We start from the raw sequence: 144,179 nt of genomic DNA, 5'->3' as shown, positions 1-144,179 counted from the left end.
GCCCTGTTGTAATGTATCTTTGATGTCAGCATTCATCCTTGCCAAGCCATAGTTCTAATAAAGGCTCTCGTTTTGGCTAATCTGTATCAGATCACAAATATCAACCACTAGCTCATTCAAAAGCCCTTCAGATGGTGTATGAGACATACACTGATTCCAGATACACATCAACTTAAATGAATACTGATATCTACCCTTTTTCTAAAACAAGGGTATGCCAAACCCAAGACAGGATACAATTACAGGAAATACACAAGTCCAACAGCCAGCTGTAGTCAGCCAAAGGAAGAAAAAAACAGTGATAGGCTTTCACTAGAGAACACCATTTTAGCTCCAGTTGCTTATGGAGAGATGGTTATTGACCAAGAAGCATTCTGAACATACCCACAAAACTATCTACTGTGCTCAGCTTAATGCATTTTCCAATCATGGACAGGAGTGCAGCCCTGCTAATTCATGGCATTTCTCTGCCCCCCCCCCCCCCCCCCTCCCTTCAGTTTCTGTGAAGCATATTTTCCAGATGAAACGTTTTATGGAATCAGAGAGGGGTGACATGGCTGTACAGAGTCCCTTCACAGCAGCTAGAGGGATTCCCTCCAAGCAGGTTCACCTAGGCCAGCTGGCAGTCACCGATGTATGCGCCCTAAAAGTAGAGGAGCCATGAACAAAACTCGCTCTTTAAATTTATGCTATGAGCGTTAATAAAGTGAAAGCTTGAATGGGTACAACCCAATGTACATATCAAAGTCACAGAGGAAATCATGCTCATAATTATTACATGGTGATGTGTAACATCATTTCCTACAACTCTGAGACACGCAGCGTGCAACATGTGAATATACTATGTAAATCTATTTGCTACAAATGTCAAACTAGTTTGGCATTGATGGTATGTTTTATACTTTCTTTTTGTGTCCTTTCTTTTTTGTCAGTATGTCTTAAAATGACATCATGCTTGAGTGTCTATAGTTTTATCTATAGGCAAGACTTTGACAAACAGCAGAAAATGGCCTTCAACATTATTTCTGGGCATTACAGCATTCTAATAATTCCATGTGGACTGGCCAATACTCCATTAGTGTTCTAGGAATTCATTTAAGATGATCTTTGGAACATATCTGGACACAAGGATTTTTTTTTACATCCTCATCTACATCTTTGTCCACTCAATCACTTTTACATATAAATCTTTATTCACTTGGCCACTCTGTGAATATCCAAAATGCACTCTATGCAGTCCTAAAGCATCCCTAAAAGACCCAGTTCTGCACAAGTCATGAAATGTCAGCTCCCTGTGGGGAATTTATCATTGTAATGCATTTGTCATGGCCAGTGGCTGTAGCCTGGACTAAGCTTGGATCCACTTCTATTTTGCCGCACTGGAGAACCCTCTGAACTTCCTCTTCATTCTTGTCCTTCCAAAACATTGGAGAACCCTCTGAAATTCCTCTTCATTTTCGTCCTTCCAAAACACCACTGGTCACACTGTTTAAAAACAAGTGAAAAAGGGCTTCTATCCCCAATAACCACTAAAACTAAAATAAAGCAACAACCTGTAGCAATACACAGTAAAGATGTACCACAGGTGTACCCCAAACAGTGCCACGTCTTAGCAATGCCAGGCAAGTTAGCAGTTGTCCCCTAGGACCTAATAGTGTGGATTTGCTTTCTGTGCCGTCCCACTCTGCTGCTTACAGATGACAGCACTCAACCACTTGAACAACAGAGAAGCATGGGATAACTTGGCCAAGTAGAACAAAAACATGCCTTCCGAATATAGAATGACTCCACAGGCAGAACTCCATTTCTTTAGACTGGAAGATTACCTCCTTGATGCTGTAAGAGTTTTGGCTACCATTTCATTGACTGTATATCATTTGGCCTTTATTTACATTCTTACACTATTGCCCATAAATCAGTTAAAGCAGTAATGACCAGCCAAATTGAGTATACAAGTCCTTTTTTATACTGTGGAACAGCCAATCACAGTCCTGTATCCTCAATGAATCTTGTGAGGTTGCCAGGTGGAAATTTCCTTCCTCTCATAGAAAGTCCTGAAGGTTTGTTTATTGTTGTCCCCATCTAACAAAGGGTCACCAAATGCAATCTTCTACAACCATATTACAAAATATACCACCAAATATACAGCAATAGAATACTTCCCATCTGACATTAAATCATTTAGTATGTATCTAGTATTAAGTAATTTAGTAGAAACATTAATTGGAATGCCTGCAATGTGTCATGATCCTCAGATGGCAAAGGGCACTGAATGCGATGTTGCTCCTCCTTTACACATTAATGAATGTGTAGTATTAATGAATGTACATAATGAATTTATCGTATTAATTAATGCATGACGAATTGATTTGAAAGACTGCTGAAACAAGAACTGATAGATCCTGCATTCTAGGAAGACACTCAACTCTGCTGAACGAGGTCAACACTCGTGAGTGAGAACAGCAAGCACAAAGGAGTGGTGACAGCTAGTCTATGATCATAAAAACACCTTTATGATATGTGTACTCTGGAGCAGTGCTGCAGATACATGTTCTGGTAGCTTCGCTCCCCAATCATGGTTGTTGAATAAACCTTTGCTCACCTGAGATTGGTGGTATGCACTTCCTAAATGGGGATTAGGAGTTTCTCCTACATTCTCCTACATCTACAGCATTTTTTCTCCTGCTTGGATATGTAACTGATGACTCAACGGTAGCAGAGGCAAAAAGAGCTACAGACGTTTCTGCAGTTCACCGCCTTTCACCCTCACTTCATGTAGGGCTCACCACTCCTACGGTGCTGAGTGCGTTTGGGACACTGCCCAAGTTGAGCTTCCAGGCACCACCAAAAGAAACAAGATGCCTGTCAGTGCAGGCAGCTAGCGGAATAGAACGGAGTCTGGCTCTCCATCAGGGACTACAATCTGCTTCCTGCTGGAAAATCAGCTTGGGGTTTATAGGCCAAAGCTTCCAAGAGGATTTTTCTGGTATCTTTTTACTGTCTAATATCAAACGAATTACACACCAGAGACGAGTCTGACCAAAATGTGAAAATCATTTATTTTCAAAATCCAAGGGGTGACAGCCAAGTTTCCCCCAGGGCAAAGACCAGCAGGTGTAAGTGAAGTGTAGTGCTATGGGGTTAAAGTAATAGAATATTGTGTGTATAATTAGATGTGTGCTACTGTGGCCATGCACTGGAAGACATCTTCCTATTGAGACTGAATCTGGAACAGGCCTACAAGTGCTGAACCAGATATGACACTAAGGTGGTAAGGCTAGTAAGTAACGGCTTTTTTTCTATTGAGGTCAACACCGAATAAACACTGTATATGTGCACCTGCGTATGTAGGTGTTGTGTTGGTGGGGCAGGGTTCGCTGAAAGTACAGGGATGTAGAGATAATCTCCTTTGTCTAAAGGATTACCTTCATTGGGGTTAGCAGTTTTATCTGTAGCTGATATCATCACCCAGTCAAATTGGGATAGAAGGGGAGGGGGAATTAGGGAAGCAAAGGCGAATACGAGACTCATCCTTCAGGTCTACAGGCACTGTAGAGCTACACTGGCCTCACGCTGGCCCCATTCCTGAGTACTTCTATTGCCTCATGTCAAGCCGGGGCAAGCCACATCAAAATAGACACATTTTTTATCAAGTGAATCTCTTCAAACCAGTAGTCAGGACCTTCCAATCCACACCTGTGTTTAAATTCTGATCTAGAAACAATGCTAAACCAGGCAAAGGAGGCCTGTAGAACAGTGATTTTATGGCCCATGTGGTGTAGAGGGGGATTAGGGCAAAAATGCGGATAGACAAGGAAGTCCTAAGGATGGTGCTGACAACAGCTCTTGTCCAGACAGGTTACCATTAGCTGCAACTTCATGATGATGTAGCACAGAAGCAATCTGAAGGCATTGAGTCTGTAAGGGAGAGACAATGACACAGTCTCACACCTCTACTTCTACAAGAGCACAGCTGCAAAATCCTTTACTGAGGTGTGGGACATCATAGCTTAATCTGTTTGAAATTTGATATTAGCACATGACACATGATTACTTTATTACAGAAGTGGTTTTAATGTGAACAGCCAGAACCATCAATCCAGTTTCTGAAAAAAGTGGAAAATGAAAAGTACTGGCTTTTTGTAAATTCCTTAAAGGATATTGGATGTGTAAAAGGATCATTTGTTTCTTTTTCGTTCTTTTTAACAAAGAAATAAACATTCATGAAGAAATGTGTTGTACGAGCTCTTGAAAAGTATTTACATCCCAGTTACATCGCCGAGGGCCAAGAGAATTATGCATATGTATGATAGACATGATTTATATTTTTACAAAGTAAAAAAGACAGCTGTCCCTGTTTTTTTCAAAATCATAGCTGACAGATTTTGTGTAACCACCTATATTCCTTTGCTGTTGTTAGGACTGTTATTACACATGCATTTAACAAAGATCCTGTGGCTAATGCGAAATCATTTTCCAGACAGCTGGAGAATGTGGCACACCAAAAGCCCGAGGGCCACCATACTGACTCGGTAATTACACTTGAGTCAGGACACCTGCAGATATGTACAACCATAAAGAAGAGGGGAGGGGAGGGGAGGGGAGAAACAAAATATTTTGGGAGTTTGGACAAGCTGCTGTGGTCTTTAATGCTTTCTTCTTTCAGTGGAGACCAGGTCCTATGGAGCAGACCTGGTAAGGAATGGGCATTAGCAGGACTCATGATGACGGCTTCCAGTGACTTTAGCAGGCGGCGGGGAGCACTGCAGAGTTTCAGGATATAATTGTTTCTGAGTCAGCCACAGGCCACGTTAAATATGAATAAGGTGTAATGTGTGTTTGTGCGTGTCTGTGTAAGCGCATACAAGAAGCACAAGCCAACAAGGCAATAAGAGAAACCAGTGACTGCGAAGAAGTGTGTAGATTAAAGTGGGTGTAACCATTTACCATGGGCGTACATCAACACCATGGTAATAACCACATCATCAAGGACAAACATAATGACAGAGATATAAAAAACACACACACACACACACAAACATAAAAAGCAAGCACACACATCCCTGACATCACGAAAGATTATGAGCTTGGGTTATAGGCTATGGTTAAGGAATAGGTTTATAGGCAAGGGTTATGGGCTAAATCTATAGGCTAGGGTTATAGGCTAGAGTTATATGCTTGGGTTATAAGCTAGGGCTATAGCTAGGGCTATGGGCTAGGGTTATAGGCTAGGGTTATGGGCTAGGGTTATAGGCTAGGGTTATAGGCTAGGGTTATGGGCTAGAGTTATGGGCAAAGGTTATGGGCTAGAGTTATGGGCTAGGGTTTTGGGCTAGGGTTTATATTCTTGCTCATACTACACTGTACACCTGAATAAACCAATAAATATGCAGCACATGTGTCCTGGCACATTGTCAGAAAGACTAGACTATTAGGAAGATAACTACTAATCTAGTCATATGCATCTCCCCAGCAAAGATATCCTTCATGTAATGCAGCCTCTAGCGTAATTTTATAATGTTGTTCTGTCCCCCTTCCTGTACAGTGAAATATGCTGGACATTATCCTTAAGATCTATTGGATCTATCTAGCCTAAGGGATGGGCTAATTGCCATGAACTGTGTTGCTGCATTTCAAGTACATACAGCTTGTATTACTTTGTTTATCAGAAATCCATTTAGTGGGTCCATTGAACAGGAGATGTAAGGAGTATGTTTGATTTCAGATGTTTACATGTACTTATTAGATGCTTGTCTGCAACCAAACAAAACATTAGTTTAGATTTAAGACAAAAAAATAAGATTTAAGACACAGTGTAGTCACATCCTTTTGGTTAATAAGATATTAAACACAGAACATAGTCCATATTAGTGCATAGCTCCTCTGCCCAGGCAGACCACAATACTAAGAATACTGTCCACTTCAAGGACAAAAAGGCAAAGTTACAGGTTGCTAAAAAAGTACATAAAAATACGTGGTTTTTGAGTCTATGCATCATGGAATAAGCACAGGCTCCCGTTCCTGGCTGCTAGCTATCACCTGAGAGGGGGAGCTTGGTGGGTCTGAGAATAAGCAATTTATAAACCTAACCATAGTTTGCATGCTGCTATGGTTCTTCTATTTTCCCATTCACACTGACCTACATTTTGACATATCTAACTGATTGTATTCCGGCCCACACAAACACACAGACAAATACCAATATACAGATATGCACACCCATTTGCACATCTTTGCACAGGTGGCCATTGTGAACAGGTTAAACAGTGGGGCTGCCGTTGGCTGGAGGCATAACAGCAAGGAGTCAAAGCCCATGATACCTTGCATATGGCACACAGAGGTGATTTGAATGAAGCTATACACTGATATACACATTTGGGAAGAGAATTGGGCCAAAGGCACACAGTAATTGGGCCTCCACAGTAATTGGCTCAGGATTGAAGGAAGAAAGACTAAGGTGGATTACAAGCCCGGCACAATTATTTAATCCTATAGACCAAGACTGCTGAAGAGGACCCAGAGTGCCACCCACAGGTGACTCCCTTCAAAGCATCTCACTCTTCGCTTTAGTCACCAGCACATCCATCTAATTCACCTCTAACTGGTGTCAAAGCAAAAATTAATATGAAAGCAGACAGCTAGAGTATAGTAACATATAGACACGAGATGTCACAGCAAACACGACACGTGACGAGATTTCACACAGGCTAGCGACAGTTTACAGCGTGATACCTTATCTTTGGAAATATGATGGATACAAATGATACATGAGCCTAGGATCAAAGCTATTTGCACAGACTCACCCACACCCAGGCTGGCAGTGTGCAAACTCACATCACCCCTGTGGAACACACTTCTTATCTGTAGGCAGCACGGCTTTGCTGAACACCTATGTGCTTGGAGAAAATGGTTAAATGCTGTTGGCTGATTCAGTAGTTTATTGCATACCATTTGAGGACAGGGAGGCCACACACATATAATTAGGTATTGCTTGAACAGTAAGAAAAGCCATGTTTACACCCCAGGGACAGGTGTTTAGAACTGGGAGACCAAATGTATAGGTTTAAAGATATTGTGCACATATCATTTAGCAAAGGACATATTCAATAGCACAAGGCGTGTGTGTCGAAGCTGTCGACATTTCTCTGTCACCTTACTGTGTCTACAGGGAACTGTGAGTCATTAGTAGTATAAATGATAAATCCTTTGTTAGATGTATATTTGTTTGATATTTGTATGTAAAAAGGGTATGCAAAATAAGTATTGGCTTCAGCCTACACCTTTTTGGTCAGAAAATAGCTTTAGTAAACTATGAAATGATGTTTATTGGTGGTTGTGCTTGACCAAAATAAAGTATTAAATGAAAATGAAAATGTAGCAAAATCTCATCCATTTAGAAGATGAACATATTCAAAAATATGTTGTGAAGTTCAGCAATTTTTCACAGTTAGCTGCTTATATATTTGCACTTTTCATAGTATTTAGATCAGGGGTGCCCACAGTTTTCAGCTTGCGAGCTACTTATAAGATGACCAAGTCAGAAAGATCTACCGGGGTGGCGGCGAACGTAATTTGTTGAGCGGGGGGGGGGGGGGGGGGGGGGGGGGGGGGGGTGGCGAACGTAATTTGTTGAGCCGGGGGGGGGGGTGGCGAACGTAATTTGTTGAGTGGATTGCAGATTGGCTACCGTGAATGTCAATCAAAATACAACCGGCAGTGCAGATGTGCGATTCATCTACTACTATTTTATGTGACGCGATCTACGCACATTCCTTCGCGATCGACCGACACTTCCTTCGCGATCGACCGGTCGATCGCGATCGACGTAATGAGCACCCCTGATTTAGATAAAGCCAAAAGCAAAGTATGTTAAGATGGTGTAGCCTCAAATAAATTATTTAATTCTGTCCAATCATGCTGTCATTTAAAAAAAGACATACTGTCAAGTACACTGGCTGAACAGCTTGTAAACCTGTCAAATAAAAAGTTGCAATAGATTTTTCATATAATATGTGTGTGTAAGTGCCACAAACTGTATATATTCACTATACTTATTGATGGCTGCTGCAGATAGTGAATTCTGTATATAAGCTGTTTTGCAGTATACTTTTCCTATTCATACTTCAAGCCTATTTTCAGTATATATAATAATCTTCAATAATCTTTCAATATAATAATATTCAACCCAAAAGTGGTCTGCTCAAAATTCCGTCATTCAAACTAATTACCTTCAAAATACACTGCAGGAAAGAAACACTTGAACACAGCTGCATCCACGCCACTGAGAGCAAGCAAGTCCTGTTCACGTAAACAAGTGCAATCTTCCTGAATACTGAATAATGAGTTCTCTCAGAACAGTGGAAACATTGATTTGCTTTCTGCCATATTTGCCTGGCTGTGTGTTGAGGTCCACTGGGGTGGACAGAGACTGGGGAGCGAGCGCTGGCCTAACTGGAGCCAGATGCTGTGTCTAGATCTGCAGGCCCCGTGAAGCCTGCTGTCACTCTGCAGAGCAGCGGACACTAGCATGATGAATATGATATCTGGATTTTGAAAGCACCTGGTTCACACTAATGCTTAGCAGTCACTGCACAGTATAGTTTTGTGTAGCTGAAGTGCAGTGTGTATTAAAGCGACCAATCAGGTAAAGTGATGTAGAAGTAGAACCTCAGTAAAATAAGTTAGCAAATTCAAATCATCAAGGGCAATCATATTGTTTCTCTTAAGACACTACAGTAAACTAGAAATATCTACCATTCACCATTTTATAAACTGGCTGAGTTTACGTCCATAACTGAAATGTGCTCACAAATAAAAAGAGTGTGTAAGAGATCAGAAATAACAAAGGAATGCAAAAAAATCATAATAAATGAACACATCGCACGCTGAAAGATCCATGATCTTGATATAAACAAACGAACGTATGCTCGTCCAGCATTTCGTGTGTGTGCAGTTGTGCTGGTGTGTGAGGGGCGGGTCGACACCCAAGACTCGCCAGTGTGCTGCTCTGCGTTCAGCAGGTTCATGAGCAGCCCGGCTCAGATAGATGAGGAGGGTCTGCTCATCCGCACAGAGAACACCAATTTTATCCTTACTCCAACCCAGTGGGATCTGAAATCATTAAATAAAAACACTGCGACCTAAGGCAAGCAAAACTTAAAGGAAATGCTCGCCTGTCCACAGCTACTGTCCACAACATATCTCCACCGTCTACCTTAGGCAAAACAGGATCTTTCACCAACACCACATATGATCATCAATAACATTAATGCTCCACAGACCCAGAGTTTACAGCACAGTCACATTCTCAGCTACTGCTGGATAACATATTTCTGTCTCCACTCTCAGTTCCATGCTGAGTTCCTATTGCATCCTCGCTGACTTTACAAAGCATTTCCTAACAATTAAAATATGTTAAAATCAGAAAGTTTAAACATTGTATTTTATGAAAAAAAAAACTGTATTTGCTTATTGTATAATGGCAGAAATATATCATTAGGTAATTGTCTGGGATAAAAATAAGGAATTTATAGCATCTCATACAGCATCCCAGAAACATCTTAAATGCCTTACAGTATATGTCTGAAGTAATGATACACATTGTCTTCCATCATCTGTATGTTTTGTATGAACGGTTGTGCTCGATTTGCAATTCTTCTGTGAACCATATCATTATCCATACATGCACTACGATATGTGTGACAGCTGTTTTCTTTTCTCTCACACTCTGTAGCACTGTGTGTAATTCTTCACATGGGAACAGCTGGAGTGGTTTACAAATAAAAAGCTCTGAAACCAGAGCAGCAGTCTGCATGAGCCAGAAAACCCAGCTCAGAACAGCACTAGTACAGCACTAGTACAGCACTAGTACAGCACAAGTACAGCATTAGTACAGCATTAGCACACACAAGTGTTCAAAGACACTGCAGTGTCCAACAGAAGATGTTCTCCTATGTCAATATATCAGTGACGAATGATATGCTAAAGTGTACGGTGAAGTTCACAAACAGTCCCCACATCAGCAGTAGGGTTAGTATAAAAACCAGACGCACAAGACCTCCTTTCTCCCTACTGCATATAACTTCTCTTTAGCCAGTGTAGATCCCCAACCGCATCCTTCTGTGTGTGTATTTTATTCACAGTTTGATGGATAACAATGGTAACAATGGTAACTACAAACATGCAGGCAGACACACACACACAGCACATGCACACCCAGACCCTGCAGCATATAGTTACACCTAAGCCCAGGATCTTCTTGTAGATGCATTTTATGACTGTTTTCTGACTAATTTCCTGTGCTGGATGACCAAAGGTATGACACGTTGCTGGCATCATCGTTTGGAGAGGAACAAGTTGCAGGATGTTGGAGTCTGCACACGGAGCTCCACTGTGTGGTCATCGGAGGCTGACTGGGATTTGACCCAAATGCTGCAGTCAGAACAGAGCGCACTGCCTGGATGAGTGTTTCATCTGACCTCACCACCACCTCTCAGCACACACTGCTTGGGAAGGGAGTTCTGGATAGCTCATGATCACCCTTAGCTTGCTTGAGTATTGAGACTAAAAGATATTTTGGCTTTAGTGTGATTCCAAAGCAAGTCACTGGCAGACCACATTGCAAACTAGATGAAAGACAACCTTGTAATGTACTTTTAACTTTTGCAGTTGCACAACTATAAAATACCTTTTAACAGAGCGAAGAAATGTAGTTAGACATAAAAAAAAAGAATCTCACCAAAAGGCTCGCGCAATACTTTAACATAGCAGAAGCATAATTTAATACGACCTTTACTATTTTTACATTGGGCACTAATTTTTGACATACCTCCTGTTTTAGTGCTCATTTCAGTTTCATTCACACTGGTTAGAGGCTTATGAAGGACACACCAGCAGTGTTGGGGTGAAAGCAGTGCACGCCACCTTCATCACCATCCTGCTGTGTGAGTCCGTCTGCAGCCTCTGCCTGCTGGGTTGGGAACACGTCCACGGTCCCAGCTATACTTAACTCAGGAGAGATGATAATAATTATCACCTTATCATCATAAGCTTGCAGATGGGATCTACAGAGACACACACCTGTGGACAGGTAAGTATAACTCAGCAGATGACAGATGCTTCCATATAAATATAAATAATGAGCTGTCAAGGGTGACTAGCTATTGAGGAGCAGTGTTAAATTCCAACTTTCCTCCTTATGGTTTTACGCAGCTTGACAATTAAGTGGCCAGAAGACACTTACATGGCCACATCTGCATTCTGTGTTTAGAGTGGTCATACATCTTATATGCACATATCCATGTCTTCTGTATCTCAGATTTTTCAAATTATTATTCCTGAATTCTGTAGCAGTGAACAAAACAATTCAAAGAGGTAATAGGCCCATGTTCACTTAGGTGTGCACGGGTGCATGAATGCATGAGTAAGTGACTAGAGAGAAGGGTACAAGGTGAGATGAGACCGGGGCGGTCAACCCAAAGTTGAAACCACTTCCAAAAAGGCTCTGCATGATTAAGAAGCCAAAAGCGAAACAGCCATTTAATCGTTCATGCTTTTATAGCCCTTTTGCGTTCAGGCACATCAATCTCTCTTTAGTTAGGAATCCAAGCTCAAATGCAGACCTGAGCTCGACACCCTGCACAAGCAACCCCTAGACACATCATCAGAACACTTGATGGTGACACCTCCTTCAGAAACATATCCAAGAGGCAAATCTGTGTTTCTTATTTGCCCTCTCTGCTTAACATGGCGAGGCAAGCAATGCAGGTTGCAATTTTATAGTTCATGGAGCTCAGATCCTCGTGAGGACTCGTGGCTAATATAAAGCCGGAGGGCCCGAAGAATGGTGAGAGGCAAGAGGCTGTGATCTCACAGCTGAGAAAATAAGGGAAGTTGATGGAATACGGCACCATGCTGACATGGGACCAGCTCTGCACCTCGTCCTCCCCCCCAGGCTTCTCTTGTTGTCTCAAAGTGAGGAAATTAATTCTGTTTCTCATTAGGCATGGTGTGCCTGACCTGGTGTAGGTCTCCAGACGAGTGAACCAGACCGGAGCGGCACTGGTGCTCCCCGTTGGCCTGTATGCAACCCCATACCAGCCCCAGACAGGCTGCAGGAGAACAGCACATGCCCATGGGGAAGTTTCCTGTTGTTGCAAAAAAAAAAAAAAAAACTCTTCTAAACCAAAGCAATATGGCAAACTATGCAAAGACATATGGCCAAGTCAAACTGCTTTGCAGTGCATTGTTTGTATCATCATAATTGAAAGGACAGATCTTGGCTTTTGCAAGTAGCTACAAAAATCGTTTGCGATATTACTGCCATTGAAAGAACATTGCGAATAAAGATGACACACTCATAAGTGGTGTGTGGGTCTGCTGAGCCTGTGGTGTTCATTAAGTAGCAGAGGGATGCTGAGTTCTTGGCACTGTAGCTTCAACTGAGACTGTGCTGCGCAACTGTACACACACACGTTTCAGCATATGTATAAGACACACTTGTGCCTAAGAAACAGATCCTTACTGTCTAAAAAATAGTCTAAATTAGCTCGAGTATATAGGAAACACAGCAGAACACTGGCTGAATTTGAGAAGGGATTACATAGTCTTGGTAAGCTATAAAAACATCTGCAGAAATGAGCAATTTCCCTTTATTGTCAGGAGTGATATTGGTATTGAGTCCTGACAGAGACGGAACAATGATTTATTATACACTACGCATGAATGACTTTGTTTATTATAGACTTCAAGACACATTTATTTAGAATAACTGCTAGTATATCTTTAACATACTTGTAAGCCTCTGACATAAGCCACAACTCTGATGAGCTGAAATGATAAATGTAATATGTGTAAAACTATCACATCACATTAAACTGAAGGTGGTGCATGCCTGCTCCTGTGTGAAAGAGAGGAGAGACTGTATCGGTTTCTTGCACTGCACCCATTTATCATCAGCAAAGCAGAATTGCAGATGGATCTTTCACAATGAATCTCTTACCTGTACCACTTTCTTCGAGGTTTGTTGAGGCAAGCATTGCTTTGGCAGTTTGCCTGTAGAATGTGTGTGTGTGTGTGTGTGTGTGTGTGTGTGTGTGTGTGTGTGTGTGTGTGTGTGTGTGTGTGTGCGTGCGTGCGTGTGTGATGAAACTCACATTTACATGTCACTGTAATTATGAGTGTCTGCAAAATGGACACATCCACAAATGGACACAAACATGCATTGTAAAATTGCACTTTGCAATTTTCGGTCTGTTGTAAAATAGTAAAAATGCATTGTAAAATTGCAACTTTTGCATTGTAATTGCATTATCATTTCTATGGGTGTCACTCATGCAATCTATTTCATAAATCATATCTCTTCACACAATGATGCAGTCCCCTGACCAACTATTCAAACTGCATTTCTTTCCAAAACATGATCCTACGTGCTGCATGCTTGCGTTTCGGCTCTAATATAGGTGGATATATTTAGTTTTTAACCCTACATGCAAGAGCCTGCCTCACACACGCACAGCCCTAGCAATTACATCAGTGTTATTCAGCACTGTGAATTAGAGAGCATGCTTCCTGGCTGCACAACTGTCTTATGGATCCCAAAGCCAGCGGCTTCAGGAAGGGTGCGGTCAGGCGATAAAAAGCCAGTACTTACACCAACAAGCACAGAGCCTGAGGTGATCCAGGCCAGCTGTTGTTCTGCTAAAAGTAAAGCTGTGAAGATGAAAAAGTATTGTGATTTGTTTTTTTTTGTTTTTGAGCTGAACTATTCGATGTGTGGAAACACATGAGAGAAAACAAACCAGTTTGACAAAGAACAATTATTTTCTTTTATTGAAGGTACTAACAATTTTGGACAAAACAAAAAATGAACTCAGAAATCCTTTTGTAAATCTCTTTTCTCATGAATTTGTTGATCATTATTCATTGAATTCTAAAGCTAGTGAGTCATTTTCTTGTGCAGTCCAGAGCAGAAGTTTCATTCATTCATTTTAGCCATGTTTAGTGCCAGCCTATTGGAAACATAACCACAGCGGAATGCCACGTGAATTTTATGGAGAATGTTTTTTATTAATGTGCAACTTTAAAATCGGCAGTAACTATCCTTATGTCAACAGCTTCATTATCAGAGAAATTTGAGGTCTATGGAATATCACATGCACAATATAAACCCAGCATGCTTTGCAGTGACACAGTGTGAGGCATCCTGGGAAGGTTTTATAGGGGAAAAATTCCTGGAGAGAACAGGGAGAGTGCACAGGCTGCAGAAGACCTGGTGATCTGCAGATGTCTGATGGTAGATTTGGCTGGGCGTCATGGCAGGACTTTAGTGTCACCACTCCTCCGTTCATGCTGGTGTTCAGTGTTATTTTACTTGCCAAACATTTGAGCTATTTCCTTCATGAAGGTCTTGTAAATTCAGCTACTAGCAACCATGACCATAACCTTACCCAAGTAAAAAAAACCTCTAGATCTCCCCCAACACATTACTAGACCAGCACATGGTATCAATATGTCACATTTTTATGTTATTATCTTAATTTTGGATGTACATTATTAACAGAACTTTGGAAGTACCAAAGCCTGCAGATAAACCATACAAAATGACACAAAAGTGGTAATGCAAAGTAACCCATATACAAAGTACTCAATTATTCTACAATCTACCAGACATGACTACATAAACTGGGTCGCTTTCACACAATAACCCATAGAAAAATCTACACATTTAAAAACATTAGCTATTCACAGCTTCAGGGAGCCATGAGGCACCCTGGGAAACCTCGTGGCCAGTGACAGACACCACATCACAGTCAGTCAACACTTTAACACTGCAACTGTACTCATGCTACTTTGCTGGGATGGTGCTGTGTTACGTCTGCTCATTTGGGAATTCAGTATTTACTATTTTGTGTGACTCAATAAGATTCATGGTTCTGTGAAGCAGACCATAACGTTAGTGCCAAGTTGGATCCTGTCTGTTGGATCTTGTAGTGTATATAGTAATCAGATGTAGTATATCTAATAATCAGATGTAACAGATCTCTGCACCAGCATTTTACTCCATTAGTCTGATGTTTTACTAGCTAGATCGTATAATCGTATAATTTCACTGTTCACAAAGCATGCAAAAGATCAGGCACAAGGTCAAAATCAGACTGCAGAAAAGTCTGATTCTGCACATGTGTGTGAGATGTTCCTCTTCATCCTTATTACAAGACATTTCTCTCTCTTTTTCATAATCTGTTTTTGTATGTCACTAGATGACATAAGGGTATGAATTTATCACAGATTTCATTATAGAAATCACACTTGATTGCTTTTTCTTTCAGTTACATTACAAATAGTTAAACCGTCACTTGAGTAATAGCACAATGACTTGTCATAGACAATCTCCTACTTTGAGAACCTTTACTGTCTGATTTGGTCTGATTTCATGAAAATCACAATCCAAAGAAAGAAATATGCATGGGAAAAGGTTCTGCTGTAGCCTGTACTACTGCTGAGTGACTCCTTTATCTTTGAAAAGAGGTTATGGTTTGACTTGGTAGTTTTTTATCAAATGAAGGAGGTTTTACAGGAACAATTTATGACTTGGAAAAAGTGTGAATACTGGATCCTTTGTTAAATGAACTTAACAAGAGTGGTGTGTGTGTGTGTGTGTGTGTGTGTGTGTGTGTGTGTGTGTGTGTGTGTGTGTGTGTGTGTGTGTGTGTGTGTGTGTGCGCGTGCGTGCATGTGTGTAGATCATGGTGGATCTTGCTCTTTAGGTAGATACCATTATCATACTGTTATGCTGATGACAATGTAAGGCACAAGTATCGAAATCCCAATATTCCCTTGACTTCTTGCTGTGCAGATGCTGTGCTAATCAGCAGTGCAGTCCCCACAGTGATTGACCCAGGAGAAAACAGAGGCTCAGACCAATGATGAGGAATAGGCATTACCACGAGGTCAGTGCCTCATTTGAGACAATGCAACAGTTATATGCTAAGGTGCCTGCACTATTGATTGTTCTTCATTTCCCATCTGCCGAGAACTATGGTGACAAGACGACCATGCCCTTCTACAGAGACCTAACATCAGTACTACACTGACTCACAGAAATGCCAAATAGCATTGAGGAGCTGATATCAACTGTGAAAAGTCTAACAGGTTCTGGAGCGTCTGGTCTAAAGCTGGACCACAGTCTATAGTTCACGGCATGCTCGAGGAGGGCTTGGGAGGCTACGTCTCTCACAGCCCCTGCTGTGCAGCTCCCAAACAAGCATTTATCTGCAGCCCTGACATCATCCAAGCACACAGCACTAGCCTAGCAGGTCATCTCCCTCACATGCACGCGTGGCATTCCCGACGCTCATGGCCTGTGTGTCACGCACACTGAACTCAGAGACATTTCACACAGCGATAAACAAAGCTCACCGAGGGGCAAAGCTTTGACGTCAGCCACTGAATCAGAGCCTCCTGCTGCTAAGTAACACATGCAGAACCATTATAAAATTCACCGCCTTTAGGGTTTATCTCATAAGGGTAACAGAGGTTACTAAATGGAGGCGATGCGTCAAGGAACCTCAGGCAAACATTGCTTGAGGGAGAGTCAATGTGAGAAGTTTTATCACGCATTTATCTGTTGGCATCCATGTATATATCAGCCTCTGTGTAGTCTGGGCCAGGGTTCCTGATTAAACACCATTCACAAGGTAGGAACACAAAGAATTTCAAAGAAAGAAGGTTATTGTTATGATCTGTATCTACTCTCATCTAGAAGCTGGAGAAGTAGACTATCAATCACTAGAAGACTATTAGAACACAATTGGAACTAAGACCCACTGCACAATGAACTCTTCAGTTCTGCTGGTTAAATAGACATGTCAGTTTGTCAAGGTTGAGACATTCTGTGTATCTTGTTTTCCATCTGTTTTCTGTCCTGTGGTAAACCAAGCCTTTTTTATGATGATGTTGTGAATAACATTCATTTGGATTTCATCTTACACAACTGTCCAAATATTAAAGACCTTTAAGGGAACTTCGAGGGATGAAAGATGAAAGCTGTGCTGCATCTGTACACTCCAGAGTTTAGTTCATCTACTAAAAACCGATGAGCGCTTAATAAAAACTTTCAGTCTCTCAGCAAGTGATGTTTATCACAGTGCTGGACTCTCCTCTCTAACTGTTTACTGTTGCAAATCAGAAAATACTGTCGGAAAATACTGTCTGGCGTTTACTGAGGCACCAGAGACACAAAATCAGAGTTAGAAGAATAAAGGAGCTCAGCTTTCTCTTGGGAATCTTTAGCAATAAAGGTGATTTCAAAGTCCGGGACCACCTGCCAGAATGTCCTGTACCCTGTCACTGTCAGAGATCCTCAAAGGTGCATCAGAAGCAGATGATGGACTGCCCACCATCTGTACTGCACCAGTGGCCTTTAAATCACCTTACTATGTCTGTGATGCACAGCATGTGAGTATCGTAAGGAATATCTGACATTTCACACCACTGAACCAGTACACACGATTAAAAGCATGTTCTCAGCATCTTAAGTTCTGGTTTCAAAAAGATCCAAGGAATTCCTTGTTCTGTTGTATCAAAAATAAATTTACAATAGGCATGGTCTGACACTACACAGACACCGAGGGCTTACTGCACAATATTCACGGAGAGAAAGAAAGGAAGTGAGTGAGACAAAAAGAAAAGACAACAGAAAAAAGTCTTCTCAAAGGCATCAGGTTTGAATGGCTGTTACACATTACATAGGAGAGGAAAACCTTTCAAACATCTCATTGCCACACAGCGCAGACAGGAGCAGCTGGCCATGACGCCTTGACAAATGGACTGTCTGCTAATCGCTTAGAGGTACAGAAACAGAAACATTCTTCCCACATTGTGCCATAAAATATGAAAGAGAACACAAACAATTATTACTTCCTGCCCATCACTCCAGAGAGCAGCAAATGATCATGGTACATAAACAACTCTGGTTAGAAAGCTTGAGAAAACCAAACCTTTGCCAGATGTTGGACATGTGACATTTTAGACTTCTTAGAGAATGTTCCATTCTGACACCTGCAATGTCCAAATCTGAGCTGACTCTTCAAACGTACCTTGTGAAGCATTATCACAGATATCTGGACTTTGATGCAGTGTCCAAGCAACCACCAGTTTAGACAGACATGATCCTCAAACTATGTTTATGAATTCATTTCCTTGAAAGCGTATGACATTCTCTGTGGAACAAGAACAGTGCATTATGGGAAAGTGGAGAAAGGATAGCCTTTGATTGCCACACATGGGTGGTATACCATATGATCTTAATCTCTTCTTTTATTAACTGTTAAACAAATATCCCTATAAAAATTGTGTATCCACAATATGGACTTTCTGCAAGAGAGACCGTTTCATATCCCTTATAAGTTTGTCTTTTATGATTGGGGCTATCGGCCGTTAAGATGCACGACAGGATAAGAGTGAGAGAAGAGACAGTGTGATACGTTGTGTTCTGTCCTATTTTGCACTCCACCTTTCACTGGGATGGAGGCAGCAGAGATTACTGGATGTACCCTCCATCGTGTCAGCCTGTCCCAGCCTTGAACAAATCCTGACAACAACAACAAAAAAAGAATTAATTAATTTAAAAGGAAAAGAATAACAACACCCCATGCTCAAGGTCACTTTTTGTTCAATTCTCCCGTAATGCTCATGGTTGACATATCCTGTAAGTCCTGTTGAATTTCCCTAATCCCTCTTCCACACAACGTGTATTTTTTGGTAGACAGTGCACACACATCATATATTTCCATATACTCTTTTATGATCGGTACAAAAAATTCCCTACAGCAGTCCAGAATACTTATGGAAAGCGAAGAAACATATACGTGTTTTGGTTTGCACTATATGATTATTACTCATTATTCTGTTCGGTCTGACTGTGATGCTGAAGAAAGCAGGAATTGTGCTTCCCCACTGAATACAAGTGCATGACCTCCTCATGCAAGATGTGTCTAACTGAAAGCACATTGACTTTAAGTGGGGAGTGCAGCCCTGTGCTTGTATGTTATCACTTGCCTTTGAAGTCCAGCTGTGGACCAGGTTCTGGGAAGCAAAGGTGAGGTCCGTTTGTGGAAGCCTTGTCAAAGGCAATGAGAGCTAACATGAATTAACAAATGCAGATCCAGACAAGTAAGATGAAAGTTTGCTGTGGGCATCACATGATCTTAGATAAAATATAATTTGCTTCTGTAAGTAATTTATGAAAAGCTGTTGGATGGGCAAGTTTGCATTATGTTTCTGTTGTTGTGCTGTTTCTAGAAATATGAACATAGTAGTCTGTACCTGTCAGTACATCATTACTGTGCTGTACTCCAAAGAAATACAAAAAACATCTTAGTTTTAGTGTCTCTAAATGAGCCTATTACTATGATTCTGAGATCATGTCTCAGTTGTGTTTGACTAGTTTTGCTTTGTTATTGAAATTATGTGTTACAAATACGCAGGCACAAAGCTATTGGCATTCAAAATTGTAACATGTCATCTGACATCATTCATCTGTCTGCGCTCTCTTCAAAATTCCTCATGTGCCACGGTGTTCACAAAAAGGTAAGCAATGATGTTACACGTACCCGTTAACTCCAAATTAGTGTTTGTAATGATACTTTATGTAACATTAGCCCTAATGTTAGTTACTAGCCTATTGTGGCCAGGAAGACCCAAACATGCTACACATACACAAAGCATTTTCATCAAAATGACAACACCTTTCATAATTGTGCTGAAAATTTCAGAAGACGAATGCATTTTCAGAAACTCTGCAAATCCAGTAGCAGCACAACAGAAGAGAGTCGCAACGCAAAAGAGGTTTCCAGAAGACACAGTGAGGACATGGAATTCTATGAGTTACACACCTTATATACAGACATTATACATTATAGTTCACATACCTTATATACAGACATTAGACATTATAGCCCACATACCTTATATAGAGACATGAGAGCACAATTTAAAAATACTGAATAAATGCATTCCAGGGCACCCTGATATTACTATAGTATAAATGGAGCATGAAGCTGTGTTGTAAGGCATTTTGGGGGTGTCAGTTAAGGTAATTCAGTTCTCAATAAGGCACTCTTATGTGCAAACAGATGTGATTTATTTACTACTTACATTTTTATTGACGTTCTAAGCATTTGCTGAGTCTGGAGAGGCACAGATGGACACACCCCACAGAACACGTGTGAGGAAGATAAGAATGCAAAAACATTCTGAATTACTGTTAAAGTGCAATCAAAGTGCACACTGTCAGCTTCGCCTTCAAGATGAATACATTGACATTATGTGACAGGTGTATGAAATGCAGGGATTTTCCTACAGTCCTCCCGTTTTAGGTGACACAAAGTTAGTGGATATGTGGCTGTTATTTCTTGGACAACTGGTGTAGCATCATAGGTTTATGTAAAAGACCTAAAAAGACAAGCTTAATTCTTCATGTAATTTTCCATCTGGAGTCACTTACAGTGTCAAAATAATTCTCAAATGTCAGTTGTTAGGAAGTCAAATGCACTTTTGAACTTAAAGAAGACCTGGCAGACCAGAGAAGACCATGAGACTGATGAACATGAATAATGACGGAAGGAAACATAAAGTCTGTAAAGTCATGGACAGACGAGATAAAGACAAACCTTATCAGAATCACAGGAAGAGAAAGGTGCATCAGAGTCAAGCATCTTGAGTGTTTATGGTGTTTGGCTGTGTTACAGGACTAGGTGAGTATCAGAATGTCTGGTGATGGTGTGCAGTCAGAAAGACTGCGGAAAGTCATCGACTGGAAAGGTGTTGCAATGAGCAAGATAACAATTGGCCAATTTGTTAAATTACTTGTAGTTTCTTAAAATGACAGGTTTTAAGAAACCACATAGATATATTTATACATACAATTGAACCTATAACCTCATTTACCTTATTTTATATGAAATGTATCAATCAAAACCAATTCAACAGAGTCAAACAGAGCCAAAAAAATAATTGTCACTTGCAGTTATTTGCAGACTGTAATGTATGGCAAGATATAAAAACACAATCACTTTATATTCAATAGCTTTATAAACCTTGCTCTGTTTTCCTTATAGCATATAAAGTGCAGCTATACAGTGAAAAGGTCCAAGGCCATGTGACTATTAGAGTACAGAGTGAGCTCACCCCTTTGTCCACTCAGCAACCCCTTCAAGAGATTCTTTCATTCCCCCACTCCTTAGATCAGCTCTCAGCAGAAGTAAAGGTTGAGACCTCTCTAAGGAGGAGACTATGTCTGAGGTATACACAGCAGGGTGAGGCTTGCTTTACTTGCCCATAAAGAGTATCATATGACCGTGTCAACCAGCTTGTAAATTCTTTAATTAGCTAACCACAGGCTTTCACTCACCCAGGGCACAACACATCATGATTTTTCATTCTTTCCAGTTATCTTATTACAGCTGGTCACTCACTCCGTGCTAATATTCACACGCTGCTGACATATCTGGGCAGACCATCAGGAAAACCAAAAACTGACCCCGTTACTGACCTAACAGAAGACTGGAAATGTGTGACGCTAATGGAAGTGCCGCTAATGGAAGTGCTTGATAATCAGTAATAAAGAGGTGAAGGCGTCAGCCCAGCTGTTGCTCTTTCTCCATGGGTATGAAACATGCAGATCCACCAGCTCTATACCAGCAGCCAGTGGAGAATGGCCATGGCACCCCACTCTGCAGCTAGGCCTGGGTACAGCGGGCTACAGGGAAGGAGAAAGTCAACCCTCACATCAGCGAAATGTTTTATAGCAGGCGGACGCTGCTGAAGGCTAATTCATGCTTGCTAGGGCAGTAAATGTTTTATGATGACGTTCTGAAGCAGGTCAAAGCCCATTAAAACATTATACTACACAGCCTATGAAACACAATGAGGAAGGAGTGCACCAAACCTGCCATCTGTAAGAAGACAGCGGGAGAGTGCGAAGAAGGGAGAGGCAGGTGATGTCCCTCAGATCCTTCAGCTCCAGCCCCATGTTGTTGGAAAAGCTCCCCAAGGGGCTGGAAAGCTGACAGGTGAACCCAATGTACCGATGCCTCCCCCCTGGGGTTCGCCCGAAACACCTACACACAGCAGGATTTCTGTCTGCCATTCAGTGAACAGGGAAAGGCTGACTGATGGATGGAAGGAAACTTGCTTGAACTTCTTTTTCAGCTGCTGTTGGACTGACATCAAGACAGAAAGCACAGGCTTTGAAGCAAACGTATGATTTGATACAACTCTCCACACAACTCTTAACTCTGTTAGAAGTAAAGTGAAAACTCTGTCTTGTCCCATGATATTTTATATTATATCTCTATTTCAGACCAGCGCCTTGCCACAGGGGATTTGGGAAGAAGCTGACTACAGAACCTTGTTAAATAGCCCATACATGCCTGAACATGGAAGACACTTTGTTACATTTTTAAAGAGCTTATTTAATTGCTTAAGGAATATTTTATTTATCATGACTCATTCTGCTAATAGAACGCATTAAACTGCAAACATAATGGTTAATGAGTATTCCAAATTTTTTAGTAAGCTCCTAAAATAAAGAACTGCACTACAACTAAATGCATTTGTGTGGTACAGACCACCTCATCTAAGCAGTAAGGATAGCATGACTGTACATTACCTTTGCAATATATCGTCTCTATCACACTATATGAGTTTTCACTTTTATACAGTATGATTTACAGAACAAGCCACCTTGAACTATGCTGGTAACTGTAATATTTACACTGATATTGTAGGGCCATTTTTTACAAATTAGCCGATCTCTAAGCATAACCAACTAGAGAAGCACCCTTTACCCTGTTCATCTGTTCCTGACCATACGATCATTGCTGACAGTTTGGATGATAGGCCATTTTTTGCACAGCATTTTTAACACCTAAGTCATGGTAGAGGATAGGGGAGTTGTGCTGGCAAAGACATTTCAGGCACAGCAGGAGTTTTTACGTGTGTTAGTGGCACTGCTGACTTGAGAGTGGTCTTCCACCCAACAGCCATCAACAGCTGTGGTAACAAACTGAACGCCAATAAAGAGGATGGCTAGCAGGCATTTTGCGTCTATAACTATACATTTAGAAGGTGGTATAATAAATAAATGTTTCTAATATAGTGGAAGATAACTGTATATATTCATAGGGGGCAGTCATGGTCTGGTGGTTATGGAACTGGTCTTGTGACTAGAGGGTCATGGGTCTGATTCCCAGACCCTAGGCCATGACTGAAGTGCCCTTAAGCAAGACACTTAACTCCAACTACTCCCCGTGTGCTGGGCTAGGGCTGCCTGCCACTCTGGGCACGTGTGCACCACAGTCCCCTAGTGATCACTAGTGTGTGTGTGTGTGTGTGTGTGTGTGTGTGTGTGTGTGTGTGTGTGTGTGTGTGTGTGTGTGTGTGTGTTATAACTGCACAGATGGATAAATGTGAAGGACAAATTTTGATCAATCATGAAAATCATACAACAATAACATTTAAATATTGTATAGCACAACAAAAGTAGTATATATGATTGTATAGAAATAGTATGATAAAACATAGTAGCTAAGTTAACTCTAGTCCCTGATATTATATGGACTCAGTCGGTTTCTTTTCAGTACTCTCTTCAAGTACAAATTGTTCCATGTGTGAAATACTATATACTGCTGTTTCTAATACCAGGGTAACTAATTGATTGACACCTTATTGTGTTTCTGTGAGAACCGGAGGATGATGAAAGAGCGAATTTCCTCTGTGTTTCCTGTGTGGTACAGTGCTGTATGTATGAACAGAAAAGGCCATTCTGTGGAAAGCAGACAGTAATCACCAGAGGAACATCAGACATAGTGAAACAGTGTAATTGTACAGGGCAGAATCCTGCAGACTCCCTTACCATTGTTGCAGGTCTTTACCTCATTTCACCTTCACTCAACACGCAGGACAGGCCATGTGGTCTTGACATCTGTAACATAAAACATGACTCTACAAAAAACTGAGCAAAAATACCAAGGCCCAAAATGCCAAAGCTGTGTATCTCTTCAAGTGGGAAAAATCAATAAAAGTTAACGCTGCACTTCACGTCACATATGAGAGGTATGGCTAGATTCTCCTAGCAGGAGCCCAAGAGAAGCACGTCTGCTATGCTGGCTGATCTGTCATCCCTGCCGTAACCATCTCCAGCCCATGCTCAAAGCATCATGTCTTTGCCGCTGTACAAAACAGGAGCTCAACCGTTTCATGTTTAGTGACTGATACTAACTGATCTCTGGAGAAGATCCCTCTCCTTCATGCACCCTTTGAAGGGAACATAAATGATTACTGGACAGTTGCACAATGCCACGATCATTTCCACATACATGTTTTACGTACACCATAAAACAGGACTCATTCTCCATTTAAGGCAAAGCGCGAGTCTGAAAAGGTGAGAAGCAAAGAGTCAGATAAACTATAAGAGCAGAATGATATATGAGCTACATTTAGGGCAGAAGTCTGAAAAGTGTTTGAGGTTGTCTGGATTCCTGCATAAATATAATGCCTGGGGGTCCAGCTCGTTGATCCGTATTCTCATTTGTGACATTGGCTTCCAGTAAAAGCCAATTAAACACTTTGTCTTCTTGAATTGGCATATGACTTTTTTTTTTATAATAGGATGCATTCCTTCCTGGTTCTCACTCATGAAAAGTGTGAATTAGACTGGCATTGTCACGTTGAGGACCCCGGCCCCTCCCTTTTGGGCGTGTGTCAACGTTGTCCACGTGCTTTGTCTGCGTCAGTGAACTCTGTGGTGAGGGCTATGTCGTGTGAATAATGTGTCTCACCTGTGAATCGTCTCGTAATCACGTAGGGCTAATGTGGTTTGTCTATTTAATGTGCGCTCGCGCAGTGTCCTGTGCTCGTCGTTGTCTATGTCTGCACGTTGTGCTGAATGTGTTAGTGTTTATCGTGCGCTATTGCGCAATACACGTCTTTATTAAACGTGACGTTTGCTGCCATCGAGGGATTCTGTGTCTCGTCCTTCGCGCTGCACCCACCGTCACAGAACGACGAGCCTTCCGAGACACCAACAACAATGTCAGGCTACAAGACCAAGCCGAAGAAGGGCAAAAAGCCCTGCAAACGGCGTCACCGTGCCTCTCCCTCCCCTCCGCGCCATGAAGCCACGCCGACGTTAGAGGAGATGGAGACGGACCCGGCGTGTGCCTTCCAGCTGGCTGCGGCTCGGGACTGCGAGCGCGACAACCCCGAGCTGGCGGAGATGATCCGCGAGGGCGCGGCCAGGACATGGAGGATGAGGCGAAACCCCCCTCCGTCCCGCGCCCTCTCGCCTCTGAGGGTAGGCTCATGTGTGGTCGGCGCCACCGCATCTACCCCAGAGGAGGAGTTTGGGGCAGAGGACTCGGAGGAAGAGGTCTACCCTCCGCCTGAGGACTCCGCCTCCACAGTGGACTACGGTGGGGGAGGGGACGAGGAAGACTACCCCCCTTCTATATGCGACGACTCCACCGTCGACTACGGTGGGGAGGAGGAGCAAGAGGAAGAGGTGGAAGCCTACCCTCCGTCGCTATGCGACGCCTCCACCATTGGCTACGGTGAGGAGGAGGAGGAGTCAGAGGAGGAGGACTACCTCCCTCCGCCCGTAGGTCTCTCTCCCACCATCGAGGAAGGCGAGAAAGAGGGGGAGGAGCAAGAGTACCCTCCGTCGGAGTGCTTCACTTACCCCGATGACGATGGTGGGGAAGAGGAGGAAAACGGGGATTACCCTCCGTCCGAGGACTCCTACACGGAGGAGGAGAGCCCTCCTCCCTCGGAACTGTCCGCCGGGACGGTGAAGAGGAGGAGGAGTCCAGAGGCGGGCTCATCCCACGAGCGCTCCCCAGCCAGCGACATGGACTGTTCCCGGGGTGGCAGCTCGGGGCAGCCCATGAGCTGGAGCCGTGGCAGTGAGGAGGAGATGGAAGTAGAGGAAGCCACTCCCACTGTCAGATCCGGAGGGAGATCCCTGGGCGAGGAGGGATTCCCGTACGGCCCACCGAGGAGCGGGACTAACCACGCTGCACCTGGCGCGTCGGCCAACCGCGCTGCACCTGGCGCGTCGGCCAACCGCGCTGCACCTGGCGCGTCGGCCAACCGCGCTGCACCTGGCGCGTCGGCCAACCGCGCTGCACCTGGCGCGTCGGCCAACCGCGCTGCACCTGGCGCGTCCGCCAGCCGTGCTGCGCCCGGTGGAGGGTTTGCACCGCCCACCGCAGCGCCTGCAGCACCAGTGGCTCCGGATCTCACTCCCCTAACCGCCCTCCTCCTGGCGCGCAGCCTGGCGCCACTGTCATGTGTGTCTGTCCCAGTGTTTGTGAGTTTGCCCATATGTGTACCAAACCCCTTCTTCCCTCTTGTTCCTCTGTGTGTGAATGTACCTGTGTGTGTATTCGTGTCTGTTCCATTGTGTTTGTCTAACGTCTTTTCCCCTGTATTCCCAGGGAGGGTGTTCTAGGCGGTCCGTGGCGGACGCTTCCCCGAGGGCGGTCACCTCCCAGACGCAGGACTGAGCGCGTCGGATCCGCCCATCGTCGTGGGTTCGGGGCACTCGGTCCTGTTGGCACCCCGGGACGGGTAGTGCCCTTGGAGGGGGCGTCTGTCACGTTGAGGACCCCGGCCCCTCCCTTTTGGGCGTGTGTCAACGTTGTCCACGTGCTTTGTCTGCGTCAGTGAACTCTGTGGTGAGGGCTATGTCGTGTGAATAATGTGTCTCACCTGTGAATCGTCTCGTAATCACGTAGGGCTAATGTGGTTTGTCTATTTAATGTGCGCTCGCGCAGTGTCCTGTGCTCGTCGTTGTCTATGTCTGCACGTTGTGCTGAATGTGTTAGTGTTTATCGTGCGCTATTGCGCAATACACGTCTTTATTAAACGTGACGTTTGCTGCCATCGAGGGATTCTGTGTCTCGTCCTTCGCGCTGCACCCACCGTCACAGGCATATAGTGATAGCTATGAATTATTCCCATTTAGAATATAGATGGTAACACAGTGACAAATAATTTTTATTGAGATAAAATCCATAAAAAAGATGATTTGAAGCATTTAGTTCATATTACAAAGAATCAACAAAGCAGACCAGGATACATAGTACAAACGGACTAAATAGAAGCAAGAGACACAAAACCAAGCACAGACAAAAACAAGGTGAAACCAGAAAGAGGAATAGCTATAACATGCAATGAATAACAGTATTACACACACAGAGAGCCACAATAACCAACAAAACAGAAGTGAGATCACAGAGTATAATACGCACAGATGAACAGAGACTAGAGACACCTGAGTCCAATAACAGGCAGTTATTTACAAGACAAGGACAGAGACAGAAACTAAAACAAAACCTCATGGCACACATTGCCATGGGAACAGAACAAATACAAATAACAGAATACATCAATATCAAGTACCATGGGAACTGCAACACTAAAGGGGGAAACCTTATGTAAAATCAAACATTTAGCCACACCCATAAACAGATTGGATTGGACCGGATAATTTTTTCCATACCCGCAACAATTTGACTGTTAAATTGGCAGTCGGACCAAGAACCTTAGATCAAATTGTCAAATCATTGGCTATTTGGGGTCAATTCCTACAGTGAACAGGAGTAAATGAGGGGAGGAAGTACAGTCTGAGATCTTAGACAGTATAGGAGTTGTGAAGCATGAGAGACTGGTGTGGCCCTGATGTGTTTATGTTGTGTTTTTCTCACCCAGTTTAAAGCTCATACATTGCTGTTTCTGATTCAGTTAATAAAAATAGTGATCATTATCACCTGTTTGGTATAAAAGACCTACAAAATAAAATGAAAAAGGCTACAAAATCCCTGAATCCCTGAGTTTATCGAGAAGAATTGATGGTGTTTTGAGGGCAAAGGATGGAAACACTATAGAACAAATGAATGCAAATACAGGAACATCAATGAAGAAAAATTCAAGGGCTCTTCAGCCTTGGCTGTTGCTGGTTCAGGAGATTGAATTGCCAACCTTTCAGTCCCTATAGCCCATTTCAGAGACTGCAGCTACTCCAAAGACCATAACTGAGACCTCACACCTTGGAAGTAACATCTTCAAAACATGTGAAGATGAGGTAGGCAAGAGGCTGGGGTGTGTTCTCTCAACAGCCTTGTTTCCCCCAGCTGCAGCCAGCCTCTACAATAAGACCTAGATCCCCCACAGATATAAACACATCGCACATCTTTTATCTATTACATACCACATTTTATTTGCACTTCTGTTAGCTCTGGGCAAATTTTCTTGCACTATTTATATTTTGTAATTGTAATTATCAACTATATTTTTCTACATATTGTATTCTCTTTTCTGTTTTTATTCTGATTGCCAGGTACAGTACCAATTTCACACATTGCTAATAAAGGAAATCTTGAGATTCTGAAGTGTATGCCTGAATGAATCATACGCTGCATTGGTTAATAATGAATAACCCATGCAAATAAACAACATCTCACAGTTCCAAGGCTGAATTCTGCCCATTCTAGGGCACTTACTGGGTGGCACTGTCTGCTCAGACATGGTCCTCAGACACCTTGGACCCAGACGCCTTGGACCCAGACCTTTGAGATGTGCTCTGTGTATTGAGGTAAAGCAGACTAGGCTAGGCTAAGCAAGACTGGAGTATGGTTGGTGGTTGGCAATTGTTTGGATCACAAGGCAAGCAAAAGGTCTTCAATACATGACACTGTGAAATGCGTGAATCATCTTGGGACTCGTTAGGGGCTTCCCAGCTGAACACCAGAGACAGATTTATGACCTCCAGTATTTTTGCTAATGCAAACAAAACTTGAGGGGACCGTCAATTGGATTATCATCATTCAGTACAGTGCGCTGATGGTATTGAAATAATCTATCGGTTACATTACAAATGAATAACAATGGAGCAGGGAATGATAAACAAAAAAAAAATTACCATATGTTCCTCGGGTATTCTGTGGCCTTCTGAGTACAGGATTTTTACAAGAAAATTTGTGCAGATGGCAGACTACTGATAGAGCCTTTTGGGTATACTGAAGATCTAACCACTGCTATTTATGAGACCACAGGAAATGTGATGATCCACTGTGTAGTTCACTGTGTGGTCACAGCAGATTTTTTAAGGTCAAAATGTAGGAAGCACAGGAACACAAGTCACCATTCCTGCTGTTAGTTATGACCTCGCCTCTGCCCTTGCCATGTTCTGGGTCAGATGGCAGAAAATCTCGGCTACGAGGGTTGGCTAACAATGCACACAGTGGACATGTCAAGGCAAAGACTGCTAATATGTGCACATCACTGCATATCGGCCCAAGTTGCTTTCAACATCCCATGATGCATTAAATAAGCAGGCAGTTTTCAGCATGCATACTGTACATCTGTTTACTGGAGCCTCTTATCTCTTTAATGTACATGCTCAATCCCATTTGCCAGCAGATCTGCCAGCAGGTGTCTGAGGAGCAGTGAACACCCTCCTGAACCTTCTCACTACCAGCTGCAGACCTAATGAATCATTCACAATAAAAGCATCAGCAGCAGAGGATCCCCAGCTGCTTCAGCGCCATGTTCAGGTGTTTAGGTGTTCAGCCACTTTTTAGTCTAATTTCCTTGTAAATGAAATGTTCCTTAAATATTCATGTCTTTCTAAGATGAGATATCTATAAGCTAAGATTGTGTCATGGTGTCTGGTGTCTTCCTCTCTTGGAAGAGGCTTTAAACACATGGGAAATAAAACATTAGAAACATTTACAAAAGACCATCAATTAAGGGAAACAAAGTTGAGAAAACCACAATTAACGTGGCTGAGTCTCCTTGTATTGCTAGTCATGTACTGACTATTCCCTTCCAACCCAGAGGTTTCTGACATATCATATTTCATTACAAGTTTATTTTAAAAGAAAAAAACTGCAACTCACACCCTAGAAAATGCCAGTATGCCAGCCGTGCAAGAAATGTGGGTTGCACATGGTCTACATATCAGACCACGTATTAATAAGCAGCTCTGCTTTCAGACATACACTCATTAGTGTAATTTACTCACTGAGCTGGGCTGGGCACTGCTTCAGCCAGATGTGAGAGATACCACTTCCTCTGCCACACTGCATTATAAACAAATGCCATACATGGAAGTCGATTGGAGACTTGTTTGCTTGGACCGACTCTCTTTTGCTGAGGAATCAAAAGCAGAGGCAAAGCAAGACAGAGATGCGGTTGAGCAAGAGCAAGTAAAGCATGCACTATAACATGAATGGGGGGGGGGGGGGGGGGGCTGTATTTAGTGCCCTGTCAAACATGGTTTGCTAAGATTAAGTAGTGCTTTCGGAGTGAGGAACACTGCATTGCTAGTGAATAAACACCTGCAGTAGCACAAAGGCACACAAATACGACGAGAAACATGAAGCAGGAGAAAGAATGAGGGAGATGTGGTTGACGTTTGGAGATACAGCAAAAGATGGAGGTTGCAGATAAGGAAAAGTATGAGGACTGACTACTGGCTAGTAACTGAGACAGTTTAGAGTGATACAAAGATGCAAGAATGGGCCACAAAAGCAGGAAAAACATACTCCCGAATTTTACGGTGGCCCAAAAGCCACAACACAGCAAACCACGAGACAAGCCGACATCTGCTTCCTGTTCTCCGATCACAGTAACCTCTTCCTCCTCATTCTTGCTCTCTTCCCCCAGACTCTGGCCAGCATTCTGACATGTTTAATCCCATCTAGTAAGGAACTCTGGCCAACAGGCGCAGGGGGATCACCAACAGAGCCTTGGTGACTCAGAGGGTCGCTAAGCGAACAGCTGTGCACCCTTGAAGCAGCCGCTTCTTCTCAAAGCATGAGCATTCCTAGAATAACTCCCTCAGAGATGGGAAACCATCCATTGCCCTAAATATTTACCCTCAGTCCAACCCGGCCTGGCAAGAACAACAGCTCTCAATGTGAGACACAGTAGATCATGCTAGCCCTTGCTGGTGTTGGGTACTGACCTCATGTAAATATCAGTATAAGATCAAAGACCATCAAGGCCTTAATAAGCAGCAAGTTTACCTCTTGACATCTGGTAGACCAGCTATGTGTCTTGGGGCCGGCTATGTGTTGACTAACATTTCACATGTGGCATGTGCCTCACTAGTTTTATGATATGAACAGATTAACCCACTCGTTCGGTAGAGTACTGTACCATACACAAGAACTACAATTAATTGCAGCAACATTTTTAAGTGCTGTGTGTCACCATGATTTAGCAGTGACCAAGTTCTCAAGACTTAAAAGTGAAACTGACCAAGTCTGGAGTAGGTTACACGTTTAACTACATTTAAGCCGCATGGGAAATAAAATTGGTGCAAATTAAAATGATGGCCAATTACAGTGCAGGAGAAGTCACCCCAACTTTGTAATTTAAATATGTAACCGCAGTCTGTGAGCGGAGACATCTATCAAAGGTGGCATTTAGCTTTTAAATGGTCTGTATAAGGCGAGGGAAATGTGCACCAGGGCTCACCCATACTTCCTGTGCTGGCTTGCCTTCCCAGAGAGCACCACCAAGCCCAAACAACCATCAGAACTGAGACATGGCATCCACGCACTACATCTGTTTTCTCACACATGATAAATGCTCTTTTGTTAGTGATGACTGTATTACGGAAATAACAAATATTTCTTCTGGGCAGACTTGCATGCTTGTGAAATAAATGCCACTTTATGGTTATAATGAACAGTAGATTTTTATTGCATGATCTATATGATTTTTTTGAAGGAAGGGAGATAATAGCCTTCATATTCTGTTTCATATGGACCAACAGAAGGCCACTCACTCACTCTGTAAATAAAGTTTTCCACAAGACATTGTCTCCTTCATTGTCCCCTCTCAGCCCTAAATACAGAGTTTCCCAAAAGCCACACAGAACTCTAAATATGTATTTCTGCTGTTCTAATTAGAGACTGCCTCTCCCAGCTGGGCAACGAAGCTCTACATCAGGAAGGGCTAAATATAAAAAACAAAACAAATGAAAATTATATAAAAAAAAGTTACACACTGAACAAAGCTTAACAACTACAAAAACAGGATAACATAGAATGCATGGCTTTTTCTCCTCGTGTTACTGTATGCTGTATACAATCATTGTGTTTTAAATATGTCTGCCTTTGTTGCACTAGCTCTCAGCATTATTAATTAATAAAAGAATATATATTTATATACACTCATCATTAAAACATAAGTGCAAGCATAACTGAGAATAATTTTAGAATTTAGAAGACAACAAAAACACCTAAATAACCCAATTTGAATTGTATTATCTGCACCACCAAAATAAAGCAAACATGTCTCTTGGTGTGAGCAATTGAAGGCATACTAAATCTATTCATTGTTCTATTATGAAGTAAATGACATGCAAATCCATTTGCAATCATGCCAACTTCAACTGACCCACAAATCAGCCCATTTCCAAACGATACAACAATATGTGTAAATATTTATGAGCTGTATAAGAACATTTCTGCACTTGATGTTGTAGCTAACATTTTTCTAGGGTATTTCTGAAATCAAAATGTTAAATTCATCACACCACTCAGTTATTGAACTGGAAGGTGTTTTGTGGACTACAGAAATATTTAAAATCTATTAATTCTGAAGAATCAGCATATTATAAAATCCCCCAAGAACATTTTGTTGGAAGGGATTGCAGATTTGCAACTTCTTACAATGACAACGACTGCCATGGAATGTGTGATCACAAAAGAAAAGACCATTTAGGACGGGTTTAGTACTGTACGCAGCAGTTCACCATGACTAGCTCCATCTTTCTACTTTGAACAGAACACAGTATTGCAAAATAATTGTTTCCACATGCATCAATGTGAGTGAAGTGACATCAGACAGTCTTGCACACAGCACAGTCCTAATTCAATATTCTCCAGACAGTCAAGCAAGAGGCAAGATGTGGCTCCCATTGTGCCCAACTGCCCCGGCTCGTCCGGCTTTCATCTCTGATTGGAGTCAGTGTCTCTGTATATGTGTGTGCGCGCCTCCAGAAAAGAGGAATGCTTCGCTCCTTAATCTATTCCCCTTACTGACCTCAAGTGACTCATCCCTTTTCTTCACCCAAATTCCTCAGTGCTGGATCCTTCAGCGCTACTGCAGCCATTTCTGACGATCGGTGCTGCTCAAGCAGGTCTTACGAACTCACGACTGGGTTCACAGTAAGCTTCGGAAGAGGGAATGACACAAAGGTTGGTTGTATGAAATAGATCCTGTTCATGTCTGGACAAATTACATCCAAGAAAACACATCACCTTGACTGGCACATTGAAAAAGGAAAACTTGGCCAAAGTTAAGATTTAAAGCAACTACAACATATCTGCAGCAATATAAAATAACGACAATCGCATTATCTAACATAGTGCATTTTTGACCTTTCTCCTGTTTACTCTTCTGAGTGAATGCAAAGCTTAATTGATTCAGAAAGTGTTGGCAAGGACTTTGGTATACCAAACCTCTCTGGAATACTCTGGAAAAATTATGGCCATGCCAACTATCATCAATCACTCCAAACACTGTTAGCTTTTAATTAAATAAATATGCTCATATTATTTGTCATATGGCTGCCAGTGTTTGAATGCATATAAAAAGCTCCATAGGATTTACAGATAACACAGCAGGAGATCAAGTGGGAGCATCGCATGATAAATGAATGAAATGTGCTGCGTGTCTTTTAAGCTGAATGAATACATCATGTGTTCTATCTCCCACCGCTGTTGACTTATGTGCTTAAGCAGTACATATTACACTAAGAACAAAGGTGATTCAGCTGACTTTGAAGGTGGCATGATTGTTGTTGCTAGATGGGCGGGTCTGAGTATTTGAGAAACAGATTAACTCGGATTTTCATGCACAATCATCTCTAGGGTTTTCAGAGAATAGTCCAAAAAAAGAGAAAATATCCAGCGAGTGTCAGTTCTCTGGGTGAAAATGCTTTGTGGATGCCAGAGGTCAGAGTAAAATGGACAAACGTGTTTGAGTTGATAGAAAGGCAGCAGGTACAGGTACCTCACCAGGTACAGGTACTGCACCAAGTTCAGGTACCGCACCAGGTACAGGTACTGCACCAGGTACAAGTACCGCACCAGGTACAGGTACTGCACCAGGTACAGGTACAGCACCAGGTACAGGTACCACACCAGGTACGGGTACTTCACCAGGTACAGGTACTGCACCAAGTTCAGGTACCGCACCAGGTACAGGTACAGCACCAGGTACAAGTACCGCACCAGGTACAGGTACTGCACCAGGTACAGGTACAGCACCAGGTACAAGTACCGCACCAGGTACAAGTACCGCACTAGGTACAGGTACAGCACCAGGTACAGGTACAGCACCAAGTTCAGGTACCGCACCAGGTACAGGTACAGCACCAGGTACAGGTACTGCACCAAGTTCAGGTACCGCACCAGGTACAGGTACAGCACCAGGTACAGGTACTGCACCAAGTTCAGGTACCGCACCAGGTACAGGTACAGCACCAGGTACAAGTACCGCACCAGGTACAGGTACCACACCAGGTACAGGTACAGCACCAGGTACAGCTGCTCTCTGCTAAAAACACAGATAACTGGGGCTACAATTCACATGGCATCACCAAACCTAGATAACAGAATATTGGAAAAACATTGGCTGGTCTCGATTTCTCCTACAACATTTAGAAGAGTCAAAATTTGTCAAAAACATCATGAAAGCATGGATGTACTCCCACATAGATTAGCGTTAGCCTGCTGGAGGGGTAATATATTTTCTTGGCACACTCTGACCCCCTTAATACCAGCTGAGCATCATTTTAAATGCTACAGACAACCTCAGAAGTGTTTTTGACCATCTCCAACCCTTTATGAGCACAGTGTACCCACCTTCTGATGGCTACTTCCAGCAGGATAAAGTGCCATGTCACAAAGCTCACAACATCTTGTAGTGGTTTCTTGAAGATGACAATGAGTTTACTCTACTCAAATGGTCTCCTGCCACCAGACCTCAATCCAAAAGAGCAGCTTTTGAATGGGGCAGAACGGGAGATTCACATCATGGACGTGCAGCTGACAAATCTGCAGCAAAGTCATGCAGTCATGCGATCACGTCAACATGGACCAAAATCTCTGCGGAATCTCATGAAGAATCAAGGCAGTTCTGAAGGCAGAAGTGGTTCCAACCTGGTACTAGCAAGATGCACCTAATACACATGCGCAGTTTTAAAATCATTTATCTGCATTTATTATTTCTGAGGGGATAATAATGTTGGGGGATGGGGTGAGGGTGCTTGTATCATACGATCTTTGCATGGTGTAGAAAGACATAAATGCAGAGTTCACCCGCGGTGGTTTCTAGCCAGCATGCGTCCACCTTTGCTCTTACAAACTGGAATGTTGATGTGTTTTGGTTGCTGTGAAGCTCAAGTGTGGCCTGCTGCATGAAAGGACCCTTAAATAAGTGATGGAAATCATAACGTCAGAAGCTGTAATCAGCAGCACTGACGTCACATGTGACAGAGCTACCCTGTCTCCAACAGGATGGCATTTGTATATAAACAATTGCTCTGTCCAACTGTCAGCTAAATGACCTCTGCTAAAGCAGTGTTTATCTGCCTCCTCTTAGCAACCGTTAGTTAACACCATGGGCTGTCTCACATGGAGAGGTGATTCAGGAAGCCACAATTGCAATTTAGTGGTGTTCAAAACAATTTTGTGTTCAAAAACCATACACCAGTTTTTTTTTTTTTATAGAAAAATCAACATTTAACATTCTGCTAAAGCAACATTTCATATGCTGATGATTTTGACACTTGAACAGTGGGGATCCATGTGCTCAACCAAAGAATAAAGCATTTTAAACTACTGAGTGCATTATAAATCAGTTCACTGTGTTAGAGAGCCACAGTAAAAAACCTCAAATATTTAAAGATTTTAGTCCACACACCCCAATGTCATTTTATAGGAATGAAAGGGGGAAAACGCAAATAACCATTCATGTCCGTGTTAGACAGCAATCAGTGATAAATCGTAAAGAAGCTGTGTCAACACCAAAACGGCACACCTTCAGTGGGTTTTTTAATTATTTTTTAATGTATTTTGGTAAATTCAGAATAATTTCCTCACAGTTCTGCAGCGCAAACATCCACCGCCTTCCACACTAAGTGAGGGAAAACAAAACACTGGGACCAATTTCCCCATTACCCTTTCCTGAGCCACAGAGAGGTTTCTATGTGGAAGCATGAGTTACAGTGTGAGGAAACCCCACCCAATAAAGCTCCCAGTGGGCGGGGCTAAAGACTGACACAACACAGCAATGAAGATCCAAAATGAAGTCTTGATTTTCCAGAATCCCCAGCAGCTCCTCTGCATCCATCTTATACTACAGAATCTGAAGCATGTACTTTCTGTGTGTTTGGATGGCTAATACCAATTAATTCCAATTATCTACCAAAAAAAAAGCACGAAGGACATGAATTCTGTTTATTCTGTAGTTTCTGTCATTTTCAAAAATAACATTTTAAGGATAGCAACTGAAGACTTGATTCATTCAGAATCCTCGAATGAGTCTAAAAATAATAAATCACTTTCCACCATATGCACTTACTAGTAGGAAACATGTTGGGAAATAATGTGTGTGGCACACACGTGGGCCAAACCTAAAACATATAAATCCACTAACAGCTGGATTTCTGAAATTCATTAAAATGTCTGTATTTCATTAGAGTAGTGATTCAGTTTATGGGTGTGAACTAGTAGTATCAATCATAATTTCTGTAATTGCCCTGTAAAGTATATAGCCTATCCATATAAAGTAAATCACTTGATAAATGAGCATGATAAAATACATTTACAGTTTAAATGGTCAATTTGCAAAAAAAAAAATTCTATGAATTACAAAACTTCTATGTGATTTTGCATAACCCTTGATGACATCAGCAGTAGCTTTAATTCATTAAAATGATTGATAATCTAAATTTCAATACAGTAATCCAGTAAAACCACAATTCTCCCAAGTGAGACTGACCGTGAGCTACAGAAAGTATCGTGTAGTCTTTGCTGTTGAACAAATTGATAACATTTACATATAACATTCATATGAACATATACATGGATATAAATACTCGTGACCGGCCACACACCTAACAGCTCCATGTGTATGAAGAGTGGAGGAGTACATTTGAAACAGAGGTCATCTCCTCTAGCTTGCTGAAGGGAGGGCCGACATTGCCACTGTGGTGAGGGCCGCTTTCCCTTCAACCAAAATGACAGATACTATTTTATCTATGTATTCTGTCCATAATTTTGTGGCCAGAAGGCTTAAGAGCACAGAGAACCCTCTCAGATGTTTATACGATGTTAGTAGATACTTTGTGATTAGTGGCTTTGTCTCAGTTTATCTCCTTATGTGGTGGGGGTTAGTTTCTTTATTTGCTTTCTGACTTTGATGTCAAAGCCACAACCTCCCACTGAAAAAAACAAAAAAGAAATGTATGATAAAATGGGGGGTCATTCTGAGCAGCAGTGAAAGACCAAAGACTTCATATAAGATATGCATATTCATGTAAATGACTGATCACGTACAAAATAGCTTTTTAATTTCCTCTCTATATGCAAATACTTTCTTGTGAGGGCAGGCCAGCAGAAACAACCTAGAAGTGCACATAACAGACACCACAGAAATTACCACACAATTCCTGATGATGATTCCCAACATCAAAAACACAACCAGTCAAAAGTTTGGACACAACTAGTTTATCTATCCATCCATCTTCAACCGCTTATCTGGGTCGCGGGAGCAGTAGCCTAAGCAAAGAAGCCCAGGTTTCCCTCTCCCCAGCCACCTCTTCTAGCTCTTCTGGGGGGATACCGAGGCGTTCCCAGGACAGCAGAGTGTCCTGGGGGTCTTCCCCGAGGTCTCCATGCCCAGAGCACCTCAACTGGCTCCTCTCTACATGGAGGAGCAGCGGCTCTCTCCCAGAAGACCGCACTCCTCACCTTATCTCTGAGGGAGAGCCTGGACACCCTGCGGAGAAAGCTTTATATACTATTTATATAGAACTATTTATATAGAATATAACTATATTTGTCTTAGAACAGGGGTGCTCATTACGTCGATCGCGATCGACCAGGAAGTGTCGGTCGATCGCGAAGGAATGTGCGTAGATCGCGTCACATAAAATAGTAGTAGATGAATCGCACATCTGCTCTGACGGTTGTATTTTGATTGACATTCACGGTAGCCAATCTGCAATCCACTCAACAAATTACGTTCGCCACCCCCCCGCTCAACAAATTACGTTCGCCGCCACCCCGGTAGATCTTTCTGACTTGGTCATCTTATAAGTAGCTCGCAAGCTGAAAACTGTGAGCACCCCTGTCTTAGAAGCAAATCTAAGCATACGCCATTAGCTAAAAATGTCTTTAAGACTATAAAGAACATACGTTCAGTCAGCAGTGTCCAAATGTTTTACTGGTATTACACTGTCCCTGGATCCCACACTGGATCTTATGGCAGTAAGGGAAGGTGTCACATACATGTTACAACATAGAAATCCACGTTGTTTGAAGAAATGTATGACAGAAATGCTAAGTAATCCACACAGGGATGAGTGAGATTGAGGAACATGGCTTTGCGTTATAGGAGAGGTGTAGAATGAATTGCCAGTCAGGTCTAAATCTTCAAGAAATATATTTGTGCTGTAATACCACAGAGGTTAATAAAACAAATTTCAGTCAGTACCATGTACCAGTTGAGTGCCAAAGTTGCTTGTAATAAATCTTCAAATGTTCAGACCCTGCATTTTGGACTCCAGTATGGTCTTAAGAAGGTGGAATATACAGTCTGAAGCCATTTGGTGTACTTGTACCATGTGAAGCACTGCTATGCCTAATCATAGCAATGTTTCTTTTCCCTTCAACAACTAGTGTAGAGACCTTGACTTTACTCAGCTTACCTTTGGAACATGTTCAGAGGTTTCATGATTTGCACAGCAAGGCTAAATAGCTAAAATGCTACTTAATTAGAAAGATGCATCTTTTCCACATTTAACACGTTTTTATTGAATATTTTTAATGCATCTCATTCCTGTCTCCAGGGAAATAAAACCACAAAGCATATTCCATTTTCATTACACTTTACAGCTTGATGCTAACGAGACAAAATGCTGATTGTTAATAACTGTAGCTGCAGTGTGTGCTGACAGGTGAAAGGACAAGTTCACGCCTTTGAGATGATGTCACATCATCAGGGACAGTAAGAGAGGAATCTGAGGAGTGACTTCACATTAACATAATCCATTTCATTTCCTTCAGAAACCTGTAACCCTAGAATTTCATATATCCAATGTATAAAATGTGAGATGGTCACATTTTAACAGCAAAAAGGGGGAAACACCACCAATAACAATAAAAGGGCACCCACTATAAATCTTCAAGTTAGTGTTCATTAGTGTTGCACTCAGTCGACCACCTTTACCAACACCCCCAAGTAACAGTCTGTCAGTCAAGTGATGCAACCAAGCCCGTGCTGAATCCATCATGTCCAGACTCTGGGGAGAGAAAACGAGAGAGAGGGAGAGTTCTTTGTTGAAGTGTCCGAAAACGGGAGTACAAAATGCGAAAGTATATGAAAGAACCTTTACAGTGGACATCAGAACCTTAACAGAACCCACATATGTAAATAGCCAACACCAGATACTTAGGTGGTGTGACAAAGTAATGAAATACACTTTGGTGTAGAACAGGAGTTAGAAACCTTCAATCTCTTGTCATTTAAGTTGATTCTAACTTGAGTGAGCCAGTGGAGTAACGAGAGGGGCTTGGCTGCAGGGATTCCACAGTGGACGTGTGATATGATCCAAAAACAAGTCCCGGAACACTTAGGTGGCCAATTAAATGAGTCCGGGCATGGCCATGCAAGTGTGCACTTTTAAATGACTTTTATATATGGTAATGCATGTGTGCGGAAGTTTGGATGGTTTTTTATATATAAAAATAGCTGGGATTTATAACAGTAGTTCAAGTTAAAAAACCATACTATTCCATACTATCTCTCTAGTAACTGTAAAAGATCAAAGATGTCCAAGATGGTATAACATCAAACTGGAATCAGTGACATTCCTCAGCAGACGACTGAGAATTGGCATCATGTTTTTTGTAATCCTTAAATGTGCAATCACAGTAGACTTCAGTAGGAATTACATAGGAGATAAAATTCAGCATACATAGCATGTTGGTTAAAGATCTGAATCTGGTCTGGATGACAAACCATGAAAATGTGCAAAATGTGTAGTGCCCAGGGTATAACAGGATATTTAACAGCTAATAACATTCAAACTACATAAACTACATTAGCTCATGCTATTAACCAAAATCAATATTACAACACACTTGCCTTTTAGATTTAGGTATATATAATGCAAAAAAATTACATTTTACAGAATAAATAAATGGATCACTTAGGTTTTTAAGCATTATACTTACACTCTGTAATGTCATCTGTATCCATTATTATATTGTTTGGTTTAAAGAACATCCCATATTGTTGAATTCACAGGACTGAGTAGTTTTCAGTGATCTGACATTTTGAATTTCCACTGGACAATATATAATCTTGGTACTTAACTAAGTACTATGGTTTTGGACACACAAACCATCCCAGAAGGATTTTGATGTGTAGCCTGTACACCAATATAGCTGGACAGTGGCTTCAAGACTTTTCCATCTTTATCACTGCTGTCCTTTAGTACAAATGAAACATGAAGAGGGCTCCCACAATTGCACTGGATCCTGAATGTATGGAGCTTGAAAATTGACTTCCAGGACTTTAGATTAGATTAGATTAAACATTATTGTCATTACCATTGTCACAAGTACACAGCAATGAAGCTTTGTGTATGGATTTAAATTCACAAATCCACTGTTGAGTCCCTGCTGCAACCAAAGACTTGTGGAACTGACTGACTCACACTGGTTTTAGTGATGGTATTATTGCAAATGATGCACACAATTTAAACCGATTAAACCAGTCAGAGGGAGAAAGATGTTATGCATTTAACAATTTCAGTGACACAGTGCATACATACTATTTTCATGATCATGTGATCTTTAATTTTACAAACATCATTTTAAATGCTCTTACCAGAGCATTAGTAGTTAATCATTCGTTTCACAGCATCAAAACACTTCCATTTGTCTGGGATGTAGAAGGGTTCAAAAATGTGAGGGAAAGGTGTGTCGTATCCACAAACTCTGGTGATGGGAGCCTCCAGGTTTAGGAAACATTCCTCCTGCACAGAGAAACATCAAATCAATAAGTCACAATAGCACAATAGCCTGTATGACACAGGTTTGCCAAGTGTATACCTAAACTTGGTGAGAAGTTTTTGAAGACTCCAGCCAAATAGGACACAACCATCCTGTTCAATATGTGTTCTGTCATTCTGATTTATTTCAGGTCAGTCTAATGTTCTTGGTGGACCACGTGGATATTTTGACAAAGGCCTATTAGGTGCAGCTGCAAGTTTTCAAAGCTTCTCTGAGACATTTGCACTTGCGATTGGACTTGACGAGAATATGCTGTTTGGCACCTTCGAAGCACAGAGGTATAGTTTCCTCATTTCCCCCAGTCTGTCACACGCATACCTCCACACACCAGGCGTGAAACCCTGTGGCACAACGGCTCTGTATGGGTCTGGCAGCTCTCCACGTCCTGCTATCCAAATGGCAGCATCCCACCCTGTCTGCTCAATTAGCAGTGATTAGGCCTGATGGATATGGGGTACAGCAGCCAGGCTACACGAGTCAGGCCTGTCCCAAAACAGCAGGCTGCCTCTCAGCCACACACACAGCTCAACCACAAACAAAAGCCCAACTGTATTGTGCATCGACAAATGTCTAATGAGGCACAGTGTCAGAATTTCAGTGTTGGGCTAACATTAACAGTGCTTTCAAGAAGATAATAAGGCAAATAAATATTGTGTTAGGATGCTTTTATGAATCTGGTCTGAAATCAGTTAAATAATCACCTCACTCGGTGCAAACAAATTAAAGAATGCACAGGTGATTCCTGTCAAGTCTAGATATTCAAGGACATGTATTTGTTTTAGATGAGAAGTCAGTGTGCTACTGCAAATTGACTTTCCAACATACTTAAGATGGGAGCGTGCTTCACATAGCATTATCAGGACATTCGCTTTTCTTCCATTCGCTTGGTAAGAACCCTAAAGAGCTTTTCTCCAGCTCTCTCCTGAGGGCCATCTCTCTAATACCAGCCCAGGAGCCAGAGGCCATCTCTAAGATTTGTAGTCAAATGTCATAAGTCTTAACTTAGCTCCAAAGGACATGAATCCACCTGTAAGCCAGCATATGTAACAACAGCCTTTTCTCTAGATCATCTACAGACTATTTTTCTGCAATTAAAAAATTTCTAAATGTAGTTACTGGAAAACAGGACAAGGACGAGACCAAGTCACTTCATCTAGACAGTGACCTTCCCTACAACCCCACTTTTACTCAAATCAGTGTTTATCTACATGAAATGTGTGATTACATGCAATGTACTTTAAATATCAATATAAAAACAAACACAATTTGGGCCAAATGTGAAAAAGAATTTGAGGATTTGGGTTTAAAATATATGACTTCAGAAGTAAATGCTGCAGTCAGACTTTTGTCTCCTGTCAGTTAAGAGCACCCTATGTCAGAGACAGCCACAGATTTGAGATTATTACAAGTGTAGGGTGACGCGGAAATTCCAGTGTTACCAACTCTGCTAGCCAAAAATGACAATGGAGAGCTGTCTCTCTGGGGAGCCCAGAGTCAGACTAGGATAGCTATATTGTGGAAAACTCTGAGAAGCACTTTCTTCTCTTTGAATACGATTAGCGTCTAGAGTCTTCACACTTGCTGTGTGCGAAGGAGAAAAAAAAGCGCATAGCAAAAAAAAAAACGAGTATGAGCTGCAATACTTCAAGTTAATTCTATGCTGCCAAAATAAGGTCTGACTATATGTTTAAAGAATGAAACTTAATATTATTAACAAGCTTATAACACATGACAATTAAGTGCTTTGTAATCACAGCCAATCTTTGCTGTGCATCTGGATGGGATGATAGGATGTGATCGTGCTCAGAAACACTTTTAATTTAATAAAATATAATTTTATTATTTTTAGATCAACTGACCGGATTTATACTTATTTTTACAGTACTACAAAGACTTCATGAGTACGTTTACAGTCATAAACTTAACATGCCAAACACAATAAATTAAGAGGTCAAAAATAAATCAAGAATGTTCCGTTTAATTGTTTCCACATGCAAGATGCAAAGGAACACTGACGGGAATCTGTGCGGTGGACTCGGCCAAAACTATGCAGTTGTGATAAGTGAGATTGATCCAACAGCACGGTAAATCTCAAACCAAATCACTAAGCATTTTAGAAGCTTCATCCATAAATGACCTGCTTTGAAAAGACGTGCAACTTCCTTATTGGAGCAAAAGGGTGGGAAGCCACCTCACAAAGACGGACCCGTCCAGCACAAACTATGAGGTGGTCTGGCTGTAATGATAACTACTGGCCTCCATCACCCGCACACACACAGTCAGGGTGTGAAGGGGGTTAACTGACTCCGAGTGGCTGTGTGGCGCAGTGCCGCATGTGCTCAGGACCAGATGGTTATGGCAAGACCATACAGCATGTGGTACGAGTTTAATGTCTCCCGAGATCCAGTGGAGCCATTCTGGAATGTACGAGAGCTTTTGGTACAATGATATTTTATTGTTTATAGGGATCGTTAATATGAGTCGCGGGATGAAACAATTATTGTCCCACCCAAATATTTCTTGTGTCTATACCTTCACTGATCAAGATCTTTTCTGACAACTTTTAAGTGTTTGCGTGTTATGATCGTAGATGCAGAATGATTTCACTAGCTCTATAAAAGTCATCCATAAAGGTTGAAGCTTATAGCATGGTGTGATTCATAGGGTCAGTATGCTATGTATGGTTTTTTTTCTGTACTGTCAGCAGAGGCATGTGAGATAAGCAAGTTAAATAAAATACAATTTATGAAATCTTCATGAACAAAAAAAACATCTAGGTGTCCAGTGGTTTACACTTACTATCTCTGTCTTATCAAATGTGTGAGAATTTCACCATCCGTCTCTGAAGGCCCCCACATCCATTCCATTATGCGAGCGTACCCATCACCCTGTCCCCACACACAAGCACATGCGCACATGCACAACCACCCACATTTCTGTCCATCAATGACATAAAACACAGGTTCAGTAAGGACAGAAAGCCTTTGTCCCTCACACAATTCCAACTGCTTCATGAGCAGCAGAGGGAGGAATAATAAGCCAGATATTTGGCCGAGGAGTCCAGGAATAGGCAGCCCGACCTAAAAAACCCCTCTGTTCCAGTCCCGAGTCCAGAAATAACAGGACACAGCACTCCCAGCGCAGGGAGTCACTGTGAGATTCACTAAAGGGAGTGGTGAGGGAATATCCTCGCGTCTGTCCACGTTTCCCGTGAAGCTACCTGAGCAGAACGCATCTCTCGATGCAGCACAAACGCCACTTAAATGAAACAATGAAAACTGACAAGTTACTGAATCAAAAGTAAGCAGTTCGTGACTGACCATCGGTGCTGCGTTTTGGACTCGGTGCTCTGGTTATAGGTTGTTATTGTAGGCCAAAACCATGACCCTTCAAAACCTGTGAAACACAGTCATGCTACAGGCCTTATTCGTGGCATTTTTCCTGTCCGGTTCCATTTTCTGTACACAGAGCAGGTTGATCCGGCTGCCTCCTGACCCTCCTCCACCCTGCCACTCGTGGCCAACACTCAGACCTTAACCCCCCCTGTGTACAGCTGGATTCAAACAGGCAAGCAGGGGATGTTCATAATGCAAGTGAAATTTCTGCCGTGGAGGCAGTTCAGCCTACACAATTTACTAGTTCCACAGAGAACCAGCACCAATAAACACAGTAATAAATGTAAACCTTTAACCCTAAGCTCCACAGTCCAATCACATCAAGTATCACTAAAAATAAAAATACTGTAATTTGGGTGTTCATTTATAGCGTATTTCTAAGATGAAGCCATTATTTCTAATGTAACCAGGATAAGAATATATTGATGGAGAGAAAGTTGACACATGGTCTATTAAAACTACAGAAAGTCTAAAGGAAGAAGTGTGAAAAAGTCCAAAAAGGGAGAGAACTAGTATGTGTGAGAGAGGGACAGAAATACTTTAATTAGGCTGAACATAAGAGTTGATGAATCTAAAGGAATGATTGTGTGAGAGGCAAAGTGTGTGTGTGTGTGAGAGAGAGAGAGAGAGAGAGAGAGAGAGAGAGAGAGAGAGAGAGAGAGAGAGAGAGAGAGAGAGAGAGAGAGAGAGAGAGAGACTTTAGTAGGCTACATGTGATAAGAGTTGAAGAATGGAAGAATGAACAGGAAAACTGTGGCACTCAGATTGTGGTCTGCAGATCACACAAGCAAGCCACATGACCCCCAGAAACATCCTTGAGGCCATGGTAAATGAGCAACAGAAATGGAAAAAGACACGACTTTCATTTTCTGAACTGTAATGATCTTCAAAGCCTAGACATGCACATGGCGCATTAGTAATCTGCATTGTTAGCGCATTACACTCAAGTTATTGACTTCCATTCTTCTCAGCAGGAAATGACATGCGTGTGTATGCTGAAATGTACCAGTTATAACTTTTTTTTATGCTGTACACATTCTGTATAGCTCTAAATAGTCTGATTATCTACATTTTTACTTTTTGCTTCTGAAGAGTTGACTGGTCTGAGATGGTTAAGTCTATCTACCACTACTACAGACCCTGATTAACCCAGGACTGCACTATAAAGCATCTTTAATGCCGATTCCCTGTTGTTGCTGGAGTGTTTCACATTCCCAAAATGCAGTACGTAACTAAGAAGCTTTACAGACGCCTTGCCCACAGCTCCATCCCCATCTGTTATTTTAGACGCTTGACTTAGACTGTTCACCTTGACACAATTTAAAGTGTGGAGCATCCAGAGATCTCAGCCAAGGTTCTTACCTGCACCGTGGAGCTGATCTCAGCGGCGAAGCCTGCAGTCACTGGAGCCTCATGACTGATGATCAGACGGCCAGTCTTCACCACAGACTACAGGAGAACAGATCGAGCACAATTAATTAGTTACAGCATTTACTGATTCATAGCAACTTGACTGAGATTCCTGCTAAATCAAGTGCAAGGATGATTACATTACACTGAGCTGCTCTAGCACTGACTGTATACATGCAGTCATTTATTATATATTATAAATAAATTAATCAAACATAAAACGAACAAATACTGTGTGGGCCTAGACAATATGTGGAGAAATACCTACTCGATATTGCAATCAGACTCATTCTGACATGAGTATGTTACAGTGTTTGGAGTGAATCATAGTTGATTAAAAAAATTATAATAATCTAACCTTTCCATACAAAGCAGCTTGTGACTCAAATCAACCCCAACAGAATTGTAATTTTAATCAAAACATTGTTAAGAATGTTGAAAGACAAGTATTCACAGCCTTAAGTTAATATGCACTTATCAATGATTCAACTCTGAATGGACGAAATGTTTGTATGTTACAATCAAGGCATTCTGGTAGAGTGAAAGCTAGAAGCCAACGAATTAATCTGTCTCTTTTAAAGCATTCCTCACACCTGTGACCAGCAGCCATGCTTCCACTTTAAACGCGTCCAAGGAGTTTTCACAAATGTACTTCTGAATTCTTTTGAAGATTCTTTACGGCGTGCACCTGTAACATCTGCGGCTAGTGCTGGTTTCGACACGAAAAGCTCAGAATGGTCTCCATGACGACCTCAGCCTCCGTCACGGGCAACCGTAATGCCTTATAATGGCCATATGTCTCTGTGTTTAAATACAGATTACAAATTCACTCAGACACACCATGCTGCTCTTAGCCTGTTAAAAATAAACATGAAGCCCCAGCTGTGGGTCCAGGACAAAAGCCCACGCTGGATTAGTCAGAGCGCGTTGTGCAGGGGGGGGGGTCATGCTGCCACCAGACAAACAGACCGTGTTTGTCACTTTACACTCAACAAGACGCAGGTCAAGCACACCTCGACGGTTGTTCCTCGGAGCAGGCGAGGCAAACATTCGTTCAGAATTCAGCAATCTGCGCAATTAAAATTCGAACAAAGCGTCCTCTCCATAAAAAGCTTACATTTGAGTAGCACTGAAGACGATCACACACACACACACACACACACACACACACACACACACACACACACAGGATGCAGGCAAACAGCTAGGCAATGCATCCTCGGGTCATTTGATATGAAGCTTAAGTGTTGCTCAGTGTTGTGTCCACCGCAGATAATGTGATGCAAATGCAGAGAGAGACCCGCATGCTTATATAGACCAGCTGAACATAGTGATCAAGGGCAGCAGGCATCTCATCCAACTCCCCTCAAGCCCCACATTACTGACAGAGGAAGAGGCTCCACCCGCAATACACCACCACTGCTGTCACACATATACTTTACTGGCTGTCAGCACCCCACCTTGCCCTGCTATACCTCCGTCTAAACTACTTTTTTCCCCACTCAGTCCCTTATTCCATGTGTTTTGTCGAAAGGGGGGAAAAAACACCAACTCATCTGAAATGAAATCTCCTTTGCCTCAGAAAGAGCATTTCAACTTGTAACTGTAATGTTTTGAGAATTCAAAGTGCTTTGGATGGCCAAACGAAAGCTTGGGAAATCACTTGGGAGGTACGGTTTTCCTGTAGACAATAATACTGGTTACAGTGTGGTCTGACAATGAAGGCAATGAACTACCCAGACTGGTAAGACAATACGCTCAAACCACAAACAGCAGATGACTGAAGAAGCTGTTGAGTTGTAAACAGCGCTGGTGATACGGCTGACTCACGACTGAAGGGCCACTGGCTTCAGATACATCATCATCTGCTCACGGAGCTACAACACAGTCATTTGGGCTGATGTTCCTTATTTACGAAGCCGGCTGCAGCGCAGACCGTGCATGGCTGCAGGGCAGACTGTAGGTAGCACGAGCCACTTACTGGGGGCGCTAACGAGCTGCCATCCATGTGTGGGACGTGTTCCCGAACAGCTGTGATGAGCATCGCTTTCTCCCGCCAAGCAGTTGCGTGCAGGTGGGGAGTGCAGCAGAATTGCTAGAAATTAGCAATGTAGCCAAGGTAGCCTTGCAGTCTGAAGTGCTGGAAGGATCTGCTCCACACAGAAGGCGTCCTCGCATTCAAACTCAAAGGGTGGCAATGCCCAAGAGACCACTGCCCATGATGCTGCCAGCCAACTGCTATGTGCTGAAACTCACTGCTTACAGAACTGCGTAAAGGTTATTATGGTATTCACTGCTGTATACACGCAGCTTGAGCGCTGAACTGTCTCCACTGTAACATGATCGGTCCACCATTTCAGAACCGGCTTGATGAGTTGAACATATTAATGCACCAATCCTAACATAAAATACTGAGAGGAAACAACAATCCAATGATCAAGTACACACACCTGATACTTCTGTATACAAGGGGGGGGGGGGGGGGGGGGGGGGGACGTGAAGAAGTGTCTAGCTCCTTAGTGCAATGTACCATAACTTCACTTGAGACTTAACATCATTGTCAGTGAGCTCAGAAGCGCAAACGCACAGAGGCTCTTTGTTCAGGTTTGGTGTGAGGGCGTTGTCTCCATTCTGATAATGGTCTACGCAGATGTAGAAGGAGCTAGAGGACCTTGGCCAGTCCCGTCGCCCACATGGAGCATTGCCAGACACAGGAAGATGAAAGCAAAAGGAAGCACCCTGCAGGCCGTCATGGCGATGTGATAGGACCTCCCACCTCCCAAATCCCTCCTGCAGGTATGCTGGGAAGATATATTCATACCTCTGATGCCAAGCAGGTTCATCATCAGAGCTGAGCCTCTGATAGGTCAGTGTGCAGAAAATGAGGCCATATGCTAATTAAATTATATAATCTCACTGTGCGCAAGACAACAGGGAACAGTGATGGAATTACCTTTTTTCCACTGATGACAATATTTTACACAATTAGAAACCACCAGGAGGCTTGGGAATACTACTGATGCGGGAGGCATTAGGAGAGTTAGTCACCAAACTACCAAGTAAATTCTCCAAATAATCCCCTCAGCAACCCTAATATTTGTTTTTCCATATATGAAGTAAACTATGGAAGCAAAAATGTACACCAACTAAAGGGTCAGCTGCTAAGCTGCCAACAGATAAATATGGAATCAGTATACAAACACACACAGACACACACACAGAGGCACACTATGCAAAGTTAAAACTCCCTCACTCAAATGTCAGCGCGACTATGCTGTGAGCACATTTTATTAGTTAATCCTAACTGACAGCCAGGATTTCATTTGTATGGGTCCCAGAGATCACTTCAGCCCACAGCAATACAAGCACATTCCTCACATATTTCTGACACACAGAATCCTGGACAGCTATTACAGTGTTGTGGGAGAGAATTTCGATTTCCCTGAAGTGAGAGAACCCAGTGGCCCAGTTAAAAGATCAGACAAGTTTTGTTTGTTTGTGTGTTTTCCAGCAATGTCACTGTAACATGTGAATGTGCGAGAGCCAATTTTACTATGAATTATAGAGTGCATAGTTGAACTGAGTGCTCTGAATCTTATAATAGTGGAGCACATGACACTGGTTAGTCCATCAAACTGACAGCTCCTCCCCCTTTTACCAAACACTTCACTGACTCATTTCATCAAAGCAACTTTCCTCTGAATCTTCATCTTGCTGAATGGCTAAAAACCCACACCTGCTCAATCAACTGGACATAAAGTTTCTTTAGAATTATCAAACTCAAAGCTGAAAATGACATGCCACCATCAAAAATGACAGCAGCTGTCAAAAGTACAGAAGTATGCGTGTGTGTGTGTGTGTGTGTGTGTGTGTGTGTGTGTGTGTGTGTGTGGTGGAATTACAGTGCTTCCTGTTGCAACAAATGTCAAATCCATCTCTCAGTTCATTCTGCTATGTTTGTCCATGACTAGCCCAGTCTTCAATACCAGGGGGGTATAATGAAGTCTCCACAATGGGAAAGTGAGAACCCTGCATACACTCTTTAATTACGCATGTGCAGGAATCAAACAGCTGAGTCAAACATCCTCCTCATTATGGCTGAAACTGCACTTGACTCGGTGCTTACGTGCTGACACAAATCATGGCCTATGCTTAAAGGCGATTAGTTTATAGTAATGTGTGCTGTGCATCAAAGAAGACGCAAGTCCAGTAAGTTCAGTAAGTCCATCTTTCTTTACAGCTTGCTACTGCATACGAATTTGCCTCTGCGTCTCCCTGAGTTATATGAAGAGGACAGCATTTATAAAAAGGGCACAGTTGGTAGCCGGTGCTGTCAGCCAAGAGCCTATTTACTTCTGGCTTCTTAACACCACTGCTTACTCCAACATACTCACTCCATGGACTGTCTGACCCGAGTGACTGCACATGAACACAGAGAGGAGCTTTGTCTTTGACACTTGTGTTTTCTCTCCTTTTCTCACAAACACACAATGCACACATGCGCGTGCATGCACGTACGCGCACACATATGCACAAGTACACACACACACTCTTCTGGTGTCTTACTTTTTAGTATGAGGGAATTTCAAAACATACTAATTGTGGGCACATATTTGAACCCTGCTGGCTGTGCTGTAGGGTCCGAGTTCTGCGAAGAAGGGATCAGGGTGTGGTGTAGGTTTTGTATACTCTTGAGAAGCAGTCTTTAAAGTAGGGTGACTTGGGCACATCATGATGCAAATTGACCATGGAGACTGCAAGACGGTCCCAAGTTGCAGTCTATGAGAAGAGGTGCATGATAATCATGCACAACAAGATTACATGCTTCTTGAACCAAAATAGAGCACAAAATTAAAAATAACACATATTTTACAGGGTGGTTCTGCTCACTGTGACGTGCTGAGTGTACCTACTCAGAACCAGCCGTCATCAATGTCTAATGGATTGCGCTAAGAAGTTGTAATGACAAGGGAGCACGGTGACTTATGGCGGGTGAGAAGCACTAGGTGAACCAAGACCAAACGGGCTATGAACCAAAAGAAAAATGAACAAGAACAAAAAAGACAACTGATCTTATACAGATACAGTTCCTGGCCCAACACTCCGATACAGATATTAAAGTCAGCGGAAGCTGAGCAGAGGACAGCTGGGGCAGCTGGAGACGTGGAGGGGGGTGAGGAGACGGAGCGGCTGCGTGGTCAGTGGGCGGGAGGAGGGGCTGACGTCTGCGCTGCTGGGCTTCTCTGGCCGTGTGTGCAGGGATGCTCGGAGCCGGAGGGAGCAGCGACTCGCCTTTACGGCGCACTGGGCCGCAGGGCTGTGATTAGGTCAGGCCGCTTGCACAAGGGGAATGTCGTGTTTATAGCCGTTCCCATACACACCCAGCGTAATGAGCATCGCCGTCGTCCTGCCTACGCTCACCACCATGCCACGGCAGCAGCGAGGGGAAGCTGGTGGGTCTTCGGCCGGACATTCTGAGCGTCTGTCTGTCTGTCCCTCTTACATGCTTACTTAAAAACCATATTTGAAGGTATCGGAGCATCGGGGGTGGTGTTCGTGATAAATCAAATGCTGTGTGCCTGGAACAGTACGTATCCCATTTTCCATGCACATGTTAGGATTTGTGATGCAGTCATGTGCTGGGCCGTGCAGTCTGGGTGCTCCAGAGGCAACGTAATGATCTGAGCAGAAAGCATCAAAACCCCGGTCATGATTAAAGTAGAATGCCCTTGAAAAGTACTCGAGTCAGAGATAAATTAAATACTGGCATGCTTAATGTGTGTTGCTTATTAAATTACGCATATATTTCTTTCCATTAAACTTATGCATGTCCCATAAAAACGCATGCAGGATAATTGACAACGAATGTGCTGGTGCATTTCAAAAGGCTCCTCAATGGCCCAAATTGGAGAAAGCACCATTTGTGGTTATTTAAATTTAGAGGAATACTGGGTGCATGATGGCTGGCTGCTATAAGCTTTTTTCTTTTTATTCACTGTAGTGAAAATAAAAGAACTGTAGTCCTAGAACTTCATTCTGAACACTGGATAGTTAGGCCATTCATGTCCCTTTTACATGCTCTTAACTTTAGCGTGTTATACCCTTTTACATGCTCTTAACTTTAGCGTGTTGCACACTTTTACATGCTCTTTAGCGTTACACCCTTTTACATGCTGTTAACTTTAGCGTGTTATACCCTTTTACATGCTCTTAACTTTAGCGTGTTATACCCTTTTACATGCTCTTAACTTTAGCGTGTTGCACACTTTTACATGCTCTTTAGCGTTACACCCTTTTACATGCTCTTAACTTTAGCGTGTTATACCCTTTTACATGCTCTTAACTTTAGCGTGTTATACCCTTTTACATGCTCTTTAGCATGTTACAACATTTTATATGCTCTTAACTTTAGCGTGTGGGCACCAATGGAGAATTAGACATCTTTGAAGTCTTGTAATGTGAGCTTATATTATAGTGTATAATCTTTTAATTAGAAATATCAGGTGACTTGCCCAATCAACATCAAACATGTCAAATTACTACCCAATCCCCACAAAGAGGCTATAGATATGTCAGCTGCTATGTCATTCATTCATCAACTGCTATAACTTCATCCATCATCTATATATCAGCTGCCATGTTTTCATCTATTTACCAACATTCTGTAAACTGTAGAATTTTTTTCACCAAACTTTAAACTGTATGATTCTTGCCCCTGTAATCTTGTCAGAGATTACGGCATCCGCTAAGTTTTATTTCTATTGCTGATGACCAAAAAAATAGACCAGAATATACATGTTTGAGAGTGCCTGCTTCTGTTTCACAGTGAATAAATCTGCCTTGTTCTTCCTCTGCTACTTGCTTCCTCCATAGTTCTGCCTTTGTTATGCCTTCAGTGTACTGACTGAGTAACATGGGTCTATTTACATGGATATAAATTCACTCACAGTCGATTCATAATACGATTTTTTAATGGCTGCCTCGTGAAGGAGGCACATACCACAGCCACGTGTCTTGTGCTGCTTAGGATTTGTGTTCAGGACATGATATGCAGTGCCGTTCTGTTCAGAATAAACTTAACGCGGGTAAATAAAAATAAGACGCTAGGCCTCGACAGTGCAACACAGCTGTCCATCACACTGACTTGAAGAGAAGCCTAAATCCCAGGGCCCCTCAGCAGTGCAGTTCATCAAAACTCAACAGGAAGGGAAGGTTGAAATATGCTGCTGCCAGTGTCGAGTCAGCCTGCCTTTAACTGGTGACCCAGCACACAGCCATAACTCACGTGCCAAAATATAACGTCCCTGACAAATAAAGTCCCAGAGCGGCCCGACTTCTTATGAGGCTCTTTGAAGCGGGAGGGCACAATTAGTGTGGAGAGAAAGGCCAGATAAATCACAGCACAGAAAGTACACTCACTCACACTGACTCTGCTTCGTGCATACACACAGCCAACAGTCAGAAACAGACACACACTGAGCACTGGGCCCAAAGCCAAACCTGGCTGCTGAGAAGTCTGCATGCCAGGGGAGACCTCAGACAAAAATAACTCTAAACATCCCATAAAGTCCTATTAAAGTCAGCTGAGGCCAGTTAAAGCCTGACATGCTCTACCTTTAGCACATACAGTACATCACCACCCACCTAGTTAAACCATAGACCCCAGAGGGAACACAGACCCACTAACCATACGCTGTAACGACATCAAACTTTCCCCAGTCACAATGGAAAAATCGGCATGTTTGCCTGGTTGTTGTTTTTTTTCTTGAGTTAAGCAGCAATGATCTCTAAATGCTGGAAATGCTGCAAGGCTTAGGGCTGAAATTGCTTTTTTGCACTTGTGAAATAGTGAATGCAACAGATTTACTTTTAGGTATATAAAAAAAGCAGCCACTGGAAGTATATAGCAGTAGATTATGAAAGAGTCTGAATGACAGCTCAGATTGTTCTGTTTGTTTTGGGTATTTGCTGTAAGTAATTTTTCGCAATCTGGAAAATATCAGTTGAGGTCTCTGTGCATCACACGAGGGACATTTAGGAACTGCATCACGCGTGCACGCGCGCACACACACACACACACACACACACACACACACACACACACACACACACACACACACACACAAACACACACACACACACACACACACACACACACACACACACACACACAGTGAAACTGTGCAGCGTCCTAGGATGGCTTTGCAGCCAACTCTTCAGATGCTACCTCCAGAGTCTGGATAGTGGCCACGCAGAATGCTTTTAGCTCTGGGCTTTGATGCATGACCTGGAACACAGTTCAATCGGCCCATGATTACACCAGAGTACAGCCAACCCAGGCCTGACTCCATTCACCCTTGCTAAATGGAGCCTCTTTTTAACGTCTGCCACCCCCTCCCCACACCCCACTGTCCCCTAGGCCACAAATGCCACCCCACATATAGGGGCTACCCATTTCTTCTGGTCTACACAATATGCACTTTAATGCCCATGTTATTCAAGTTTAGGACCACATACACTGATGTGCCAAAAGTCATGAGAGGAATGACCCTCTGCCCGGCGAAATGCAGCAACTCAAAATGCCATTGAGCCATTTCCACAAGTGGACAGACAATGTCCAGTGTATGTTCAGATAGCCATCCGCAGCTCTGCAATATTTGCAGGTGCAAGATCTCGGGTGGTGATGGACCTCTCCACCATATCCAACAAATGCTTGATCGTGCTCGTGTCGGGTGAATGTGAAGGCCACACCATTCGTCAGAACTCTCCAGGTTGCTCCTCGAACCAATGCCGGACAAATTGGGCTAGACGGCATCGTGAATTCTCCTTCTGAAATATCCCGTCATCATGGGTGGTCTCTGCCACACCCAACCACACACACCTAGGGAACAGTTAGGAACGTCGCAAACCCAGGTGAGGCACAGTGTCCGCTGTGGGCCCCAGTGTCCTCTGTGGGTGGTAATGCCTTCTCTGACTTGTACACATGCGAGACTGTGGCTGTCGAGGAATGTTAAATGGCCACACATCTTCAAACATAGAATCTCCCATCTGTCTGGCCTCCATTGTGCCTTGTTCAAACTCCGATAATTCGTGTTGCCATGCCATGAGAACGGAGGCCAGTGTTTACCCTCAATCACAAGATAACACCTAACTTATACTGGACGTCTCTTGACGTAACAACATTTCATAATCAATTTACATAGTGCTATCCCATGACCATTGACATGTCAGTATTTTCCCCACATACAAAATATTGCTTTAGACTTTAGACTATAGACTATAGATTTCCAAAGAACTGTAAATGGATTGCATTTTTTGTTTTTGTTAGCCAACTCGGGAATAGTTTGATTCAAGATTCACAAATTACTATTATGTCATCGTTAAGGTAATTTATTTAAACAACTCAGAGTCAGTGCTAACACTAATACTACTCACATGTTATGGTTAGTTAGGTCCCTTCTCTTCCCATGTTCTCACACATGTCCTGCCTCTGTTACTGTGGCCTTTTAGATGGGAGGAAGTGGTCACCTACCCTAATGTCAACACACGCTGCATGTGTGTCCAACATTCATACCCTGCAGGTTATCAGTGGTTGCAACCAAATGCTTTTTCTCATCTTTATTATTTTTACCTGCCTCCTTTTTTTGTTTAAGTAAATCCATTTCACTATGCATTAATAAATTAATAAATAAATTAATAAATTCACACACACACACGTACATTCATCAAACAGCTGTACAAGCAGAGTGATACTACTTTAAAGTGATTTGACCCCCCCCCCCCCCCCCCCCCCCCCGATTTGCCCCGCCCGTCTGGCGCCCCCACATGTTGAAAATGCAGCACATGTCCCGTTTGCACCACTGTCCAAAGGCATGACGCAGCCAGCGCTCACTGAAGCCCTCCTGGAACATGTCATCCACCCAAATAATGGGCTCCTGGCTTTCCAGGAAGGTCTGCTATCTGCCTCAACAGTGACCTCGATGATCTCAATATGTCCAAAGCAATGGCCAAAACTGTAACCACCGTGGGGGAAAACAGCTAAACAAGCATCTCGTCCAGTCTAACGCCACATGTGATGGGGGCTCGACGTGGAGTGTCCAGCAGTCCTCGCTAAGCAGCGTCCGTCTCTCCATCACACGCACAGCTGACACAAGAGTGAGCACTTTGTGATTTATGAAGACCTTTGTGATTTACGGGCACCCGATCTTGCCTGCTCTGCTAACAGCACATGGAGGGAGAGAGGGGCTGTGAAGGAGCAGATCTCTGGGAAAGAGCATGTGCATGCATGCTTTTCAGCTCATATGTTTCACAGTTGCCTCTCACTCTTACACCGCTATAAACTTCACAACACGGGATAACACCGTACGCACGCACAGAACAGCGACGGCCTGAAGTAAACGCTGAAATGGAGGAAAGGAATCTCGACGAAGAGGGAACCGCTGTCCCTTTGTTATTGTTGTTTTTTATGCGTGTGGAAGGCCTGCTAGCTTGTGACCGGTGACACGAACATAGAGAGGAATTCTAGACATTTTACGAGTGCCGAACATCGGAATGTGAGAGTTGGAAGTGGCTGTGGGTGAGAATGGAAAAGCAGATCTGATGAGATAAACGTGGAAAGTAGAAGTAAGACAGAGTGCTGAGCCTAGGAGATTAGTGTGCAGGTGAGCTGAGGGCGGAATAATGCAAAAAAGGAAGGAGGAAGACACAGAAGAGAGGCAGAAGCAGGCAACAACTCCGGACATATTACAGATATTTGTATACCACCTCTCCAGTACAAGGGCACACCCAATAGGTGTGTTGTGCATGCTGCAATTGTAGACTTGTAATCGGTTTCATTTGAAGTTAGACGTACTGTTCCTTAGCTTACTGCTGGTGCGCAGAGGGAGACCTTACAAAAGCCACAGGACTCTTAAGGACCACTAATAGGTCTTTAGTGGGAGTTTAGAGGAATACAGATTATGTGCGTGGACCACATAAAAAACTGAAGCAATACGTTTTCAGGCCAGGTGTCGGGTTTCAGGCTGTGAGTGAAGCTGATGGCTGGATCATCCACCGAAAAACAACCATGAGTAATTTTCCACTGGTGTAACCGCCAAAGCAACACTGCAATACAACACATGACAGAGTTATGACATGCTGACCAACAGACCTGCACTGCTAGCCCCCAAGCTCAGCTCAGTCCAACTAGCCAAGCCAAAGATATCTGCATTTAAAATGTAATTATATACATCAGCTTCAATAATAAAACATGCAGGATGAAAACCAAGCCACAAGTCTTTCTTCTGTTGCCATTTTCACCCAATTGTTTCCAGTGACTTTCAAAAGCATCTCGCCAAAGATATTAGAAGTTCTACTTCTCTGTCAATATATATAGATTTCAACCTCGCAAGAAGCAGTACTGGGAAAACATGACTGCTAATCCCTACCAGGATACTAAATAAGTAGAAGCCGTAGTCCTACACAAAGGGTCATAAGAGAACAAAGTGAGAATGTGTATTCTTCAGTCTATGGAGACATACAAGACTGATTCAAAAGTAAATGGTCCTGCTGTGATGTTGCAGCAGTAATAACAGATAACAGTTATCGATCTACCCCACTTTCAGCGTCAGGTCTTTTGGCACACACGACAGGCACTAATGTTTTTTAAATAAAGTTTCATATGTGATCAGTATTCTGGAAGAGGAAATCATTCTGCATTTTTAACACCCAATCATCAACTTTTCATTCATCGTTCACAGAAAACGTTAGAATACAGTGATTGACTAGCAGAGTGTCACACCTGACCCCTCCCCTTCCTGTATATCATGTCTGTGTTCTTGCTCCATGTGCTTTTGTTTTGGTTTTCCATGTGTTTCCACGCCTTCTTATTTGTAACTCCGCCCTTCGATAGTGTTGGTACCTGTATCTGGTTTAATTCCTTGTGTATACATACCCTGAGTTTTCTGTTTGTCTTTGTTGGTCATTGCACGTAGCCCCATGCATCTCAGTCTTGGTGTTCCCGTGTTCCTCTGTCTTTCTGGTTTGTATCGTTTGCTTGTTGTTTTGTTCGAGTCCTGTCCAGCAGTGTGTACCCTAACTTTGTTTAGTTTCTGGTTCTGTTGTGCATCTCGTTCCTGCTTCATGTCACTCTGTGCTGGATACACGTCTGTCTCTGATTGCCGTTCTTATGGATTTGCCCCTAATAAATCTTGCTGTACTCAGCGAATGCGTCCGCCTCGTTATCACTTCATGCCCAAGGCGTTACACACAGGCTGGCCATAAATTGACATAATTGAAAACTCCTGTCCAATGTCAGAGCCAGGTTTGTGGTTTGAAGTGATCAACTGATATCTAGACTAATGAGAAAAGAAGCCCTGTCAGGACACTATAAGGTTGCTGAAAACAAAACAACAAACTTCACCCAAAAACCTAAAGTTGGCCAATCACGATGTATTAAAAAACAATAATAAACTGAAGAAATTTCATAATGACACATGAAATTCTAATTCAGTCACTTACTTTAATGTTTCATCTTTGAAAGTCTAAGTGTCAGAAAAGGCTAACACATCATGGTTTCAATTCTAAACGCAAGCCATATTATTGAAGTTGAGCACACAGATGTTGTTTGCCTTTTACTGTTGCAAAGAACTTAAAATATTTAAGTTACATTTGAAACAATGTTCAGAGATTCTTTGCTTTACATTGCAAAATTGTTACATAATAATGCATGTGAGAATGTATAGCAAATATTATTCACTATAACTCATTATAAACTATAAGCAATAGATCCCTCATGCAGTATTGCTTTATCACACTTATGAATAACATGAAAGGAATACTACAGGATTACTATGTAGGTATTTTCATTCTAAGTATATGGTCTAATTAGGACCAGAGCAAAAGTACTGAAACACACAGTCCACAATTTTGCCAAGTAATATTAAACCATTACCTCAAGCAATAGAACATTATTAAATTAATAACAGAACAGAGCAAGAGAGAGATCCCAGGGAAAGAGTAAAAAAATAATAAACACAAAACTTGTACTGGCTCACAACTGATATTTCCACAGCAGTGCTGCACAGACTCTCTGAACTACAGCTCACAAAACTTTCTTCAGAGGATGCAGCACACAAAACTGTCAGTCTGAAACTCCCCTCTACTCATGAACTGTTAGACCCCGAGCTATAAGGCATCTTTGCACTGTGATCCTCTACAGAGATGGTTGTTTGTTATGCTTTCACTCTTTTGACTTTAGGACAAGTGAACATTAATGTTAAACAATCTACACAAAACCACTGACAGATGTTACCTTACTGCCTGACGCTATAGTTGGACCACTGCACACCAATGCAATACGGGTATATTCCAAAAGCTGTCTGTGCTACTAAATACAAGCCACAAAAATGACTGCATCATCTCCAACAAATAATGACATTTGAAACACAAAGAAGCAAAACTTCTTTGAAGCACAAAGAAGTCCAAATCCCAAAACCAACTAGGGACATTTGCCAGACTTCTGTTTGAAGATGCAATATTCTTCATGTTGTTTAAAGGTGCCATAGAATGGAAAAACTGTATTTACCTTGGCATAGTTTACTAAGGAGGCCTTGGTACATGGAATTGACATACTGTGAACCACAATTTTTCACAACCTCAATCAGAATTTTGCATTCACCAGTCCACATTCTACCCAATGCACAGCAAAACAGTTTTGAAGGTTTAAGAACAAAACAATGACAATGGCCCAATGGCCATGGTTAATGTATGTATTTAACAGGAACCCAGTACAATTTGTTAGTGTGCTCACAGATTTCACCCAAGACGGTTTCTCAAACTTTGGACAATATCAAGAAGGCTTCACTCTGTGAAAGTTCCACTCAATTTGACTCAATCACAAGCCTGAGTGGAACCAGCTAGCTAGCCATGCTATGTGATTTCATACTCCCCCCCCCCCCCCCCCCCCCCCCTCCCATATACCTTTTGTCAGTTGAACCCAGATCATCACACATTTCATAGTGAGTTAAGATTATTTTTTACTTTGTTGTTGTGAATAAAAATTAAAACAAGCCATCAGTGAGGGAAGCTACACCTACTAGAACTAGACTGTTGTTGCACCACAGGGTCTGAGAGCAACACAACTTCAAACCTCCGCATGTCCTGTACAAATTGGAGTTTTTGACAGTAAAGTTGACTTGTCTCTTCATGAGCCACTGTGGCGCTTCACTTGTAAACCAGCTAATCATAGCAGAGCTCATCAATTATTCATGGGCCACCAAAAAAGAGGCTGTCGGAAAAAAAAAAAAAAAAAAAAAAAAAAAAAAAGAATCAGCTCAGGCTAAAATCATAGGGTTGAAAATAGGTGTGTAAAACCACATCTGGGCCAGCCAAAGTCACCACAAAGTTTTCCCCCCAGCCAAAGTAACATACCTTCTATACAATCATCAAAGAACAATGTAACAATACAGAATAAATGCATCCTAGGTTACCTTTAAGAACCTCTATGACTGTAATCCATGTACTCACACATACTGTATGCATAAATTCATTTGGCTCTGTCAAACTGCCTTTCAAACTATTTAATTATGTAATTGTTTAATGAATTGTGTGTGTTCATCAGCGGTTATAACAATGAGGCACTTGTTCTGACACATTTCCATGTGGCCTTCCAAAGACCTGGAGACTGCAGGCACACCACATTGTATTTGCAACAGAACACAAATCAACTCAGGAACATGAGTCAGAGGCGAGGAAGACTGAGCATGCACTGGCACCGTCAGATCCCCACCAGGGAAGAAGAGGAGCCTCATCCTTCAACAACACTACTGACTTCACGCTGAAGCTGTAGGGATCACGTGAGGTCAGCCACAGGGCTCCCCGGGCCTTCAGAGGAAGACCATTCACATTAAATGTTGACATACACGTTTAGGGGGCCGGCCTATTGCTTGTTAGAACCTCACACTATGTGTGTGTATAAGACTTTAATGATCCCACCTCGGGGAAGTTTGATCATTACAGCTTCTTAAGTAAAGGTAAGGATGATATAGAATAAAAATATAATATAATTATATAATATATATAACACTATAATGCACAAGCCAAGCTCAATAAATAAACAAAGCAAAGAATCGTGTTATGTCCAACATTTTAGCGCAGAGACAAATGGTGTGACAAATGATTATTATTATTTTTTTAATATATATATAGGTGTTTTTGTATTATAAACTTGCCTACTATGCAGGTCTTTGGAGGTAAATAAGAGAGTTTTTAAAGATTATTATCTCTGAAAGTTTAATTTGCTGAGCTTTGTGGTTTCTTGTTTATTCTTCCATCATAATCACATCTGCACGTGCTGACAGAAACTCGGCAGATATACAAACTTTAAACATCTACACAGTGATCCTAATAAATTATACTGGGGCAGCTGAAATGGGGTGTAGCAATTGTCTATTTCATAACAGGGGGAGTCTGGCAGACAGTATCTTTAGGTTTCCATTCTATCAAGCCAGAGCAGCAGTTACATAAAGAATAAAACACATCTAATAGCAATAGCACTTTATACAGCCTTTCATTAAGATTCTTGGTATCCACAAGACTTTATTTTAAGCAGAAACGACAGAAAGACACTTCCTTTAATATTATATAACAGATGGTTTTCAGTGAATTGCCACAACTCTAGTGGAGGAGGACTTCCATATAACATTAGGTTTTTACTTACTCCCCCATGCAAAAGAACTTTGAGCCTGTGATTAAAGAATAACCCTGCCTTTTAATATGGTTTCATATTACTTCCACATGGCTTCTTGACAAATAAACAGGTCCATGAGCTCTTTCCGTGCAATGTGCATTATAGCGCAGGAGCACTTAGTAGATGAGGTAGATGGGTTGATAAGGGGAGCTTTGTGGAAACAGAGAGAGGCATGCGTGGTGATTCTGGCACAAAATAGTTTGCATCTATTTTTCATTCGCTCTTGCAACATGAGCTAAAAGACAACAAATAACTACAGCAGAGATTACAAGAATCTTAGTGCCAAATGTATTGTCATGCCCATGTTTGTTTGCCTGTCAGATGACAAAATTACCATGCTAAAAACAGCTGTGTGTCCTAGGTGAACATAAGGCCTCAGCCAGAGGTCAGGATGAGGATATCATCTGAATGTAGCGTCATCTTCACCATCACCAACTCAAGCAGATAAGAATACATTTTACTCTCTTGGAGCTACAAGTCCATTTCCTATACTATTCTAGAGAGCAGGACCCTAAAGATTCAGCCTTAAAAAAGCAAAGATAGAAAAAAGAAGAGAAGAAAGACTGGCATATAAACCTCCACAGTCTGTATGCCCCTTTTCAGTACTATTATGTTATGGTCTGAATAGTACCCATGAATTATAATGATCAAATTATACATGTATATTACAACATTTTTAATAAAATCTTTACCTGGACTCATTCTTTTCAGGAAAAAATAAATGTCTGAAAGCTGCAGAACTTCCCAATAATGTGATTTGTCAAACAGCATTTGCACTGCGGTTAGTCCTCAACATCTATGACTGAGCAAATCTATCACCCTGTGCCTGGCGCAGATAGAGCAACATACAGTCATCCTCCAAGGGTCAACTGAGGACACCATATAACAGGAGAACCAAACCTCCAGAAACTTCAGAGGACAGAAACTATGTATTTAGGAGAGAAAGGAACAAGCAGATTAACTCACGCTACACCCATCACAGACTGACCCTTCGGCTTCATGTGTTCAGCATTTGTGTGTGCGGAGGGATGTTTTATTTACTTTTTATTTGACTTGCCAAAAACTTGACATGCATGGCAATCATAAAAAGTGAAACGTCACAACTTATAAACTAGCACTTTAGGGACCACCAATGAGCTAACAACCTGAAACTAATATTCAAGGTTCCTAGCAAGTCCAAGCCATCCTGCAAAGTAAAGCACATCACTTCAGCAATTCAGCAAAACTGTACAAATACAATTTACTGAACCATTTTAACACGCATTTAACTAAAGGGAATACAAGTGCAGTGAAGCTCTGGGTTCCAGGCACATCTTGATCACGTTAACCAGGCAAAGCTGTAGTGCTTGCTTTGGAAGGGCTGATTTACCGTTGTGACTTACAGAATAGGGAGCAGTCCAAATAGCCTTAAAAACACAAGGTTTAGTCCCAAGATGAAAACAAGACTCCCATTGTAGAACAAACTAAGCCCTTCCAAGTCTGACTGCCTGCTGGCCTTCTCACCATAAGAGCGGGGCCACCCCCCCCCCCCCCCCCCCATCAAAACTGCCGGACAGACTGATCGATAATGGACCAAGTGCCCTATACTCTTGGTTAAGTCACATGTTCCACTAAAGCCAAGCATGAAAACAGACTATTTACATAATTACCTCCACAGCCATCACTAAAGGAGTCTTCAATCAGTAATAACATAGAGAAGCGGGCATAAAGACCTAGTTTAGTCACTAATTCTGAAGAGAATATGCACAAGAATATTATGAAAACATCACTCAAATTACTATTACTACCAAGTTCAGTGCAGATACAGATCTGGTCAGAATATGACCAAGAAAGTCAAGGATAACAAGGAGGCAAAGGTGAGGGGAAGATGAAAATGATGTCTATCACATTTTTTCCCCTCCAGTTTTATTATGTCTTGCTTTATTATTTCATATTTTCCAGACCCTTAATTTGTAAAAAGTTAGCAGAGCAATGTAAATAAAGTATTTTACACTCATCCTGTCCACTGAACAAAACTATGGAATATGTTTTGACAAGTACAGTCTGTATGTAATGTGAATAAATGAGTACTAGAAAAAAGAAAGAAAATAAATAAAATAAATAAAAAAACAAGAGGGGAAAAAATTCCCATTATATCATCCAGGCCACTGGTCTGGCAAGGGCAAACTGGCCATTTTGTTTATGCCCTAAATGAACGACTATTACATTTACTGAACAGTTCCAGGCAGTAAGGGGGGTGGGGGGTGCTTCTCAGTTTTGATGAAGTTTCAGCCAATTCCTTTTGTCAACAAACAGCAAGTGTATATATAGATCAGAGAGCTGTTGATTACTGGTGCTGTAGATCATCGAGCGAAAGGAACAGGAAACCAGACGCAGCATGTTCCAGTGTAGTCCCGCTCCGATGACTACAATGACGGGACCCACATCTGCATGCATGCACAGGACACCCGGGAGCATCTATGAGCACACGGTGACTCATGCTGAGCTGGACACTCTGGCAGTCCCAGTTGGACATAATTTTGTTTTAGGATCTGTTTATAGTTCATTGGGTAATGCCACTATGCTGGCCTACCAGCCTATTTAAATTATGGGTTAATTGTGACCCTTCATTTTGACATCTGAAAATGTCTGGGAACAAAAACACAATATGGCACAGACTGCTCTGGCATTCTTGATATAACCAATGCACATATGCATTTCCATGTCTAAAAAAGCATCTCTAAGCTCAGCATAACCATCAGCCATCTCCTTGTATTTTGGAAGAGCACTGTTTTCATCCAATGGTCACCCACTGAATTTCTAAACCCTCTATGAAATGTATTCAGTGGTTCATACAGGCCTCAAGCCTTAGCCACATATGGCTACAAAATGTTTTGAGTTCTTTGAGTTCAAATACAAAATAAAACAAATACATGTATTTGACCAGGAACAAACAACTCCGTTACCTTCCCACAGATTAATTCTCCAAACTCAGTGCTGAGAGCATGATTAAAAGAGCTTCCTCCTACCTACCAACAATGAACCATGTGTTTGTTTTAATTCTGGAAGAACTAGAATGTTGCACTGCTGTTACTACTCTTTCTTGATGAGAAGCACAAGACCAGTGCTATAAAGAATGTCGTGAAAAAATCCAAAATGGGCAAGACAAAAGAGGAAACATGAGAGGTGTTGTTTAGAGAAAGAGAGCCTCTGTCCTTATTACGTCAGCTTTCCAATACCCTGTGAGTGCCAAAAAGCATAGTATCATAAACATGCTATTCAATTTCAAGGAGAGTGTTTAATACTGAGACATTTGAATATTACATTGTTTATTAGAAAAGGCAGCTGTGAACAAATAATCCGTGACAGGCCAGCAGACTTCCCCCGCCTCGTTGCCAAAACAATAACACAGGCGACAGATTCCAGTTTTCACAGCTACCCTGTCACAGCCTCAGAACTGTGCACTAATCATATATTTGGCAGTGGGGAGCCTTAAAGTTTTTACCTTGTGCTGCCTCCAAATACACATGATAAAACGGGCAATATTAAAATAGGAATAGGATTTGACCAGACATTTTCCTTGCTGCTCGGTTTGAAAAGTAAACAGCAAGCTGAACATTTTGATGACATCTTCAGAAGCTCCAGGCTTTAAAACGCAAAACCTACTTGGATAGGGTGTAGCAAAGTTATGCTACGCATTTCAAATACAAGAGTACTGGGTACGGAGTTGTAATTTAGTGTCTGGGAGCACTTTATGCTGTGTAAAAGCAGGCCTAAGGTTCATGATATTGTACATAAATGTTCACATTGTGTGTGGCCTACAACTCAGGCATGAGAAAAATAAATATGTTCATGCTTCGTTTTATTATTAAAAGAAGATCCAAAAATTATGTGCTGTACAAAGACAGATCAAAAATCATTTCTATTAGACGTTTTAAAAGTCGTTTCTATTCAAACTTGTAGTTATAATTCCCAGGCCTGCTGGTGAGCCAGAAATAAATCATAATCTAAAGCATTGCTAGTCCAATACAGGCAACCGAGATACCATATTAAAGCTTAGAATTTTAAAAGGCTAATTTCACACTTGAAACAAAGTTGAATATGTAAGAGCTCAACCGCGGAAACATTTTAGCTCTAGCAACACAGCTTCAGTTTGCTGATGTTGCACTTTAAACTTTAGAATTTGTGCGGACAGTCGTGGCTTACCTTGCATACAGTCTCTATGTCCCATGGCAAAATGGTTTGCAAGTCAATGACCTCAGAAGAAACACCAAGCTTCTCCTGTGCCATAGCAGCAACCTCCCTCATGACGTGGACCTGCCAACCAAACAAGCGTTTTGGGCTCATTATTTCACACCAAATATTGTCAAAGGCCTAAAAAAAAGCAACTCCAGAAAAAGACCCTTTAAAAATTACGTTTTTAACCTTGTTAACATGACCTTGTGGTGTTTTTATGTGCTAGGAGACATTTAAGTGAAATAAGCAAGGAACACCATGACTGATCATTTCCACTTTGGAACCAAGGTATACCAACGAGAGTCTCAAAGACAAGGAGTCAGACAGCCACGGTTTCATAGTCCCTGGCCTAATGACACAACTACATGAACTTGTGTGTGTGTGTGTGTGTGTGTGTGTGTGTGTGTGTGTGTGTGTGTGTGTGTGTGTGTGTGTGTGTGTGTGTGTGAAGAGAAGCCAGATGACTCGTATTATGCAAACTAAGTTTGTTCTGCTTTTGGCTGCAAAGTTGCTAAAAGAGAGAACGTGAGCCTTCATCTATTACCAACGGATCTGACAATCAAGAGATAAATGGGAGCAGTTTATTTGGAAAAATCAGACTATCAGCCAAACGCACAGAGGAAATTTGGGTTTGCAGTAGCCCTTCTCCAGAGCACTGTTTTGAAAACCTTACTCAAAAACAGATGGGGTTTGCCACAAAATTTATACTGAAGCCTGACACTCTTCTATCCATTTATACTGGGGACACAGTACAACATGTCAGCTGAGGGATAGACTCATGCTTACCATTATGTTACTAACATTGCATGTATCACTAAAATACTCCACTTGACACTATATTTCCAATATTACCACAAGTCACTGTATAGCACACAGCAGATGCCAATATAGACATCAAGCAGAGGTCTGATTAGCAGAGTCAGGTATGCAGATAAGCTTGTGCTTTAGGGCAGATGTGGATATGGAAGCAGGGACTGTTTGCATATTCATAGATACAGAGTTACATCTAAGTCACTTTTAAGGCATTAGAGAATTTATTTATCAGACTTAATAAATACATAATTATGATAAACAGAGGGGTTTAATCAACCCTAAGAAAGGAACTGGAGGCAATAAGACCTACAGTTCACCTTATAGAATGGACACAGCATTTTAGAATCGTCCATTAGCACATATATTGTCAATCATACAATACATAGTACCTAAAATGCCCTTTTTAATTTTGTGTCAGAAATAAAAGACTAACATAAGTAACATGTAAGGCAAGCTAATGGCCACATTTTAAGATAACGTTTTCATTTGTATGATACTACCAGGTGCCTTACTCAATGGCTAAAGTTACTCGGCTAACTAGTTTAGACACCCAACACCGTTTGGCTGGCTATATTTAGAAGAAAGGTTAGTTTTACTTCATTAACTGCCTTAGCACCATCATTGGAGGCACATCTGTCTCAGTCTTAGAAGGTTATTTCCCTCATCTATGGAGTTCAGAGGGATAAAGGGCCTAATGGTGTGAGAAAGGGGAGAGGGTATTTATTTCAATTACTTCAGATGCCCCTCCCATCTAACACCAGCCTGAATGAAGGCGAACTCCTCTCTTTCCCTTGGTTCCAGACTGCCCTTTGCTCTTTGGGTAAAGGTAAATTATGGTGCAGGTGGGATAAAGCCTGTCGAGTGGCAGAGCCATGACTTGGGCCCCCCACCCAGGGAGCTATTGAAAACATAATCCCATCCTGCCCGTACAGGAGATAAGAGGGACAAAGAACATGAGGGGCAGGCAGGACACGGCCAGCTCACACAGAGAAGGGGAGAGCATTCGGTGTGGGCGGGAGGTCAGTCCAGGCCCCGGCGGTTACGTCCCTTGGAGCTCCCCTGCTAAGTGAGCGGAGCCTTTTTGATAGAGCTTGTTTAAATCAACGCTTCGTTATATTTGGAAATGTCACGAAGCTCAGGGTCTAAATTAGACTCCATTTAGCCAGCCGCGTCTCTGCACACGTAACCGTCCTAAACCCACACGCCCGAACCAGCGCGTCTCTCAGACACGTCCGTGTGAATTACCTGCGTGCCCCAGGCGACCAGGGTGAGATCACTTCCCTCCTGCACAATCTCAGCCTGAGAAAGGGGGACGTGGTACGGGTCGGTGGGGACCTGCTCCACTGCAGAAAGAAATCAAGAAATAGTACATAAGCATTGGCTTAAAATAAAAAATACCATTACAAAAAACCCAGCCCAGGTCACATTCCCAGAACCCCAATACATCCAACTGATATGGGAGGTAACTGGAATGTATGATCAAGAAGCCAGTACACAACTTCTTAAAAAGATGATTAATTTCTTCACTCAACTCTTTGGGTTATAGGTATATTTTAATAATAGTTCTTTGCAATTGCATGATTTAAATGAGGCTTATAACCGATAGCCTCTGCATCCAGACAACCACTTGGTTGCCATTTTCCCCTTAAGGAAAGGAAATCTCAGATCTCAGACAATAGCAAAGTTTCAAATTTTCCATTGAGTCAAAGCAACAAACACTTACATATGTTTTTAAAACAATACCACAATTATACTTTTACTTAGGCTGTGGAAGTAAATACATTTACTAGCTGACAGGACTTGCACTGTTAACTACATTTCATTGTAAGAAAATGAACCACAGGCCCTTTTTCAAAAGACAGTAATTAACAAATAATTGGATTTTTGTGACACTGAACAGTACAGTCAGCCAGCAATATGTGAAGATGGGTTTTAGGCTTGGATTATAGTTAAACAGGAGAATCTGCTGAAGGTCTAATGCCAACTTCCATTCAAAAAAGCTCATTTCTGCAGCTGGAAATGGCATACATGCAGAATATTAAAATCACAGGTTCCTACTCAATTCCTAATTGAGAAATTCTTAAGCTTTTACTTTAATATGTAAACATTTGCTTCTGCCAGACAGCTCAACATAACGTTCGGTACTCGTTTCAAAATTCCAAGTACATGTATCAAATGTGCCATCTCCATCAAACAGAACCATGTTACGTTTCTTAATCCATATTGCTGCAAGAGTCAAAATGATCCAGCAGAGGACAAAAGAGCCAAAATGAGCCAATAAGGTAAAACGAAGCTTTAACAGAAGGGTTGAAAACAGACTGTAATTAAGTATCATTTAGCTGTGAAGATAATTTAGCCTCTGAGATCAAGTACAAAACCCTTAATGACTCATGATAGCTGTGATTAAGAAAATTGATGGGTGAAAGGTAAGACTTGTAGCATGCAGTCTTCTCTGTGCGAGGGGAGGAGAAGGCCGTTCTTGAAGTGTGACCCACTCACACAAAAGAAACATTATCATGATGTGATTTGCCTAAATCTAAAGTTCACAACGAAGGCACTGTTCTACTGTTTCTCCTATTCTCCACATATTTGCAAATTTTTTTTAAATTTTATGATTTTATATGCTGTAGTGACTCCAGCCTTGCACAATTGCTGAGAAAATGCAAAACAAAACTCAGATACACAGGAGCTGTGCTTGTCCGTACAGGGTAAAATGCCATTTTTTGTGGTTTTGACCATCATATGGCATCACATTCTGTGAAATTTAGGATATCAGTTCTAATTAATAGCAAAGATCCATGGCATTCAAAGATCTTTCACACATTCACACCCATGGCTTCTGGTGCATCATGGGGTCCTGCCATGAATGAACCACTAAAAAAAAAACACAGAATCATTTCCACAATACCAAGTTTCAAGAATGACCCATGGCCAGCAAATAGTGCCACAGAGGAAGTGTGTATAAAACTTCACTTTCCTGAAACGGGTGGCCTAAGTGTAGTTCAGAGAGACCTGAACATCTGCATGGCTAACTGGGACAAAGACATGGGGAACATTAAAAAGCAGCTTTCACTGTTGCAGTCAAAGCTGCTCTTCAGCTGACTGTTAAATTGAAACTTTTAAGCTTTTTGGCAATTTGTTTATGTAATCTTATGGCACATTCATTTATGCAAAAAAAAAAAAAAGATGTTTGTTCAAAACACACGAGCATTTACACCATTCAATGAGCACCACAACTCAACAAGCTGGATGATTTTGCACCATGTCGCAGTGCTGCTACGTCCCAGATTTACCATATGAAAGGAACAGCTGGAACACTATGAAGATAATTACGTGAGCGTTCTCGTCCTTCGTATACCTCTGATCATTACGAGTGCTCTCCTACCTGACCTGCCTGGGGGAAAAAAACTGCAACTTGCAGAAGGCAAACTGAAACAAGACGAATGCTGCAGCAGTGCGGTGCATGGAGAGTTAAAGTAGTGACAGTGTGAGATTGCACTTCAGCATACTTCCATAATGACCAAATTATAGTGTGTGCAACATTAAGGATCAGTCCCATGCAAAGGTATGCACCACAACTGACATTGTGGATCCAACCACAGCACTTTGGAGCACACCTGCTGCTCTGTAGAGGATCTTGGGCTCAAAGAAGATACAGGGGTTCCTATCAGCAATGCAGGACAAGAGCAAACCCTTGGCCTGGATCGGCCCTCGAGGCACCACCACCTGAGGGAGTCAACAAACATGAATTTGGTGCAAAAATAATCAGTCCTCTTGAAGTAAGTATATATGTCAAGGCAAGTTTACATATATAGCACTTTCCATACACGCTGCCAATTCATATACTTCTTATAAAGAGTTGCTAAATAAAAAATGTATTTAATCACAAATTAGTAACAAGCAAGCAACAAACACATTAATGTGCCAAATAAGGTAAGATTAAACAAATGTTGATACAAAACACTAAAATAAAGAAAAATTAAGAATTATAGGACATAATAGTGCATTGTAGCATGTAATGTTAGGGTTCTTCTAATATTCTGACTTTTTTTTTTATGAAAAAAAGAATAGTTAAATTCTGCCTCTCAGTGCATAGTTTTAACCTTGGGAAGGACTGACTGATCAGCTCCTATATGAATGACTCTGCTTGTCTGATAATGCTTCAGCATTTCAGACATATACATTGGGCCTACACCATCAAGAAATGTATACATCAGTAATAACATTTAAATGACAACTCTGTAATATACTGGTAGCCAGTGTAAAGATTCCAGAATATGGATAGTGCGTTTCCTTCTAGTGCTCCTCCTAACTCTTATTAATCTTATTTACATATATGGCATTAGGAGATGCGCCTGTCCAGAGCAACTTAGATGTTCTTGTTGATGTTCGTATGGTGATAAAATGCTGCTTCTGTATCTGATTTGATGTGAGTGCCAAGATGAGTCTATTAGCATACCAAGGTTACAATCTAGCTCTTCTGATCTGAGGGCTTTTAATGTTCAAATATAAAGTTAGTATGTGCCTCTCATTGCTTTTCACAAATATAATATATGTTTAATCTTCATTCAACTGCAGAATAATTGTCTGCAGAGTTGTCAAAATAATTGAATATTGTCTCCCATGCAGCTAGTAATGTGCTCAAGGCTCTTAGTTATTTGGGGTTGAATAAATCCGAGTGTGGTCTTCGTCACTGTGGTAAGACAGGCCTAAATCTAAAGAAGAGGAAGTATGTCTAAGGTAAATAAGAGCGGCCCAAGAATCGAACATTGGGGGACACCACAGGTCATGGGCACTCTTTCAGAAAACTTTCAGTTTTGACAAAGCAACGCCTGCATTCCAGCCATGACCTGAAGAATTTTATTTTTATTTCTGAGAGTCCAACCCATCTCTTAAGTCTGTCTATAAGAATTTTATACTCAAAGGTTTCAAAAACTGCAATGAGATCAAGTGTAAGGAAAAATTATACCTTTTAAAAGTGTATTTAAATTAATATAATTAATTAATTAATAAATATAATAAATAAATACTAGATTAGTCTTAGGACCACGAGTAGGGTGAAATATGTCCAGACAGCTTTTCAAGGACGGAAAGCCAGTTGCTTGAAAACAAATTTCTCAGTGAACAGAAATGGATGTCTATAATGACACAGAGAACATTGAGGAGCATAAGGCCTAGTACTTATTTGTTCTTATTTTGAACTGATCTGCCTCTAGCAGCTGGACCTTTGTAGAGTTTAGACTATGGCACAATAGAATGAATTTAGGCTACTGACCCAGTTAGGAGGTACTAGGTGCCATGTTGCTAAGGTGCCATGTTCTCTACATTGGATATCAGCAACATAGTTGGTCCTCCTTGCATTGGTGGTGAGAAGGTACTGATATTTTGGAGACTCAGTATCCATGTGAGCAGTTATTAAGTGTCAGTCTCATTCATATTTCCTGATAGACTAGACCTGATGTTGGCTCAAGTGCACCTCGTTGCAAGTCTGATACTGATACACATGAAACTTATTCTTAATTCCTAAAACTAAATTATGTTTTCACTTTTATAATATGCAATGCAATTACAATATATATATATTTCAATAACATATATTAACTATATTATATTAAAATATTTCTAACATTCTAAAGCTAAAGGAAAAAAAGTATTTGGGGTACAGAGAAGCTTAAAGCAGGAACAGAAACTAAATTACGCCTTAAGTGGCTGGGAATTAACATCATCTCTGGTCTTGAACAGAATACACCATTTTCAAATTTGATTGAAATGTGTGCTTCACATCATATTTTCCATTATTTTCAGATCCACTTCATCCTCTCATGCAAGTTTAGGAAAAGATCATGGTGTGACAAATTATAACATTATGAAGAGCAAGGACATTATAAATGAGCAACTTCCTGGCCAGTTTCTGTAAAGGCGTACCTTAATGCCGGGGCAGTGGGCAAAGAAGGCCTCAGGACTCTGGGAGTGGTAGAGGGACCCATGGCCCACACAGCCCCACGGTGCTCGGATGGTCAGGTTCCCACAGTCAAAGAGGTTACCCGAGCGGTACCGGTACTTGGCAGCTTCATTTACAATCTATAAAAAGAAGTTTTTAAAAATTACTAAAAATAACATGCTTGTGTTTCCCTAGTTGCCATAATCTGTACAAGGATGTTTGTTAAGGGAAATGTATAGAAATGAACATTGATTTGTTTTCTCAGTCACAAGCCAAAATGATGCACCTCATGTTGATATTATGAAGTGGGACCAAATCAAAGTTAGCATCCATTGCATTCTGGAGCTGTTTTTCCTGCCTGCATCACCACAAAACAACCAACCACAATGAAGATAACAGACGGTAGAATTTTCATGACCATGAGAACTGCAAATCCAAGTGCATTATAATTTGATTTGTGAAACAATCATTTATAGAGAAAACACAACAAAATGTTAGATATAAAAAGGTTAACTTCCTTTTTTTTACCTGATAACTCTGAAATGCTTGCTTTCCTCTGAAAGGCCCCCCTTCCTTTTAACAGTGTGGAAAGGTAATATAGTAGCTGGCTTTATTACAACAAAGACAGCAGGACCTGCTGCACTATAATATTTCCCCATTATCCCATCTGATATTCACAACTGCCTTGAAAAAAGGAGACTCATTCATCTTGAGGGGATGACAAAACGCAGCAACAGATGGGCAAAAACAGCTTGCTTCTCCGTACAGATCAGCCAAAAATGCTTCATTCATCTTGGAGAAATAAAAACTACCTTCTGCTGTATTTAAGTCACCGTATCTTTACGTGTGTCAAACACCAGAGTGATTTTTTGGTTGTTCTGTATGACCTGGTACAGGATTCTGGATTTTTTTTATGTCTCTCTGAGTGGACATGTACCTAAATTAAAAATTCAGACCCTTCCATGATTTCTAAGTGGGAGAACTTGCAAAGATACTGGGTGTAAAAATACTTCACGGTAATCTAGAAGAACAGGACTGCATATTCATGCATTTTCAAATATTTATACACTTTTGCTTGTGGGAGATCTCTGCAACCCTGAATTCCACAACACATCCCTGAATTGATACCTACAATAAATGGACCGGCTGTAAAATATGATTACACGATAAATATAATGGCTCACTTAACTGACGCATGGACATCAAAGAAGCTTCAAACAAGAGGACCAACCTGATCAAAAGCTGGAAAGATGTAATCAGCAAACTGGATCTCTGCAATGGCTGTTGCTCCTCCCACAGCTGCACCGATTCCAAATCCCACAATGCCCTGCTCACACAGCGGAGTATTGAAGACGCGGTCTTTGCCTGGCAAAAAAAAAGCAGTGGAAAATAAAAAGTAGCTTGATGTGTATTGTGTGATAGCTAGCATTCTGACATCCTTTTTAATATTAATCTGAGAGAGAGTGGGTACGCAACCACAGGACAAACACCACAGACAAGACTAATTAATGCTGCCTTGAACAAAAGATCCCGCATGAGTGGTTAATTTCTCGTCTATGTTAAGAATCAAAGCAAGGTAAATCTAATTCCTAATGGCAGGCTTATCCATGACCACAAAAACATGGTCTGGTTTCCTCTTCTATCCTGTAATTCAACAACAAACCACAAGAATTAGACTCTAGACAAGGTCAGGGATTCTATTTTGATGTGTGCCAAATGGCCAGCTGCTCAGTTGGTTTACCTTGTGTTAGTCTTGGCCTAAATACCTACTGATCACTGAAACTGATCTGGAAACACAGCTTGCATAACACTGTCCATACAGGTACTATATTACATGATTAGCTGCACCAACACCTAGACGTAGCACTAACTCTCTGATACATTAAAGAAATGGTCATAATGATATATCGGTTTCTATTGTTCAGTGTGCACCCTTAACACAGAACTAAAAAATCTGTACTTCATTTGAATATAATTAAGGGAATACCAAACACAATAGTTTGGATCCATTTACCAAGATGGGGACAGTTATTTCAGTGATAATGCAATATAGCCAGGCTTGTGTGTGCAATCGATTTCACAGAAAAAGCAATTTAATGTGGATTGGCAGGAGAAGGCACAGCTGAAAATGTGGAATTTGGGTGGACAGCAGTGGTCCTCAATAATGCTCAGCAGTGCATGTGTGTGCGTCACTGGTACAGGTAGTCATTCATGTGCCATCTCTCCCATCTAACGAGATGCCATGGAAAATAATGATCCCTCGCAAAAGGTCAACACCTCTGACGTCAATGAAAACAAAAGGCAGAGAGGGGAGGAGAAAAAAGAGACAGAGAGAAAGAGAGAGACAGAGAGGTAGAGAGACAGAGAGAGACAGAAAGAGAGAAAAGGCACCTGACTAGTGTTTATTTTAACTACAAGTTGCTAAGCAATCCATGAATCACCTCATGTTTGTCCGGGGATACAATCAAGTTAATGGAAGTATAGAAAAAAATATATCAAATTGCCATTAATATATAAAGGTTTAAAGTATAAAATTAACCATAAAATCAACACAACAGCATAAATGTACTCAAAATGCCTACTACATCACTGTTTAATAGAATTCATGACAAAAATGGAGACCCTGTTGAGTTTGGTATTGTAGACAATTTAACTCTTATCAAAAGAAATGCAAAATTGATTTTAAAACCATTTTAATCTTCAAAAAATAGGAAGCCACATTGTACCAACATGACTGTAAGGAATTAAATTCAGGATATGTACTTATTCTTTAAACCTTTTTCACAGAAACACAATGTATAAGCAAATATGACAAAATAAAAATCATCTTCATAATTTTGATATCATCAATATTATAAATATCATGTTTCAAGCAATGACAATGTGAATAATAACTAAATATACTGCTTAGAAGATTCCAGATACTTATTATAAGTCTCCGGATGATAATCCATACACTATCTCTTTTTCAATCAATTTTGTCAGGCTGTGAGATTGTGCATCTCAAAAATAGGACTGGGCTGCCATCTAGTGCTAAAATGGGGCCCATGCAATTCAATTATGATGGCTACGCTTGAAGAAGACTACTGCATACTGTTTACTGCATACTTCACTAAATATATTATGTATACTGCACACTGGTCTCCATAGCAGTTGCAGCACAGTATCCAGTGACAAATGCAAACAATACTACAAGATCACATTAACGTCTGAAGGTTCCAACCTCTTGTGAAAGATTTTGTACCACTGTTGCATCATGGGATGCATTGTATCACAAAAATGGCTCTGGTCACATACTGGATTGATTGGCTGTAGTAAAAGGTCGTGCAGGTTGCATACTACTTTGAGGCCCAATCAGTATCAGTGTAGTACGTAGTAGGCTATTTTGAACAGAGCCCATGACAACTTCAGACATAGATTTCACATTGCACATTGCATGTGTGCAATAAGTAATGAGAAACACTTACCATATTTGTCTCTAAGACCAACTGTACATCGAAACACTCCACCAAAGGCCACGTCTTCACCAAAAATGACTTAGAAACAGAGACAAAAAAAAAAAAAACATTTCTAAAATGTATTTTTGTTTCATTGTATAACAGCTGCTTTGATGATATAACAGCATGTGATTTAGCAAATCTGCAAGGCATACAAACAGAAATCACTTTAGTATCAATGTAGGAATGCTTTGATATACTTTTATACACAACTGCTCTCTGATGCACAAATGTGAACACATTAAAAGTACAAAGCCTATGCTTCTTTAAAGGCATAAATGCTGGAATACCTGCTTTAAATTTTGTTCAGAAAGTTAAGAATAATTAAGGCAATACAAACAATTTAATCACTGACTAATATATACAAAACATTATACTATGATTATATTGCTTATATTTTGTATATTAAAAATATGACCCAGCTAAAGAATGCCCAGGCACTTTTACTAACATCACATTTGTTGCATCATGACGATGTCTTGATTTAACACAGAACACTCATGAGGAATATTTGAGGTTGCTCAGCACATATAAAGACATGATTTGATAGGGGCCTTACTAATCTACTGCAGCCCTCTGCAGACATATACTGGAATGCTTCTAGAATAATATATTGTTCAGACCTAGGAGTAACTACATGATCAAACCATTATGTGATAAAAATGCAAATGAGTGATTTCAAAAACAAAACAAACAACAAAACAAAATCTGTTGATTAGGTATTTTGCACACTGGCATAATTTATAAACTGTACATTTTAGAAGTATGTTTATACACATTTTAAGTGTAGCAACAAAGTAACTTACAAATAATAATGTTTTTATGTAAACACTTAAAACCCCTATGTGATAGAAAAATTCTAAAAGCAGGTTCAAATTCTAATGAAATATACTATAAGGCCCAATTTTAGTTAGTTAGCTTCATTTTTGTTGACCAGTGATCCAACAGCATCTTCAGCAGAACAAATAAGAGGCACAACAGATACCTGCCGTTGGGTCACTTGCAAGGGTGTTGTCCAGCGCACTGGTAACAGACTGGAATAAGTTCATCTTCACGGTGGGGCCTGAAGAGAAGAAAGGCATAGATGATTTAGTTTAGAGACGAAAGCCTTAAAACTGGACAGAACCTGGACTGGACCTATACGAGTCAAGCGTGAACCCAATACGCTCCTGTATATGTGGGGTTGCAAATGTCAAAGACGACAAAGTGTATACAGAGACTTGGAGGGGAGTCTTAACACGAGAGGACGTCGCAGTCGGGCCGATGTTGCTCCAGTGTGAGTCTTTTAGCATGAATGATCAAACCGTGGTCCACTAGTCAACTACGGAACCGAACCGAGAGCCCAGCTGGCTGAGCCCCGCAGCAAGGACGTTTTCGCCTACCATGTTTAGTGGGGACGGGGTCAGGATGAAAGGTGAAATGCGCGGCATGTCTTTTTTGAGTTTTCGCTTTAAACGTGCAGCTCGGTAAGAGTTTGAGTAGCGTTACTCCGAAACTGTTGTGCGAACTGGCTTGAACACTGGAGGTGGGGTGTGTAGGGCGGACGCTCCGCAGAAGTAACCGTGCCGCCGCCGCCATTGCCGGATGAGGATTACCGACCCAGGAAGTTGAATACGACGTCACTAGTGACGCTGACGGAGGACGTGACCTGATTGGTTGGCAAAAGAGAGTGACTTACGTCAGCAGTGAAACCTTAAAGAACAGACAATATTTTTTTATTTGTATTATTGAATATTGACATTATATTCCGACTATATAAGTGTAGAAGTGTGTGTATATATATATATATATATATATATATGTGTTATACGTCAACTCAGCAGTGTCAAATTGACCCTTTAAAATGTCCTTATCTTCTTCTCAAAACTGCTTTTATTTGCAGTTTAACTTTATAAAAAACATTCAAACTCGAATACCATTTGGTGTTTCGTACATCATCATGCAGCAACTTGTAGCTTTATTAATTAATGATGCTGTTGCGATTGTTTTGAGAGCAAATAGGGAACTGGTCTTGTGACCGGAGGGTCGTGGGCTCGATTCCCAGGCCAAAGGCCATGACCGAGGTTCCCTTGAGCAAGGCACCTAACCCCAACTGCTCCCTGGGCACCGGGCTAGGACTGGCCACTGCTCTGGGCATGTGTGCACCACTGCCCCCTAGTAATCACTAGTGTGTGTGTGTGTGTGTGTTCTAACTGCACAGATGGGTAAATGAAGACAAATTTCGATTGCGGTGAAAAATAACAATTGACAAATATGGCACATTTCAAATAAAAATGTCAGTGATCACTTTTTTTTTGTTTTAAAAGCCAGGTTTCTTTTTTGTTAATCAGCCATTCATTGTAATAACTAAACATAAAAATAATAACTAAAAAGTGACCTTTTTGAAAGCTAAATAGAAATAAGTACAGTAAAAAAAAAACTCTGTACTAGGTACAGTATCTTCAAATCAGAAGAACCCTGAGCCAAACTTACAAACACTTTAATATACCATAGAAGGTATGTTTATTCATGAGGACATAATATAAACATATACAAACAGAAATGGAAATCAAAGTCACAATTTGAAGAAAGAAATATGAAAAGGATTTGGTATATGATCATTCTATTCTCGTTAAAATAAGGTAAAAAAAAAAAAAGTTACTAAGAATAAAATCAAGACTGACCCCGAAGGAGGCTTTTAAAAGAAATAAATGTCTTAAATAAGCATTCCTGTCTCAAAGAAATCAGCCAAATCCAACATTTTCTCAGTATATCCAAACAACTGGCTGGTGTATGTGTCAAACTACTAATGACGACCTAATCATGCATAACAGTCTTCACTTCCACGAGGACTGATTGGATATCTTCACACACTCAGAAACGTCCAATTTCCTTCCACTGTTACACATTTTTGCTAGGTTCTATAAGAAAAAGGAAAAATTGTGATGTAGATATGTAACATGACATTGAAGAACGCTGATGAATTAGAAGTGTGGTTCAAACGTCTTTATACTCACACTAGCAGCTCTTGCAATGCTGTTAGGAGACTGTAAGGCTGCCAGCTCATTCAGAATTCTCCTCAGGTCACTGTTACACGGTTCTGTAACAGAGAAAACCATTCGTACCATTTAGTAAGAACAATAATCTTAATTTAGTACACTGTATACTATATATTACGCCGTTACATCTCTACACAATGACCTTTTTCATGGATCTGCTTCTGTGTATTACTTGTTTTAAAAAATGACAAGGAGTAGTCACCTGGCTCAGGTGTAGGCTGAGGCTGCAGTTGTAAGTATGGATGTTCAAGAAGTTCAGCAATGGAAATGCGTTCTTTGGGATTCCGTACTAGACACCGCTATATCAAAGGAACAGTATTCTTATTACTTTTTATTGTAAACTCCGACATGCTTAATACCATCAACCATCAATCACTTTAAAATGTAAGCCAACTAAACACATACCTTTAGTACATCTAGCAGATCCTTTTCAGCAATGTTAGGAAAGTCAATCTCATGGGACGGATCAATAATGGCATGTAGTTTGGTGATCTGGTTAGTGATGTTTTGGAAAGGTGTCTTCCCATAGGTCATACAGTACAGAATACACCCAAGTGACCACACGTCACCCTTGGGACTGATCTATTACAAAAAAGTCAATGGGTTATTAGGGCACTGGGCAAAATATAATTTTATAGTTTATACATGTAACCTACAAAATAATACCGCATACAACATTTGTAAAAACTGTAGTTATATATTCAATGTTATACACTATAGCAGTTTGAGAATGTCAATTTAATCTTACCTTTGACCTTGGTTTTCCACCACTGGATGACGTGTCTTTAATGGCCTCTGGAGGCATGTAGTTTAATGTCCCAACCTAGAGAATCAGAATCCTGAATCCACTGTACCCACACCAGGAATACAACTCCATGTATCAGTTTAATATCTGTACTAACCTGTGAGTCCTTCATGACACTTGTCATGTCTGGCTGAATGTGGTTGGAAATGCCAAAGTCTATGAGCTTCAGAGAAGCATTCACAATCACAAAATTAGCTGGCTTTAGGTCACTGTGAACAATACCTTTAAAATAAGTAAATAAAAAAACAGTTAAGGCAACACAGAACATCAACACAAGTCTGCAGTGTTTTCCTAGTATCGTAGTGTTGCTCGTGCGTAATCACCATGCTTGTGAATTGTCTGCACTGCTTCCAGCATGTTCCTCCAGTAGAACTTTCTCTCCAGTGAGCTGACACTCTTGCGGTTGCGTAGCCAGGTGTTGAGGTCCAGGTTGCCACACTCCATCAACATATAGATGTAGCTGTCAGTCATCTCACTGCAATACAGGCAGAAAAAAGTATGTATGTATGAGATGATGGAGCCAAGACATATAGGGTCTGAGGTCCATGGGGTCTGAGATGATGGAGATAATAGGGGTCTGTGTGTTCATCTTCCACATACTCACTAGTCATACAGCTTGATGATCTGGTCACTGTACTGCTGGAGGTGGTTCAAGTGCTCAATCTCGTTCTTGTAGCTTTCAACAGTCTGAGTATCTGCCTCCTCCAAATTCACATATTTCACTGCATACAGCTGTTTCTTCTGGTCTAGGACCTGATAGACCTAAAATATGAGTCACATAGCATAGATTTCACACAATAGTAAAGTCAAACAAGTGTGATGAGCATGTACAAATTAAAGGTGGTGTTATGATGACATTCATACAGTACCTTACTGGAACCACCTCTGCCTATCATCTTCAAAATGAAAAACTGTCTGCCTTTAATTGTGATGGATTCATTGGAGAAGGCACTGGCAGGTCCCTGAAAGAAAGGAATTATCTAAGGTCAATGTACACAACTGACCAGCATTTAACCATACCTAACTGACCTCTGAAAAAGAGAAGTCACCTTTTACATACATATACCTCACACGGTCAGGGACACAAAACCAAGGGTCATTGATTCCTGAAGGTCAACAGTGTATGCCAATTATTAAAACTTTTTAATTCAAAAAATGTGGTAAAAATCTAAGAGCACAGTAGAGGGTTTTCCATCCACCGAGTTTTTGCGCATTTTGAAAATGCGCATGAAAAAAACTGGATGGAAAAAGACCAAAATTCGAAAAAAGCCCCAAATATCGCAAAAAGATTTTTACGCTAGGAGGAGGTGGAAAAGTTAGACTATCGCGTCGCCAAAATTCGGAAAAACTGGATGGAAAAGGGTTTTTCGCATAAACGATGACGTATCAAGCCTCAAGTCATGTGATTCTGTACATGATCGCGATGTAAAGATGGCAAATGCATACAAAAACAGTTCTGGAGAGAGCAAAAATTGAATTTAACTTCTCCATGTATAGAAAAGAAAAAGAAAAAAATGTTTCAAAACCTCAACGTGCAAAAATGCGTAACTGCCAGATGGACGTAAAACCACTATTGTTTGGCGTCCTCTCACGTGATCTAAAGTTTATTCGCATAACTGTAATGAATGGAAACAAGGCTTAATTCGCATTTTTTTCTGCCGAAACTTGGAAATTGCGCATTATTTTTTCGAAAGGTTTGGATGGAAACCCGGCTGTTTGTATTAACAAAAATAATTCACTGGTATTTCTGTTTATCATTTAGGATGTTTCTGACTCCATTATATCACTAACTCCATTAATTAGCTAATAATTGCATGCAGAAACACTAGTCGGTTAGCTGCTTAGGTTCAAGTAGACATGAAACGCAAAAGCCCACCGTGTGTGAAGCACTTATATCACACATACAGAAATGCACAAGGATAAATGTTTAGGTGTGAAACAGGCTGGTCTTTACCTGTGACATCTGCTGGACCCCAGAGATCTGACCCTGTGGTGTGCAGGGTAATGAAGTATGGCTGACTCTCTGTGCTGTAGATGGAACAGACACGACAGCTGGTCTCTGCTTCACCACAGGTGTAACAAAACTAGAAAGAACAAATGAGAGCAGCTGGATTAAAATTGAAAGAAGAATAAACAGACCCCCAATTTAATAAAGCTCCGTTGAGCGTGTACCTGTTAGCTGGAGGGTTCTTGCAGTTGGGTGTCTGTAAGCCAAAGGCTGGGTGTAATCTCGGTGGCACTGCCACAGACGGAGTCCTCAGTGAGTGAAGAGGACGTGGAGTAGGAATAAAGTCTACAGATGGCTTGTGATCCTAAGGACAGCCACACAAAAGATTTTACATGAACAAGCAGTAAAGCAGATAAAGCAGATAAATTGAACTTCACAAAGAATAACATTATTGTTACAAAAAACAGCAATTACGCAGATGTAGTACTGAAGACATTTGTTGTGTGATCGCTCGTTCTTTCATATCACCACACCTCTGGAGATGCATGTTTGCTGATGCATGCAGGGATCCTCCATTCTGACAAACTCTCCATAGCATGGGATTTCACTTGCTGGTTATTTCTGGAAATCCTTAGTGTATTCTCTCCTTCCTTTTCCCGTCCATCACTGTGAGTGGCCACTACGTCTGCAAAAGAAGAAACATGAAGTGACATCTAAAACTACTATGCTATAAAACTTCTGTTGATGATCTTTTGATGATTTCACATGGAGCAAAAGGTAAAGTGACAAACCTGCAACATCCTCTTGACCCTCAGTAGGTAGCAGCTGGGTTTTTCCAGATTTCAAATTCTTCACAGCCATCTGGAGAAGTTCAGCAGGTTTTGCATTTAATGTCAATGCCTTCTGCAGAATGGAAGCACTTTTCTTAGAATTACCTGCAAAACCAAAAAATATGTAGCAAAAAAAAAGTATTATACAATTGCATAATGGAAAAACAACAGCATATCAAAATCACTAATATACACCAACCTCGTGACAGCTCAAACTGAGCATGAGCGATATGCACAAAGGCAAAAGATTTGCTATTGGTTCGGGCAATGATGAAATTATCCTCAGCATCATCAGGATCTTCAATTCTACAGAAAAGAGGCAACAACAAAATAACAAATCTGTGCGTGTCAGCATGGCAAAAGTCAAGGATTTTATCAGCTAATCTCCAGTTACATACCCTTTCAACTCTGCATATCTGACTAGCATCCGAGCGTAGCTTTCAGTTTTGCTGTTCTGTGCCAGGGGAAGTCTGGAGAACACTTTAGAGTAGCAATCCAGCAGCCTACAGAGAAAAGCGGCGTCTGTGCAAGGGTCTTCGTGCTTCTCCAAGTTTGTGAGGTACGCAAGGCACGCCTCGGGGGAGTTGGAACTTACGATATGGTTAATGTCAGTGGTGTCTAGAAAGAAGAACCAGCAGAATCTCGCCATCATTATCTGATCATGCAATGGTAAGAAACAGACTGTCAGGCTGGTGAACATCAAGAAGAAAATGTTACTAACGCATTACCATCCAGTCTAGTGGTCTTTTTCTTTTCTGCTCTATTAAGGAGCGCTGTGGTGGAGTCCACTTCACAGGTGTCCTCCCAGGGTCGTGACTCTGGACTAATAAGTGGCTACACAAAAATATCCATAACTACATGCAAAGCTTTTTAAAGGCAAGAGGTATGATTCAGCACCTAGGTGTTCAGCTGCCATACCTTCAGATTTAGCAGGTTGTACGAGTCTCCATCTCCAGAATTCTTCTTTGCAGAGGACAGAGGGAAAACAAGGCTTGCATTTGAGCGATATGTTGACCTAAGGAAAAAAAAACATGTCAGATTTGGGCAAGGTGAAAAGAAAAAAAAAACATTTAATCATGAATATGGTGCATTAAACATGGTGATATAAAACAGCCCCACCTAGACAAACTGCTGCTGTAGCTGGGAGCCTCGGGTTTATAAACAATGTCTACATTCTCATTTTCAGGGATAGACAGGGGTACCATGGGAATCCTGCCAGGCTAAAGGGATGAAGGAAGTCAGTTAGTTTGTTCATCTTCATGTCTAGTTCTTTGGATATGACCAAACCTCATTTCCAACCTTACCATGGCTGTTCTTACCATGGCTGTTCTTTTGCGTTCTGAGCCTGATGGCCAGACAGGAAGGTCATCCTGTGGACTGTTCTTATGCTCAGTTCTGTAATTTCAGATTTGAAACGTATCAATGGAAAACACACTAGATCAATATGATGTTATGCAAATTATTATCTAGAATTGTTTCCTACCCCAGAGAAAAACCACCGGCAAGATGAAATTCATCTGATGTTCTAGAAATGCCTTTAGACACTGATGTCCTCATTACAGGTTCCTGGGCACTTTCAAGTGTAGTTACTGAAAATTTTTTAACACCATATTAATAAAGAAAACTAAAATTCAAAACACATGCATACACTGTGCAAATAACAAATATAAACATATTATAATATAATGTGTATAAAAATACCACTACATTTAAAGACCTTAAAATTAATAATTGCTACAGACAAAGTAAAATAATTTTTTTTAACCTGCTAAGTTTTCTTTATTCTCTTGGTTAAGGAGTTGGCGTTTGCCCTGTTTTAGATTTTGCATCGCAGCTTCCAAAATGTCTGATGGTTTAGCCCCCATTTCAAAGGCTTTCTGGAGAATCCAAGCACTTTTCTTCTCATTACCTGTTCAGTCAGTGGAGAAAGGTGATTAATGCCATGTCATTTCTGCAATAAACAAACCTGATGGCTTATATAATGCTTTTAAAAAAGGTTTGCAACCTGATGCACAAGTGAAATTATGACCACATGAAATAAACTGGCTTAAAACTTTTCTTATATAAGAAATAGTTTTCTTATATTAATTTCACTGATGCATTAATAAGCATGTCAGTTCTTCAGGCAATTTTCTTACCTTGTAAAAGCTCAAACTGAGCATAAGCTATGTGGACGAAGGCAAAATCCTTGCAGTGGGATCTTGCTATGTCAAAACTATCCTGTGCCTCACTGACATCCTGAATACTGATAAAATGAAGAGACTGGCTTACCACAAAACAAATTACATTCATAAGAGTATTTGTTTTACCAAACTAAATACTGTAAAATAACTGGACTTTGGACAGACAAAAAAACGTAACTTACGATTTCAACTCTGCAAATCTCACCAGCATCCTTGCATAGCTTACATTTTGGCTGTATTGTCCTAATGGCATGCTTGAAAAAACTCTGGTGTAGCAGTCAATTAATTTGGAAAGAAGATTAGGATCTGTGTGAGGATTGCCCTTCTTCTCCAAGTTAGTCAAAAAACTGCTGCATGTGTCTGGTGAATTTGAAGTTATGAGCTGGTTTATACTGTCTGTGTCATCTATAAGGAAAGAACATCATGAGAAGAGGCATTCAAAACAAGCAAGACGAATATGTGCACAGCTGAATGAATAACGAAATTACAATATTTCATAATAATCACCATCGTTGTAATATCGCTTAATCTTCTCCAGCTTCTGATACAATTTGGCTATCTGCAGCTTTCGAGCGGTGTTCTCGTCCTCGTCCATACCTACAACATGGACATGCATCCCTTACATCAGCATATCAAGCACTGGCATCACGTCCTTCATACTACTGCACGTTTTATTAACTTGTCTCTGTCAAATTACACACACATACACCTCTTTAAAACAAAGAGCACTGCAGATCCCTCTGCAGCTGTGTTGTACAGTAAAATGTAGTTAATGTTGCTCATCGTGGGTGTCTAATCTCGAGAGCTCGAGCGCTCACGTGAAGCTAACTGACAAATACTGACCTCTTGCTACAAACTCAAACTTAAACTCAAACTAATGTTGGGTTAGCTAGCTAACCTTAATTGTTTCAGTTCACTCGCATAAACATTTTTAAGCATAGTCAGAACTTAACATAGCAGAGGAGTAAACAAAAACGTTACTGAGCTTAGCGAAGGGGCTGGTTAGCTAACCTAGCTAGGCTAGTGAATAGCTACTAACACCACGGACGCTAACTAGCTAACAGTCGCTGTAGCAACAACGTCGAATGATTGCGCTCGTGCTGTAATCTTACATTCAGACACCTTAACTTACCGCTCCTTGAGGAATTTCACAACTTAAACAATCAAACTTTAACCATGCAAAGTAATATGTGGTGCCGTGCTGTAATCCGAGAAGTATGGATCCGACACAAATCTGTTTTGTTCAACAGAACTTTCAAAATTGCCCACGTCCTCGAATCTCGGGCCTCCATTGGCCCGTTTGTATCGGAGGACTCCGCCCTTGTTTTTGCTTCGCGTACACAGACGCCATCTAGCGGCTAACGTAAAAATGAAACGTTTTGAAACGCGCTACCTAATCGAAATTTAGCTGAAGTGAACGAACGAAGAGAGGTGCGCTGATCTTCACAGAATTTGCTATAGGCCTGCTGTCATTTGAGTGCACATGACATTTTTGTAGCATAATTATAAAAAATGTTCTTCATGAAATTTTCATTAAAATAGTCGTGCTTAGAATTTCATTAAAACTTTGACCATGTAAATCAACACCTTATATTCAATGATTAATGTACATGTTCAAATGTTTTGTTTTTAAATGTCTGAGTCAGGGCCTTGTATGAGTGGTGGTGTTATAGTTATAAATGTGGTATTCAAAATATGTGAATAACTCTTTTGGGAATAATTTGCATCATTATTAGATAATCAAAATTATTGAAAGGTTACATGCAACACAAAGTTTAAACTGATTTAAATTACACCACTCCTCCCTAGTATGACAAGCACCTGAGTGCCATACATGAAGTAATGACCTAATAAGAAGCACAAGCCAGGCAAAGAGATTGCAAAATCCTTTGGATGTCAGTGAAATTCACTGTGCAATGCAGTGCAGGAAAGAGCTCAACTCCCCCAACTACAGTACCTAACAGTACCCTATAAAACAAGAGCATTTCTTGTTACGTTTATTAATGAACCAGTACCTGCAAATACAGAAGTCAGTGTATCTGCAAACTCCAAAGTATTTTAAGGACCAACAAATAGCAGGAAGCCAACTGCTGTGTACTTTATCATTTTAATACACTGTACCTACAATTGCAACATAAATTGTGAATGTATTTTATAAAAACAATTTGTGTAGCTCATGATGAAAATTGCAATGATTATCAAATCTTTTTTAATTTCACTTACTTAATCCATATTTGTTGTCATTTTAAACCAAAACAAACTCATTATCTTTTAATGATTTTAATAGGCAATTTATATCAGATATTCTGGAATATAAATATTAAATATCGGCCTCACTAACCTCATAAAACTTGAAAGTTGGAAAGAAAAATGGAAGAGATTTTTTAATTGCATTATTAACCACAAGTATAGCTTCTTAAATAATTAGGAGAGAAAAATGTCTTGGCACTTCCTACTACAAAGGTGTGTTGTCATTTTATAGTAGACATGCAGTGGTTCTAAGAAAAAGGTCTGCAAGTATAGGCTTTAATAGTCATGCATAACAAAGTCATATACTTCCAACAGTTTTAATTAGACATAACATGAAAAATCTTTTCAAAAAGAGAAATAATTCTGGATCATTTCTAAATATGTTTTTCCTGATAGCCACATAGGTTCATAAATTAATGTAAAGGTATTTCATCCATTAAATCTGAACATGACATTTAAGTGATTCTTAAGAATCCCTACTTCAATTAAGTTTAGGAAGTCTAGGAAGCATATCACACTGCAGTGCTGTAGTGTTATTTGCCATGTGAGTATAAAGCATTAAGCATGTAACTACAAGACTATGATAACATGTATGCTTTATTACTCAAGACAATGACCTACAGTAAGTAAAAGACATGACTCATTTGCATACAAGTAATAAGCAAAAGAAGCAGCAAATGTACACAAGAGAAGCATCAGGATTAATTTAGGACAACAAAACTTTTTTCCACTATTCAGATGGCTGGACTTGCTTAGGTGCTTCCAACTTCCGTAGGGTTTCATCCCACTGGGTGAATTGTTTAGAGAGAAGAAATATCTGTGCAAGTGTTAAGGAATGGTGGCTGTCTTTATATCTTTTTTATTATTTCTATATACAAATATAAGAATACAATAGACCAAATAATGCATTTTGTAACTGCAGCACTATAATTGAATGATTAATGTTTTCTTAAAGGACAATAAGGAAAAAAGTCCATTTTCAGATATGCAATATGTAACACAGACCTTTAAGCAAAGAAGCAAGGATACCATTTTGTTGTATTCTTCAAACAACCTTTTCACTTCTCCAGAGAGTTCTTCACTTTGGTCCTATAAAACAGAAATATGATGAGGCATATATTGTGCTTTGGTCCTCCACAACAATCAGACATACCAGAGATGACGTATGATAACATGAGAGGAGACCTCTTACCTGCTGCTTGATGTGAATCTCAGACAGGCGTTGCACTTTGGTAGCAAGTTCTGGAACAGCTGTGTTAATCAAGCAAAAACCTTTTTGTAGTTCAGATTTAATTATGATGTAAAATCTAACACTGCATAATTATTATGAAAATATACATAGAACAAAGGGACAGTCCTTATGAGTGTCTAATATAAAAAAGCAACAGTATTGTTTTTCACAGTGGAACACTGAAAATGAGTGCACAGACCTTTTCAATGCTTAAATATAATTGTGTCTTTACTTACTACATATCAAAGGTGTGAACAGCTTTATAGATCAAGCTTATCTTGCCTTTAATGTGACTGCTATCCAACAACGGCTGCAGGTTATTCACTTGCTCTAGCAAGGCAGCCTGAGAACGCAGGAAGTCTTCCTCTGCACAGGGAGGGGGGAAAAAGGTGTAAACATGCTTTAATATTTATTTTGAAAATGAATGAAAACATTAGCACAACATAAGGTAGCTATGACCAACTTGCCAAATGAAAGCAACTGCACTTTAGAACATGAACTTGAACGAAAACTCTGAAATATCCACTGCTGAAAAATCAGACAAAAGTGGAAGGACTGCAGAGCAATGCACTTTGACAATGTAATTCTATAAGGTCATAAAAATCCCACCAAAAACAAGTAATCCACAAGAGAAGTGATTACAAGTGAATTGCACTACTCTATCACGTGGCTAGGAATGCTAAAATCTCCAATGCCACGCCTAGTCATGCAGCTTCTAGGACTGGCATACTCATCTTTAATAATATAACAAAGTGGCAATAATCATTTCGGGTGAGTGCATCTATATACATTCTGCCTGCATATTTACTGTAATAAGACTCATGGGACACCGTTACTAACCCTTATGTAACACTACCACCAACCTTTCACAGAAGAAAAGGTTTTATATAGTCACTTTCATATTAATGTTTTAGAACGACAGATCACTCACCTGCTAATATAAACTCCAATTTCATGGCATCTGGCAACGCAATATAGTCTGTGAACTGCGGATCCAAGTACTTCAGAAGATCTTCGACTGGCGAAGTGGAAATAAAACAGATGTGAACCAATGCGGCCGAGAAAGTCCGAGTGGTAATGAGCAACAAACATTTACCTACACACTCACTTTTTTTGTGAAGGATCTTGACTCGTTCCCTCTTGTTGGCCGTGTTTGCGAGGGCGGCGTTTATCCTCGAAAGAGATTCAGTACACTGAAACAGAGAGAAACACGCAGGTTTGGGTCAACACCGACTACTTGCTGGTCATGAGAGAGAGATTCATTACACTGAAACAGAGAGAAACACGCAGGTTTGGGTCAACACCGACTACCTGCTGGTCATGTGAGAGGGGACAGATGTAGATGACCACTTCATTATCTAGCTGGGACAGCTCGCTACGCCACACCCGAAACAACAGCAACCTTTTAGCTAGCTTCCTAGGATACGTTCCTGCCACTGCTAACAACTGCCTTGTTATTCAGCTTTTGGCTTTTCCGTGTTTATAAAGATGTGACTCAACTGTAAAACTATCAGAACATCATACAGGAACTATGAGAGCCGCTGATACCAAATACACACGGTGATAAGTAACCAGGGTTGGCCAAGTTCATGTCGTTCTTCGGCCTATTTTAACATGTCAAAAAATACAGTCCGTACAGAAATTATATTTGAAGCATTCTCGCACGATATTACCTTGGGAGGTCTATTACTCCGTACACGTTCACCATAAACACGTTTTTCTAAAACGTTAAGGCGAGCATCCAAATCATCAATGTTGTTTCCGTCCATCTTGACTCTCGCTACTCAAAGACGGAAGTGACGTAACCTCTTTTCCTCGGCTGCAGTTTTAATCAGACACACACACACACACACACATATATATATATATGCATATGCAGAGGTTACATATACATAATACATAAATATGAGATATGTGTATAGACCGTGTGTATGACTGCATGTACATAGATCTCACATGCTACATTGCATCACATGGACCCCAGATAAGTCCACCTCCCACGTTTGTTCTCAGTTTTGTTTATTTAATTTGCAAAGTATTTTTAAAGCATCCTACTTGTTCCAGATTATGTTTCGAAGACTCTTTTCTTTGTTTTATTATTACTATTAGGGCACTATTCTTATTGCAGTCGATGAACTGGGACCTAAAAATAAATAAATACGTTTTTTTTGTTTTTACTCCGTACATCGCTCTATAATTTTACCCGTCGATGGGTTCCTCGATGCTGTCTGGGATGAACTTGGACGTTGTTAGGTTTCAGTGGAGAACCTGCTAGGAGCTCAAAGGGCAGGGTCTTTGTGACAGTACTACGCGCATGCGCAGTTCGCCTATCTCCAGTGCCCGTTTGTAGAGGAGCGTCGAGACAGCCGCAGCAACAAGCGCAGTGATGTGGATGTAGACCAGACTGATCCGTACGTTCACATCGCTCTTGTGCTGAATGTTGCAGTGATCCGGATTTAAGTGTGGGCCTGCTTTATCTCTGACGTTTGGGTTCCCAACATCAACGGAATATTTGCGTCGCATGACCTTGTACTGAATGTCATTACTACAGAATTTTAATCCCAGCACGGTAAGGACACGATTAATTGAGGCACATTTGTCGATCGGCTATGAATCCACAGTTCGGCGTTAATGCTCGGTTCCGTTACAATGACGAACGCTAGAGGAACCGTAGGATGTATGAAGCGCTGAATACACAGGTGAATCAGCCACGCTGATGAAACTGGACCGGTTGCAACGATATATATACTTATATAACACTACAAAACACGTACATCTCCCCTTCATCGTAGTGTTTGAGGTTCGTTCAGTGCGTATTGGTTCAAGAGGGGTTCTGAACCATCATTTGGACGCATACTTTGTTATTTGGTGCCATAGTGGCGGGTTTAACGCATGGACTCCGTCCGGTTCTGGCTGCGGAGGCCTCTTGCACAGGAATGGGTTCACTAACCAGCGTCCTTTATTCGGAAACCACTTGCATCTCGTTTTCAGGAAAACGCAGATTAAAAAGAACCGGACCGAACCTCTCGCGCTCCCGATTGCGGCTTTTCAGCAGTTTCCTTCGCTGTCTTTATCCTCGGGTTTGTGCGGCTGTCTGCTGACACAGCCACCCCTGCGTTTGTGCGGCAGGCCCAACCGAACCCCCCCTCATGCCGTTAAATATCCACCTCCTGACCGTAAATATATTTAACTTGCGACTAGTAGAACATCAGGTAATCACATTATAGCCGTGATTGCTTTCAAGGTCTTTCGTTCTTCGCGAGGTTGTGGGCTTCTTGTTGTATCCATACGAGTGATAAAGGAACCTGAAGTGCCCGCTGAGCACATGAACAAAACCGTGTGAAAGACTTCCAACATACAAACAATGTTGGTTCCACCGCAAACTTGAATGCATTCAAAATGTTTGAGCAACAGCTCAGTTTTGTAGACCCACGAGGTGCAATGCCTAGGTTGAAAAATGTGGCAATTGCTGTTACTGCTGTAGTTTTGTGCTTATTTTTATTAATCTAAACTGTTTGTCTTATTTTTGTTCACTTTCAATAAAGGACATTTAGGACCTGAGCTACAAAGATGGATATTGTGACCCATCTCATCAACGACACTATTGAGTTCTACAAATGGGGCCTTACTATTGCAGGTGGCTACACCTTTCTCCTTTTTGTGAACCCATGCAATGCAGTGAACATGCATTGTTTCCTTGGAAGTACAAATAAGCATAAGGATAATTTACTACTATTTTGTTTGATATTGCTATGACATTTTATTTTATTTATCAAGCTATGGGTTTTGAAGGACTGCTGAAACAATTAAGCTGTCTTTACATTCTCTGTCAGTTAGTAACTACATATACAGTGTTTCTGTTCCCTGAAACATTAGAGTTCGCCCGTTATTTTCACTGATGGCCATAATTCCAATCTGTGATCACTATTAGATCACATATGATTGATTCTAGATGTGAAATTTAAATCTGGAAACTGATTCTGTTTCTCTCAAGTAGAAGACCAATGACATGCCAGTGTAGTTAAAGCCAGAATAAAGATTGTTGGAAATGACAACAAATTCTTCAGATTCTAACCAAGATGTGTAGCAATAGCATAAAGCAATAGCTGCTGTAGGTCACCGGATGGCAGACCAAGGTGCTAGCACCATCAGTGTCCTGGGCTCAAATCCCAGGCAGCCCATATACTGCCATTGTTTATAATATTTTATAAATGAAGAAAATGATGCAGTATCCAGGATTTAAAAATAGATCATTCAAAAATATCATGGAGATTAGACCATTCTGACTTCAGGAGGTTTACCACAAGATGTGGTTGCTTGTAAGCTACATGAACAGAACAGGCAAATAATGGTTGTTTATGGTCTATAAAACATGGAGGCATTGGCATATACCAAAAGGCAGGATGCTGTAAGTTTAGACAAACTAGTACGTAAAGACTTGTAACTAATAGATCTAACATATGGAATATTAATTCCATTCAGTCAAAAGCAGCATCGGCTCATACTCTATATATAAATAGTAGCTTCACCATTTTTGGGAATAGTAATAAATGTTTACTGGTTCCAGACAAGCGTGTGGAGAAATGGCCACTAATGGACTCCCCTCTCCCCACACTGGCCATCAGTTCTTCCTACTTACTGTTCCTCTGGCTTGGTCCAAAGTTCATGAGGAACAGAGAGCCCTTCCAGCTCAGGAAGACTCTTATTGTCTACAATTTCAGCATGGTCATTCTTAACTTTTTCATCTTCAAAGAGGTTGGTTCTGTACAATTATTATAAATGGTTGGGACAGGCATAGATAAAATGACTATTCTAGTTCTAACTCTAATCCTAGTGCTGATCTGCACTTGATTCTAACACTGTTTTTGTTGTGAGTTTGAGTTCTCCTTGACCTTTTCTTTCACTGATGTTGAGTCTATTTCTTTCCTATTTCAGCTCTTCTTGGCAGCACGGGCAGCAAACTATAGCTACCTCTGCCAGCCAGTAGACTACTCAGACGACCCAAATGAAGTCAGGGTGAGTGTGCTTTTGCAGAGGGGCTCTGATGTAATTAACAACAGTGCTCCTACGACTGTTTCCCCAGCTGGGCCTGGCCTTGGGAAACCAGGCAATCTGATCCCTCCTTCTGTGGCCAGAATGTATTCAGAGTGGCACTGGAAGGCAGCTCAGTTTCAGCGATCTATGATGCCACAGTTACACACACAAATGTCAGCACTGCCACAGCCACCGGCAATCCAGTTTACCATAGTCTGGGGTCGTGATAGGTTCCTGTTCTATTTTATATGCCATTTATATTACGTTAATTGTAAGTAGAGATGCTTCCTCATAGGCTTAAAAAAGCTTTAAGAGTACAAGACTACCGTGGGTAATGTATGCGTTTGCCTTGTTGGTAAAAACACAAACTAAAGTCAGCTGAAATGAATATGAGCTGGCATATTCACTGGGAATTTTTTACGTTTAGTGTTGATGTCTTTCTGTACAGGTGGCAGCTGCCCTGTGGTGGTACTTTGTCTCAAAGGGAGTAGAGTATCTGGACACAGTGTTTTTCATCCTACGCAAGAAGTTCAATCATGTCAGCTTTTTGCACGTTTATCATCACTGCACCATGTTCACTCTGTGGTGGATTGGCATCAAGTGGGTAGCAGGTGGCCAATGTAAGTAATCAGTATTCATTTAAGTTCTAAATGTAATGTTTATATACAACTGTTCCAACATTTATTTGTGAATACATAAGTAAAAATATGGTACATCCTGAAAGGATCCATAGCCTAAAGACAGAAACGTTGGATTATGGATTATGGTGTTTAATCTATTTGTACATTTTTCCAGTGAGTGGTGTTAATCAGGTTTTTCCTGATTTCCATTTGAACAGATGTTCTGTGCTCTGCTGATATGTCTCCTAGCAGAGTAACAGAGTGATGGGATTTGTTGATTCAGTAGCGGGGATAATTAATAACTTGGTGTCAAACATATTTAATCATTGTACTGTGACACATGTACATATAATAGTCTGGGGTGTTTACTGGTGCCCTGTGATGGACTGGTGCCCAGTGCAGGGTTAGTTCCTGCCTTGCACGCTGTTGTGCTGGGATAGCCTCCTGCAACTTTGAGCAGTTTAGAGCATAAATGAATGAATGAATGTTTGCTTATTTGTTTCATTAGTGAACACTGCAAACTATTTTTAGAGTCCAAACCTTTACCTAAAGAAACCTTTATCCTGTCTTGTATTCTTTGAAATAGTTAAAAAACCAAATTCTGTAGACTGTAATGACATTTCTGCTATAGATTAGAACCCTAAACCTAATATTGTATTTAGATAATATTGTAAGATCATATTTATGAAAATTGTTTTGTATTTTTGTTTTTCTCTCTCACTCTCTTAGCCTTCTTCGGGGCTCATATGAATGCAGCTATCCATGTGCTTATGTATCTCTATTATGGGTTGGCTGCTTGTGGGCCAAAGATCCAGAAATACCTGTGGTGGAAGAAATATCTGACAATTATCCAAATGGTATTCAGAGATTTAATTTATTGTTTGTTCTGACTGAAATAGTCCAGCATTGCTTTTACTCTCTAGATTGCAAAAAATTGATATTGCACCAGGTGTGACTTTTTTTCCTTAGTGATGATTCTAAGCACTTAAAGAATTTGCAAAGAGTGCCAGTTAAACTATAAGCTTAATTACCATTAAAACTATAAATGACTGTGGCTATGTGCAGACTCGTCACATTAATATGAAATTATTTAGTATGCGAAAACTCAAACCCAGTTAAAAGTTTCAGCCAAACTTCTTTATTACAAGGCATTAGAGAATTTTCATATGGAATTTCCAGTCATACTGACACAGCTGTCATGGGCATGATCATTCATAACACAAACAACACAAATACACACATGGAAACTGAAGAGGCACCTTCCCTAGACAGCTGAGATTTTTCAGGTTAAGTTAAAGTATAGCCATTCTGGAACAGGGTTGTAAAAACCGTGGTCAGATGATTAATGATGGATCTGATTTCATGGTGGGGACTCCATCTTCAACTTGATTCACTGGAACACTATTTATCAGTTAGCTATTAAGAGCAGCTCTAAACTATTTCAGGGCACAACAATTTTATCCTAAAACCACAGCAATGTTTATTATTTGTTCAGTTATTTTCACTAACTTTGCCACCGTTACCCTGTTCCACAGATCCAGTTCCACGTTACCATTGGCCACACTGCTCTCTCCCTCTATACTGATTGCCCGTTCCCTAAATGGATGCACTGGTGTCTGATTGGCTATGCCCTCACCTTCATCGTGCTCTTTGGAAACTTCTACTACCAGACCTACCGTCGTCAACCTCGCCGTGAAGGCTCGTCCAAGTCGGGCAAGGCGCTGTCTAATGGGGCTTCTAATGGAGTCCTGGTGGCTAGCAATGGAGTGACTGGCAAGGTGGTAGAGAAGCCTGTGGTGGCAGAAAATGGCAGGAGGAAGAGGAAGGGGAGGGCCAAGCGTGACTAGAGCAGAGTGGGCAAGAGGGCTAGAAACAGGCAGGCTTCCATACACTCACTGCTAGGACCACAAACCTTGAGAAGGGATGGAACGGAGGGAAGACTGGTTGAAAACCAGTAACTGCTAAGGGATGCTTGGCATGGGGACCTGCCTGTTTGGAGGACGCTGTGAGGTTTACAGCACTGTGTAGGAGATGTTTGCCACCATCAGACCTGGTGGATCAGATTAGAAATATTTGACGAGAACAAATTGTGTTCCCTCCCCCTACAGTTTATTTATTTATTTGCTGATGTATAAGCAGTACTGTAAGGAGAATGGAGTACTCCTGACCCCTGAGCAACAGGGCTTCAATTCTCTATTAAAGCATGGTATAATTTCAGTAAATTTTCTTGTCATTTTCATTACCTGCCACTGTGTGTCTGCCTTTCTCCTATTAAACCTCATCTCTTAGATTTTCAGGCTGGTTTCTCAATATGACATAAGCCACATTTACATGCCCCTGTACACACTCTCCAATAGCAACAATCTCTGTTTTTATTATTTAACATTTTAAATGACTTTTTGATTGAACTCTTTCAAACAAATGTTTGTAACCATAAAATATATAGGGGGTGGTTCCAGCCCTGCAGTACCCTATGCACTGCAGGACTCTGCAGAATATACAAAGAATGGTAAAACAAAAGCATTATCTGGTGGAATGTTTTAAGTAGAAAATCTACACTTAAGAAGTATTAAATCGTGGTGTTTTATATCTAGAAGTGAAAGATCCAACCAGTGTGATTTATGTTTCCATCCATCTGTTTGTTTGTTTATTTATGTATTTATTTATTTATTCAATCATTTATATTCTCAATTGTTTGCATTTACATTCTTACTTTAAAAACAGGATCCATTATGTGACACACAGCTCCTGTAAAACTGCATTTGTCCATGAAAATATATGGAGAACATTTTCATATTACATTTCCAGACCATGTCCATACATATTTTAGAGAAGTGCTGCTGTTATTAGTATATTTAGATGGGGGAATTGAAATTGGGGTGAAACAAATATTTACAAAAGCACTCTATAAAGCCTGCATTCATCTGAAATATTCCATTGTATGTCAGTGAGGTCTAAAAATGCTACTTGTCATAGTTTTTCCATTTTAAATATTTAAAAAAGCAATGCACTTGTGTTTAGTGTTCACAAATACTTGTTTTTCATGTTGTATATGCTGTGCTATTTTGTAAATTGTGCTTTTAAAAATAAAATGGGTATCATGAAGTATTCTTGAGTCTAAAAGATCCCTTTCTACTTTCATGAAGAAACATGGGGTTTCAAATGAACATAGAATTTAACATTTTTGTATGGCATGGAATTGCCTATGCCTCAGACATTGTGGTGTAGCTCTATATTGTGTTAATGAGTTTGGTCTATTTTCACTGACTGCATTTTTTACTAAACTTCAAATATATTGAATGGTATTTAGCCTGCAACCACATGCACAGCTCTGTCTTGCTTACTTAAGAACCAACTGAACACTTTCTATGGAATCTTGCAGTACCTGTGGTGAACAAGAGGGGGAGTATTGGTACCACATCGCAACACCACCACGTAGCCCTTCAGATCTCTCATTACACAACCTAACTTAACCTCCATCCAGAGCCGGAGTGGCTAATCGGGAGATTCGGGAGGATTCCCGATGGGCCGGCTCATGTCAGTCTCTAGTTTGGGCCGATTGGGAGGGAAAAATAATTTTGGGCCGGATTTGGACATGAAACTCCCGGGCTGAAAATGTGTCCCACTCCGGCCCTGCCTCCATCTCAGCAAAATGTCCTTAAAATACCATTTATTATGAATACGCTACATTATATACACTATATATTAATTTTGAACTCTTATTTATCCTGTTTTTTTTCACAACCCACAGTTTAGTCCACTCATTGTTGCAGCAATCACCACATTATTCATACTCTGTCCTGTATGAAACACCAGAAGGTAACCCCACTCCATCCAGCCAGCTGTATCATCTCCCCAGTGTTCAGCAAACTTCTTTTATCTCCATCACTCCGAGACTGAAGGTCTCCAAGGACCAATCAGAGGCCTGCCTCTCCTCCTCCTCATGTGCAGCAGAGACAAAGGTTCCCATGGCAACTGTACACAGCTGTTACAGCCAAATGGCTGCCTTCTCCTCCCCCATCTACTCATATGAGAGCCATCATTTGATTGGCCTCCATACTACACCGCTCATGTCATTTACAGCCGAAGCATTACTGCCCCGCCTTTCAAGAGATACATACAACGAATGATACAGAAATGTATAGTTGCACAGACAGTTTTGTTAATCAGAAAACTATTGTTAATATTATTTGTAAGCATGTTCATTTTGTACATTGTAACATATTCTATAACAAAGTATAGTATTCAAAACCTCCTCTGCTTTCTGGTGGGTGTTTCTGATGGGATGGTGAGAAGAGACACTGCTCCCCCACCACATACCCCCCTGTCTCCTCCCCCAAGCTGATGTCCCCGCTTGCCAAACTTTGTGGAAGAAAACACATAAAAGCATATCAAGATACATAAGCAGGAGATCAGCACTGCTTAAAAAATGCAAAGTATTTCAGAAAGTACAAAACAAGCCAGTACATCTGAAACCTATTAAAGGCCCCATTTCCCTCCTTCTGCATATAGTTTTACGTTCATTTAGCTTTTGAAATTGAAACTGCAAATGTCCATGACAAAAATGAAATATGTATATATCACTGAGCCTAAGTCTCATAAAGGTGGAGTGCTTCATGCCTCCCAGCTGCTATAGGTCCATTATCAAAGCTGCCAGCTGGCTGCCTCTCTCACATATGGCCATGTGAATCTTCTCATTTGCTTCTATAAGATTCCTTTCATGTAACAGTAAGACTCTAATCCTGTTGCATGCCCACGTAATATATTCATTGCATCATTATACAAGTTATAAAGTTATAAACACTAAAAACACTATAAACACTAACTATATATAATATAAACACTATATTATATATAGTCAGGGCTGAGATAATTATACCATCTCAGATAGAGAGTAAACGCACTAAGTGCGGAAGTACATAATTGACCCCGCCCTCTATGGACCTGCTGATAAATAAATAAACTCAACTGATAAAGAACCTGTATTTTCTTTTCTTTTTTCCTTTTTTGTGTTTGTTTAATAAAGACAACTAACGTGTAAAGAATATATCAGTTCTCTGTCACCATGAGATGTCTTAACCATGTCGAGGACTAGTTGTCTTTGTGCTTGTGGAAACAACGGGGGAGAATCATTCATTGATTTAAAGATATCCTCTCAGACTGCCATGTACATACAAACCCTGAATTAACATTTAAAACATCATAGGAAACGTTTCACAATATTATGTAGTGTAAAAATGATAAAAGCAAATGTATATATTTTCAAGACGTGACGTTTAAAAATATTAGTTTAATGATTTGATTAAAAACCAAAACTATACTGTAATGTAAAAGTGGTGGGGAAACCCGTTTAATAATTTTATATTAGTGCATCATACCATTTCACAGATTTTTACCTCGAGATCAATGAAAAGGTGCGGAAATGGACCTTGGGCTCTTGGTCTATGTGGTTAAGACCCTGCCCAGTTGTGACATCACCACGCACGTTTATTTTAGGCGATTTTCGATGGTGGCCTTGCAGAGACGGATACCTATGTGTATCGTCCCCATCATTCATCAGTGCCGGACAAACGAGGATGCTGAAACGGTAAGACGTCTCTCTTTAATTATGACTTTGCGGAGGTAGATATCTGTTTTGCCAGATGACTATGCGACAAAGAAAGACTGGAATTCATCATTTGATGAATGGGCACTATTAAGCATTTAGGCATTCACCTTGGAAAGGTTATAAACAATATGTCTTTCTTTACATGGGTTTAAAACATCTAAAAATGTAGTGGAAAAACAGAATATGCTAGTCAATAAAGAAAATAAACCAGTAGGCTAAAGATTAAGACGCAGTTGGTCATTAAAGGATAATGCTACTTGGCCTAACCACGTAAATTCCACAAACCAATGAATGCATGTATTGCTAAGCTTTTCATACTTCGAAGAATAATCGTTCTCAAATAGGGTTGTGTTAGTTTATCTATAAGCCATTTTTTTGTCATTGGAAACATGAATCTCTGATAAGAGACGGACGGAAGTAAGACGTTTCAGACCGATGGGGCCGAAAATCGGCCCTGGCTTGCGAAATGTAGCGATTGTTGTGCAAACCCGAGTAGCGCAGTAATTTAATAGTTATTCAGGAAAACACAATCTAAAATGATGCATGTGCTTCTGTAATGACCAGCTGCGCACCACCATGTAATTAGACGACAATGCCACGCCATTCGCAGCGGCTAAGCCATCAATATCCCGCGACACCAATACAAACTGATGGACTTGTAATTTGTGCATTTGCTGTTTTTCCGATATTCTAATCTCACCAGAATATCGATATTTGGTACCGAGTAATTGGAATGTTTTTTATGGAACCGTCCATGTGCAAGCCTGGTGTTGAGAATTTATGTATTTTAGGTTAGTTATTTTTATATTACATGTAAAAATCAGTATATTTGTGCTAAAGGGATATAGGTTATATGGGTTTGTTTCAGGTTCAGGTTATATGGTAATTCTCTCATTTGTACAGCTAAGGGAATGGATGATGGGCGACAACTGATTGCTTGCAGATGACACCATGAATCCCGCGACAGGCAGCGCTGCCGACCCGCGTCAGGCAGACAATAGTAATATGAAACAGCAACGAGCATCTTCCCCAGCCAGATTTAAAGACGCTACACCAAAAACTCCTACGAAAAGCCCTGCAGGCAAGTCCGGTTCAGGAAAGCAGGGGGGTAAAAACAGTCGCAGTAATTCTCCCGTCGCTCAGAATTCTGGTAAAGATAAACAGTCCACCAAATCCGCTGTCCACGCAAGTGGTGCTGAAAGTCCCACTTTGAGAAGAGCGGAGAAAGGCAAAAAAGTAGAGGAGCGTAACAGCTCTACGGAAGACTCTTATGGCACGGACGACTCTCCTTTGAAGGGCGATACCAATCGTGTAGTCTCTGATCAGCCAAGTTCTTCGAAGTCTCCCCAGGGAAAAAGAAAGAATCAGAGAGGAGAGGGAGTTTCAGCCGGAAAACAAGCCGCTAAAAATTCCATGGGATGTGGACCTGGCTTCTGGAGAGAAGGATGCTTGCAGTCTGAGTTGATACAATTTCACATGAACAAGAGCTTAAAGAAAGAAGGGAGTATTCATACGAAGACAGCCAACTCTTCGTCCTCGGAGATGGAGGTCCCATCCGAGGCACTGAATAGGCCTGCTGAGTGCATGGCTCAGATCAACCAAGATTTACGGGATGAAATTGAGAGCTTGAAGGATGAAAACAACAATCTTAAGGTAGGCCTTGGTAGTTGTGAGTGTGATGAAATAACATAAGAATAATTTTGTAAACGTTGTGGCTGATTTGGAATTTGTTTATTATATTAGCATGAGATAGATGAAATGAGAGCGGAGATGGATGAGCTGAGAGACACGTTCTATGAAGAAGATGCCTGCCAGTTGCAAGATATGCGACGTGAACTGGTTAGAGCCAATAAGAATTGTCGAATTCTCCAGTACCGTGTGCGGAAAGCAGAGCGGAAGCGGATGAGATATGCAGAAACAGGTGAAATCGATGGAGAGCTGTTGCGGAGTCTGGAACAAGATTTGAAGGTAAATATTCTAAAAGGCTTCAGGCAAGTCTAGTCTTCAGTAAACATATTTTTGGCCTAAAGGCCCTGGTGTTTTGGTCAGTGTCTGGAAAATGTTATTAAAAAGCCCCCAACTACACAAACAGACCTAACATAGAGAAAGTGTCATCCATTAAGATAATCTCAAGTTTAACCTAAATTCTTTCTTAATTTTTCCAAGGTGGCAAAGGACGTGTCTGTGAGACTTCATAATGAGCTGGAAAATGTGGAGGAGAAAAGGACAAATACGGAGGATGAGAATGAGAGACTGAGGCAACAACTGATCGAGGTGGAGGTGACGAAGCAGGCGTTGCAGAATGAGCTGGAGAAAGCTAAAGAGGTGAGTGCTGTAAATGGGGAAAGGTCAGCTAATCAAGTCACAATAAAAACCATTTGATATGCACTGAGAGGAAAAGAACTGAAGGCATAACCCTGCATAAAGATAATCTGAAAAGACCAACAGGTGTAGAACTATTGCTTAAAGCCATAATTTGTAAAAGCATCAATGCTTTGCAGATCAAAACGCTTCTGCCCAATACATTGTACACTCTTCACATTCCTATTCTATTTATATCAGGCATCTCTGAAAAGAAGAGGAGGCAAAGATGGACAGAAATCAGAAAAGAAAGTTCCAAGGACCCCAACAGAGGTAAAAACAATTGTCACAAGCAAAGCATTAAGTCATTAAATGTAACCATTAGATACAATATAATGAGATTAACAGAATCATCCATGATATACAGTAACTTGCAAATTTAACATGTGGAGACTTGTCCCTATAGGAGGAAAATGAGGATCTGAAATGCCAGTTGGCCCTCATTAAAGAAGAAGCCATACTGATGCGGAAGAAGATGGCTAAGATAGACAAAGAGAAGGACCGACTGGAGCAAGAGCTTCAGAAGTACCGCTCCTTCTACGGTGATGTGGATAGTCCTCTACCCAAGGGTGAGGCCGGTGGGCCCCCCACTACGAGGGAGTCTGAGCTGAAGCTACGCCTGCGACTGGTGGAGGAGGAGGCTAACATCTTGGGCCGCAAGATCGTGGAGCTGGAGGTGGAGAATCGCGGGCTGAAGGCAGAGCTTGACGACCTGCGTGGAGAGGAGCTGGTGGGAGGCGCGGTGGAGCCACTGTCGAGGGAGCAGAGCGAGGTGCTGTCGGAGCTCCGGCAGCAGCTGCAGTTGGTGGAGGACGAGGCCGAGCTGCTCCGTCGCAACCTGGCCGACATGGAGGAGCAGAACAAGCGAGTGACGGGCGAGCTCAACAAGCTGAAGTACAAGGCCGGCTGGCACGAGGGCCCGCGCTACGGCAGCGGGGCGGCCGACGGCGCCAAGACCGAGGCCCTGCAGGAGGAGCTAAAGGGCGCGCGGTTACAGATCAACGAGCTGAGCGGCAAAGTGATGCAGCTGCAGTACGAGAACCGCGTGCTGCTGTCCAACATGCAGCGCTACGATTTGGCTTCGCACCTGGGCATCCGGCCCAGCCCTCGCGACAGCGACGCGGAGAGCGACGGGGGACGCCGCGAGAGCGACGACGATTCGACGCGCCTCCCGCCGCATCGCAAACGCGAGGGCCCTATCGGCGGGGAGAGTGACTCGGAGGAGGTCCGCAACGTCCGCTGCCTCACCCCAACCCGCTCCCTGTACTCTCCCGAGGGACGTTTTTTATCTCGAAGTTTCAAGGACCGGCAGCAGATGATTGATATTCGCATAGAGGCAGAGCGCTTGGGCAGGACCATTGACAGGCTGATTGCTGACACGAGCACCATCATCGCTGAGGCACGGGTCTATGTGACAAATGGGGAGCTCTTCAGGATGGACGAAGATGATGAGAGCAACCGAATACGCGAGCACGAGCTTCTGTACCGCATTAATGCCCAGATGAAGGCTTTTAGGAAGGAGCTTCAGAGTTTTATTGACCGTTTGGATGTTCCCAAACCAGAAGATCGGGAAAATGAAGAGCCTCTCTCTGTAAGTCCACCAATTTATTATTAAGCACTATCTCACTCGCAATCGTAATATCAGGATATTTGACAGTGGGAAAAAATGTCCATGGTATATTTCCACTTTTCCAATGGTTTAGTATTTTAACTGCAGTTTTTATCAATGATATGGTATCTATGCTTTATGACTTCTCACTTTTGCCCTGTTTATATCTGTATTTTTTTCTTACTTCTATTTTGCATTCTGTCCATCCTCTCATCCAGATGTTTCAGCCCATCATTTTGCTTATCCTCATTCTTGTTTTATTCTCATCCCTGTCATATGCTACCATTTTCAAACTGGTATTTCTTTTCACCCTTTTCTTTGTTCTGTAAGCACCTTTTTAAGTTACATTGTTTTATGTTATGTTATGTTTTGTTTTTTTGTTTTGTTTTCCAATTGATTTGGGACATTTCATTAAAAAACATGCAAGGTACGGGAGGTTTTTCACATATTTACACACGGGCTGCAGTTATTCACCAGAACACAAGCTTTCAACTAACAGCAATGACTTCAAATCAACTTTTCTACAGTCCTTTAACATGGTAAGTAAGAAATATATATTTTGTCTGACAAAATGATATAGCATAAATCATGAATTATAAAATGTTTATAGTGGAATACTATAATAAAACTATAATTACAACTGATCAATCTAAACACTAAGTAAATAATATTAACATAACAATTTATTCCGTAGACATTATATTTATTTGAAGATTTTAGAAGTAATATTTCTCCATGCTTTGGGTCTTTTAATTATTCAATGCTAGACAAAATCCGTTTCATGCACAGCAATAAAATCTGGGAGAAACACATTTATTCAGAATATCAAGGAAGTTACAAGAATGTCTTGTAAATTGAGGCATATATCCTAAGATGCAATTGCCCTGTCGGGAGGAGTGTACATGGAGACAACCTCTGGAAAGTCACGTCATGCTATTATAACCAGCTGCGAGAGCGATGTGCGAAAACTCGCCAGTGCAACAATCCAAAGGGTAAAATAGCGTTTCCACGGGGATTTAATTATATCAGCTTTCCTGTTCCACTAATTCCACATCAACTTTATACTTTTCTGGTTCTAAAAAGAATGCAGATTGATCCAAGGTAAGATAGATTTTGAACAATTGGATTAAAATATGGCTATAGCCACAGCTCGCGGGCTACATTAATGACGTGGGCTGAGTTATGAAGTAGTAAGAGAGGGCTGTGTTTATCTGAGTAAGTTAGCTGGAGTCATTCAGAAACACGTTAAACTGTTTGACCATGGCTACTCTCTTTGTGCTCTATAGCTTATGTAATGTTTTCACCCCAGTGTTACTATTACAATCGATAATTATGAGCTTGGTAGTTTCCACAGTTCACTGTGGCACACTTCTAATGAGATTTGAGTGCAGTCTTAGAGATGGGAGGGCTACTTTCGATAGAAACAGAGGGTAAAAATAACCCGAACTGTTACATCAGTGGAGCTGAGAGTATTTTGAGCTGTTGACCCGTCTGCCGGTGTCATTTACTGTGCACCGAATGGATTAATCGCTGGCGTTAGTAGCAAGTGGGGGATAAGGGGAAATAATGTAAATACCGCTGACTGAGCGGTACTAATGTTTTGCGATGATACAAAGTGTGGGTGTGTTTAGCACAAACCCGTAACTTGACAGCCGGACCTGGTCGCTGCTGCGCTGATATGGAAGGAACAGACGCACGCGGGGCGCTGCGCGAGCCGCGGAGATGGAGCGGGGCTCGGGGAAAACGTCCCGGTTCGGCTAATCGGTTCGTTTCAAATAAGGACTACAGCGGCGTACCGGTCGAACCAAGTCTGTCATTTCGTGTTTAAAAGTGATGGAAAAGATGTGGAGTGCGTTTGGGGACGGGTCGGAGTGGCGCGGTGGCGACGGCGGGTGTGTGAGCGGGGCGCGAGGCTGGGAGTCCGTCCCGTCCTCCCGGGTGGAGACGGAGGGAGGAGGGAAACGGAACCAGAACCCAGTCCGAGTCCTGTCGTCTCCAGCCTCTGTGGGTCAGTTTTCCGAGCAATCTTTACCTGGACTTGCAGCTTCTCCATCGGATGGAGGTCGAGGGCAGATTCCGTGGCAAGAGCTGCAGTCCCATCACTCACGGCTGAAGAAGAAGTTTGAAGAGTTAAAAAAGCGCCACGGCCAAGAGAGGGACGGATGGATGAGGCAGAAGGAAGTTCTTCTGAGAGAAGTGGCTGACATACAAGTAATACACGCATGAATCACAGAGACGGCACGTGGATTTGCGGTGATCGATCAGGTTCAGTGTAACACGTGTCGTTTATTTTGCATTTGCAGGGGGGAGAGAACCGACGCATGCTGCTGGATCTGAAGACGGTTTTAGAAGAGATTCAAGTGGAGGTGAAACGGGAAGAGAGTAAACGGAGCGAGCTTCAGTTGCTGTACACGAAGGACCGGTGCGCCTGGGAGCTGGAAAGAGCAGAGTTAAAATACCGAATCGCACAGGTACGTGGGCTTTATCTTAATGACTTCGACATGTTTGCTCTCAGTTAACTCAAACCATCAGATAACGGAAAGGTCGCAGCCCTGTGATCACAGGTGGTCAGAGTAGACTTTTTATTCATAAGCATCACAAACATTTGGTCGAGATTTAGCCCTTCCCAGAGGAACTTTTAATTTTAGCAGGTCTGTTTATAATTTCAGAGAAGCTTCCAGCTCCATTAGAACTTCCATTAAACTGTCTAGTGAGAAGCGACATGGCTTCTACACACTGTGGCATATGCACTTGCTTATAATAAGTAACAACAACAAAAAAAAAACTTTCTAAGCACAAGTGACTTTACGCTACCACACTGACAAAACCATCCCTTATTGAAGTCCAAAAAAAGGAGAGGAAAGGCAGGATGCCATTTCAGACAGACACTTTCTCCCTTCCTTCCTCTCTATGTCTAGTTTAAATGACAGGGTTTATTGGTTGGTCACTCTCTCACTGAACTCTTGTTCTTGTTTGTGACACCCTTATAAAGACATAGTCCAGAGTGCCTGGTGTGTTTATCGTGCTGCGTGAGAGCAGTTTTAATCCCCTCCGGTAGTTTATGCATTATCTGTAGAGTGAGTCACTGCTAGGCTCTCCTAATACAGTAGTGCAGTGAAGACTTAGATTTAGAGGAGATGGAGAGGAGAAGAGCTGTGGAATGCTGGTGGGGAGAAAGCACTGCGGCCTGGGCCGTCTACGATGTTAGATACACAGATGTCTGGGTAGCACATACTGGGCTTGGGCCTTGACTCTAGACACCTCCCCACACCCGTGTCCAATATGTTACAAAAGCTAAGATTTATAGTCTGCAGACAAAGATTTAATCAAGATTGTTTACATCTGGACAAATGAGCTGTAAAGAATTGCAAGGCATTTGCTTTGAGATGGCAGTTTTGTATTACCACAGCCTATCGGTCCACTCACAACACAATTGCACTTGTTTCTCCTAAAGAACTCCTGGAAAATATGTGTGTTCAGCTGTACAAACCCAGCCAAAGAATCGGTTGGCATGCAAAGCTGAATCCAGGGAGGAGTCGAATGCAACCGTAAAAGCTGTTTTTACTATAACCCACATCCTACCACAGCTTCTACTGCAGCTCCAGAAGACGTCCCAGGTTTAGCACCAGGCATTCACGGCAGGGCATTCGGCAGCATATTTCCCTGCATATTTTTAAAACAGAGGTGGTGTACTGTGTGTGTGTCCCCCTGTGGCCCCACCCTTAGGAATGTTAGATGCTAAAGCTTTGGTCTTGCTGTCTATTTATAGAGGAATGGCTCTTTGACACTCTTACCCAGTAAGAGAGGCTCCGTGCAATCCTAGTTTTAAACTAGCACTAGCACTGTTTTATTTGAGCCTGATTGCATGCCAATGAATTGTAAATTGAGGCAAACCTAAAAGAATGCATGCATTTTATAGCCTTCATTGGTCTAGTGGTTAATTGTTTATACACCCCATGTTTGAATCTGGTTTTGTTGTTATTGAGAGCTTTCCTAATTCTGTTTGAGCTTTAGGGCAGATGGTGGATCATTAAAAAATATGTGTGTATGCATGCATGTATGTATGTATTGTTTAAAAAACATACATGCAGTTTATTTTTTTAGAATATTAAAGAAGTCAGACAAACACTGTCTTGCAAAACATTGTACTGTAAACTAGGAACTAGTTACAAAACCAGTCACTGACATCCTAACCAGTGACTTCAAATTTAGAACATGAACCATTCTTGTAATCCCTTGTGCTACTATTCATGAAGATGGTTTAATGCATGTCTGCTAGTAAAGCCATCAACATCCTTTCAAGACACAAGCATCGTATTACATGCACTAGTTCTGTGACAGGAATGGTTTGAGGAGAGTGGCATTAGATTTCTGAACGCAGGGATTCCATTACAGGACCAGTTCAGAGAGCAACGTGAACCAAGTAAAACTAAGTTGTTTATGCATCTGCCATTGCAGCAGACACAATATCATGATTTATAATACCACCACAGGTTGTGTATAAAAATCATCATGTTTGAACGGGTTCAGAAACTACAAAAAGTAAATAAATGATATGCATTTCATTTGCTATGTTTATAAGTGTGTTACGGCTTGTGATATATACTACATATTAACCTCAATTTCTAGGTTATACTCTCAAATGGAAGCTATTCATGACAACAATAGACGTCTTCTCTTTAACAACACAGAGAGAGGGTGTACAACTCAAAATACAACATATATATTATATACACAAAATACATAATATAAACACTGCAGTGTAACATTGCCCATCAGTCACAAGGCATGTGTTCTCTTTCAGTATGTGCTTATCAGTGTGTGTGTAGGCTTAGGCTGGATATCCTATGGGATGTGCGTGAAGACATGTGGTCCCTTATATCCTACCAGCATGCCAGTCATCCAGAATGTTCCTGCCTTCCTAACCCCTTAACTTCCACTTCCTTTCAAAACCGTTGTGTCTATTTCCTCCCACTATCCCCCGCACACCTTTGAGTTTCCCTGTGGTCCTCCTCGAATGTTCAACCCTCTCGCTCTGCAGCTGGAGGCCAAAGGTCGTAACGCAGCGGTGGGAGCAGTGAAGGAAACGGAGTCCGGAGATACACTGAGGAGGGAGCGTGAGGAGCAGAAGAGGCTGCTGGCGGACACCCATACTGCGGCCATGGAGCTGCGCTGGCGGCTGGAGCGGAGCGAGAAGGGCTGGGCCAGGGAGAGGGCCGAGCTGCTGGAGCGCTTCGACGTGGAGAGGAAGGAGTGGGAGGGCCAGCTCAGGGACATGCAGCGCAAAATCCAGGAGGTGGGTCCACAGATGGAGGCCGAGCCCGTGACACGGTGCAGTCCGACACACCCCAGAGGTCACCAAACGCAACACACCGACATTCTGCTCAAATCTGGAACGCATTCCTAGACTGCCAATGGGAAATTTCAGGAAAGTGTTAAAACCAGTGATGACAATTCTCAGAGCACTAGGGCTTTGAGAATTGAAGTTATTGTGAAAGGGGCTTTTTCTTCAACATGTCTATCTTGTATCATCCAGCCTACTGTACAAACACTGGTTACAGCATTAGACCCAACATTCCACTTTGAACTATATATCTTTATAATTAAAACATAAACCTTAGCAATAGTTACAATGTGTTATTTTTAATAATTTTCGTACTTGGTGGTTAGTGGGTGGTGAGAAGAACAGGGAGATGGAAGTTCTGAACCCAAAGAGAGATGGATGAGGCAGAGACATAAAGTCATTACCAGTCATTAAACTTACATAGTTATATTTTTTAACAGAATCAGTAAGAGGTATTTGATGTCAGTTGGTAATTTTGAGGCCTTAACTTTTGTAAGTGGATTTGGGCTGCATTATATATAATTATTTTAAGTCATCACAATAATACTGATGTCCCAGAAGGCTGCTATATGAAAATCTATATTTTTTTGGGATTTGTGCATCTTGTTAATCTCAGCCAAAGTAAATAAAGTGTTCAATGGTGCTTTAATAAATCAGTGTTCACAACAACTCAATTAAAAACATTTAAAAATGAATTGAAAAATAATATATACACAAATCTTTAACCATGTCACATTAAATATTAAAATGTTTTACATATTTTGCACGACATATCACTAGTAATTAGCAATATTATCACAATACAGATTTTGTCTATACCCTAAAAGTGCATTTCTTGTATATCTGCATGTTTGCCTCAGCTGTATAATGAGGTGAAGGCCCATCGGGATGGAAGCTGTGCTGGACCAGGCATGGATGGAGAGACTGGAGCCATGAGGCTCAGCTCACGTTCAGCCAGCACTGCATCCAGCCCTCTAACTGAGCCCCTGGATGTCAGCAGCTCCTCCCTCGCCCAGCACAGACGCCGCAGCACCGACTCCACCCGCAGCTGCGGAGAACCTGCTGACCCACGCCGCCCAGAGCAGAGCGGCCCATCAAAGCAGGGCTGCTCCAGGAAGTATGTGCGTGGGGAGATCGAAGCCATTAATACTGCAGAACTTGAGAGCATTATGCCTGGGCGTGTGGGTCAAGGACTCAGGAACGAGCCCAGTGCCTCTGCTGAACATGTGGATCGTCTCAGCCCCTCCCGAGCCTCTCAGATCGGGGACATCAACTGTGCAAGCGATACAAAGAAAAATACAATGGCTCTCAATGCTGTGAGTTTTCATTTTGTATACAATAACTGAATAACAAAAAATCCATAATTTGATTTTATGGCATTGCTGTCTACACTTGCATTGTTCAATCTACATCTCTGACCGTGCAACTTTTGCATATGTTTTTTGCAGATCTGTGAGCAAATTGTGGCTCCCAGTTCTTTTAACTTATCCTCTGACATGTTTCATTTGTACTAGGCTCTTAAAGAAATAGCCAGAGTAAGTGAGGAACTGTGCAGCTACCAGGATGAGATCAGAAGTAGGTCTGACGTTAAGAGGTAAACCCTCATATTAATCAGCAGCAGTTCTTCTCACACTGAAAATGTTCCTGACACTTGCGTCATGTGGTAATGGATTCTTTCTGTTTGGTTTTCAACCACAGAAGCCGCACTGACTCAACATTCTTGCAGGAAGAGGTTGAGATGGCTAAGAAAGATGTGTTGGAGCGAAGTGACATGGATTTCGATTTGAATGAATGGTGCAAAAATCTTAGAGTCCTTGACGTGCAGGAACAGATCAAGTGGGGGTGTGTTCAAAAGGAATCGACTAGTACTGAAAATGACTCTAAGCCACCAGTGAAGAGAAGACAAGCCCCTCCCATCCCTGTTCGGAGCACGTCTTGGTACCTGAACAGAACTTCTGTCGCAGAACTAGAGCCCAGTGCACCAGAACCAGACAGAAGGTGTCAAAGTCCTTGCATTCACAGAAAGTGCAGCAGCCCCTCTGTAGTCCGAAAATTTGAGGCAATGTTACAAGAGAACGAGGGAAAGATTCTAACAGACTCTGGGATCATGTCCTGCTCAGTGCCTCCTGATTCCAAGTGCAATATCAGCTGCTGCCAGAGCCGATGGTCCTGTGATGGAAGCAGGTTTGGCAGCAGCAAGTCCTCCACGTATGTGCCTGTCCAAAAATGCCTCTCAGATGTAAACATACCGGCTGCAGGGGCTGGGTGCAGTCGAAACCAAATGGATGCAGTGAATCAACAAAACCTGAAGGCAGAGCGTGAGCTCACGGATTCACAACACAAGGGCATGGCTACTGACTCACCGACCAAGTCTCTAGACATTACCTCGCCTTACATCAGTACCAAAGTCTCTCGGAGAAATGAAATGCTAGAACGGAAGACGGCCGAGTTCAACCGCATGCTCTTTCAAGCAGGCATGGGTGTCCAGTGCGAGAAGGACCGGTCCAGCTATGTGGATGTGAACTGTACATTTGATAATAGCACTGCCATTCCATCACCGTGTCCTGAGGACAGTCCAACAGATGTGCTGTCTGATCCTGTGGTACTGCATCCAGAGCGTAGATTCACTGAGACTGCTACTCAGATATCATCACAGTTAAAGAGCCAAACAAGAGACTCCAAGTTTCCACATCCTCAGCCAGATAACAAACTGAAGAAGTTAACTTCTGACGTACAGCTCCCAGCTGTGAAGTATGATGACCCAAACTTCAAATGCCTGTCGGTGCACACACAAGACAAGGAACTAAATCCTCTGTGCCTGGAGCACAGGGCATCTTCCATCCCCCAGTCTGATCCCAGTATGAAAATAGATCAAATAGATTTAGATACAAGCCCACAACAACTAAAGACGGAGAAGTCTAGTAAAGTAAAGTCTGCTGGGTCAGATCAGCACTCTACCAACACAAAATCTAAACGACCTGAACGTGCAAGACAGGACACCAGATCCAGAGTTTTAGATGAAAATCCTTGGAAGCCTACAACTCTGGCTGCCTACCCTCGACCAGTAGAGTCACGGTCCAACTATGGAGCAGTAGAGCGGATTTTGAAAAGTTATGAAAATTTGGGACGATCCCAGCAAGACAAGCAGTCCAGTCCAGGGAGGGAGGAGGACCTCATAGAGCTCCTGGACATGCTGGAAACGCAGCATCAATCTAGATCCAGTCAAACTCACACGCATACACCTCACCACCAGGCTTTAGGTCAAAAAGAGGCGCATGTAACAGTGAAGGTCAGTATTCCAACACATAAACAGACGTCTAAAATCTGTGTACATACCTCTTAAGGACACATTAGCAACCTTGCCTGAAACAGGAGCATTAAAAAGCACTCTGGGTGATTCAGTGAGAGACATGTGAGATGAAGGGGTAGTTGTCTTTAATATGTATGTTGTGCATGTGCACAAATGCATGGACATGCAGTCAACACAACTGTAAAGAGGGATTCTTTTTTGTCATTGGAGTATAAAGGAAAATATTTTAGATCCTTTATTTTTCATACTGGATTGAGGGTCATTTTGAGCATCTGGAAATATTTTATCAGAGAAAATACCTTGTCTTCACAAAACCTTTTTAAAGCCTAATTAAAAGTCCTAATGTTAAATTCCATTAGAAACTATTTCCAGATTAAACAGTGCCAAACACATCACTTCTAGGAATCCTGGTATATGCAGAAAATGAGAATACCTCCATAGAGAAATGAAGCATTTTCTTAAATTCACAAAAAAAACGAGTAGACCACATTTTGGCAAAATGTCTTAAATCTAAACCTTTCATCTTAAGCCCTGTTAGAAACTTCAGCAAGATGCCAGGTCTGTTATGCAATTACAGAAATATCTACATATGGCCAGTGGAGGAACAATTCTCGTCACAGATTCCTTTTGTAGATTACATTACAAACTACTGGAAAATCAGTGGGTATGAAGGACATCAGACACTGAGATTAGAATAATTTTTATCTTTGGCTCAAAACAGATGCATGCACAGCAAACATGGCTGGATCTGCATCACAGTCCTTTTCTGCCAAAAATACTGTTAATGTTACACAGTAGGGGCGTAAATAACAAAAGACAGGTTGCTGATGGTTGTAAAATTATATACTACACATAAAACGAGCTGCTGATGAGATTTCTGTTTAAAAAAATGCTTGTCTCTGCAGCACAGCAAAGAATCCACAGTAATCATCAAGAAGAATTTCTCACGACCATCTTGTCCTGCAAAAAGACGTCTACCCTCACGCTGGGCTAACCGCTCTTCCTCCACATCTTCTACATCCTCGCCCTCGCCTTCACCAACAACACTAGCAACAGACTCCGCTCCACAGCAAGCAGTCACCTACTCTGCCTTTCACACAGAAACAGTCATCATGTGAGAATGAATGACAAACTACAGCCACCTAAAGCCACCTAAACAGAAGCAGGCTAACAGAATCATGCTATTAAAGTGGAATATTGCCTCATCTCCTTCTGATTACCTTTGTAGATAGCAACAATGACTGTTACTCCAACCTGTTGTTTTCAAGGTGCAGCCTGGTTTACTTTTGCATTGTATTAATTAACTGAGTTTTGTATAATGAGCATATCAAAAAGATGTGTATGTTTTCCTTTGAAGTCATGAACAGTAGGTGCCAATTCGTTCATGGTTCATGCCAAAGGCTGTGATGAGAAACCCGTGTTTTGTGTTCTTTACACCTGATAACTGTTGTGTTGTTCCTCCCCACTTTGTTTAGGTGCCTCCTATATTTGCGTCCCAGGTTTTTTGACCATTAGTGAAATCTGTAGTGATGAACACATCACTGCAAAAATTTCTTGAACTTTAATTGACTCTTACAGAACATAGTTGTATCACTAATACATGAATTATAAACTTACTCTATCTTCTATCTGAAAAGTAAACCATTATCAACCTGTTTTCCTATTAATATTAAACACAAATGCAACATTTTTCAGGTTGAGACAAATAAATAAAATCAGTAAACCACCTCACCCATTCTTTCCTTGATTTGACAGATGAATTACAGTTGCATTATTAGTTCATTCCAGAATAACATCTCTCACTGGAGAGACATTTTGTGTTAAAACAAGAATTCTAAGAGGTAACACCTTCTACTCTTGATATTATAGAAATTTGATAGTTTACAAATCCACATGAAAGGCGGTCCTGAATTCAACAGCAAAGACACGTTTGGCCAGTCATCAACATTAGTAGACTGGAGATATTTTAATGGTCAGGAGTGAATGAGGCCTGCTGAGTGTGAGCACTGAGACACCCAATGCCTGGGTGTAACGTGGTACCCTCTGACCAAAATAACGGGTGTGACTCTATCGGTGCCAGAAATCCTATCCCAATGGTAATATATATACTTTGTCCCATTCCTGATGTGGAGACATCCTCTTTTCCATTTGATGTGTGTATAAGAATGGAGGTTTTCACACCAATACAGAATGCAACATTAACTAGGAGGATCAGAGCTGCATTGGTACTCGGTGAAAAAGCTGAAACCAAGTTCATATCATTGTATGCCAAAAAATTGTGGAAATGGATTATAAGATTAAGATGGTAATTTTTGCTTTTACACAGAGATCATAAATTGTCCTCCACTTTTAAGTTATCCATGCAGTGAGAACACACAACTAATGAACACTAGGGGGCTGTGAGTACACACATGCCCAGCAGTGAGCAGCCTTAGCCCCAGGGAGCAATTGGGGTTAAGCGTCTTGCTCAAGAGCACGTCAGCCCCAACCAAGCTGGTAAATGAACCTATAACCCTTTCTGTCCTGCCCTTTCTCGTCTTGTCCTGTCCCTGCAGGAGGTCCAGGGACACACCCATACTGATCTCTATAGGGACCTAGGCCATGTGTCATGTTGTTAGACACTCAACTCGAAATATGAATTTAACTACCCCATAAAATGTCTGTCTATGTAATGGTATGTTAATATTTTACATGTTCCACATATCCTTGTCTCTTGGGACAGAGCTTGCATGTTACAAAATTAGAACAGAGATTGTGGCAAAAGGGGAAAAAAGAAAATGGGAAAAAGATAATCATATATATTAATTTAAATCTAAATAGATTTTTTTTTTTTGTTAAATACTAATTGGACAGTTGGTAAGATTCCTCCATGTGTAATGAAAGCACTTTTTCAATCCAGAGACCATCACAAGATACCTTAACAATAGTGTTCACTGAAAGAAATAGCGCTACATTCATTGTCTGATAGAATTCTACAAACATTTTATACCATCCGACTGTCTCCATTATGAAAATGAACTTAGATGATATATGATAAATGCTCACTTAGAGCTAATGCTCCTTTAGAGATGTTATTGTAATATAAGTAGCACTGGTCCACACTGATGCATTAGTTATTAGTTATTGCCACTCACCCAGTATCTTACAGCAGGGTTGCCAACTCTCACGCAATGAGCGTGAGACCCATGCATTTTACTGAAAAGTTGGCAACCCTGTCTTACACTGCAATGTGAACTGAGTAATTATGACATGGAGATGGCTTGATAAATATGCCAGGATCACACATACACACACACACACACACACACACACACACACACACAGAGAGAGAGAGAGAGAGAGAGAGAGAGAGAGAGAGAGAGAGAGCGTGTGCATATATGATCTGGAAACACTGTTACAGAATAAGACAACATCATCCAGGTATATAATGAACCCTGAATTTCAGTACATTATATCAGGGATTCAGAAAAGGATCAGAAAACTGAACATGACGTCGCCGTGACCTTTGCTGGAAGTTTGTTACAAGAGTTCAGAGATCGGATCTACAATCCAGCACTCCAGTTTCTGCCGGACTGTTTTACTGAGCACACACAGCTTGTCCTATTCTTCAAGGTTTGTGCGCCTCATAGCAAAGTTAGCTAGAAATGTAGCTACCAAGCATTATAAGCAGACAATTGCTAGAAACAGCCGAAGAACTCTATTTTCTTTAGTGGTTTGAAAATCGGTTTTACATCTTGTTCAAAATGGACTTCTGATACTAGATGACCTGCTAGCTAGTAGCATTATGTATGCTAGCTGGGCAGTTGGCCATCTGATGCGTTACGTCTTCTGCAGGTGTCACGTCTGACATTTGTTCTTCATCTACTTCTTTAGTGGCGCTAGAAGAATGGCTCTCTGTGCTCGTCCCTTACTTCAGAAACCACGAAATGCGTTGAGGGTGTTTTTCAAACACAAAAGGGCGTTGTGTTGCAGCAACAGTGACCCGCAGGAGGAGCAGATCAGGGAGAAATTCAAACTCTTTCCTGGAGGCTGCGTCGATCTTCATAAACAAGAGGCGGGGATCGCAGTGATGACGGTCAATAATCCTACACGAATGAATGCCTTTTCAGGTACGAGTCGTGACATGACGCCAGATCTACAGTTTCACACTGATCCGGATTGATCAGCACTGTTGTTTTCTAGGCAGCATGATGCTAGAACTGGAGGAGCGGGTGTGTGAACTGGAGACTTGGACAGAAGGAAAAGGCCTCATCGTGAAAGGGGCTGCAGGAACATTTTGCTCTGGATCTGATCTGAACGCGGTCAGAGCAATAGCCAACCCACAGGTATGGTTTTGGACTGATAACCCTTTCATCTATGCACTCAGTATTACCTCTGTTAAGTAATTTATAATGTATTGGAGCAGATATTTACAATCTCGGACTTAAGAATACAAACATATAGTCTCAGTTTCTATAATATTGTTCATATAATACATCTGTCACAGTGCAGTCTATCCAGTTTCTAAATTCTCTCCAACTCTGTGTCTATTTATTGATAAAGAGCAGACATGTAAACAGGATGCTTGGTGTTTTTCCCCAGGATGGCATGAAAATGTGCATGTTCATGCAAAGGACCCTAACAAGAATGCTCAGGTTGGGTTTGTGTAATTGTAGCTTTGGCAGATCTTTTGACCATCTTACAAATGGAACTAAATTTGAACTATATCATAGCTAACCTTCCTCTCTCAGTTTAGGTTGCCTCTCATCTCTGTGGCTCTGGTTGAAGGAAAAGCATTGGGTGGCGGTGCAGAACTCGCTACTGCTTGTGACTTCAGGTAAAATTACTTTGGACTGTCCATAATGAAAGTCAGTACAGTTTATATTCTGAAACTCTGAAATGTGTTTTCACTGGTAGGGTGATGACCTCTGACGCTGTAATCCAGTTTGTCCATAAACACATGGGCTTGGTGCCTGGCTGGGGTGGTGCTGCAAGGCTTGTGCGAATCGTCGGCAGCCAGAACGCCTTGAAACTGCTTGCTGGTGCAAAGAAAGTTGATCCAGAGTTTGGGAGGCAGATTGGACTAGTTGATGAAGAGCTGAGTTCTCCCTTCAGTGGAGGGAATGTCCTGGTGGATGCAGAGGAATGGCTAAGCCAGTGGACAAAGGGGTCTGCACCTGTAATCAGGGCTGTAAAGAAAGTGGTCATATCCGGGAGAGAATTCTCTCTGGAAGAGGCCCTAAGGACTGAAAGAGATATATTTGGGACAGTTTGGGGTGGGCCAGCAAACCGTGAAGCTCTGGAACATAAAACAAAACATAAGTGAGAGAAGTTGGTTGATAATTGACATGCTACTGTTTACACAGTAAAATGTCCCATCTTAGCAATGAAAAGGAAGATGGCAACGCTAATAAAACACCAAATTGTAATAATTGTGGTACTTATTTTGTGCATCTTCTGGCATAATAAACTGACATAATCCTGTTTTTGTCTGCTCAGAGAAATGGACACCTGTAAAATGTGCCAATAGACAGCAGTCGAAGGAGACCTGAGAAGTGTAACTTGTTGAAATAGTTTTTTTTTTTTTGGGGTACAGTTTTGCAACTTTGATAAAAATGTACTCACTTCTCAATTAGAGTTTTTATTCAGTCACTTTTGCTGCAGTGTCCTTCCCTTTTGCTGATGGAGTAATTTATTTATGTTTCTTCTCTGCTACCAGCCTGTAACACATCCTTATTAAATGGGGAATCCGGTCTGTTTTGTATTTTATATGAAATTCTCTATTTACTAATTAATGAAAATTCGGTGAAAACGATAAATATTTGTACCCTACGCTACATATTATCCTTCCCTAATCAATATTTTGACGCCCCTCCTCCTTCTGAAAATGTATTAAGTAACTGAGATTTTCATAAATATTCAGTTTGTCATCAAGGATGACGTCAGACTACCGCTCGCGCCGGGCCAGTGGAGCTCATTGTCGACTGTCTGTCGAGCAAATTCTTTGTAGCGATATCCAACCACCTTTCAGCCTATTACCAAGAATTGGCCAATCACAAGACTTATCGCTACCAAGAATTCGCGATGACGACACAGTGTCAACCACTTAGGGCAGGCGTACTCAACTAAATTTGTCCGCGGTCCAATTTTGGCAGATACTTGTGACCTGAGGTCCGGTGCGGCGGGGGTGGCGAACGTAAGTTGTTGAGCAGGGGGGCGAACGTAAAGCCTGGTACTTTCGCGAGTGACTCCACCCACCTCGCGCGACCCTGCGCGAACGGTGGAGGCGTTTATACTTTCGCGATCGTCACTGCAGTGTTCTCTGAAACGATATGTGGTAGAAACACCCCTCAAAACAGGGGAATGAACATTTACCAGACCAATTTTAATGTTGCTATGTGTTTCAGGTTTGAAAAGTGCTGGAATTTAGGTTAAAGTACTTTAAAATGCTTGAAATTGTAACTACTTGGTTTCACAACAAATATCTGTCTGACTGAATAGTTCGCGCGCGAAGTTACAAAATTAGAGAGGTGCACTACCTCGCGAACCGAAAGCGCGCGAGACACTCGCGCACACGCGGAGCCACAGCGATTACGTCATTTTCGCCGCGCGGACCCTCGCGCCGCTCGTGAAGCGTCAACCAGGCAGGCAGTTGTGGGGTGGGGTGGGGTGGGGTGGGGTGGCGAACGTAACACTCGTGACGGAGTAGCCCTGAAATAAATGCTCCGGTTTTGTTTTGGTCCGTATCCGGTTAATCAGGAATGAGATTGGGTCCGGACAGGACTGCGTTCGGGTCCGAATCCGTACCGCGGTCCGCCGGTTTGCTCGTTCCGTGCTGGGGCCCGGTTATCCCCCCTCCCCACTCCCCCTCTGGCCTGCACTCACACTGCCTTTATCAACCCGCCCGAGCACGCTTACGTCACCACAACGTGACTTTATTTGCAAAAAAAGCGCGCTCGCACAAAACTATGTAGTTCACGATTCTCTTTTTATTGTATTTTTGGAGTCGTTTTGGGAGTGCAGAAACACGGTGCAAGCACAGATTTATCGATAATTTAACACAACGATTGTCTGTTAATCGCTTTGCCGCTATGACTGTTTAACGTGAGCGTCGCATCACTGACGTCATGTTTGAGTTCCAGCGAAATGAACCAATCAGACGAGGCACCAAGCGGGCCCGGGCACGGATAGCGCTCACATTAGAAGCGAACCGTGCCCGAGTCCACGTGAATTGTGCCCTGGCCCACCTCTTCAAGCGGGCCCGGGCACGGTTGGAGCGCTCGTCAAATGAACCGTGCCCGGGCCCGGATCACAGAGCCTAGTGTGAGTACGCCCTCATAGCAACAGGGCTTAACCACCTTGCAACCACTTTTTGATGACACAATGGCATTTAAATTCACTTGGGAAAAGTACAACTGGTTTTAAATGTTCATGGACATGTTTTATTTATTTATTTTCTGAATTATTAGTTTTTACCCTTTTACATTTTCTAATAATATTTTATTAATATAATTATTATTATTTAATAATACTCTATTCACCTATCATGGAAAAAAGCTGATGGCAGTCCCAATCTGTGTGACTCCAAGGCTGCCCTATGTGTAAAGGAAGCCGTGGGCCAGGGCCATTTCTCCTGAAAAGGTCAAGGACTCTGCAAGAAAGGCAGTGTTGTGCTCAGGTGGAGATCCAGGCAACGCTGTCCACGTGCTGGGTCAGTATGAGCTTCAGTTTGGAGTTTTCAGGGGTCAGACCTTCAAGTGGGTTGCTGAAAACACACTGGGTTATGCTGGATACCTTGTTGCTGACATGAAAAAGGAGTCTTCGCAGGGGAAAGATGGGGAACCATGCGGAAAACAAGAAGGCATGTTGAACGTTTCCTAGAGGGCCTAAATACAAAATGTGGTGTACATTATCGTTTAAAACTTGTCAAAGGTTATAGATTTGGCTAAAACAATTGAGAATCAATGGGCATATTTAACAAATAAGCTCTTTATACAACGGATTACTACAATATACAAGCCGCTGAACCTACGGCACGCCTTGGAACTGCTGGTCTAGAACTGCGGTTGGCTGTAGTTAGCTACATTCCCAGCCGCTAGGTGGCGCATGTCTAAAACTACGGCACGTCTAGAACTTGTTTTTTCGAGCTCAGTTTTGCTAGCCATGTCCAACCACCTTTCATGCTGGTACCAAGAATTGACTAATCGTTGGCCGCATCGCTATCAATAACCAGGGTTCCCACGGGTCCTTGAAATCCTTGAAAGTTTGTGAATCTGAAAAAATAAGTTCAAGGCCCTGGAAAGTTTTTGAAAACAGGCATAAAAGACAGCCGTCCTTGAAGGTCCTTGAATATTTTGGGGGGTTTGAAATTTCATATGGATGAAGACCGCAGTCAAGGAATAATAGGGCAAAGTTGGTAGGAAGTCAATACTTACAAAAGATTGCTATGAAAAAGATTGTCATAATGTTTAAAATTTCTCATCCTTTGTTGAAAAATATGATCTGATAGTTATTATAAAGATTTTAAGAAAGTCTGCAAAGTGATTCCTTTAGCATTAATTCAATTAATCAAAAATGTCATTTTATATTCAGAGTTGAATGAATGAGAAACATACTAATACAAATTATAAAACCACAATGGCTTGTCAAATGGCCCATATCTTCTAAAGTAAAAGGGACTCATTTCAAAATAATAAATAAGATATATCCTGTAGCCATGTTTCTTGAAAGAAGATTTAAACTTGATGTGGATTCATTGATACCATTTTACTTCGGATTTTACATTTTAAGTTCAGATTTCTCTGATGCCATAAATGTAGTTGTACTTTTAGCAAAATACCACATTCACTACAGTAAGTGGAGTGGTTAAAAGCCTTCTTTTCTCTTTATGATTGAATTAATTAAGAATCATTAAGTAGATAAAAAAACTTGGAAAATGCAAGAATCATCTCACACCAGATTTCTCTAATCTAATCTCATTATATGGCTTTGCTCCTCTGTTTTATGTATGTACTGTATGTGTATATGCATATGTGTATTATTATTATTTGTCTACTGTCAACGTGCCAGCACAAGTTCATTTAAAATGATATTGATTCTACAGGGCCTATGCCGACTTACTTTGCAAAAGTTTGGTCATTCTCCTGTAGAGAAATTTGTTTGTTTGTTCAGCACCAAAAGCTAGTGTTTCCTGTAATGTAGTTAACGTATGTGTAGCCGCTTTACGTGAATGTCACCTTCTCACAGGTACACTGCTAAATTGCCAGACATGTTGTGTGTGAATTAAGTTTTCGTTTAATCAGTGCTTAACGTCATGCACAGAACATTTCAGGATGCATGGCTTGAAATGGCATTCGGTCTTTTGAATTTGCATTGAATTAACATTGTTTTTTGACAACATATTCAGGGGTAACAGTAGGTAAATGGTGCCAGGTGCAGTCCTTGAATTTGAGGAAGTTGGTCCTGGAAAGTCATTGAAAGGTCCTTGAATTTGATGTTAACCGAGGTGTGGGAACCCTGAATAACTGACAGGGTTGCCAACCACACACGCATTTGACTGTCTTCACACGCTCTCACGCCACGCATCCGATTTCTCACGTCGAAAAAAAATCTAGTTTATTTATCTCCGATTTACATCTATGATTCCATGAGTTACAGGGTTGCCAACTTTTGACGTTCGCTTGGAGTGAGATTCTAACCTGGAGCCGGTGGCGAGTGTATTTTGTTGAGCGGGGGGAGGGGGGGGGGGGGGGGGGGTGGCGGCGAACGAAAGTTGTTGAGCGGGGGGGAGGGGGGGGGGGGGGGTGGCGAACGAAAAATGGACACAGATTCAGTGTTATATCGCCGGTGGATGGCGCCAGAGCTAGCGAACTAGTAACGTATTGAATCATATATGTGGATCTGAGGTAAATAAACTGGATATTTTTTTTCGGCGTGAGATATCGGAAGTGTGGCGTGAGAGCGTGTGAAAACGGTCAAATGCGTGTGTCTCACGCTCAATGCGTGAGAGTTGGCAACCCTGGAGTTAGTAGTTCGCCTTGGCGAACCCACTGGCGATCGATCGCTTTAGGCGCAGCACCCCCCGCCCCTAGCGGACAATATAGAAACTGCAGATTATAAATAAAATGGAGTTTATTCTTCTTTAATAATGCAGGTTTATTCCGCGGGCTGGACTGACACCCCTGATCTATACACTCCCATTCATACTATTTCGGATTCTGTCGGACATTTGTCCCGCAACTTTGGAGTTATCTGCACACAAGCACACGCCTTGTAATGGAGAACGCATCGGACAACGGATCATAAGATTCTTATATTTCGACCTACCTATTACCTACCTTTTACCTACCTACTACAACATTCAGAAATAATATCCTACAGTATTATTCAAATGCTTTAATTCATTGACACCGTTCTGTTATGGTTGGTCTGAGTAACACAGCACTAAACGACCTATATCTCCTATTGCAGAATAAAATGTTTTGTTTTGATAAATGTTTAACGGGGGAGGGGGGGGGGGTGACAACGACGACGACACAGAGCATCCAAAAACTGAGACTAAGACAACAAAAATACAAGCTAAGACCAAGGGATTCTGTTTGTCAAACAGACAAGACATTTCTAAAGATTCTGTATTTGACTGAGAAATAAAACACATGCTGTATTTTAGCATTCTCTTACACTTATTGTATTATCACTGTATAATTTTATGTAACAAGAATGTAGAGATAAATAACATTATTAACAGATTACATTTGACATTTTATGCAGACTGATGATCCAAAGTGAACCTTTCTTTTGTTTCGGTCACTCTGTCACACATGCACTTCATAAGAAATAACGGTGTTGTTCTGCAAAACACTTCAACAAAGCAGATCACTAAACAATTCAGCAATTACCTTTTCATTCTTGAGCTTACATATAAAATACAAGTTCATTAAAGAGCAAACAACGAGGAATGGTTCTTATCGCTGGAGTTTTAGACATTTCTTGCTAAACTCCGCATGCATTAGTGATTTCATGAGTCAGTCCTTCATTGTATGTTCTGGCTACATAAAAGTACCCTGGCTTCCCAGCCTCCATCAGTCTGGTCACAGTTTGTCCCCGTGATATGCAAGGACGCGTGAAATAAAGGATCAGCAGAATCACAACTCAATGAAATGCAGAATGAGTCATCAGACAAAAATGAAAAAGTATCTGGCAAAATCTTACACAAAAATAATTTATGAAGATCCTTAAAAACATGTCAAACCAAATAATTAGGCTACATATGAAATATCCAAGGACATACAGACACACGGTCCTCGGGGTAACTGTTAAATCATACAATTTAGATTGTGCTGATAAGGTATTCAGGTGTGTGGTTTTGGCATTGCTTGTGGGTCTCTTGATTCCCACAAGGGGGCAGCAAATACCTAAACATGTAGGCATCAGATTGAGGGGCAAACTGGCTCAATGTGTTTGAGGTGGCATGCATGGCAGAGTAGGTGGCCGTCCAGCGGGTAACAGCGATGTCCTTCTTCATCATTCAGCTCCATCTGACAGTCCTGTAGAGAAGTGTCCACAGGTTTAAGTGTTTCCTGTTATGTTATTCCGCTATTGAATATGAATATGATTTAAACCAATTAACAAAGCTCACGTTATTGCTTTTTAATTAAAAGTGAGGATCCTTAACTGGCTGAATGCCTCTGACTTCTTGAACTATACATTTTTCTTTAGGTGATCTCCCAAGAGGAGATGTTTCTTAAATGGAGGCTGAATTCACCTAGTGTGAGCAGTGTAAGTAGTTGACTCAAAATGGGAGAGAGAGTTCTGAGAGGTGATAAGGAGAGGAGTGAGGGAGAGAGGAGGTGTGTGAGAGGTGATGGAGAGAGGAGAGGTGTGAGAGGTGATGGAGAGAGGAGAGAGGGAGAGAGGAGAGGTGTGAGAGGTGATGGAGAGAGGAGAGGTGTGAGAGGTGATGGAGAGAGGAGAGAGGGAGAGAGGAGAGGTGTGAGAGGTGATGGAGAGAGGAGAGAGGGAGAGAGGAGAGGTGTGAGGTGATGGAGAGAGGAGAGGTGTGAGGTGATGGGGAGAGGAGAGGTGATGGGGAGAGGAGAGAGGAGAGGTGTGAGGTGATGGAGAGAGGAGAGGTGTGAGGTGATGGAGAGAGGAGAGGTGTGAGAGGTGATGGAGAGAGGAGAGGTGTGAGAGGTGATGGAGAGAGGAGAGGTGTGAGAGGTGATGGAGAGAGGAGAGGTGATGGGGAGAGGAGAGAGGAGAGGTGTGAGAGGTGATGGAGAGAGGGAGAGAGGAGAGGTGTGAGGTGATGGGGAGAGGAGAGGTGTGAGAGGTGATGGAGAGAGGAGAGGTGTGAGAGGTGATGGAGAGAGGAGAGGTGATGGGGAGAGGAGAGAGGAGAGGTGTGAGAGGTGATGGAGAGAGGGAGAGAGGAGAGGTGTGAGGTGATGGGGAGAGGAGAGGTGTGAGAGGTGATGGAGAGAGGAGAGGTGTGAGAGGTGATGGAGAGAGGGAGAGAGGAGAGGTGTGAGTTGATGGGGAGAGGAGTGAGGGAAAGAGGAGAGGTGTGAGAGGTGATGGAAAGAGGAGAGAGGGAGAGGAGAGGTGTGAGAGGTGATGGAGAGAGAAGTGAGGGAGAGAGGAGGTGTGTGAGAGGTGATGGGGAGAGGAGAGAGGAGAGGTGTGAGGTGATGGGGAGAGGAGAGGTGTGAGAGGTGATGGAGAGAGGAGAGGTGTGAGGTGATGGAGAGAGGAGAGGTGTGAGAGGTGATGGGGAGAGGAGAGAGGAGAGGTGTGAGGTGATGGGGAGAGGAGAGGTGTGAGAGGTGATGGAGAGGTGATGGAGAGAGGGAGAGAGGAGAGGTGTGAGTTGATGGGGAGAGGAGTGAGGGAAAGAGGAGAGGTGTGAGAGGTGATGGAAAGAGGAGAGAGGGAGAGAGGAGAGGTGTGAGAGGTGATGGAGAGAGAAGTGAGGGAGAGAGGAGGTGTGTGAGAGGTGATGGGGAGAGGAGAGAGGAGAGGTGTGAGGTGATGGGGAGACGAGAGGTGTGAGAGGTGATGGAGAGAGGAGAGGTGTGAGGTGATGGAGAGAGGAGAGGTGTGAGAGGTGATGGAGAGAGGAGAGGTGCGAGAGATGAGGGGGAGAGGAGGTGTGAGGGAGGGAGGAGGTGTGAGAGGAGGTGTGAGAGGATGTTTCATGCTGCCACTCCAGTGAAGGGACTGCAGAAGCACATTTAAACATACATATGATGTCCTTTGACACACGTCTCTGATCACTAGCTGGGAGTCAAGTTTTAACACAACCAGAAGGCACTTCTGAGACAAACATGACAGAAATATGACACAAGACACTAGCATTTTCTCATTTGCATTACTATATTGTCAAGCTTAAATAGGGAAATTAAGTTATGGCCATACATTTAACTATTTTTGCATAGGAGAAAAAGTAAATTATGAATGAATGAATGTTCAATTTATATAGCGCCTTTCAGGATACCCAAGGTCGCTTTACAATTTTAACACAGGTACAATTCTCTCACGACCAATCACACACCGGCAAGCGGCAGCCAATTGTGCACAGCGTATCTAACGGGATCCACAGCCCCCTGGGGGACTGAATGGGGTGCAGGAAGGGGAGAGAGGACAGACCCTAGTGGCAGAGCACCATCCACCATGTTGCCCAATTAGGCAACATTAGGCTTAGCTTCTGACTAACTGAGAATATGCTGTTTGACTGGTGTCAACTTGGTTCAGGGTTCTGCTATTTTTGATGTTTACTCATTAAGTGCAACTCACCTCGCAATGATAGCATTCCACATGATAGTCTTTGTCCATAGAGACCACTCGAACAGTTTCATCAGACCCCTGAAAGTACAGAGAAGCAGTCAAATGCTACCCCCTGGTCTTTGACACGAGCAGACACAAAACTTGCTACCTTCCTTTCTGGTTAACCTTGCACGCTTGGGAATGGGCAGTAATACTCTTCATTTTTAACCCTGTGAGTGTCCAGAAGGTATTCAGGACTAAAGAGTTAGTTGCTCACACACGAACTCCTCACATCACCCCAGCCCTGATTCTGTGGGCATTGGCTCAGGGAAGAATGTGAAATTCCATTCAGGTTTGCTCAGTGCTTTCAACAGGTAACTGCCCCCTGCTCCCCATTCCAGCCCCTGGGCTCTTGGGACAGGGGGCATTCCTCACAGGTCATCTTTATTTATGGTCTAATGGGGATTAAAGGTTGGGGGGAGGTATTAAGTCTGTAAAGAGCAAAGCTTTTTCTAAATTCCTCTGTGAAGACTTCACCTCTATGTTTACCAATATGAACTCATCTCACTACTTAAAATTCAAAAGCTGTTTAAACTGTGTTATCTGATAATTACAGTTATAAGGTTACTAGCATTCCAAATATCCTAACCTCAAAGTGCAGACAGGAAAATACATGGCACTGATGCAGGACATCTGGGTGTATCTTTAAATGAGCGGCGGGGCGGGGCTTACCTCAGAGGGCAGGATTGGCTGACTGCATGCTGCGCATTTAGGTGCAAGAACCCTAAAAATATGATTAGAGACACATATGGTGTTATCCTTCTGTGACATTCTCCCTGTGACAGATTCCTTTTAAAGAACATTTGGTGCTGAAACCCGTTCTGGCCCCCAGAATGGCAGAGACGGCAGATACTGTGCCAAGCTGCACGTGTGCTGGCTCTTCCCAGCCTCGCGACAGAACCGAGCCTGGAAGAGCAGAGAAACAGCCCAGTACAGGCAGAACAGCCAGGGGCTGAAAGACACACGGGCTGCCACCTGAATGTGGGTGACTTTAAAATGACACCAACTTCATTAGGAGGAACTGACAACACACGCCCGCCCGCCCGGCTATTCCCCAATTCAGAAAACAAGGAACACTATATTACTACAGGACATAAGAAAGCAAATTACAACAGTATAGGTCTGGCCAGGGGAGCCATTTTTCCAAACACATTAAAAAGATTTAGCACTCTGAAACCTCCTCTGAGTTTGTTTTGCTACCAGCTTTAAACCCTCTCCAAAATCATGGAATTATGTGGCAACCGATAACCAACTCTGGATTTATGAGCACTTGGATTTGTGAAAACAGGATCTGCTTCTAGGTCAAGACAATAAATGGAACTTCTCATTAAAAACCCAAATATCCTCCTGCGACACCTGATTATTGTTCCTTACTCATTATCCGAGTGTGTGTCGTGTTATATTTTTAGCTGTGTAGTAGCCACTGAGCTCAGCTCTGCTAAAAGCCCTGTGCTCCAGCTCCAAGTCCCTCATCTTATTTGTGTTTCTCATTCTTTCGATCCTTCCAAAGCAAACCCAAAATGTAACGAGAATGAGTCACATCTGGCTTATGTCAGACTGTCCCTGGTGCAGGGTTACCATCTGGGCCCTAACATGGATTTAGTGGGCACTGTGTAGGAGGCAAAATATTTCTCTCTTTATGTGAGTCTACCCAGGACACTAGAGATCACTACTCACACATGGTCACCTACACACTTGTCATAGCTGAACATCAGGCAAACTCTAAAACCTTGTACTGTTCACACTGGTATGGCAGCCCACTCTAAACACACCAGCTTTGCTAGAAGTGAGGATTTGTACTGGCACCAAACAGATCAGCTGCAGGTAAGAACCAGCAATTCCAAGCTTTGAAGCTCTTTAGACTGTCAAGCAAAGTAACCCGTCATGTAATCGAGACAGACACACACACACAAACACACACACACCTGTGATAGTCCCTGACGCAGTAGATCTTGTTCTCAGTGTCCACTGTGAAGGGCACTCCGTCCAGGCTCTCATTACAGATGGCACAGCGGAAGCAGCCAGGGTGGTAGGACTTACCCAGCGCCTGCAGGATCTGACAACCGGCTCCATGTTACTGTTACGCAAAGCACCGCCAGCACAGCCAGTAACTGTGGTGTAGGCTGCACTGATTTACACCTCATTTATTCCCATAATTAAGCTCTATTTATACAGATTTAATCTATCTATTTAAATGAGCTATTCTGACTGTCTCCAAATATTAGCCTTTACAGTGAATTCCAACAGTGAGCATGCAGGTCTGTGTAGTCTGCACTATTTACAGAGGAGGACACACCCTCCGAATGTCCGCTGTGGCCCTGAAGAGTCATAAGATGGGGACTGAGTGGATCTGGATGGAGAGTGGATCTGGATGCAGTACTGGGTCCTCACCCTAACTCTCTCTGTGTCCTCCGTGTGCGGTTGTGTGTGGCATGCATCTCTGAGCCCAGCACAGGAATAACCACTTCCTGTCAGCCCCCCCACACGTCTCTCCAGGGAAACGGAGGTGTGGTTTTGCGTAAAGGCATGTGTGTGAGTCAGACTATAATCCGTCCAGCCTCCAAAACTAACTCAGCCTCACATCAAAACCTTTACAACTAGCAAAATAAAATGCATAAATGTGAAGTGTGTGAGTTTGTGCAGATAACCTCTGTTATTGGGCCTGCGTCTTCCTTCAGTTCGGAAAAAAGAAGCCCGACTGCCCTTCAATAGCATCCACTATTCTCATGATCCTGCATGCAACTGTCCCCACTGCCCATAGCTGGCTGACGTTGCTCGGTACAGTGGACTAGACTCACCATGTCCATGATCAGGTGGCCACACGCGTTGCATTTGTCTGCCGACTGCTGGAAGCCAGAGTACTGTATGGTCAGACAGAACAGAGCATGGCTGTCTCAGTGAGAGGGAGATTGAACCAGTGACACAGGTCAGTGAGAGAGAGGGGAACTAGTAACACAGGTAAGTGAGAGGGGAGCTAGTCACACAGGTCAGTGAGAGTGAGAGTAAGGGGAACTTGTGACACAGGTGAGTGAGAGAGAGGGGAACTAGAGACACAGGTCAGTGAGACAGAGGGGAGCTAGTGACACAGGTCAGTGAGACAGAGGGGAGCTAGTGACACAGGTCAGTGAGAGAGAGGGGAACTAGTAACACAGGTAAGTGAGAGGGGAGCTAGTGACACAGGTCAGTGAGAGGGGAGCTAGTCACACAGGTGAGTGAGACAGAGGGGAGCTTGTGACACAGGTGAGTGAGACAGAGGGGAGCTAGTGACACAGGTCAGTGAGACAGAGGGGAGCTAGTGACACAGGTAAGTGAGAGAGAGGGGAGCTAGTGACACAGGTCAGTGAGAGAGAGGGGAACTAGTAACACAGGTAAGTGAGAGGGGAGCTAGTGACACAGGTCAGTGAGAGAGAGGGGAACTAGAGACACAGGTCAGTGAGACAGAGGGGAGCTAGTGACACAGGTCAGTGAGAGGGGAGCTAGTGACACAGGTGAGTGAGACAGAGGGGAGCTAGTGACACAGGTGAGTGAGAGAGAGGGGAACTAGAGACACAGGTCAGTGAGACAGAGGGGAGCTAGTGACACAGGTAAGTGAGAGAGAGGGGAGCTAGTGACACAGGTCAGTGAGAGAGAGGGGAACTAGTAACACAGGTAAGTGAGAGGGGAGCTAGTGACACAGGTCAGTGAGAGAGAGGGGAACTAGAGACACAGGTCAGTGAGACAGAGGGGAGCTAGTGACACAGGTCAGTGAGACAGAGGGGAGCTAGTGACACAGGTAAGTGAGAGGGGAGCTAGTCACACAGGTGAGTGAGAGAGAGGGGAGCTAGTGACACAGGTGAGTGAGAGAGAGGGGAACTAGAGACACAGGTCAGTGAGAGAGAGGGGAACTAGTAACACAGGTAAGTGAGAGGGGAGCTAGTGACACAGGTCAGTGAGAGAGAGGGGAACTAGTAACACAGGTAAGTGAGAGGGGAGCTAGTGACACAGGTCAGTGAGACAGAGGGGAGCTAGTGACACAGGTCAGTGACAGGGGAGCTAGTTACACAGATCCATTCACACACACACATCTGTATTTCTCATGTTTCTCTTGTCCTGATCATATCAGACGCTCATTCTTCACATGACTGGGGAAAAACATGACCGTGTGCATCACCCCACCTCCCTATTTTGAACATATAAAATGGTTTCTTTTAAACAAACACTTTGAAAAAATGTTGTTTTCAAGAGTTAAAAAAATGACCCACTTAATTAAGAGCGACTACCCAACCAGGACCTTCAGGGTTTTTCTAGCCTGAATGAAGCACTGTTGCTTTATTTCAACTGGCCAATCATCTCACTCTGCCTTCTGCTCACTCACGTTCCCCCTCTAACGTCCATCTGCTTAGAGCCGCCTTGGACCAGAACCAAGATTATCAGAATAACCATGAAATTACATGCATCAATTCTAAAAGTATTATGGTGAATTAAAACCAAAATCAATCACAGAAGTTTCTCAATTGAATGAATGCGAACACACATCTGAGGCTTATGCAGCAGACTAAAACATACATGCAGGATTTAAATTTCAACGGTATACACAAAGGAGACCACACTAAAGAGGTGAGGAAGGGGGTTATACGTGGCTATGTAAACATGGAAAGTGGTAGATGGCTTACCAGAAAGTCCTCTTCACAGAAGACCTTCCCACAGACGTAGTAAAACGCTTTTCCCCTGAGCCTTCGACCTGCAGCCAAAAGCAGACAACCCAGACATATGAACATCAGTGAAGCAGTGCACGAGACAGCCTCGGTTAGCACGCACAAAAGCTCTTAAACCCGGTCCCATCACACCTGCTCCTGTTCTGCCCCGATAGAACATTCTAGAAATACGATTTCAAATACAAATCATTTTAATAAAAATAGCAGAATACTGAATACTTCAGAAGTAAATGTAAGGCGGAAATCAAGTTTGATTATTTTTTTTTTACACAGCTATAGAATTACAAGGTGCATAGTTTAAAAATTTTATTTTATTTCCTTTGTTCTGCCTTTCGAATCTGAAATGTTCACTTGTCATTGTGCAATTGCTCCAGGATTCTCTTCTGATCTATGTTAGGTGAGTTCCAGGAGGCTTGTGGATTAGTTTGAGGTAAATGGGGACACAGCAGAAGGCAAGAAACACATGGCTACCACTGGTTTCCATCAGTCCATAGGCTGGAGTTGGCTAGAAGCACTTCCTGTCTGAATCGGGTCTTTTTTTGGCCCTCCCTCCTCCATAAACACGCACGCACACGCACACACACACACACACACACACACACACACACACACACACACACACACACACACCCCTCCCACTCACACAGCCCCTGTCCCACAGGAAAGGGGAACATTCCACACATTTTGTAAGGCAGGGGTACAGAGTAATGTAGTTAACCCTTAGATAACTAAGAAAAAATAGAGCATCAATTGGAGCATTCATACACTTGCTACAAACCTACTGGACATACGTGTAATGGGGTTAGAGAGACGGGGAACTTGTGCAGCCTTGAAACAACATTTGTTGGCACATTTTTTGGGGTGAATGAATCCTCTGTAGGTCTGAAGTCTGAATCACACAGAATGCCAATAAGGACAGAAGAGCACCAGTCAGCCCCAACCACATGTTCAAAGACCTTCATGGTAGATCAACATCAGCACACATCTCAATGCACTGGGCAAGACAGATTTCAGTGAAGCCTTTTCTCAGCAAATTTATAAAGGCAAAAAAGTTAAGTGCAGTTGCTAAGGACATGGACCTCAAGAGTCCCACATGACCAGTTAATGAGGGAATGAGGATGAATTCATCTGTGTAGAAGCAGTGGCCAGCCAGCATTCTGACGGTCCAGGAGAAACTTCTTCTACTTCCCCAATGCCTTCATGCACATGCCTAAATATCAATCCATTTAATATGATGAAATGATTCATTTGTGTATTGTAGAGTGAGGAGCTCTCACTGGACAATCAGTCAATCACACAACAGAGTAAACTTCTCCATGAATGCAACACATTGTTGGTCTAGTTTCTTGTCCAGCGTCCTCCTCTGGACAACAGCAGCCAGTTTCAGCCCTGCTCGACTTCTAATACAGTTTATCTGTATCTCAGATTTTTTTTAGAACTGAGAATTTCTTCTCCTTCCAAATCTTGTCATTCTAATTTTCTTTAAAGAGGAGAGAGAAAAGGCGGGAGACGCTGTCCTCATTCCTCTCAGCTTGTCTTCATCCCCAAGAGAATGTCCTAGTCCTCAGGGAGGACAAGGGCAGTGGAGGCTGGGATTAAAATCATCAACCACTAATTAAAGGATGAAGGCTTTTTCCTTGGTAAAGAATGCACATGGGCAATGAAAATCCAAGGCCCAACCTCTCGTGACATTCTGATAGTGCTGACCTGTGAGGTTGCCAGGACAAAATGACTAATCTGAATGATCTGAAGTTTCTGTTATAAATATTGTTTAGCATGGCAACTTCATGTATTTTTCACATACTCCACACTATATCACATGATCCTATTTTTCATAGAAGATGAATGTCAAAGGTTAAATTAAGACCGCAATGCCAACCATGCCCAGTCTACACCATTTTCATTCCTTGCATGGCATCTGTTTTATTTATGCATAAGCATACTAAGGTGAATTGCTAACAACTTAGTTGGTAATGTATCGTAATGAGTACTAAATCTTGAATAATGGTCTTAGTTAACAAGCCTTTTACAGTGACATAACTTTACTGACTTAATGGTTGAAACAATTAAAGTTATTGGTTAAAAATGTATTGGAAGTGACTGGGAGGTTATTGGCAATTTTAGAGCTGCACAGTGATGGATGTACTTATGGCCTTTCATCTCTACAGAACCTCTGCAGGTTTGTGTTTGAGAAATCATTCTGGACACTTCTAGATCATCCCGCAGTGTTTCAGGGGAACCTTCATAATCTTACACAACATAGTGACGAGCTTGAAAAGTGGTGGTAATGTTTTAGGAAATAAGATGTGAATCTATGTGAATAATGGTTTGGACCAGGACATTGTACATCTTACCCAACTACAAACTGTGTTGAGGCCTTAAGCAGCAAAGCAGGCCCACAGCATCGCACTACCCCCACCAGGCTTTGTAGGTTTAGGTCTTGGTATGCAGTTGTCCATTTTCTCCACACATTACACAGAGTACATGTTATCAGAACATTTCTCTTCTAGGTGTTCGAGACATGTGGGTCTCATCTGAGGAGTAGTGGTGTGGTTTGTGGGCTCCTTGGCTGCTGGTTGGGGGTCTGTAGTGTGCTGCTGGTTGGGGGGTCTGTAGTGTGCTGCTGGTTGGGGGGTCTGTAGTGTGCTGCTGGTTGGGGGGTCTGTAGTGTGCTGCTGGTTGGGGGGTCTGTAGTGTGCCCATGCCTGTGCATTGATCTTCGTAGGATGCCTACTGCGTAGGAGAGTAGCACCAGTGCTGAACATCTTCCACTTGTAAATTTGAAATACCTTTTTACTTGTCTGTTGAGTTGTGAAAATTGTGTCCAAATTGTATACTGTGTAAATTAAAGCCACACCTGACTTAATGCATTAGAGTTTATCCTTTTTCATCAATTACCTTGTTTATTTGTTTACTCTGAAATTATATGTGTATACTGAATTATTCAATAATTGAATGGGGGTGGCATGGTGGTGTGGTAGTTAGCACTGTGTGGGCTTGCGTGGGTTTCCACCGGGTACTCCAGTTTCCTCCAATGGCGTGATCAGTCACTCTAAATTGCCCACAGGTGTGTGCGTGTTGGCAATGGGGCGAACTAGCAACCTTTCCATGGTGTACCCTGAGATTGGCCCAGCCCACCCATGACTCTGACTAGTGGGAAAAAGCAGTAAAGATAATGGACTGAATAATTGAATGACAATGTAAAACAGAGCACATTTGCCAAGTAAGACATCTTTGGAGCCTTGGACCAAGTGTATTAAATTATCTTGAGAAGCTGAAACTCCTGACGTCCTGCTGTCCATCCAACACTGAGGATTTTAACCAGTTTGACTGAGGAGGTCCAATACTGAGGACTTTACCCAGGATATGGAGGCCTCACTTAACAGCTGCCAAATTCGAAGAGCAAACACAGCATATCAGCTCACACAGAACATCAAATAAAGCCAAATTGGGTTTGAAAGGGCAAATCTAGAGTATCCAGAGGTGAACGACAGGTGGGCAAACAGCTCTTTATCTACATAATCTGTTTCACTGGCCAGATCTGAAGCACCTTCTCAAAAGAGCTTCTGTGTAAGAGACTGGGGCTAAAAACAGACCTTAAAATAATGCCTTGGTGACCAGAACCTAATGTTCTTCCTGTCCTGGTCCAGCCTGGTATATTTACAAAGGAAAGCTCTCAGATGTGTATGTCTATGTCTCTCTCTCTCTCTCCCTCTCTCTCTCCCTCTCTCTGCCTTGTCAATACATGTCATTCTGCTATCGATTCTCTCTCTGCTTTACTATTTTAATGGCACCTACATAGTGTGCTATTTCTGGACCAAAGCTCTCTGGGCTACAAAGAGGCTAAACTATTGCATGTGTTGTGGAGACTGTGTTGGACGCATGAGAGTATCAGGACAAAAAGTTTAAGTGGCAAACTAGCGGTCTCATAAACCATAAGCAGACAGAACATCTAGCCTAGTTACATATAAAATGCCTTATTAGAATGAACTTCTGACACTTCTGTTCACAAAATGGTCTCGACGTTTCAGCTTCTGTTCGCTGTAGTTTTTATGTTTATATATTTAAAATGCTCGTCCAATATGCCCATTCTAGAAAGGGGTAAAGCTGTGTTTGACCATGGTGTCTCCAGAGCAGTGGGCGTGACCCCAGTGTGCAGATGTATGTCCTTCTTCAAACTGTTGGTTTCTTACACTTCTAAAAATGTATATGTGATTTCTGATCCCTGATGACAGGTCTAGCATGTGCTTGTGCAGAGATCAGTGTCAGGGGATCAGACCCCTCCTCTGACCCTCTAATGCATCTCTGGGTCCCTCCCAGGATCCAGCTGACATAACATACCAAGCATGCTTCCATCTGCTCATCCCACCCATGCTGCATGGACCCCACTCGTTGGGGTCCCATCTTCCCCAGGTGTAGCGCACACATCTCTCCCAGGTGTAGCGCATCCATCTGCCCCAGGTGTAGCGCATCCATCTGCCCCAGGTGTAGCGCATCCATCTGCCCCAGGTGTAGCGCATCCATCTGCCCCAGGTGTAGCGCATCCATCTGCCCCAGGTGTAGCACCCTTCCCCCACCCCACTTTGCCGTCCCCTAAGCTCAGAAGAGAAGCTACACTGTGCATTATCACAACCATCAGAGCCTCATAAATAGTGAGGCTCAGGTAGCCATGCATACTTGTATAGCGAGCGTGCGCCCGCACACACACACACACACACACACACACACACACACACACACACACACACACACACACACACACACACACACACACACACACACACACACACACACTACACACACAAAGTGTGAGGCCTCTCAGAGGGCCACACACAGAGCCCCACAGTAGCCGATTCTGATCCCAGTGAGTGACAGCTCAGGCTAAAGGTCTGGCCTGCTGGTATACTCAGATGGCTAAGAGCAGACATCAGCGATCCTTTGTGTTTACCCAAGTAATTAGGGGAGAGATTTTAATTAGAGGAATACCAGAGAGCACCAGTCATTCAGGTGAGAAGCTTAGAAATGCCCTGCCAACTTCCAATTTGAAGATTTATTAGGTCCTACTGTGCGAGAGGCAGCCAAGCCCAAAGGGGGATTTGATTGGAGGATGGGCACGCTGTGTGAATTCACACATGTGGCTCATGTTGGTGCCAATGGGTCGCAGACGCACCTGGCCACACGCCTGCGGCCAGCAGGAGCGCTGAGCCCCACACACACACTAAAGTTTAACCCTGAAATCCCAACACACTGAGCCCCTCCTCCCGCTCACACACACACACACACACACCTGAGAGTGCTGTGTGACGTTGTCCCCCTTGTTAACCTGTAGGCCTGTCCTGATCCCATACATTGAATGGTAAACACAGCAAACCTAATAACCTAACCCAATCTCAGTAGCCATACTCACCAAACACACATTTCTGTTCTCCACTTAGCAACCCCTACCCACTCTTCTGTGCCCCCCCCCCCCCAGTTCGTTTTTTCCTTTTACATCTTCCTGGCACTGCTTAAACGCAGACACGCCCTGAAACCAAATAAGGGAGACGCTTCACCACGCTCACACAAGGCAAAGGAGGCAGGAATGTGAGAAGACTGGTGGGAAACAGAGGCTGATGTTCTTACCAAAGAACACAAAGGATGAGAGTCTGCTGGGAAAAAAACAGCAAACTCACGGATAAATACTCAGGTTTTGTGTTAATGGAATCATTACAAAATGCCTCTGAAACAGTTTTACATTGGGAGCGTACGAAGGCGCTGCCCGCCGTTTCGCTAACGTATCAGGCGCCATCTCTGTACAGGGACCCTGACCGGTCCCACGGCGGACCGCCTCCACCTCTGTGCCAGGAAAGGAACTGATGAAAGAATGTTTTGAACAGTTGCTAGCCAGCTACAGCTGCATGCGCTAGTCACGGGCTTCTGGGGCTGCAGTCAGACTGCTCTGAGCAGACTCAGTGTTTCCATCTCTTAAGGAGTAGGTCAAGCTCTATTCCACGTTACTGAACCTCCAGTGCTGGTGAGAGGGTCCCAGGCACGCATCACTCCTCTGCTCTGCCTGCCGCCTCTCTGAGCTCCCTGGGCCCGAGGCCTCCCACGAATGTTGGCGGCAGAGGACGTGAAACAAATGCTAATAAATGTGCGGTCATATAAACAAACATGCAACACGTGTAATTACATTTAGCATCTTCGCTTACTCTGATCACATTCCACTTAGCATACATCATACTGAACGTACAGTGACCTAATTACATGTGCACCCATCCCGATCCTTAATGGACAATGGGAGGTGTAAGTAAACACCACACGACGAGAGAGAGAGAGAGAGAGAGAGAGAGAGAGAGAGGTTTCTGGACGAGCAGGTACTTACTGCAGGCGCTGCAGGTGAAGCAGCTGTCGTGGTAGAGGCTGCCCATGGCCTGACACGCCTGGCCGGCTCCGTACACAGCCTTGCTGCACTTCACACAGCTGCCTGTGGAGGAGCAGAACAACGCAGCCATGAAACAGAACGCACCACACCCAGGGCACACGGCAGCGGAGAGCCACAGGTTACCTGCCACACCAGCAGCACAGAACGAGGAGGCACCACAGGGCCCGGTAACACCGGGCCTCTCCTGCCACGTGGCCACTGGCCCCACACTTGAAGGCTTTAATGGAGTTTAATGGACTTTTGTCCTGTAATATTTAGGAAACATCTTTGTCTGCAGCACAGAAAGCGATGCTCGCGTGTTCCAGGCTAAAAACAAATCAATCATGACGTGGAACATAATATTAGGCATCAAATCAAAACAGGAAGAGAGCTGGGAGGTGAGAGGCAGAACAGAATGGTCACGCACTGTGTGGTTAAAGATGGAAACTGAATGCAGTTTGGGTGCTTGGGTTGGCACACAAGCTTTGTGAACACCGCAATCAGTCTATGAAGTGATCCCAGTAAACTATGCCAAACAGGCATAATCACACACACAATCAGATACAGATTACAAATAAAGAAAAGCAAAGACGGCAAGACAGACTATAATCTTCATACTATAATCCAGTATAAAAGGGGAGAAATGTGCGGGACTTGAGTGTTGTGACATTTCCTGTCACACTGTTTACTGCCAGAGCACAGCGGGAGAATCGTGGAGCTGCACCGTCGTGACACACACACACACCCCACCCACCCCCGTACCACCGATTACAGTGGCGGCTCCGACTCCATACCCCCACCCGCCCCCTAACCGCCCACCCCCCACCCGACAGCCTCCACCACGGCAGCTCAGACGTAATTACGACCCCGTCTCGGTAATGACTGCCACTCAGTGCACAATGAAGCCATCCAAAGAGCAGTGAGAAAATCGAGCCCTTCATACTGTACCACTCTCAGCGCTCTGGGAGTTGATAGTCAACCACTACAGGGAGGCCAGAAGAAAAGCAGTTGGTGACCGAGTGAAGAGAAGGACTGTCCTGTGGGTTAAAACACACATTGCTGTAGACAATGTGAAACTGTTTTGAAATGGTAATTCAGTGCAACTGGGATCCCACAGAGAGAATTTCTGGATGCTTTTGTCCTGGGTGACCCCGTCTGGGCATTTACTACCATTTAGACACAGATGATTAGCCCCTTAACATAGCAATAAAACATTTAAAAACAGTGCAGTCAGCAGCACAAATGGATCTTGGCTAAACGGGAGGACCTGTGAAAGAGCCTTTGGGAGAACGAGAAGAATGAATACGACTGGAGAAGACCTAACAGGCGTTTCCAAGGGTCTTGGCTCAAAGTGTACATCAGCGCGAAAGCAGATTCAAAAAGATCAGCTGGTTTAGCAGTGCTGGCCTGAAGCTAACAGCGTTAGCCACAGCACACTCCCCTCACAGGAAGAGGAGCTCACCAGGGCCAGGCCGGACACTCACAAAGCACCCTCTGTTTCCTCTGGTATCCAGCAAACATCAGGCGCCCGGCCACTGCCCACTCCCTCTAAACACACTCGAAAACTGAGACGTTTAAGGCACCAACCGCCCCTAAAGCATAACATGCCAACCACAGCACACTACGACTTCCACATTAACAGCCTTTTGTCCAAACCTTTCAGAACTCCACAAAAGTGAACAATTCACATTGAATTTTCCAGAATTATTTTATACAGTTGTATTGACTTGACTATATTGTATTGTATTTATTGTATTGTATCGACTTGAACTTAAGACTATTGAACCCAAAGGAAATTGCAGCAGGTGCTGTTGTGGTGGTGAGGGTGAACATCTCTTCACTGTGCATGACATTTATACTTTTTTATATATTTATTATAGACATTTAAGAAATAAATCCATTAATCTAAGACATACATGAATCTGTTCAGTTGATGCATGTTGTATGTAAATACGTTGTTATTTGTACGTTGTAAGTCAGTTATCTTTTTTTTGTGCAACTACACAAAGGCAGTTAGAAATTCATTGAGCAACAAGATCATTCGATTCTCATGGTCAGTTATACTTTCGCAAGGCTTTGCCCAACCATCACATACTAATTTCCTGGAATGAAAAACAACTTCCTGTGCAGTGGAATCTCAGCACTATCTCTCGCTAAGAGGAAGTCTTCAGTCCATGTCCTGCTGTAAGGCGGAGGAAGGTTTGCAGTGATCTACACTGACTTATTGCACAAACACACTTGGACATCAGACAGGCGTCTAGAGGGACATGCCATAGGAATGCATGATCTCACCAGTCCAGTATATAGGCCCTCTCTGGCTTCCTAATGCTCTAGAAGGCTGTACAGACTGCTTCCACCAGACAGACCAGGCAAAATCAATATGCTTCCAGTCAGCAATGTCAGCTCCGAATGGTTATATGGCACCTTCCCCAAGGTGAACAAAGCTGTTAACAGAATCCAGTATGTTTCATTGATCGTCTGGATCATCTGGTAGCATCTGACACCTGCAGAGTTACAGTAGTCATATAATTTCAGCTCTGTACAGATAAGCTCAAACACTTGGAGAACAGTAATGATCACATCCAGTGTACACATGTGCGCACACACATTTAACTAAGAAAGGAAGCCAAAAAACCTTAGGAATATTTAGGATAACGCCACTCAGTAGATTAAGAGTTTCTTAATCAAAACAACCTGAACACACCAGCACAACCGTCTACATCTGGTGCAACCTTACACGGGCAGCCAGGCCCTGCTCCACCCGCCCTCTCCTCTTCCTGCCCCCTGCTCCTCCACCTCATATCTCATCCACCGTCTCCCCCAAAACAAAAGAGACCAGCAGGGAGGGGGCTGCATACTTAAGGGCCTCCAGACGGAGGAAAGGTCACCGTAGTTCTTCTCCACTTGGATGTCAGCAGGAGAGTCTCGTTCTCGGCCTCCAGTGTAGTTCATCCCTGCTTATCTTCATCTTCTGTCCCTGGCCCAAGCACTCCGTCAAATTCCAGAGCCGGTTTTCCAGACATTCCTCAACGTCCCCCTGGTGTAGCAGTTTGTTCCTTTTCCCAGAACCTCTGCTCCGGGACCTGCCAATCACTCAAGCACAGGCTGTATAACTGGTGGAAACGGCCTGTGTGAAAATGTCTATCTGGTAGATCACATATGTAGATGAGATCAAAAGTTTTGATTTAAAAATAATAATGATTACGGTTCTGACTTCTTTTACGAGAAGGAAAGCAGATTTCTTGACTAAGATTTTAAAGGCTTCCTGTGTGTAGGTGTGATGTACCAAGCAGTGCCCTCTTCACACTTCCACAGCACCAGAGAGCCAGGGCTCAACCCTCAACCACTCACAGGTGAAGTAACACAGCTCCATGAAAAGCATAACCGGCCTTGAAATATGCGTATGCACTTGCAAGGCTAAAATCTTTCAGAATTCTTCGTCAGGCCAGATATTGCATGGATCACAGAATGAATAATAGTCTCATGAAACAGGTCATAGGTCAGAAGGACCCGAGTGAGAACGGGTGCACACACACTGAACACCATGCACCTGAAGTCACTTAACTTTCTTTGGGGCGAATATGTGTGATTACATCTGTGGTCCTGTACCTACTAGTCTTGACAGAAACCAAGAAGCGGGACTCTGCAGCAGTATGCGGTCATCTCTGGAAGTCTCTTACAGAAGATCTTTATCAAGGACTGATAGGAAGTGAGGCGTTTCTAGCATACCTTCACTTCAAAAACTGACACCCTTCAGACCATCAAACTGAAATACTTCCGAGAGATATTCCGGGGGTAAAAAAAAGGAAGTTTATGTGTGGTGATTCCGTCACTTTGCTAAGTCGGCTCTGTGACTATGACTAGGACTGTTATCTGGCCCCCGCCCTGCCTCCACGCTCTGTGGGTGGTAGGCGTGAGCCATGCTCCACATGCTGCCGCTTTCACAGGCTGCTTTGCTGAGGACTTGTTAACAGCTGTCTAATGCCTACTTAGTTTTACTGTGGGCATCGTCGTAAAAAGGAACATCCATGTGACTGCTTACACTGAGCATTATCTGTTTCCAGGAAAATGGAGAGGAGATCATGAGGAGTTATTTGTGTTGCATGACTAACCAAAGTCTATTTTTAAAAGTGTAACATTTTAAATACCATCATTTGACATCATGCAGCAGCCCATATACAAAATTTAAAACAAGACCAATGGGCAAAATAACGAAAACATCAAACCTTTCTCATCACAGTGGTTACCTTTTTGGAAATTTGGCTTTTGGTCTGTCTCTGTAAGTCTTTGTAATAGAAATTGGTTATTTAGAGGTCAGATGACAAAAAAGCAAAAGACAGAGGAAGGATATTGAAATAAACGAGGCAGTGATCAGCCCTGAACCCGAGCCATGATTCCACAGGCTGGAGACAGACCTTAAGCAGGAAGCAACAGCTTAACAGTCACACAGACACACTGCTCACACACTTGACTATATCACTCTAAATCTGGTCAATGCCTGACTCACTTCTCTCACTCAGTCAGAGACACACTCTCTCACACTCACACTCACACTGAAGGTCAAGTGGAAACAACCAGCATGTTTTTCAATCAGACGGTTGATATGTACCCATTCTTTTTTAAAATTACAGAGGAGAAAAAGATTAGTAGAAGAAAAAACCCCACAACACTTGGAGTGATCACACTGGGCTTACCGAAGTAGTCGGCTTTAGGCTGGGTGTCCATCTCCTTTTCCAGACGTTCAGTTAGAGCTTCTAATTTTATTTCAGCCGCAGATGGCCTGTGCTCTGGCTGTATATGGAGAGTCTGGCATGGCAGTTTGAGTGCCTGTGGGGGGCTGGTGGCTTCACTCCTGACCGGCTCCGAGGCAGCTACCGGAGGGGAAGGGATCGCGTGGCTGTCCGCCACTGCAGGACTACCCTGACTGTGGCCCTGCACCTGACCCACAGCTGGGGAAAACGCCTTGGGCTGATATGTCTCAGCCTGGCTGTGTGCTGGTGGGCCAACCTGGACACAGGAACCAGATCCGATGGCTTGCGTTAGGCCGTTGTGGCGCGGGCTCCCAAGGACGGGCCTCTGAGCTGAGATGGGCTGGAAGTTCTGAGTGGGGCTAACTTGAGGAGGAGGCGGGTAGAAAGAGTCGGCTGCGTACGCTCCACAGGTACCCGCAGGGGATGGAGAGATGGATTCACGCTTCCCGGTGCTGGGGAAGGCCTGGGATGGTGAGCTCTGGTGAGGCAGGGGAGTAATTTCACGGCTGTGGTTGGCTCCAGGTGCCCTTGGACTTGACGGACTGTTGCTAAGGGAGGAGGAGGATGAGGATGATGACAATGATGCTTGACCTGGAAGATCATTCCTAGAGGCCCAAGCAGGGGGCAGATTGGAGGGGGGGACAGCATGGAAAGGCAGGGAAGTCTGGATGAAAGTGTTTCCAGTGCTCATAGCAGGTTGATGGTAGGAATCCAAACACTCTTTGTCTTCACAACTGTTTCCATGTCTGTAGCCCCTACTGCTGGGAGCATCGTGTTGGGTGGCTGGATGATGTTTTTGTCCTTCATAAAATGAATACGGAGAAACGCTGGCCGTGCTTGGCATAGGCCCTGAGAGTATGGGAGGCTTAGCTGCTGCTTCGCCCCCTTGTCTGTAGCTGTTGATAGGTGGTCTGTCTTTGGTGTAGAATGTGTTCTCTGACACTTTCACATGGCCTCCATTCATGCTTGCTGCCAGACTGTTCTTGGCCATCTCCTCTTGATGTTTCTGCATGTGAATTCTGGTCATTTTGGAGGCAAACAGCCTCCTAGTTTCCTCAAAGTCAGGGTTATTACCCGCGTCCTTCTTCATGCGGAATAATCCGTCCTTCGATGCCTCGTACATATTGAGGTCTTCAATAAATTTACTTGCTTCAAGCCCCAAATCTTCGTATTTATCCATGTTGACGTATTAAAAGTTCAATGTCAATTGCTTATACAGATCAGAACACGGCAAATTCTGACTAACCTGTTAGTAAAAGAGTCACTTAAAAATCCTTACTTTTGCCATTGTAAAAAGTTATAATAGAAGTCCGAGGAGAAATATTTACATATAGCAAAAAATGAACTGATTGTTGTTCCGTGATGTGACTAACTATAAACCGCGAGAAAAGTCAGAAAACGTTTTTACCTTACAAGATAAAATATTTTAAGGCAACGAAAGTCCCGAAAGAGTCGTTACAAAGAAAAAGTCAACGAAATGTCAGAATTATCCAGGTATTTCTCTTCAGTTTTGCTTACACCAGGATGCTGCACTCGCTGTTAAGTGAGGTGTGATCAGCTTGTCCCCCCTTTTCAACCTTGAGGCGCGCACTTCGAGATGTCGTCTTCAAAGTTATGTACAACTTTTTAACAAACTATCCGAGAGTATTAGTTACTGCATTTGTCTAATATGTAAAAAAAGAACCCTCGCTTCTCCTACTTCACAGCCGACACTTTTCATATGGAGTCCTAAGAACAACCAGGAGGCTTAAACTATATTCAATCTACCACGCAACTCGCGTCCGTTTTTTCTTTAAAGGCACAGGAACCTAAATACGACAGGCGGGCTGTTATTAGAACAAGGCAGACCTTCCTCTGAAATGAATATTGTCCACGTATAGTACAGCTTGCTGTTTATAGCGGTTCAAGCAGCAGAGCCTCGTCACATTACATTTATAAAATCCACACGAATATGCAACCGACGTTTTGT

The 144,179-nt window shown here is 42.3% G+C and overlaps 8 protein-coding genes across 12 annotated transcripts in view; 4 read left to right on the top strand and 4 right to left on the bottom strand.

The window, feature by feature from the left end:
* Positions 1–39,115: 39,115 nt before the first annotated feature.
* Positions 39,116–77,997, bottom strand: bckdhb (branched chain keto acid dehydrogenase E1 subunit beta). Its single transcript, XM_076971595.1, has 11 exons — positions 77,771–77,997; positions 77,374–77,451; positions 76,359–76,427; positions 74,123–74,256; positions 72,876–73,031; positions 70,568–70,676; positions 68,196–68,293; positions 66,108–66,218; positions 46,148–46,234; positions 41,206–41,353; positions 39,116–39,613 (listed from the first exon to the last, which is right to left on the bottom strand). Exons 1-10 carry the CDS (start codon positions 77,964–77,966, stop codon positions 41,213–41,215), a joined length of 1,179 nt encoding a protein of 392 aa, XP_076827710.1. The 5' UTR covers positions 77,967–77,997; the 3' UTR covers positions 39,116–39,613; positions 41,206–41,212.
* Positions 77,998–78,903: 906 nt separating this feature from the next.
* Positions 78,904–86,489, bottom strand: ttk (ttk protein kinase). Of its 2 annotated transcripts, none has more exons than XM_076971594.1 (25): positions 86,036–86,201; positions 85,700–85,789; positions 85,375–85,597; positions 85,148–85,254; positions 84,775–84,918; positions 84,493–84,598; positions 84,329–84,404; positions 84,129–84,229; positions 83,928–84,024; positions 83,738–83,843; positions 83,408–83,627; positions 83,209–83,315; positions 82,971–83,114; positions 82,713–82,864; positions 82,404–82,543; positions 82,186–82,315; positions 81,101–81,193; positions 80,836–80,993; positions 80,555–80,706; positions 80,329–80,453; positions 80,175–80,249; positions 79,832–80,008; positions 79,629–79,725; positions 79,385–79,467; positions 78,904–79,288 (listed from the first exon to the last, which is right to left on the bottom strand). In XM_076971594.1, exons 2-25 carry the CDS (start codon positions 85,785–85,787, stop codon positions 79,205–79,207), a joined length of 2,985 nt encoding a protein of 994 aa, XP_076827709.1. In that variant the 5' UTR covers positions 85,788–85,789; positions 86,036–86,201; the 3' UTR covers positions 78,904–79,204. The 2 variants fall into 2 exon arrangements, with proteins under 2 accessions (XP_076827709.1, XP_076827708.1); XM_076971593.1 differs by lacking the exon at positions 86,036–86,201 and adding an exon at positions 86,325–86,489 and having other exon boundaries at positions 78,905–79,288.
* Positions 86,490–87,702: 1,213 nt separating this feature from the next.
* On the bottom strand, positions 87,703–90,492 carry dctn3 (dynactin 3 (p22)). Its single transcript, XM_076971592.1, has 7 exons — positions 90,347–90,492; positions 89,782–89,866; positions 89,605–89,691; positions 88,956–89,039; positions 88,635–88,693; positions 88,472–88,531; positions 87,703–88,259 (listed from the first exon to the last, which is right to left on the bottom strand). The coding sequence occupies exons 1-7, from the start codon at positions 90,440–90,442 to the stop codon at positions 88,173–88,175; spliced, it is 558 nt and encodes a 185-aa protein (XP_076827707.1). The 5' UTR covers positions 90,443–90,492; the 3' UTR covers positions 87,703–88,172.
* A 473-nt stretch (positions 90,493–90,965) lies between these two features.
* Positions 90,966–97,435, top strand: elovl4a (ELOVL fatty acid elongase 4a). Of its 3 annotated transcripts, none has more exons than XM_076971590.1 (7): positions 90,966–91,242; positions 92,228–92,310; positions 93,241–93,428; positions 93,609–93,689; positions 94,156–94,327; positions 95,057–95,184; positions 95,863–97,435. In XM_076971590.1, exons 2-7 carry the CDS (start codon positions 92,244–92,246, stop codon positions 96,172–96,174), a joined length of 948 nt encoding a protein of 315 aa, XP_076827705.1. In that variant the 5' UTR covers positions 90,966–91,242; positions 92,228–92,243; the 3' UTR covers positions 96,175–97,435. The 3 variants fall into 3 exon arrangements, with proteins under 3 accessions (XP_076827705.1, XP_076827704.1, XP_076827706.1); XM_076971589.1 differs by having other exon boundaries at positions 90,971–91,242; positions 92,219–92,310; XM_076971591.1 differs by having other exon boundaries at positions 90,975–91,084; positions 92,219–92,310.
* A 2,393-nt stretch (positions 97,436–99,828) lies between these two features.
* mtcl3 (MTCL family member 3) lies at positions 99,829–105,982 on the top strand. The gene is made up of 8 exons (XM_076971588.1): positions 99,829–99,914; positions 100,839–101,588; positions 101,679–101,903; positions 102,102–102,260; positions 102,498–102,569; positions 102,703–103,887; positions 104,124–104,444; positions 105,950–105,982. Exons 2-7 carry the CDS (start codon positions 100,887–100,889, stop codon positions 104,232–104,234), a joined length of 2,454 nt encoding a protein of 817 aa, XP_076827703.1. The 5' UTR covers positions 99,829–99,914; positions 100,839–100,886; the 3' UTR covers positions 104,235–104,444; positions 105,950–105,982.
* mtcl3a (MTCL family member 3a) lies at positions 105,145–114,290 on the top strand. The gene is made up of 7 exons (XM_076971587.1): positions 105,145–106,116; positions 106,209–106,376; positions 108,947–109,201; positions 110,110–110,565; positions 110,764–110,843; positions 110,948–112,538; positions 113,465–114,290. The coding sequence occupies exons 1-7, from the start codon at positions 105,739–105,741 to the stop codon at positions 113,675–113,677; spliced, it is 3,141 nt and encodes a 1,046-aa protein (XP_076827702.1). The 5' UTR covers positions 105,145–105,738; the 3' UTR covers positions 113,678–114,290.
* A 1,735-nt stretch (positions 114,291–116,025) lies between these two features.
* echdc1 (enoyl CoA hydratase domain containing 1) lies at positions 116,026–118,291 on the top strand. 2 transcript variants are annotated; one of them, XM_076971586.1, is made up of 6 exons: positions 116,026–116,171; positions 116,433–116,668; positions 116,742–116,884; positions 117,141–117,193; positions 117,295–117,375; positions 117,456–118,291. In XM_076971586.1, the coding sequence occupies exons 2-6, from the start codon at positions 116,446–116,448 to the stop codon at positions 117,862–117,864; spliced, it is 909 nt and encodes a 302-aa protein (XP_076827701.1). In that variant the 5' UTR covers positions 116,026–116,171; positions 116,433–116,445; the 3' UTR covers positions 117,865–118,291. The 2 variants fall into 2 exon arrangements, with proteins under 2 accessions (XP_076827701.1, XP_076827700.1); XM_076971585.1 differs by having other exon boundaries at positions 116,128–116,668.
* A 4,839-nt stretch (positions 118,292–123,130) lies between these two features.
* Positions 123,131–144,179, bottom strand: part of limd1a (LIM domains containing 1a) — a 21,118-nt gene continuing 69 nt past the window's right edge. The window contains exons 1-8 of the mRNA XM_076971584.1: positions 142,154–144,179; positions 137,421–137,522; positions 131,015–131,082; positions 129,161–129,223; positions 128,288–128,418; positions 127,035–127,086; positions 126,333–126,401; positions 123,131–124,084 (exon numbers count right to left, since the gene is read on the bottom strand). The exon at positions 142,154–144,179 is cut by the window's right edge and continues 69 nt beyond it. Coding sequence (XP_076827699.1) covers positions 123,968–124,084; positions 126,333–126,401; positions 127,035–127,086; positions 128,288–128,418; positions 129,161–129,223; positions 131,015–131,082; positions 137,421–137,522; positions 142,154–143,390 — 1,839 coding nt within the window. The 5' untranslated portion in view covers positions 143,391–144,179 and the 3' untranslated portion in view covers positions 123,131–123,967. The remainder of the gene's footprint in view (positions 124,085–126,332; positions 126,402–127,034; positions 127,087–128,287; positions 128,419–129,160; positions 129,224–131,014; positions 131,083–137,420; positions 137,523–142,153) is intronic.

Source organism: Brachyhypopomus gauderio, chromosome 13 (genome assembly GCF_052324685.1).
Source record: "Brachyhypopomus gauderio isolate BG-103 chromosome 13, BGAUD_0.2, whole genome shotgun sequence".
NCBI classification, from domain to species: domain Eukaryota; kingdom Metazoa; phylum Chordata; class Actinopteri; order Gymnotiformes; family Hypopomidae; genus Brachyhypopomus; species Brachyhypopomus gauderio.
The sequence above is the reverse complement of the archived record's forward strand: the minus strand, read 5'-3'. Positions and strand labels throughout refer to the sequence as shown.

Bases quoted from the DNA above. Each gene is read 5' to 3' on its own strand.
- ttk (XM_076971593.1), bottom strand. From the start codon at position 85,787: ATGGACGAGGACGAGAACACCGCTCGAAAGCTGCAGATAGCCAAATTG. The intron at 84,405-84,492 runs GTAGGAAACAAT...CTGAAATTACAG, and splicing joins GCCGGTGGTTTTTCTCTGGG to AACTGAGCATAAGAACAGTC. The intron at 81,194-82,185 runs GTAAAGACCAGC...CCTTTCTTTCAG, and splicing joins GGGTCCAGCAGATGTCACAG to GGACCTGCCAGTGCCTTCTC.
- bckdhb (XM_076971595.1), bottom strand. From the start codon at position 77,966: ATGGCGGCGGCGGCACGGTTACTTCTGCGGAGCGTCCGCCCTACACAC. The intron at 70,677-72,875 runs GTACGCCTTTAC...TGACTCCCTCAG, and splicing joins CCCACTGCCCCGGCATTAAG to GTGGTGGTGCCTCGAGGGCC. The intron at 41,354-46,147 runs GTAAGAACCTTG...TTCTCTGTGCAG, and splicing joins AGATCAGCTCCACGGTGCAG to GAGGAATGTTTCCTAAACCT.
- elovl4a (XM_076971590.1), top strand. From the start codon at position 92,244: ATGGATATTGTGACCCATCTCATCAACGACACTATTGAGTTCTACAAA. The intron at 93,429-93,608 runs GTTGGTTCTGTA...TTCCTATTTCAG, and splicing joins ACTTTTTCATCTTCAAAGAG to CTCTTCTTGGCAGCACGGGC. The intron at 95,185-95,862 runs GTATTCAGAGAT...CCTGTTCCACAG, and splicing joins ATCTGACAATTATCCAAATG to ATCCAGTTCCACGTTACCAT.
- echdc1 (XM_076971586.1), top strand. From the start codon at position 116,446: ATGGCTCTCTGTGCTCGTCCCTTACTTCAGAAACCACGAAATGCGTTG. The intron at 116,885-117,140 runs GTATGGTTTTGG...GTTTTTCCCCAG, and splicing joins GAGCAATAGCCAACCCACAG to GATGGCATGAAAATGTGCAT. The intron at 117,194-117,294 runs GTTGGGTTTGTG...CTCTCAGTTTAG, and splicing joins ACCCTAACAAGAATGCTCAG to GTTGCCTCTCATCTCTGTGG.
- mtcl3a (XM_076971587.1), top strand. From the start codon at position 105,739: ATGGAAAAGATGTGGAGTGCGTTTGGGGACGGGTCGGAGTGGCGCGGT. The intron at 106,117-106,208 runs GTAATACACGCA...TTGCATTTGCAG, and splicing joins GAGAAGTGGCTGACATACAA to GGGGGAGAGAACCGACGCAT. The intron at 110,844-110,947 runs GTAAACCCTCAT...TTTCAACCACAG, and splicing joins AGTAGGTCTGACGTTAAGAG to AAGCCGCACTGACTCAACAT.
- dctn3 (XM_076971592.1), bottom strand. From the start codon at position 90,442: ATGGACGGAAACAACATTGATGATTTGGATGCTCGCCTTAACGTTTTA. The intron at 88,694-88,955 runs GCAAGATAAGCT...TGATTAACACAG, and splicing joins GGATAGCAGTCACATTAAAG to CTGTTCCAGAACTTGCTACC. The intron at 88,532-88,634 runs GTAAGAGGTCTC...TCTGTTTTATAG, and splicing joins AGATTCACATCAAGCAGCAG to GACCAAAGTGAAGAACTCTC.
- mtcl3 (XM_076971588.1), top strand. From the start codon at position 100,887: ATGAATCCCGCGACAGGCAGCGCTGCCGACCCGCGTCAGGCAGACAAT. The intron at 102,261-102,497 runs GTGAGTGCTGTA...TATTTATATCAG, and splicing joins AGCTGGAGAAAGCTAAAGAG to GCATCTCTGAAAAGAAGAGG. The intron at 103,888-104,123 runs GTAAGTCCACCA...CCTCTCATCCAG, and splicing joins AAAATGAAGAGCCTCTCTCT to ATGTTTCAGCCCATCATTTT.